The 139,996-nt window shown below is 40.3% G+C and overlaps 3 protein-coding genes across 5 annotated transcripts; 2 read left to right on the forward strand and 1 right to left on the reverse strand.

The window, feature by feature from the left end:
• Positions 1-23,324: 23,324 nt before the first annotated feature.
• prf1.3 (perforin 1.3) lies at positions 23,325-30,014 on the forward strand (the record flags this gene model as incomplete). Its single annotated transcript, XM_079828633.1, has 3 exons — positions 23,325-23,827; positions 26,843-27,715; positions 29,638-30,014. 3 exons carry the CDS (start codon positions 23,325-23,327, stop codon positions 29,939-29,941), a joined length of 1,680 nt encoding a protein of 559 aa, XP_079684759.1. The 3' UTR covers positions 29,942-30,014.
• Positions 30,015-37,080: 7,066 nt separating this feature from the next.
• Positions 37,081-91,311, forward strand: stx1b (syntaxin 1B). Its single transcript, XM_079829416.1, has 10 exons — positions 37,081-37,384; positions 61,975-62,049; positions 68,351-68,450; positions 77,653-77,727; positions 79,608-79,681; positions 80,425-80,533; positions 80,729-80,802; positions 84,098-84,235; positions 84,940-85,050; positions 87,970-91,311. The coding sequence occupies exons 1-10, from the start codon at positions 37,355-37,357 to the stop codon at positions 88,048-88,050; spliced, it is 867 nt and encodes a 288-aa protein (XP_079685542.1). The 5' UTR covers positions 37,081-37,354; the 3' UTR covers positions 88,051-91,311.
• A 6,416-nt stretch (positions 91,312-97,727) lies between these two features.
• Positions 97,728-105,997, reverse strand: LOC307134100 (zinc finger protein 646). Of its 3 annotated transcripts, none has more exons than XM_079829587.1 (4): positions 103,361-105,997; positions 101,827-102,978; positions 101,655-101,751; positions 97,728-100,587 (listed from the first exon to the last, which is right to left on the reverse strand). In XM_079829587.1, exons 1-3 carry the CDS (start codon positions 105,865-105,867, stop codon positions 101,673-101,675), a joined length of 3,738 nt encoding a protein of 1,245 aa, XP_079685713.1. In that variant the 5' UTR covers positions 105,868-105,997; the 3' UTR covers positions 97,728-100,587; positions 101,655-101,672. The 3 variants fall into 3 exon arrangements, with proteins under 3 accessions (XP_079685713.1, XP_079685712.1, XP_079685714.1); XM_079829588.1 differs by having other exon boundaries at positions 100,454-100,588; positions 101,658-101,751; XM_079829586.1 differs by lacking the exon at positions 101,655-101,751 and having other exon boundaries at positions 97,734-100,587.
• Between the last annotated feature and the right edge of the window lie 33,999 nt (positions 105,998-139,996).

Here is a 139,996-nt window from a genome sequence, read left to right on the forward strand (position 1 = left end):
GATAATTATAGTGTTTGTTGTTTTATTATTATTGTTGTGTAATTATTCATCATTATATTGACCACGCCCAAAAACAGTTGGGATAATATAATAGCTGATGAAGTCGTCTTTAAAGGGAAAGTTCAAAAATGCAAAATCTGTCGTCATTTAGCCTACTAAGCCTTATGTTGTTCCACATCTGTATGTGATTCTTTCTTCTGTTGAACACAATTGAAGATTTTTTGAAGAAATATAATATTTGGCACCTCACTATTATATGGGCTATATTATTTTCCTACTATGGAAGGCAATGGCTAAGGTTACTACCAAAATTCTTCAAAATATTTTCTTTTTGAAACAACTTGAGGGTGAGTAAATTAAGACAAAATGTTCATTTTTGGGTGAACTATCCCTTTAAGGTTACAAAAGCATATGGCTGAATCTGCAAAGTTTTCAGTTACTGGTGCCATTGTAAAAAGTCATTCATTCATTTCTTCCACAAGCAAAAGATGCCTGCCCTCTTGAGGCGACCCGCTTCATGTTAAACAACAAACAAAAACGTTTAGGCTACTAATATGACTGCAGTCTTCATTTCCTGTGAATGTACATCATTTTTCAGAAGTGCTGTTCGTTTCCTTTTGTGTAAAACTTTTTAAATGAGGACAAAACACGTCTCTTGAGTTTTTGAAGTTGTAAAACAGCAGGAAAAGAACTCCCTTATCGTGCATGCGATCGGTGGCCACAAATATACCACAGCCCCGGTTCCTGTTCCTATAGCAGCAGAGGAAGAAGACTATGGGACTCACACCAACAGTGTTACTAAACTGTCTGGAAGTGTAAAGGGGCAAAGCGAGGCATACAACTAATGTGAGGTATTTTTTTCTGTAGATCTACCCCTGGTTTCACAGACAAGGCTTAGTAGTTATTGACTAAAATGTATGTTTGAGCTGTTTTAACTGAAAGCAACTTGCATAGACATACCTTAAAATACAACTATATTGCCAAAAGTTTTGGGACACCTGCCTTTACATACACATTAACTTTAATGACATCCCATTCTTAATCCGTAGGGTTTAATATGGAGTTGGCCCACCCTTTGCAGCTATAACAGCTTCAACTCTTCTGGGAAGGCTTTCCACAAGGTTTAGGAGTGTGTTTATGAGATTTGTTGACCATTCCTCTAGAAGCGCATTTGTGAGGTCAGGCACTGATGTTGGACGAGAAGGCCTGGCTCTCAGTCTCCGCTCTAATTAATCCCAAAGGTGTTCTATCGGGTTGATGTCAGGACTCTGTGCAGGGCAGGCTCATCCATGTCTTTATGGACTTTGCTTTGTGCACTGGTGCGCAGTCATGTTGGAACAGGAAGGGGCCATCACCAAACTGTTCCCACAAAGTTGGGAGCATGAAATTGTCCAAAATGTCATGGTATGCTGAAGCATTAAGAGTTCCTTTCACTGGAACTAAGGGGCCAATCCCAACCCATGAAAAACAACCCCACACCATAATCCCCCTCCACCAAACTTTACACTCGGCACAATGCAGTCAGGCAAGTACTGTTCTCCTGACAACCGCCAAAGCCAGACTCGTCCATCGGATTGCCAGACAGCGAAGCGTGATTCATCACTCCAGAGAACATCACTGCATTTACACCACTGCATCCGACGCTTTGCATTGCACTTGGTGATGTAAGGCTTGGATGCAGCTGCTCGGCCATGGAAACCCATTCCATGAAGCTCTCTACACACTGTTCTTGAGCTAATCTGAAGGCAACACAAAGTTTGGTGGTCTGTAGCTATTGACTCTGCAGAAAGTTGGCGATTTCTGTGTACTGTGCTCCTCAGCATGCGCTGACTCCGCTCTGTGATTTTATATGGCCTACCACTTCATGGCTGAGTTGCTGTTGTTCCCAATTGCTTCCACTAACATTATAATACCACTAACAGTTGATAATTCAGTAGTGAGGAATGGTCACAAATGGTCACTGTACCATGCTTGAATTCACTGAGCTCCTGAGAGCGACCCATTCTTTCACAAATGTTTGTAGAAGCGTCTGCATGCCTAGGTGCTTGATTTTATACACCTGTGGCCATGGACGTGATTGGAACACCTGAATTCAATGATTTGGAGGGGTGTCCCAATATTTTTGGCAATATAGTGCATGTCATTGATAGTCAGTAACGTTTTTAGCTGTAGGCACATTTATAAAAGCTACTTAAATGTCCTAATTAAACTAAGGCATTATCCTGGCTTAATCTAAGCCCTGTCTGTGAAACCAGGCTATAATGTGCAACTCCTGTACATAAGATCATAATCATTATCCAATGATTAATTCATTTCGTACATCTTGTTCATGTCTCTTTTTCCAGATGCTTTTATCTAATGATATTTTGAGAAAACCGTTCCTCCATTGAGGACAGTTTTTTAGTTGATTGAGTTAATTTTTCACTTTTTTTCTTTCCTTTTCTCCCCCCATTCATGGAGTATTCAACTATAAACTTTAATTCAAGGATTAAAGTTGGATTAAAGTCAGATGTTCATCAACTTCGTGTTCCTGAAAAGTCTTTAAAGTGTGTGTAGTAGTGACATATTCATATTTGAACACAAACTGCCAGCTGTATTGCATAAGAAATAATGCAGCTTGAAAGCTAAGGCTACGTTTGAAAATACATTTCAACCAATAATTAACTTAACAAAGAAGTTTTTATTTTATATTGAAAAAATAATTGAATGAAATTATTATTTTTTTTATGATCATTTCTATAAATCATTTAAAAATGGACAAATGAAGGATAGACCTAGTATGTATTAATGAAATAAGGGTATACTTGTGCATGTTTTGTGATGTTGTCACTGCCTATGTAGCTCCTGCAATACTGAAGATAAACCACAAAACAGAACAGGGCTTGTCACTATTGTACTGAATAGCATGTGTTCAGTGATAAGCATGACAGATAAGCAGACATGTATATCATAGCATGTGGGGGCCACATTTCACCATGATAATATATATACACATCACTCTATTATATGTTTCTTGTAAAGTATAGGGCCTATAGAGCTCATTAATATGCTCTAAAAACAGCACAGTTTTCAAACACCAGGGGGTGCAGTATGATAACTGTATCAAGTAAAACACTGTTATAACTAGTAGCTTAAAATCATTATTTTTGGCAATTGCAACTTTTGTAGAGTAGAACAACAGAATAAAACAATGCCTTGATTAATTAAAATGTAACCTGATTGGGGACCAAACAATTATGATTACATTTAAGCAATTAAAAGACGTAAAAATGGCTGCTATACGTAGAGTTTTAGGTCAAGACAAGCAAGCACAAGGTGACAATCACTAGGTGAGCCCGGACCTTTAAATCATTCAAAACAAATAAAAATAATTTATTTCATTATTACAGTGTAATGTAGTGCAGTTGTATACCAGTTGATGGTTGGTTGGTTTGGTCTGCTATTCTACCACACCAGTTTGAGGATGATTCAAGTTGATATATCCATTTTACCTTTATGCTCCAAATAGGACAGTATTATCCAGTTCTATAGCCGTGCACTGAAATGACAAGAACATCCCAGAAAAACAAATTCAGAGCACTCATCATGAATTAAACATGCAGAATGTCTAATGAACAATTTTCTCAGTATGCTGATACCTTGCTTTTTAAGTTTTAATCTAGCCATGTTAATGTGTAGATGTTTAGATGATTTCATCATGACTGAACAACAGCTACGTTTTAGAAAATGTACAAAAAAGAAGAAGTTTTATTATTAAAACGCAAGTGTTTATGTTATTATTAGCTGTGGAGGTTTTAATCAAATAACTCAGGCATGGTCCGCTGTACCGGACATATAGCTGTGCTGTCTGTTTATTTTATTAGTACTGTTCATTTGTCATATAGCAGGGGTTTTATGTGGTTGTCTGAGAGAAGGCAAGACATCGAGCACACCTCATTCATGCACTTGGGGATCCAAAAACCTTATTCACAGTAGCGCCATCTTTGATTTTTAGCGGGAATGAATGCGAGGCTGGAAGGGATAGACATGCATCTCTTGAGTGGGCTGTTCTGCTATTTAATGTGTTTTTGGATTGTTCTGCTGACGAAACTTTCCAAGAAATTTCATTAGACAAAAAACGTCTCGGGTTATGACTATAACCCTTGTTCCCCGAGAAGGGAACGAGACACTGCGTCGTCGAGTGACGACACTCTGGGGAACGCCCACAGCGTTACGCATCTGATGTATGAATGAAATCAAGCCAATCTGATTGGTGGTGCGTCGTGACGTAGTAGATGACGGCATACCCGGAAGATACAAAAAGGAAGCTGATGCAAACACACACTAACTCTTTTGCGATGAAGCAAGCGCTCTAACCGTGATAGGTGTGGCGACGAGACGCAGTGTCTCGTTCCCTTCTCAGGGAACAAGGGTTATAGTCCTAACCCGAGACGTTCCCCTTCGAGGGAACTCGCACTGCGTCGTCGAGTGACGACACTCTGGGGAACGTTAATACCCACTAGGCCACACCAAATCACCCCCACGTCCCAGTGTGAAGCTGGAAACCCAGGCACACTCAGGACGCAAGAACTCGAGCACCAGGCGTCACCGGGAGGTGCAGACTGTAAAAACGTATGAAGGTGTGCGGGGTGGCCCACCCCGCCGCCTCGCATACCTCTTGAAGTGAGACGCCAGAAAGGAGGGCCACTGAAGAAGCCATGCTCCTGGTGGAATGGGCCCTCACGGCCATGGGTGAAGGCAAATTGCGCACCCTATAAGCCGTGGCTAAAGCCTGGACGATCCAGTTACTGATCGTCTGAGTTGTCGCAGGCAGCCCCTTCTTGGGTGAGCCAAAGCACACCAACAACTGGTCTGACCTCCTCCAATGGGAAGACTTCTCTAGATAAACACTCAGAGCTCTGACCGGGCAGAGCAGATGAAGTCTCCCCTCTTCCGCCGTCAGGTGGGGAGGGGGATGGAAAGCCTGAAGAACCAGAGACCGGGCTCCCTGAGATGGAACCTTGGGAATGTAACCCGGTCTAGGGTGAAGGATGGCCCTTACTCCGCCGGGGGCAAACTCCAGGCAGGTTGGCGTGATCGCCAAAGCCTGGAGATCTCCCACTCTCCTCAGAGAGGTAATGGCGAGGAGAAAGGTCACCTTCAGAGTCAGGTTCTTAGGCTCAGCCAGCTCCAGTGGCTCGAAGGGGGCCTCAGCCAGCCCTTCCAGAACCACCGCCAGGTCCCAGGTTGGGACTCTGGAGCGAGCTACCGGCCTCATCCTCCGAGCCCCACGGAGGAACTGTACAACCAGGTGGTGCTTCCCCAAAGGTCCATCACCTAGAGGTGCGTGGAAAGCCCCAAGGGCAGCCACGTACACCTTCAGGGTGGACGGGGTAAGACCAGCGGAGAAGCGATCTTGGAGGAACTCCAGCACTGAAGCCACTGGGCAGTTAACTGGATCCACCTCACGCTCTCTACACCAAGTGGAAAATACATTCCACTTGAGGCTGTACAGTCTCCTGGTAGAAGGAGCCCTGGAGCTGAGTAAGGTCTCGACTACTTCTGCTGACAGGCCCGCCTCTAGGTACCGAGCCCCCTCAGGGGCCAGACCCAGAGGCTCCACAACTCTGGCCGGGGGTGAAATATTGTGCCCCCTGCCTGAGAGAGCAGATCCCTCCTCAGAGGAACCTGCCACGGAGAGCCGTCTAGCAGAGCTATGATGTCCGAGAACCATACTCGAGTGGGCCACCGGGGTGCTACTAAGAGCAGGCTGATACCCTCCCGGCGGACCCGCTCCAGAACTCCCGGGAGCAGAGCGATCGGGGAAAATGCGTACAGACGCAGCCTCGGCCACGTCTGCATCATGGCGTCCAGTCCCAACGGGGCTGGGTGCCTGAGAGAGAACCACAGTGGACAGTGGGACGTCTCTCGAGACGCGAACAAGTCCACTTCCACTGGGCCGAATCTCTCGCACATGGCCTCCACCACCTCTGGGTGGAGTCGCCACTCCCCGGGCCTCAGCCCCTGCCTCGACAGGATGTCTGCTCCCTGATTTTGGTCCCCGGGAATGTACATCGCCCTGAGGGACGATAACTTCCCCTGGGACCACAGGAGGATTTGATGCGCCAGTCTGCATAGAGGGCGCGACCTCAAACCCCCCTGGTGATTGAGATACGCGACAACCGAAGTGTTGTCTGAGCGTATCAGGACATGGTGGCCGCGGAGGTCCGGGTAGTTGATATGCCATGAAGAATGCCGGGTCTCCCACAGACCTCTCGCAAAGCGGCCTTCCATGACCGCGCCCCAACCAGTGAGGGAGGCATCTGTTGAAACGGCTTTCCGGCAACATGATGCTCCCAGCACTGGCCCCTGGGACAGGAACCAAGGTTTCCGCCATATGACGAGGGAACGAAGGCATCTGCGCGTTACCCTGATCATACGAAACGGATTTCCCCTCGGGGAAAACCCCTTGGCCCTCAACCACCACTGTAGGGGTCTCATATGCAGCAGGCCAAAAGGTATCACGTTGGACGCTGCTGCCATGAACCCCAGCAGTCTCTGGAACTGCTTCACAGTGAGGCTGCGGCCTGGCTTCACTCTGGAGACCTTCGCCAGTATGGATTCCACGCGTGCGGGAGACATACGTGCCCGCATCGACGTGGAATCCCATACGACTCCCAGGAACGTGGTCCTCTGGGAGGGCGTCAACACGCTTTTCTTCGTGTTGAGTCTCAGCCCCAAGCACCTTATGTGGGCCAGAACGACATCTCGATGCCGAACCGACTTTTACTCAAGTATGTGTCTCTAGTACTTTATACATCTCTGATTATCGGACGCAACCCACCATCCTTCTTGGGAACTATAAAGTACCGGCTGTAGAACCCGGAGTCCCTGTTCGCCAACGGAACCCGCTCTATGGCTTCCTTGGCTAACAGGGCCTGTACTTCTTGTTCCATAACCCGAACCTGCTCTGGGCCGACCACAGTCCGGACCACCCCGTTGAACTTCGGGGGAGGAGAACCGAACTGTAGTCTGTAACCCAGCTCTACAGTCTGCAGGACCCATGTAAATACACTCGGAAGGCATGTCCATGCGCCAAGATAATCTACTAAGGGAACCAGCCTCTCGAGGCTGGCCTCGGTTGTCAACCGAGCCTCGTTCGATTTTCGGTGGGTGCACACGTTTGCTGTCCAGCCGCAAGTCCTGTTGGAGGCAGCGAAGACAGCACGCGTGTGCGGGAGATCAGTGAGGCCCGAACCGTCTGTGACGGCGGGAACACAGCACTGATCTCCCGAGAGCTCCGGGGGGAAGACGGCCTTGGTCATTCCGTCCCGGGGGGGGCAGCTCTCAGCGATCCAGACGCAGCTAGGACCGCTTAGTGGCAGCCTTCTTCGCCTGAAGGACGGTCCTCAGATCGACCTTAGGCTCGGAAGGCTTGCCACGAGAGCGCCGCCTCTTTTGCCAGGCTCCCTCAGGAGGGGCGCGAGAAGCAACGCTCTCTTTCTGCACCTGCCGGTGCGAGGAGCTAGTAGACGGCCGAGGCTGTCCCTTTGAGACAGCCTTCCCTGAGGAGCTGGATCGACGAGGGAGATACTGCTGGAAGGCCGCCGCCTGCTTTCTCACCTCCTGGAACCTCTCGACGACGGTGTTAACCGCGCCGCCGAAAAGCCCAGAAGGCGAGACCGGGGAATCTAGGAGAAAGTGTTTCTCTCTCTCCTTCATCCCCGACAGGTTTAACCATAAATGCCTCTCCACACAAACCATACCCGCCATGGAGCGGCCGATGGAATGGGCCGTCTCCTTGGCGATGCGGAGAGACAAATCGGTGGCCTTCCTGAGTTCGAGGACATCGTCCGGAGACGGGCCCCCGCCCTCGTCGAGCTCCTTGAGGAGGTTGGCCTGGTAGGCCTGCTACACCGCCATAGTGTGCAGGCAACTACCAGCCCGCCCAGCCGCCATATATGCCCTCCCTACCAGCGCTGATGTATCACGCGCTGGTTTGGCGGGCAATACCGGGGTCTTCAGGGACGAAGCGGCCTCGGGAGAGAGGTAGCTCGCTTTTTCGAGAGCCTCCTCTACCCTCGGCAGTGTCCCATAACCCTGTTCGGCCGCCCCCAGTACGTTAACGAAGTCAAGTACTGGAGGGCTGGTGAGTCTGGCCGAATAGGGTTTATCCCAGGACCTACACAACTCATTGTGTAGGTCCGGAAAAAAGGCAGACCCCGGCGTGGAGGTTGAGGCTTGCGCCTGAAGAACCGTTCATCCAGCTTACTGGGCGGCTGGATTTCCGGTTCTTCCTGTGGCCAATGGATGTTTAACTTGGCCACGGCGCGGGTCAAAACCTCCACTAGCTCCTCTGGAGCGGGTGCGTGAAGCGATGGCTCAGGCTCCACTGCACCCGCCTCGACGCTCAGCACATCCGACTCCTCGGAGCCAGACAGATGAAACGTCGGGTTCTCCGCCCCGCGGGAAGAAGCCGCATCGCGGGCTTCCGCACGGGCCGGGAGAACATCGGAATACTCGGACGAGGATAGGGAAAGTGCCTCAGCAGTCCCATATCCTGTCACGAGGTCCAGCTGCGAGCCCCATGATCTACGGCGCCGCCGTGCCTCAGCAACAGCGGGCCCAGAACCCTGGGGCTCGCGGGCTTGGCCGGTCTCACTGAACACAGCCAGCCGTGAGCGCAACACCCTGAGCGGCAGCTTTTCACACTCGCTACAGGCGGCTCCCTCGAGAGCCGCCTTAGCGTGCTGCACGCCCAGGCATTGTACACACAAAAGGTGTGTGTCCGTGCCCGAAATGAATTGCGGACACGGGTGCACACACCTTGTGAACTGTTGCTCACTAGCCATCTTATTTAGGGAATATTTGTGACAAAACAACACCAAATAGACAGACAATTTCACATATAGCGCTTCGCTGTGTGTGTTTGCATCAGCTTCCTTTTTGTATCTTCCGGGTATGCCGTCATCTACTACGTCATGACGCACCACCAATCAGATTGGCTTGATTTCATTCATACTTCAGATGCGTAACGCTGTGGGCGTTCCCAGAGTGTCGTCACTTGATGACGCAGTGCGAGTTCCCTCGAAGGGGACAATATGAGCTGTGGAAAATTGCTAGTGATCTAGGAGATTTATGCTGCAGATGCCATTGAAAACACAGTAAATCTATCCCTCACAGGCTCGCTTTAATACCTGCCATGCCACTGCTCTGAATAAGGTCTATTGCGGTGAATAAATGACAGGTAATGAGGCGGAGTGGTGCAGGGATGAGGTCAGAACCCGGAAGACTAATTCGCCTCTGGTTCCTACGAGATTTTAATATAACTTTACGATACTTTGACGTTTGTTATTATAGTTACTTATTAAAAACATGCATTTAAAAAAAATCTAAATGTACATTTTCGATATGGGTGTGTAATGTACACTCACCTAAAGGATTATTAGGACCACCATACTAATACTGTGTTTGACCCCCTTTCGCCTTCAGAACTGCCTTCATTCTACGTGGCATTGATTCAACAAGGTGCTGAAAGAATTCTTTAGAAATGTTGGCCCATATTGATAGGATAGCATCTTGCAGTTGATGGAGATTTGTGGGATGCACATCCAGGGCACGAAGCTCCCGTTCCACCACATCCCAAAGATGCTCTATTGGGTTGAGATCTGGTGACTGTGGGGGCCATTTTAGTACAGTGAATTCATTGTCATGTTCAAGAAACCAATTTGAAATGATTCAAGCTTTGTGACATGGTGCATTATCCTGCTGGAAGTAGCCATCAGAGGATGGGTACATTGTGGTCATAAATCGATGGACATGGTCAGAAACAATGCTCAGGTAGGCCGTGGCATTTAAACGATGCCAAATTGGCACTAAGGGGCCTAAAGTGTGCCAAGAAAACATCCCCCACACCATTACACCACCACCACCAGCCTGCACAGGGGTAACAAGGCATGATGGATCCATGTTCTCATTCTGTTTACGCCACATTCGGACTCTACCATCTGAATGTCTCAACAGAAATCGAGACTCATCAGACCAGGCAATATTTTTCCAGTCTTCAACTGTCCAATTTTGGTGAGCTTGTGCAAATTGTAGCCTCTTTTTCCTATTTGTAGTGGAGATGAGTGGTACCCGGTGAGGTCTTCTACTGTTGTAGCCCATCCGCCTCAAGGTTGTGCGTTTTGTGGCTTCACAAATGCTTTGCTGAATACCTCGGTTGTAACGAGTGGTTATTTCAGTCAAAGTTGCTCTTCTATCAGCTTGAATCAGTCGACCCATTCTCCTCTGACCTCTAGCATCAACAAGGCATTTTCGCCCACAGGACTGCCGCATACTGGATGTTTTTCCCTTTTCACACCATTCTTTGTAAACCCTAGAAATGGTAGTGCCTGAAAATCCCAGTAACTGAGCAGATTGTGAAATACTCAGACCGGCCCGTCTGGCACCAACAACCATGCCACGCTCAAAATTGCTTAAATCACCTTTCTTTCCCATTCTGACATTCAGTTTGGAGTTCAGGAGATTGTCTTGACCAGGACCACACCCCTAAATGCATTGAAGCAACTGCCATGTGATTGGTTGATTAGATAATTGCATTAATGAGAAATTTAACAGGTGTTCCTAATAATCCTTTAGGTGAGTGTATGTTGTAGAACAAAACAAAGTATATAGAAGTTATGTTTACTACAGGCTTTATTTTGCACAAAAATCCCCCCCAAAAATTAAAACCCCATAGGAAAATGTCGAAGGAGCCAGCGGAAAGTTTTCTATAAACTCTAATCGCATACTCTCTTGAGTAGGTACTTATTTTTAATAAGTAATTACTTCACGACCACTATGGCTGCATCCGAAAACTTAGGCAGCTGACTTGTTGCCTCGCTGCCCTATCAGGCAATGACTGAAAGCAGCGTTTGAGCATGAAGGTACCTCACGAAACTGATTTCGGACAGACTTCTGAGGCAGCGTAACATTTAATGATCTAGAGCAGTGGTTCCCAACCACGTTCCTGGAGAACCCCCAACAGTGCACATTTTGGATGTGTCCTTTGTCTGACACACCCACATCAGGTCTCGGTAAGTGGACCGTAAGTGGACTGCGAAGTGGACTTCAGAGGGTATTCCGCCATCTTAAGTGTGATTCCAATCCAAAGGGAGCAAACATATTCAGTTCGAAGGGTACTGCGAACGGCGTAGGGAAGAAGGGAACATCGATACATCACTCACAGGAAGTGGAGAGTGAAAATCACTGTCATTGCGCGTCGCGTCACCGGTCTGAACGGAGCAGCCACGTTTTTAAACAGCTCTGTGATGGAGGAGTTTTGCATTTGAATATTCATAGTTATTATACAAACTAGAGTATTTATGAATGGTTATGGCAATAACTGTTAAATTCGCATATTATATTTATGAATATTAAACACATTAAAAGTGTTGAGAAGCAGCTGAGGGCTGTAATGTTTTATATTTTACTTTATTTACCTCAGGAATGTTAACTATGCAGCTGCGCTTGGGAAAGAAAGCGCACGAGATGAGACCACTACAAAGACCATTGATTAAGAATACATTTATACATATTTAACCAAATAAAAATGTATTTTCATATTGAATGACAGGTGCAGCTTCAAATCTGTTCATAGTCATTACCGGTAACTTGTATGTAAACTAATAAAACTAATGGACAATGTTTTGATTATATTTGTAGATACTGTGTGTTTTGTAAATGTATATGCTTATTATATAGTTTTAAATTTGAAAGTAAAGTACATTACAATATTAATGTATGTTATATAATCTGTGCGAGTCTTTGCTTTTCTTTGATGACGTTGCAGTGCGTTCCAAATGAGCGATTATTGTCCGCGAAGTCAACTTCAACTGATATACCGTGCTCAGGGAGTAGGGAGTAGGGAGCAGTGAACAGTGTGTAGGGACCCTGTCGAATGGAACGCACCCTTGGAGTAGCTACTAATGAGTGGATGACCTGAATCAGGTGTGTTTGATTGAGGACATGCAAAATGTGCACTGTTGGGGGTCCTCCAGGAACATGGTTGGGAACCACTGATCTAGAGAATGAGCTAGAAATGGCAACTTAAGTGGAAAATGTTGGTCAAAAACGTACATATACACACAAACTGACCAGCAACTGCAACTTTCAGAAGCCATCTTTCTTTTTAGCTCAACTGTCACTGAATGGAACACACAGGATTGTGGGATATCAAAGGCAGCGAAGGATACATCTATGCTGCCTTCAAAAATTCAATCAGTCTTTCACGAGACAGGAAGTGAAGCTAACATTGGATTCGGACGTGCCTTGATGCCTCCCTAACTTGGAATGTGTCCTCCAAAGGCAACATTTTAAAATTTCCGGATGCAGTCTATGAGTGTTTGTAGTATGAATATAGTCCGGACATACTACATTCGCCATGTTAGCATTATCATGTGACCTAAAAGTGTCAGTTACGTCGCTTCACTGCCATTCACAAATCCTCTCCCGTGGCCTCATGGGATAGTAAAGTGTCCATCCTATGCACACTTCATAATCTCGCCAGAAGTACTCATAAATGAGTGAATTTATGAGTACTGTAAATTCGGACATACTACTTTTGTCACATTCTGTTTTTCGCCTACTATATAGTAGGGAAGTATGCGTTTTCGGATGCAGCCCTGTACTTCATCCGTGCGCAAAATTAGCAGTCATACTATGATGAAAGCACAGCGCATGAATATTAATATGGCAACCTTGCTTTGTAACATAATGCAGGTTAATATACATAACCCCAAACCTTCCCCGTAGTAGAATTTGTAAATTCACAAGCAGTATACGGCTCCTTTATCAGCTAATCATTTAGGCCTAGTCATCTAACGTCTCACTGCGTTATTATTAAAATTCATGAGCCAAGCCATGGATAGCAGAATACCACTGAGGCTCAGAAACCACCACATCATAACATATTGTCATGATAATGACCAGTCCAACTCATATACTGAACAGGGCCTACACAACTGTTTGAGTTTTGTTAGTGCGATTTCAACTTTTGATATTTGCTTTGTCATAGCCTACATCCCATAACATCAAAAATGTCCTGTCATGGTCATGGATTCATTACACTGTATGTCTGTTTTCTACCAATGTTCTATGTATTTTAATTTCTAAGATAAAAAAAAAAAACACAGATATGCAGATATCCAGCAATTTATAATAGAATCTGCATGAGATTTGCGTGAGGGCAAAACCGGTCTACTTGCTTCCGCTTGTCAGAGAAAGTGTACAGTAACAGCTTACCTAGCTTTTTTTTTTTGTTAGTGTTTATTCGATTAAAATATCTAAATGTTAGTTAAACATTGTGAAAGCTGTGCTTCATGCATCGCTACACTACTGACAATACTTTTTTGCCAGGAAAATTTCACCGAAATTGTTAATGTGACCACACTTTTTTAATCATAATGAATCATAGACTTTGGGCCCTATCATTCGTCCGGTGCAATGTGGCACAAGTGTTATTTGCTAGTTTCAGCCCGGCGCAGTTCTAATTTTCATGTCCTGCACCACGTTATTTAAATAGCTAATGCATTTGCACCCATCTGTTCACCCATCAGTTAGAAAACAAGGTGTGTTCAGGCGCATTGTTGGTGCGTTGCCATTTTGAGGCAAGTGAAAACGACTGTGCCACAGACCAAAAAAAACCTGGTCTAAAGTCAATAGCGCAGTATTTTTTTTGTTATTTAAAGGGCGTGTTAGTAATATGCGTCTATAGGCGGGTACACAACGCGCGTACACTCTGCTTATTACACACACCGGGATGTGCAGCAGCACATAAACATTTTTAAATATTAAAAATAAAAGGGTTCTTCTCTGGAGAAGGGTTCAGTCTTTCCGCTCACAAATTCCGCCATGTAAATAGCGAATCCACCATGGTGCAAGCGCAACTGGCTTTTAAAGGGAATGGGAAATTATTGGTTTATTGCACGTTACACCCAAAACACACCCATTACTTATTAAGAGAATTTAGACCCTTTTAGACCATGCTCCGGGCGCGCCGACCATTCTTCCATAGCAAAAGTGGATTCGGACATGCCCTAAATGCACTTGCTTCGCTGCCCTACGAGGCCACTCCCAAAGCCACGGCCACTTGTGACATCTTTTGCCCACCGCGGCACCACGGCACCGCCCCCCCACCCCACTGTCGTTTTGATATTCATAGTAATAAAATAATTTCGTTCAGTTAGAGAACAGACACTACAATTAAAAACTGAACGTGTCTTTGCAATAAAGTGTGAGTGAGTTGAACGAAAGTCACGGCACAGACGCAGCAGGAGTCAGATTTCATTCATCACGAGAAGAGCTGAGCAGAGCTGAGGTAAGCGCTGCAATAATTCACAACGCGTGTCCAGTCTGGCGCGTTATCAGATCATGCCTATGGAAGCTTAACTTTCATAGGAATTCATTGAAAAATTGAAACACTCACTTTGCTCCGTACCGCTCCGTTATGAATGCCCGAGCCGAGCGGCAGCAGCCGTGCGCATTTACATTCTGTGAGCGAGACACCCCCCCCCCCCCCCCCCCCCCCCCCCCGGTTGAACACATGCGGAACAGCTCCCTCTACTGGCTGTAGTCTATAGCCTCTGGCCAAAAAAATCCTCAAATGACGCAAAATGACGATAATTGCGTCATCGGAGGATTTTTTCCAGAAATAAAATGCATAATTCTCTCGTCTCAGGGGGACTTGAGGGTGGGAAAGTACGATCATGCGAATATACTACCGGGTTTCTACTGATACAAAGCTTAATGATAAATCACTGAAGTAATCCTTTAATAAAAAAGACATAGAAATTAAACATAAACAGTTTAGACCACAATGCAATAGGAAGGAGGAGAATATCAACAAAAAAACTTTAATTAGTCCGAATTCATTGTAATTGTATGAAAAAGTGATCAGGACAATTCCTCAAAATACTTATTTTGTGTTCCACAGAAGAAAGTAAGTCATGGGTTAATGGATTAGTCAAGGCATGAGTAAATGATGACAGTTTTTATTTTGGAAAGCTTTAGCGTAAGTTCTGCCTGGAAGATTCAATGTTATGTCACTCGTCACATTCAGGCCTAACCAATAGACCCTTTTCACAGACTGTGATGACGCGTTTTAACAGTCATCAATATCGTAAATCCTGCAACGTTATTTTTGTATTTTCATTAAAAAAAAAAAAAATGTACATTTATAACACTAATACTTTGTATTTTATTACTTTTGCATCAAATTACAATAAAAAAGTTACCGCTGCTGTGAGGGTGTTTAGTAATAGCGTCTAGGGGAGTGATGGTAAAAATTAACATATTTCTCTCTTTTCACTGCCGTTATCAATCTCACTCTATTTTTTCCCTCTTTTTGAAAGTTGTGAAATCACTACTGTGGCGTTTTTCTTTTGCTATGTGAGCAAATGGGCACACAAAAACTATTTAATGTATTCTCTCATTCTATGACGACTTCCGCTCTGAGAAACCCGGAAATGTGAAAAGGGTCTATCACGTCCTAATTCACTGAGTATAAAAGATGGTCACTTACTCATGTCTGAGTTCGCAGATGCTGATGGTCCCCGCCTATACCTCCCGGGGGTCGGCTGCGCCCCTGCCTTCATCTTCAGGCAGGAAATGCAGAGTCCGTTACCCTCGAAACCACTTTTTGCACTTCATCTGGCTTCCGAATCTTTCTGGTAGAACTATTAATTTATTTGAAATAAAAACATACTGGATCAAATAATCTAAAAACAATCAAAATATACATTTATAGAGTTTTTGTGTGCGCATTTCACTTATAAACCCCTGGGGTCCTGTGTCGCCTCTTGCCAGTATTGTGCCAAATTCTGACCCCTGACATATTATCACCCCAGTTTAGGTAGGTTTAGGATTAGGTGTTGGGGTGGGGTGGGGTTAGGATTAGTCAACCAGGTAGCGGCCTCGACGACAAGGGTAATAATTTGACAGGGAGTTAAAAATTCGGCACAACACAGGGACTGCTGTAGCGTTGTGATGCAGCTTGGCAGGCGTTTAAGCTAGACTGCAAGTTTCTCCCTTCACTGCCGCTGCACTCAGTGACCTGTACGTGGGTCATAAATTTGCAGTACAGAATGCAAAACAAGCCCTCCTGCAGCAGTGCGCTCAAAACAGTCTAGCAATCATTCAATGATGTGTTAAAGAAATAGTTCAGCCAAAAATGAAACATCTGTCATCATTTGCCCACCCTCATGTCATCTTGATTTTATTTCTTCTGTGGAACACAAACCAACATACCAATGTTCCATAAGTCTTCCTTTGTGTGATGAGCAGTTGATACAAGTTTGTAACCGTAAAATGTACATGACAGACTTTTTATTTTTGTGTGAGCTATTACCACATCTTGCATTGCATAGTAAAACTTGTTTTCAGATCACAGGCCCGTCAGACCGAAGGACTTTACAACTGATGTAACATCTGGGTCGGACTCGGCTGTTGGTGTAAATGGGTTAACCCACATTCCACAGCAAGCGTTCATGGCCTAGATCACAATCGGGACTAAACCAAGATTTGATGCTGATGCCTGGCACTGGTAACCGAGGTTACAAGTTATATATATATATTTTGAATGCATGGTCCTGCGGCGCAAATTGCTATTTGTGCCTTTAACAAAGTTTGTTCACTACAAATTGGTCAAATACAACCAATTATTTAATTCCCTGATTTAAAGTGGATTTCTGTTGTGCCAGGGGTACCGTGGCTGTTTTGATAACTGCTTGGATGAACAAAACAAAAAAAAAGAAACGAAAAACAGAAAAAAAGAAACGAAAAACAGAAGTGGCCCTTGGCAAACCGAAAGCGAGCTTCAGAATAAATGAATCTAAATCACATAAAGAGTTTTCATTGCTATGATCAATGGCAGAACGAAACCAATAGCGAAACCTTATTGTTCTTGAGGATAGGGTGAAAAAGTTTTTCAAAGCTTTCTTACTATTCAAATTAATTAGCATTTAACACAACTCGTATTTTTAATTATTTAAAATATTAATCTTATTTAATCCTAATTAGTTTCATTTTGAATAAATCAAGCTATTGTTTGGCCTAGTTAAAACATACTGGGCATAGTTGCTAGCTTATATGGAATTCTGTCGTGCAGGAGAAAAGGACTGAATACATCCAAATGTCATGATATCTGAAAGAATAAACATTGCAATTCCCCTCACAGTGGTTTGGTCTCTTCTGACCTACATTGATCTTCAGGTAGATGTTCTGAGGGGATAAAGTAATAAGCCACCAGAGCAGTACGATAAGTCTCTCTGGAGGAGTCAGCCTGTTCCTCATCCCACAAAAAACAAACAGCTGCATAATCAATCTGCAGAGTCAAGGTATTATTTCTGTCACCTCAAGTGACCTTTTTAAATATACCAAGTGAAAAATCTCTGTTATGCTGGAATTGAACACCTGGCAGGTCATTTTGACTTATTTGCCAGCCGCATTGGCAGGCGACCTGCTTGCACTTCGTCTCGGATTGCACTTTGGCCCTGTTTACACCTGGTATTAAGATGCGTTTTGGTCGATTGGATCACAAGTAGACAAGGGCACCTGGTGGTTTAATCCGCCTCTTTTGTCCACTTTCAACCATTTCAGTCCTGATTCTTCGAGGGGAGAATCTATGGGCGGGTAAATGTGTGGGTTTTTTCTAAATCCTGTCTGGTTAGTGTGTTTCCCATAATGTTTATGCATTAGCTCAGTAGGTGGAGAGTAGACGGTCTTTTGTGGCTTTTCAAACACATTCGATCACATCTACACCACGAAAGCAGTTTCTGGCATCTTGACGTAAGCAGAAGATCCTTTAAGTCCTGTTGCGAGGTGGAGCCACCGTGGATCGCACTTGGATCGTCCAGCATATCCCGCAGATGTTCAATTGGATTGAGATTTGAGGAATTTGGAGGTCAGGGCAACACCTTAAACTCTTCATCCTGTTCCTCAAACAATTCCTGAACAATATGTGCAGTGTGGCAGAGTGCATTATCCTGCTGAAAGAGGCAACTTCCACCAGGGAACACCATTGTCATGAAGGGGTGTCCCTTGTCTGTAACATTGTGGCATGTCAAATTTACGTCTACATGAATGGCCGGACCCAGGGTTTCCTAACAGAACATTGCCCAGAGCATCACACTCCCTCCACCGGCTTGTCTACATCCCACAGTGCATGCTTGTGCCGTCACTTCCTCAGGTCAACAACACACACGTAAATGCTGTTCACATAAAGGGACTCATCAAACCAGGCGACCTTCTTCCACTGCTCCAAGGTCCAGTTTCGACGCTCACGTGCCAATTGTAAGCGCTTTCGACGGTGGACAAGGGGTAATCATTGGCACTCTGATTGGTTTGTGGCCACGTAGCCCAATACGCAGCAGAGAGAGATGCACTGTGTGTTTGTGACACATTCCTCCCATAACCATCATTACAATTTTGTGTGACTAGTGCCACAGTAGCAACCCATTCTCACTCCCAAAGTGTCAACATTTGAAGCATGGTCAAGTGCTTTTTGCGTCACAATGAAGACGCTAAAGGCACCCCTAGATGTCACTATATCGACGCACAGGTGGTCCATTGATTTCAGTTGTTTGCCCAATGCGTCAGATCAAGACGCATTTAATTCTTTGCATTTGTAAAAGCAGACATGATTTTATGAATATTTAAAGGCTACTTTTATATTTTGGAGCAACTAACCCCAGTCTTACACTAAATCTACCCACTTCTCAACAATATAAAACATGTAACAGGCAAATAAAAGTACAGTCACAGGTATTTATTGCAAAAACTGACCAAAAACAGTATAAAAGTATTAACTCATGTTGCAATCTTCTGAAGTCATACGATATCTTTATGTGAAGAACAGAGTTGATTTTAATGTTTTAATCGCTGAAATGATGATCCAGCCACTCCGTGGATTTCTCATTCAAATGATACACACGACTCTTTAGCATGACACAATTGGTCACGAGACATACGAGAGCCAATCCAATTTCACTACGATATCTGATGTAACGTTTCTTCGGGCGGCAATTTTTGAAATTTGAATGTGTGCATGATCTTCGGCGGACGGAGACGCGGATCGCTTTCGGGGATTTTCTTCACACAAATCAATCGTTTGGCCATGGAACACTTGGAATATTTGTACTTTATGAATAAATTGTGCATGCAGTCGTATCTGCCTGTTATATCCTGTATTTTATATCATGTAATTCACAAATGAGTTTAGGGATGGGATGGGGTTGGGTTACATGTTCAAACGTGTCTTAGGCCCAATCCCAATTCTATTTTATACCCCTTCGCCTTCCCCTACCCCTACACCTTCCCCTTGCCCCTTGAAACAGAGTGGCAAGGCGTAGGGGTAAAAATATTCCCCTAAGAAAAGGGACACCACTACTACACCATTACACATCATCATACCCTGTTTATTTTATTAGTGTCCTGTGACATTTAACCAGTGTGAACAGCAATGAAGTGCGTAGGCTATATCAGGCGCGAGCACTTTAACAAATTACTCACTCCAAACAGTTTTGCGCTCTATTTGGACTTGATAAAATGTCGCTCGTTTTCAGTTAAAAAAGGTAGGAGCCTTAGTTTCTTAAGATGATACAGAAGCCACTTTTCCATCGAGCCAAACTGTTCTCTTTGATTGTTAACCGCTCCATTCCGTGCTGATCCGAGCCGGCCGGTACGGATATGGTTTCATTTTCTACTGTGATGCTGCCATAATGTTCATACGTTATACGTCAAGTCAGTTGTTGCTTTGGTAACGCAAGAGTTTACAGACGATATGTCACACGTGATGTAAATATCGACTGCATTATGAAGGATGACCAGATATATATTTTTTAACTATTATTAATGTGTTCGCATCACTCAAATAGTGCGTTTAGCAAGCTACGGAGAAACTGGCAGCCAGGTGACACACAAGTGATCGATCCTGAGTGGCAACATACACACATTCTAGCAACACAGTAGTCGGTGGAGGGAAACTCCTCATACCCCTTTGTTCGAAGTGTGGTCCTGAAAAATCTTCATTTGAAGGGCTATCTGGCTCTTCCCCTTACCCCTACCACTCCAACCAAAAGAAAATCGAGACACCCCTACCCCTACCTAGCCCTAGGAAAGAGAAGGGCTAAGGGGTAGAAATGAGATTGGGCCTAAATAGTGTAAATAAATGTAAATAAAATTATGCTGGCTGATTAAATTGTGAATCACACTCCAACATGTTATAATGGCAAAATCATAACACAATATATAATTTCATCATGACTAAAACGTTCCCATGCCCAACATATCTGTGTATAATGCCAAAGGTTTCTCATTGTAATCAATAAAGCACCCTGCGCGTCAAAAAATGACATCATGGGGTACCTTTAGCGTCTTAATTGTGACGCTGAAGACGCTTGACCATGCTTCAAATTTTGTCACCTTGGGAGTGAGAACTGGTTAACAGTAGACCTTCTGTTGGCTCAGACCACACGGGATAGCCTTTGTTGCCTTCGTGCATTGATGAGCCTTGGGTGGCCAACACCCTGCTGCCAGTTTGTGGTTTGTTCCTTCTTCGGACACTGTTGGTAAATTCTCAGCACTGCTTACCGAGCGCAACACACATACTTGCTGTTTCAGAGATATTTTGGCCCAGTCGCCTTGCCATAACAATTTGGCCCTTTGCAGAGTCTCTCAGATCTTTATTCCTGCCCGTATCTCCTGCATCCAACATGTTGATCATGAGAATTGATTGTTTGCTACCATCTAATCTACTCAGACCTTAATATGTGGCCTTGTTAGGAGATGATCAATGATTTTCGCTTCGCCTGTGACTGGTCATGATGTTTTGGCTCATCGGTGTATACAATGCATAAAAACATCACAAAAGTATGTAAATCCAAGTGTATGTTAAACACCAATGTCCAGGCAAAAGCAAAGCCCAAGACGCATAATTTTTTACCAAATTCGGACTGCACCCTGGGGACTTAATACATTTGTAGATTTCGTACTATAATGGTTGCTATGATAAGATATATGAACAGTGTAATTGAATAAATGTAATTCGATAAATGTGAAATGGTTTAAACTAAAGAGTCAAAGCCTAATGGTCGTTGAATGCTCTGAGGTTATTGTTACAGAGGAACAGCGGTTTACACCATTTCTGCAGACATAGCAGAAGAGAGGTGTGAAGAACTTCAGTTTCTCTCGAAAAATGTTTAGTCAGATATTCACCCGTCGTTTATGAATGCTGATACGTCCAATACATGCACCAAATGAAGTTGGTCAAGACTACTCAAAGATCTTGGTATCATAAAAGTCATTGCATGTGAGATAAATGCAGTGTCCACCACAAGAACGATCACATTGATCCTATTCACATAGATTCAATGTTGTATACTAGTAAACCTTACCGTGAGGTCCAAAAATGTGTGAAATCGTATAAGTGGTTGGGTCATTCCTCTAAAATCCATGAGAGTGCAGAGTACTGAGACCGACCGTTTCCAGTTGTCTTGGTAGGAATTTTCATCAGAGTAAGATAAGAACCAATCGAGCACAGATCCAGAGATGCCAATCGCAGCCAGTGCGAAGGTCAACAGTCTGCGATTTAATGCATTAGAGCAGAGAGAAGACTGAATCAAGACTGATATCAAATCTTGATTGGTATGACCCTGCCGTGTGAGCTTCACTAGTAGACTATATGTCATGTTTCATTTGCAGTAAGTGCACCTCATTGCCATTGAGAAATACAGGCTACAATACAAAACCTAGCCTTAAAAGTGTTCTCCTGCTCACCATTACAGCTAAGATGCAGTTATGTTTTATGGCATCTCATATTGGAACATTGTTTTAATAATTTTGATGTTTTAGAATCCATGAAGTAAAAACGCAGTGGTATTTCTAAAATTAAGTAACAGAAGTGTTATTGATTGCACGTTAATAGATGGCCTGAGAACAGTCTAAATAAGCCTATTCCTCACAAATCATGCTGGTTGCAAACAAGAATCAGATATTTTCTGATTTATTTTAAATAAGACAGCAAACAATTGTTTAATAATACCCATAAAGATGTTACAAGAGGCTAAAAAAGTTTTTCTGTATGTGCGTGTGTCTTTGTGTTGGTGTTGTGGAAAGAAAGTGTGAAGTTAACATATAACTGGTGTTTCTGAGTCTGCTCTTTTTTTTTTTTTTTTCTAACGTAGGGGTTATTTAACCGAGTCGCCTGCCCTGCCCTACCAAGGCTGTTAAGAAAACGTCTCTACTAGGTAAATGTCAATTGTTTGCTTGGTATTCTCATATTTTTTATTTATCTTTCTGAAAACAAATGTCTGTCTAAATGGTACAGTGTAGAATAAATAAGTGTTAAATTACAACTCTTTAAAGATTTCTGATAAAGAAAAGATTTCTTACATTTTTTATCTTAAACCAAGAGTAGTTTCATTGCATTGAATCATGGGAATGTGCGTTTTCTGCTGGGCTAAAGAGTGGATTTAATTAGTAGGTATTTTTAATAACAGATCACTTACTTGCATCGAAGGTTTGGACACTCTTTGAATGTTAAATGTTTCTTATTATCTTTCAAACCTTTTTATCTACAGGCTTCCACTTATAAGCTTGAAAGTAGTATAACTTGTGCTATAAATATAAAGAGAATAGTTATAGCCTGCATCCTTCTGGAGATGATTACATGATTTACATGATTACGGAGAACTTTAAAATTTAGTAACAGTCTATGTAAGCAGAACACCAGAATTGGTATTTGACATATTTATTGTTTAATTATCTTTTAACACTATGAGGAGAGACTGTTTTTCAGTGTTGGTTAGTGATGAAAAATATATTTGTTGCACTCCAAATATCTATGCAATTATCGATCATTAGCCCGGTTTCCATTGCAGAATTGTGCAAAACGTTTGCTATATTTTTTAAGTGTCGATTAAAAACTATTGCAAATTGCCGACGTTTCCATTAACTAAAACGTAGCATAACATTAGTTCCAAAAAAACTGTTACCATTGCAGTTTTGCTAAATATTCCTTTTTTCGAATTGCCTGACAAACCACCTCATGTGATCGTAAAAACTTTTTTGCGATATATGGGAATTTTTGCGAAATTGATGCCTTTCCATTGGGCGTATTTTCAATTCAGTTTCAATATGCGCAATTTGAAGGGTAATGGAAACAGCTACTGACAAACTAAAACATTAGTAAACTGTATATAAATATATATGGAAATACTTGGTTTGATATTTTTACATGTTAAGCATCCAAATACTTCTAAATCAGTTATTAAATTAGAATTTTTCCTCTCTTTCAGCCTGCAGTACAAATGGCGCCTCTTCTGTTGTTCCTCTTTCTTCCTTTTGCCCTGTGTTGTGAAACGGTCCCCAGCACAGAGTGCGAGAAGCTTAAATTTGTGCCTGGGCACAATTTGGTGGGAGAGGGCTTTGACATTGTGCGGATGAAGACCACCGGAGCTTTTGTGGTGGATGTGCGGACCTACACGAATGGAGGAGAGCATGGCAACTGCACCGCGTGTGACAACAAACTACTCAAAGAGAAGCAGAAGTTGCCATCTTCTGTGCTCGACTGGCGCATCAAGGTGCAGTGCCGTCGCAGCCTCAGTGCCAAGATTTATGAAACTGCCAGCTCCGTTCTTAAGGACACCACCAATTCAGCCAGTATCAGCTGGAAGGTTGGGCTGAGTGTGCCGATGGTGGCAGGTGTGGCTGTCGGTGGCACTCATTCACGTTCAGCCAGGTTTGCCAAGAGCCATGCAGCTCAAGACAAGTACTCCTACACAAGTCACACCTTCTCCTGTCGCTATTACTCGTAAGTCCTGGCCGTATATGTGTGTGTGCACTCTTAAAAGGTTCTTTGTTGGCATCATTGGTTCCATGAAGAAGGTTTAACATCCATGGAACCTTTCCAGGTTCTTTAAAGTAGAAAAAGGTTCTTCACACACAAAAAAAACTAAACTAAATTATTTGAAGAACTGTTCACGAAAATGTTCTTTGGGGAACCAAAAATGGTTCTTCTATATGCACTGCTTTGAAAAGACCCTTTTTTGGAACCTGTGTGTGTGTGTGTGTGTGTGTGTGTGTGTGTGTGTGTGTGTGTGTGTGTGTGTGTGTGTGTGTGTGTGTGTGTGTGTGTGTGTGTGTGTGTGTGTGTGTGATATTTAGGCCACTTGCAATTGTTTATTTTGAACTATGGCTGCTGTCTATTGAGATTGTTAATTGTTAAAAACAAAAACTGGCTAATGGGAATTTTGATTTTCTTTCTCATAAAGAAAAATACCTGGGTCATTTTAAACCTTGCTCTGGGTCAAGCAACATTTTCAAAGTGCTATCCCTGAATTCTGTGATTCTAGAATGTTACGGAGTTTATTAGCAATATATAACGAATCATAAACTAAACAGTGCTCAGCTCATTAAATATTTATGAGCTTGGTACAGTCATAGAGATTTTCACATTCACTGTAAAAAATGTAAGGCCTCTCCAATTCAAAATTTTCTAGTGAGCGATCACATCTAAATTTTTCAATTGGCCAAATTGAATTTCTGTGAAATGAATTTTATCCATTGTGGCAACAGTCTGTTAACATGGGCTCAATTAGAAATAATATGAGCCGATGGAAAAATGTAATTTACCAACACTGTAAAAAATGTCAGGCCTCTCCAATTTAAAATTTTCTAGTGAATGATCACATCTAAATTTTTCAATTGGCCAAAATTAATTTCTGTGAATTGATAAAATTCAAAAACAGTTCTGAAAAACAGAAATTCAATTCGGCCAACTAAAAAATGTAGATGTGATCGGTCACTAGAAAATTTTGAATTGGAGAAATGTTTTACAGTGAAACTGTGAGATTGGTCCAATTAAAAGTTTTAAATTGTAGTCACAATTGTTTATTTCTCAATGCCCAAAAGACAAAAATGAGCCTAAATATATTAAGCAAAATACAGAACACAGACAACAGGGTTGACATTTTATCACATTACTTTATTAACAAGTAAATTCCAACACAGGATATTTGGTGAAAATACCTTATTTTCAAAAACGCGGCACTGCATAGGCTAAAAACCTGCAAATAAAAATAAAAACTAACATTAATGACAAAGTTCCCCTGCATCACATCTGGCAAATGACAGAACAGAAGTTACTTCATTATATAATGAGGATGAGACGAATTAATGGATGAATAAGAAAATCACGAGCTTGACGTGTTTGATATTAAAAGGCAATAACTCAAGCCCTGAAAGAGGCCGACTCCAAACGCAATCTAACGGCACCGGGTCGCATGGCACACATATCACACAAATGACTTAATTTACTTATTACCTATTGTTTTAGACATAAGACAGGAGGAAAATAAAAGTATTGGCTACCATTAGAGTAAACAAGGTAAACGAGAACACACGCATGAAACCAATGAATGCATGAACTCTACAAAATGTCTTTTAAACTTCATACCGGGTCATAAAGCAAAACTCTGGAGAATAATTTCAGTGCTAAATACTCACCAACGTCTTTGTGAGATGAATATCTCTCTTCTCTCTTGGGAATGTATGTGTCGGTCTTCAGCCCCTGCTGGTTCGGCTCCGCTCGCGCTGCCGCTCCCGCGCTCCGCATTTGAAATCTCCACACGAACGGTTTTCTTCAAGCGCATTTTTCAGACGTAGGACTTGTTCAGCCAACATGGATTTTTCAATTCGACTTCCTAGATTGACTGAGCACAATTAAATATGTTCGGTGAATATACAATTTTAATTTTGAGTGAAGACCTTAAGCTATGATTAGTACAATGCATCTTTTTGCATGGGGATAATTATTTGGAAGTCATTTATTGGGCCAATATGTAATTATCAATTTCACAATTTTTCCCCCCAATTTTTTTTTACAGTGTACTTGTAGTACACCTTATTCGGATCATCAGCTCATTAGACTCCATGAACTGAACTGAGGGTTTTAGCTAAAGGAGACATACAAAATGTGCAGAGCGGGGGGTCCCGAGGACCGGAGATGAGAACCGTTGAACAAGAGTAATGTATAGATGAAAAGTATTATTTTGCAGTATTTCAGCAGATTTACTTTTCCACATGAACAAAAAAAGCTTATTAAAAGAGTTTACGCAATGCCTGCATACTCATCCAATCAATGTTATTGACTTCATAAATATGCAAATTAGGACATAAACCCAGGGTTTACAAATGTACAGTGTGAAATTTCAAAACTTGACTACCCAGATCATGTATAAACTCTGTGGAAGTCTGTTTTCACTGTACAAACATAAAATAGGGAATTGTGAGAACGTTTCTAATATGAAATAGACACATTGTGAGATATAAAGTTGCAATTTTGAGATACATAAAGTCACAATAATCAAATGTTAATTCACAATTAAAATACTTTCTTTTTTTTGAGACATAGGTAGTGCCATATTTCATTTTTGACAGAAATGAAAGCAAGTCTGAGGGACATGTTCAATGGGTTGTACTGTTAAAAAGATGCCAGTTGTTCAGCTGACAAAACCCTACGAACTTTGAGTAGATAAAATCTCCATGAAACGGTTTTGAAAGTTGTACAAATGTTTGATCTAAGATCTTTATACAGTGCATGCCATTGTAAATACTAAGTCTATCCCTCACAGCCTCATTTTCATCTGCCTAAAATTCAATATGGCATCTAACCTGACTAAGGTCTATAAAACTCAACAATTACCTTTTCAAACTTTAAGGCAGAAACAGGCCTTTGTTTTGAACGGTGTGATATGTATTATGAAATAACCCAGGATTACATTACTAACATGAAGCATGTAAAGTCTTTTTTCTCTGCTTTCATCAGATTTCGTCTTCATGCTCGTCCTCCACTGACCAAAGAATTTGCCGGTTCCATCAGTTCACTTCCTGCTAAATTCGACAGCAAGACAGAAGCTGCATACAACCATTTTATTTCTATCTATGGAACACATTTCTTGCGACAAGTCGACCTGGGCGGCCGCGTAAAGTCAACCACTGCTGTGAAGACCTGCCAGGTTTCCATGACGGGTCTCTCGGTACGCGACGTGAGCAACTGCTTAACGGCGGAGGCGTACGGCGTCATTAAGGGCGTGAAGGTGAGCGCGCAAACAAGCTACTGCAAAGCCAAGAAACAGAAACTGCAGAGGGGCAACACCTTCAGTGCCTCCTTTTCCGACCGCGTCACTGAAATATTGGGGGGCAATGGCGAGCAGCAAGACATCCTCTTCAATCCAAACAACAAGAGTGGTTATGGCGCGTGGCTCACGTCACTGAAGAAAATTCCTGGAGTGGTGTCCTACACCTTGAGCTCATTGCATATGCTCGTGAAAAACGACTCAGCTAGACGAGCCGGTCTGCAAGCTGCCATCAGCAAATACATCACAAAAAGCGCCATATCAACCGCTTGCCCCTCCAGTTGCAAAGTGGGCAGGCGGCAGATGAATTGCGCATGCAAATGCAGCGGTCATCAAAGAGTTAATAATAACTGCTGTCCGAGTCAGCCAGGAGTCGCCACGTTGAATGTGATCGTGAAGAGTGCTGCGGGATTATGGGGCGACTATTTCTCTAAAACTGATGGCTATGTTAAAGTGTACTACGCAGGGGCTGCAAAGGCTGAAACCAATGTGATTTGGAACAACAACTTCCCCCAGTGGAACTACCAGTTAAATATTGGAACTGTGGATCTGACACAAAGACAGTAAGTAATTATGTTCGCAAACTACGTTATCGTAATCATAGTTTCCGTTTCTGTCAGCAGTACCGTAGATGCTTTCAAAACATGTGATAATGTTCTACAGAAGTCTGTAAACTTCAAAGTTGAAATTTTGTGCAATTTTTTATTCAAATAATACCTGTTCATGTTAGTGTTGTCAAAAATATCGAAATGTATTGATCCTGAAATAGCTGAAACGGTTCCAATACTCCTGTTTTGCAGTATCGATACAACGGTACCAGCTGTGTGTTGACGCTCTCACAACCCCACTTCCTGATTTAGTTAGACGTGTTCCTGGGTCAACATATTTTGTTGATCCTGGAACAACATTCCTGTCCAAAAAATTTATCTTTCCTAACCCTGTCCTTACCTCTAAACCTAACCCTACCCATCATTTATCCATAAAATCAGAGAGAAATTATGTGAACTTAACTGTAAATGTCCCCCGAATCTGATTGGTTGATTGCAATGTTGTTCTAGGATCAACAAATGGCGCTTTTCCACTGTAAGGTACGGCTCGCTTAAATAGGACCATCTCGGTTGAGGTTCCAAGCGTGCCGTACCGATACTAAAATGTGACGTGTAAACACTGCTCACTGATTGGTCAGAGAGAATCGTCACTACCATTATATGCTTTTGTGATATAGCGATTTAGCCTAGAAATCTAGACGCACCCTAGCGGCAGCAAATATAAATTGCAGCCAGGGCGTCTAGCAACTCTTCGTTGGCTTGCGAGCTGTAAAAAACAAACTCTAGTCAGACCAATCACATCGTGTATAGAGTCGTTGGGTGGGCTTAACATAATGACGGCAGAGTTTCGGTGGTTCCGCGTGCTACTTGAAAACAAAGAAGCTGGCGAACAGCGGTCTTTCGAATCGGCTTTGGCTGCGACTCTGGATGACTTGGTGTTAAGCTTTTCTTTGAGAAAAGAACAAAGTACGGCGCTGAAGTCATTCTTAAGAAAGGAAGATGTGTTCTGAGTTTTGCCGACCGGATACGGCGAAAGTTTAATCTATCAACTAGCTCCGTTTCACCCTCTTCGTTGCTCTGGTTGGTTGTAGCGCTATCCAATTGCGTGCAGAGGGAATTTGAAAGACAACCATTTATCCCGCCTCTCGGATTGAGCCCTACCAATGGTGTGTTCCCAGACCCAACATCTTGATGTGGGTCTGGCTTGTCAGGCTAATAGCGATTGAGACCCTAAACACATTGCTAAATGCAAGATTAGCTTGTTCACCATCGAGTTCCCAGACTCATTTTTTTAGCAGTATTTTGCTTTGCTGCCATCAGCCTCCTTTGAAACAAACTTCTTCGTCTTGCAGTTAAAAACATCCACGTCAAGAAGTAGAGGCGGCGCAACTATAACGATCATTCTATAATCCCACCCACTTTGAAGCAGTACTAACTGCAGTGGAAAAGCAAACCGAGCCGAGTCGCACCGAGCAGTGGAAAAGTGAAGCGAGCTGAGCCAAGCCGTACCACGCAGTGGAAAAGCGCCACAAAATGTTGATCCAGAAACACGTTGCACTTGATAAAATTGAACTTTTGGTTCTGCCTCACACCCGCCTCCTCTCAGTCAGTCGTCTCATTTGCTCCGGTTGAATAGTGCTCTATTGAACATTATTTTAGTCGTTCCCGTAGGTTTCGCGCTCACACCAAAAGCGTGACGCTCTCATAAAGCCGCCTCTCTAACAGATAATAACAAATGATCTGAATGGCGGTATAAAGGGGGGATTTCAGGGTGATTGAGACACTTTTTCCAAGTCAACTCAGTGGCAAAAAGTGTCCCAATCACCCTGAATTCACCCTTTGGCAGTTTTCCCCATGGTATTGAAAATGGTATCTAAGTTGGAAATTCCAATTTCGTGACAACACTACTTCATGTCATGTCCATCCTCTTCTTACAGGTCCTTGAAATTCGAGGTGTGGGACCGTGACAACCGGTTTGATGATGATCTTTTGGGAACGGGCATTGTTGTCCCATCAAAAGGCAACAATGTGGAGAGGAGGTTTGGATTCAAGCATGGCTCTCTTTTGATCTACTACACTGCAAAGTGTGGCCCAAGTCTTACAGGGTCTTTTTGTGAAAAATACGCTCCTACGCCGGGTGGTGATGGTACTAAACTAAACTATTACCAGCCATATGACAGAGAGCAGCCAATTGTGTTTCAAAATTCCAATGGCTTTGCAAGAAATATGTCTTTCCTGTAATACAACAACTGTAGAATGTAAAGATACTGTAAAATATTGATGAAGGGCCTTCTGAGATAACAAAACGTATGAAAATGGCCATAAGCTATTTGAGATATTTGGCATCGATACATATTGAAAATAGTTATTATAAATTAAATACCATTGACTCAAATTTACAAACCCTATGTTTTAACTTTTATCTATTTTATCTTTTTAAATATTTTTATTTTTGAAATATATATAAAAAAAATATATTCACAATATATGATTTACTTTTTTTTTTTTAATTTTGTATGTATATTATACAATGACTCTCATATTAAATTTAAAACATGAATGCTTTTGGACATGCAATAAAAAATGTTTTTGAGATTTTTGTCTCTTTTTTTATTTCAGTCAAACTTTAGGCTGCTTATTTCACTCATTATAGAGGGTGAAATTTGTGAACTATTATAACAATTCAAATGTAATGTCAGAAATGACAGGGAAAAGGTAAAACAATGGTTCTGATGAATCAGGAAAGTAGAAATTAAAATGTAAAAATTAAAAACATCATTAGATGAAGTACAATTATGCATTGATGGTTTTAATTCAAATGAGTCACATTCAAGGCATTTCGGAAGATGCATAGAGCATGAAGAACGTGGTATCTGTCACCTTTCTAAATGAGATGACATTAATATAAGAACCCACAGTGACACAGGTGTCACAAACACTGGTGATTTTCTGGAAAGGTCTTTTCAAAGCAATATTCCTAAATTTCAACTCAGGAAGTCCCTAAGTGACATATAAGGAACACCCAGGTTCAGTCATGTGACAATTTGTGCATTTTTTGTTGCCATGGCAACATTTCCAAAATGGTGGCCTTTCTGGTTAGCACATGTTGCAGTGTGAGCATTTTTTTAATACGCTTGTTTTTGTTACTAAAGGTATGTTTCAACCCATGCAACAATTCTAACATTTGAATAACTTATCATAGATAACACTTAACCTGATTTTAATACATTTCTTAAACAAATTGATATAAAACAAGTTACGAAAATATTGTGGTGACATATATGTCACATCGGGCTGTTAACCTTACAACAGTTGATGGAATGTATTTGTCATATTAAGAAAAATATTAATGAGCTGCTCAATTAATTTAGCAGATTCAATAATTTTTTTAGTGTTATATATTTTCTCTATGTTTTATATAAAATCTGGGACTCAGAAAAATGTTAACAGCACTGTTTAATATAATTGAAATATTGATTGGTATTGACCTGCGCATGACCTGCACCAAATGCCAGAAAATCATGCATACTTGGGAAAATGACAAAATGACATACCATGGTGGCTGACAAAATGTTACGCAACTGTTTTCAGACTCTACTAGCATGTCTACATTTCACTGGCAACAATAATTCTTAAAATCAGCAAGCAGGGGATAAGTGTTGGAAGATCCGCCTATGGCTTGATATGTTTTGTTAATAATTTTTTAATAATACGCATAATTTTGATAAATGTTGTGGAAAAGAAAAGAAACTGAAAACATATGCTATTTAGCAAAAAAAAAATTAAATGTTTTTTTTTTAAACTGAGAAATAAATGCCCAATGTGACATATGTGTAACATTATAGATCTCTCACAAGGAGGGGTTGTATTTCAAAAACAACTGCAGAAACATGTTACAAGTGGTCCATTAAGCCTGTTTTATATGCCCCATAATTTTCCTAAAAGGATAAATTGGTCCGGGTTCTTATGGGTTAAAATGACAAATCTTTTTGGCAACACAAAAAATGCAATCTTTCTGAACCAAACAGCGCCCCCTGTATAAAAGACCCTGCTTTACACAAGAAGCATCTCCTAAAGGCCTTCCTCTGTCTTCAGTTTAATCATTTAGGCCCAAACCTCCCTAAACCAGGTTTGTGAAAATTACTATTGTTACAAGCCTTATAAACATTAGTGTGAATTTAACAAACACACACATGCATGTTTATAAATGAAAAGCCTTGTGGTCAAAAGCAAGTAGTGTGCTGTATTTGAACCACCAATTGAATTGAAAGTATTGGTGGTGCACAGAAAAATAATTTAATAATTAATAATAATTTGTTACATTTATATAGTGCTTTTGTCTAGGCACTCAAAGTGCTTTACATAGAAGGGGGGAATCTCCTCAACCACCACCAATGATGATTGACGAACATCTTCAATGCCAATAACCGGCAATGACATCAAAATAATATTTTGTGTAAACTGCACAAATCCCCTCAGAAACATTTGAACATATGTAAAAAAAAAGTAATTACAAAGTAATTTAATTGTACTTGGACAAAACTGCTTTGTATATCTCTTCCCCTTAGATTGGGATGTCTTTGTCAAATATGGAGCCATTTTAAAGTTGCATGGCACTGGGATGAGCAAAAATATGTTATCTACTTATATTCTTGACTATATACTTTTCAAATGAGTTCCCGCAGTTCACATATCTGAGCTCTGCAGGCCCAGGACAGTGAACTGGGGCAAAAAGATGCACTGAAGATGATTTGTTCCAGAAGCTTTCCTCTGGTAGATGTTTCAAGCAATCCAAACTAAGCCCGACAGACAACTGCCGTGCCAATGCTGTATCCCTGCTCAAGTCAACAGTAGTGTCTCTGTACATTTTGAACATTCACATACATACAGTATATTCAAAAGCAGGGCCATAACCACCATAGACATTGAGGGGGACAATAATTAGAAATGGCCAAATTGTTCCCCCCAATATTTGAAATTCTTGCACTGCTCTCCTGCACTCCATTACACAGCGCTCTGTATGTTAGGATGACAAAAAAGAGTCTGGCTTGCTCAGGTCTAACGGTGCTTGTCAATGTCAAAATGATTGCGATGGCCAATCAAATAAAAGTAGGCATGGTTTAGGTTCTCTTTTGGCTCGTTCACAGTCTTCTCACAGACGAGTGTTGCTTAAAGGAATATGCTGACTTTTTGGTACTTTAGTGCTGCGTAATATCATTGCGCTGCTGCACCCATGGTACGGCAGCAAAGTTCCTTGATTATTGAGAGTATAGTTCCTAGCCATTTCGGTCTAGAAAATCACATTTTTTCATTTTTCGTCGGTCTTATGGTGCGTTCACACCGGACACATGCGGCGCGATTCGCGCGAATGAGGCGGCGCGAATGAGGGACGCGAATTGAGCATTTTGAACCGAATCGCGAATCGCTCAAGTTGAAAAATCTGAACTTTGGCAGATATTTCGCGCCGCGTTAACCTATCAGAAGCTTGCTCTAGTAGTGTCAACAATGAGGAGAAAATCTGTATATTAATATCTGGTTCAGACAATATGATTATCACTGTGATAACATTAAATGACATGAAACAAAACCCAGTCTCTTTTTGGTAAATGCAAGTTTATGTATGATCAATAATACAAAAGTATAAGTAAAAGGTATAATAAGCTATGAAATAAAGCAAACAATTCAGTCAAACATTCAAAGTCAGTGCTAGTAGGTTAACATTACAACTGTAACGTACAGTTATAGCCTAAAAATAAAAAATAATTAAACTTCACTTTGCCCTCATCCTAAACGATTTGCCAGGGAACAAATTATAGATCCATGAGACCAAAGATCGCCTGTTACAAGACGAATTATAGCTCGAGACGCCACAGAGACATCAGAGCCAGCGGCAGACGGCAGAAGGACTGGCCGAGGAAAGGTTGCCCTCGCCGGCGTTGACATGTGCTGAACGTCGCTAATCCGCTGGAGCTCACAACTCCGAAAACGGCAGATAAAATGTTCAAATAGGCACTCTTTATATAAATAAACCACAGATTTGAGCTTTAAACAACTACATTATCGACTGAAAAACTCTTAAAACTACGTTTTGTCACACATTAACAGTAGATTTTAACAAAAACAGACGTGTAAACACAGCCCATGTCAGCCATTTCTCAACGAGACGAGCCGGCTGGCAGAAACCCCGCCCATGACGCGAATTCGCATCTGTTGTGCAGTGAATGTCACGCGCGATTAACGCGAATTTCACTCGTGAATGAAGCGAGTAAACTCAAAATGTTCAAGCGTCCACCTTCGCGCGATTAGCGCGAATTATTCGCGCGAATCGCGTCCGGTGTGAACGCACCATTAGTACACAATGCAACTTTACACATCACAACATGTAAATAAGAAAATGTTGGCGTTATTTTGTCACTTATTGAGCAGTAGCGCTAGCTGGAGCCGTTTACCTCCAGTCTTTGTGCCAAGCTAGGCTAGCGGTGGGTGCGTCAGACAGAGTTATGACACGCACAGAGATGAGAAAGGTATGTATGGACTTATCTAACTCTGGGGGATACGGTGAATAAGCTAAAGTCTGTGTGTCTTTCCGGTGAAATCACAACAAAATGCACACAAACGTGTCCATGCTGTTAACATACACTCATTAAACATCTTTGATTTTAATCAGGGCTTGACATTAACGCTTGTCCGGGACAAGTGGATTTTTTGAAGGGGCAAGTGAAAAATAATTTTACTTGTCCAACGGACAAGTATCCTGAGTAAAACGTCCAAACAAAAAATAACTAGGGAATCACCAAAGTGCAAGAATGATTCTGCATTCAGTTAGTGTAAGTGGAGATCGATAGTGGATATATATAAAAACGAACTGACGTTAACAAGGTTATCCTGTTGAGGCTCGTGCAGCCTCTCGAGGACGAAAACAAATGAGTGCCGCTCATACAAAGAAACTCAGTTAACATACACGGTTAAAATAGTGTAGTTTTTATATTTATAACATATGATACAGTTAAGCAACATCACACTAACAAGAGTGTTGTTTTCCTGAATACCATCACGACTGAAAATGACACTGATTTCATACGCCAGTTCCATAAACAATTAATTAACATTAAGTCACTTACATTTTAGATGCAATATGGACTGTTTTTGTTCGATTTCAGCAGCGAAAATAGTTCCAAACAAATATCGCAGCAGAACCGTAACGCATCTCACAGCAACAGCGTGTTACTGAATGATTCAGCATTTGAATGAATCGGTTGAATCAAAGATTCAATGACCTATTCGTAAACGACCGCCTAATTCTTGAATGAATCAGCCGTTTGAACGAATCGACTCAATGACTCGCTCATTAAGACGGTCACCTGCTGCTACCTACTGGTGGTTTAGTTTCATCTTTCCAACATTTCTTATTTGTATATTCAAAAATATTTAAAATAATCTCATAATATTATTTAATGCAGTTGTAATTTTTCAGTGTAAATTATTTAATTTGATTGGTAACAGCTTATAGTGTCTTATTCTAATTTAATGTATAGATCAAATTTAAGAATAAAAAAGGAAAGCTGAAGCATAGCCTATATTTAATAAGATTATCGAAAAATGCCCTTTATAAAAAGGTAAAAAAAATCCCAAATATGCATATTTACATATGTCAAAGCTGATTGAACGCTGGTGAGAATATTGCTTCAGAATAGATTATATTTACAAACAAAATCTGGATAAGCAAATTTTATACTCGGACAAGTGAATGACAGATTTACTTGTCCGAAGGACAAGCGTGTGAACCGGCTTAATGTCGAGCCCTGTTTTAATGAAGAAAAATTATATGGGGGCGGATTAGAACCTGTAAACTTCGACACAGTTTACAAAAACTCTACCACCAGACCACTAAGGAATTCAAATGTTATCAGCGGATCTATGCATTTATTCACTAACGGGAAGAATCTCAAGACTAACGAAATATTTTACGCAAATGAATGCTAATATTATTTGCAAATTATAGTCCAACTAGAATTAGACCTAGAATTTCGTTCACTGTTCTGATACTTTATGCTTTATAAAAATAAAAATAAATGACTTTTGACGGCAAGGTTGACGGCCTTGTTCAAAATCCTAAAGTCGGCATGAAATCCAAAATGTCCGCATTTACTTTTATAATGCATGTCCCTTGCCCTGACGTTGTGGTCTTTGTAATCTTTCATCAAAATCGAATACATTGTTCCTCCTATAAAACTACTTTCCTTTTCACAGATGCCATTTTTGGGTAATGGTTACTAATAATGTCCATAAGTCTAGAATTATTATTATTAGGCTAAATTAAATATCATTTAAAATATGTTTATTAATACTGATGCTCTATCAAGAGAATTAATCATTAGAAAATGACATAAGAATTTGATTAGACATTTCTAAAAAGAAAAGGGAGATTTTTTATTTTAAATGAAGATGTGCATATCACAATCTTCAAAGAAAACTATACAAATGTATGTATTTATTTAAAAGTAAATGTATTAGTGTTTTCTTTCTTCTTCTCATGCGCAAAAATGCTGAAAGGCACAAGCAGTCCCATGCAAACAGAACTTGTTAAAAGTTTGATGTTATGTAATTTAATCAGAAATCTGATCATTTACAGCTCAGGGCATATTAAATGTTCAAAATAATGGTGTTCAAGCATTGAATGGATATATTTTCCCACTTTTATCTTCAGATATCCCAAAAAGTCCACTTAATAGCCTTCTAAATGTATTCAATATCAACAATATTTGGCTTGGTACTTGAATTTGATCAAAAAGAAAGAAAAAAATTGTATTGCTCATCAATTAAGTCCCATTTTACATGTTGGTTACCCACTGACTATTGTGGTTCTTTTGGAAAGACGTCATTCTAGTAGGCTAAAACTGGTTGAAATTCTCCCTTTATTTGTATTATTCCCAATATTGTAGATTAATGTGTTGACCGTGTCATGTTCTCTCTGTAACCGTGCATTTCTCTTTGGAACGGCCTACTCATCGTGATTGTGATATTTGCGATCTGAGGTAAATTGATACCTCACACTGAATAAAGGGAATTCAGATTTTAAAGGTTCAGAACGCATTGTGATTTTCAATGAGACCTACCCCGTTCCCCTCCATTAGAATGAAACAGACCCGCGTCGGTTATTTCGTCAGGCCTACAGGAGGCTCCTGGTTTTGTATCCCGCCTAAAACAAACTACAGTTCCCTACTTATCACTTCACGCGCTGCGGAGACGCGCAGTACAGCAAGCGAGCGGAATGGGGGAGGGGCAGCAGGTAAAGTGAGACGGCGGCGCATGCGCAGAAGCCCTCCAGCCCTCTGCATCGCTCCCCTCCCCCCACCTCTCTTTTTTTTTGCAGCATCAGTACCGCGTTCGGAATCGCATTCGTGTGCTGGAGTCAGAGCGCGCTGCGGGGCATCACTGCACCGCCACGGAGGACACACCATCACAGAACCAGGAACAGGGGAAAGGAAAAAAGGCGTGAAATAGTGCAGAGGGGAAGAACAGGGCGCTCTTTTTTTCCCTGAAATCACCGAAATCCGTGGGAAATTAAACAGGAGCCCAGACATTTGCTAATAATAAATACACGAACGCAGCGGACATCTCAAGCGATATTTTTGGCCAGCACGGCGGGGAAAAATGAAGGATCGCACGCAGGAACTACGAAGTGTAAGTCTGTATTTCTGATGCTTTATCGTTCATCTCCTCCCATATTCTCCGTCTCCTCACCGCAGCCGGGCGTCAGCAGCTGACATCTCACTGCTCACGGTTGAGCTTTTATGGGCATGGTACATTTCCCGATATTTTATCTCCCGTTTATCTTTTTTTTCCTGTATGCACTTACAAATGTAACCGTCTACCACATCGCACATATAGGCTATTATGCTTTTAATAGCGGCTCTCACGCTAGCGCTGTTCCATGTGCGATGGATCGATTTATCGATCAAATCGGGTTATATGGCGTAATTCGCGAAATGAGCCCCCCCACATTAGCATGCATACAGACTACCTTTGATGCATGTCGCCCAGGAGTGTGTGATCTAGGGTATAGACTGCTGCGGATAGTTAGGCAGTATCCTTACACTGATACGCACCATCCCAATATCTAATTCCATGATCACCACCGTGATTAATTATTCATATCCTATACCTTTTTTTTTTTTTTTTTTTTTTTGTTAAACGAAAATAGCATTCATCCGAACAGGTTCCCTTGTTCCGTGCCCTATTACCTTCTGCACCAGGGAATTTTGAGCATCTTCACTAAATCTCCATCCTGGTTACATGTATTCTCCATCGGACGCATTTGGATCATTAGATGGGATGTGCGATTATTGCAGCACGCATTGTTCCGTTCCTAGCCCCTATATTAAATATGAAAGGGTGTAATATTGTTGCACATATTGCCCAATTGAGCTAAACGAATACAACATGGCCGCCAAAGTATTTCTATTTGTAGTCGCGGCGGTATAGCGACTTAATATTTTTTATTTTATTAAATTTCTCAGTAATAGCCTATCGAAGGTGGGCATTGAGACTTTAATGCGTCGCCCAACCTCCACGAATTTTCCGTCGCCGGAGATCAATGGAATATCGTAAAAGGAAACGCCTGAACCCAATGCACTGCACTCATCAGTGTATGCGCGTGTAGCGCGCTTGCGAGGGAGCGAAAGGGGTGGGGGGTGTAAGAGAGATATTAACATGTTTGTAAAAATATCGGCAACTTCACAACCAAGCCCAAAGACGCGCACCTTTCTCGGGGAGCCACTTGCTTCATCATAAAAAGTCATTTGTGCAAAACCCCGACCGGAATCAGCCCAAGACTTCCCTTATTCCCCCGGAGACGCGGAGCATCTGATATCAGCCGTTGCTTATCAGACGCAACGTAGAAATGTAATCTACAGATAATTGGATTTACAGAATTCGCAATTATTCGTGATGCGCGTGCAGACTCCCCAAAGCCGCGCGAGCAGGGTACGCTGGCGCGGCCACAGTGCTTTTTAAACATATATATCATTAGTCTTGCGTCTAAAGGTGTTAGTAGTTCCACGCGAGTGTGATGCGACATGATTGGGCAATAATCGAATTTTATGTAATCGTCAACATCACTGTGACGTATTGGTCGCGCGGTGAGGGAAGTGCACGGGTTCCTTGGACTGTGGGCGTGCGCAGGGCGAGCGTGTCTATGCATAGTGGAGACAAGCAAGGATAAATCAGACAGAATTCATTGACCTTGCCCCTTTCGATATTAGGTTTCATTTGTATAGGGGAGAGATCTGACATTAAATGAATGAGTAAGATTGAATGGGATAATTACAGCCTGAAGTATTTCTCATGAAATTGGGCCGGGAAAGCATTATGCTCCACAGTGACCAAAGCAAACCTTTGGCTCAGGAAAAAAAGTCAAATAAAATGTCACATTACAAGGACTGTAGATTTATGACTTTCATCTGTACCCCAGTGAAGACGTCACCACAACAGCCTCGTTCGGATAATTAGCACACTTATTTTATTACGATTGCACAGAACATTTGTACAGAATATCAACGGCAGATCATTTGATCCAGACATTAGACCTGTGGATCTGGGGCTAGTTGTCGCACAGAAGTTGTCACACAGGCTATTTTCTCTCAAAAGTTGAATTAGACAATTGGTTTCAAGCACCAAGTTCAAAAAATGTACAAATAATGTATAATTATACATTAACCTTTCACACTTTTGATGTTTCATAACTGTCTTACTGTTTAAATATAGGCAGAAAAACGAATAGACCCTTTTCACAGACTGTGATGACGCAAATCCAGCAAAGTTTTGTGTATTTTTTTTATTTTTATTTTTTTATGTATGTACATTTATAACACTAATACTTTGTATTTTATTTGCATCAAATTACAAATTACTGCTGTGAGGGAGTTTCTAATACAGCGTCTATGGGAGTGATGGTAAAAATGAACATATTTCTCTCTTTTGACTGCCGTTATCAATCTCACTTTATTTTTTCCCCTCTTTCTGAAAGTTGTGAAATCACTATTGTGGCCTTTTTCTTTTGCTATTTGAGCAAATGGGCACACAACATTTTTTTTTAATTAATATATTCTCTCATTCACCGCTATAAAAGTTAAGGAACACTCCACTTTTTTTGAAAATAGGCTCATTTTCCAACTCCCCTAGAGTTAAAAAGTTGAGTTTTACAGTTTTCAAATCCATTCAGCCGATCTCAGGGTCTGGCGGTAGCATTTTTAGCATAGCTTAGCATAGATCATTGAATCTGATTAGACCGTTAGCATCAAGGAACTTTGCTGCCGTACCATGGGGGCAGCCGGTGCAATGCTATTACGCACAGCACCTGAAAATAGTCCCCAGCACGCTCCCTGTGTAAGCAGGTTGTCACGTTGGTTATGTTGACGGAAGTTAGCCTATTTTCAGGCGCTGCGTAATATCATTGGTACGGCAGCACAGTTCCTTGATTATAACACAGGAATGAGAGTATAGTTCCTAGCCATTTTGGCCTAGAAAATCGCAACTTTTCATTTTCCGTCGGTCTTAGTACACGATGTAACTACAGAAGAGTCAAGTTTAAAATAGGAAAAATACAGAAAGTCTTTGGTCATTTTTGAGCAAGATGCTAACGGTCTAATCAGATTCAATGATCTATGCTAAGCTATGCTAAAAGCTATGCTAAAAGCTATGCATGGATTTCGATCGGCTGAATGGATACGAAAACGGTAAAACTCAATTGTTTAACTCTAGGGGAGTCGGAAAATGAGCCTATTTTCAAAAAAAGCGGAATGTTTTCCTTTAACCCAACTATGACGACTTCCACTCTGAGGAACCAGGAAATCTGAAAAGGGTCTATAGGCCGTTTAATGGCACATTCCTCTTTATAGTGTGACAACATGCCTGCTATACCACAGAAGGTCAGTGTGTCTTGATTGAACCTTTTTCCTTGGCAGTGGAAATGTTCAGTAGCTTATTTGAAACCAAGATTTTATAAGGCATCAGCCTGTACTGAAATTGACTTTCAAAAATAAATCTACCCTAAGAAATATTCACCAGAGTAAAATATGTGACAGCCTCTGTCTCCCCTAATATATGATAATAAACAGATAATTCCATATCATAAGCATACGGTCTACAACTGAGAAGTCTTTTCATGAGTGATGCCGTGTGATGACTGTCTCTTTTGAAAAGCGGATACAGCTCATGTCAGCATTGGAGCATTAGTGTGACAGAGCAAGCATGCAATAAGTATTATTAAAAAGCATAACATTTGAACAAAATGGTTCCAAACCATGATACTAAACATGCACAATGTATTGCTGTGCTTCACTGTGCCCTGTAATGTCCTTGAGAGAGGCAAGGTTGAATGTCTGTGTCTCTCACCCTCTCTCTCTCTCTCTCTCTCTTTCTTTCTCTGCCTCTCAGCTAAAAGGCTTGAGAGGTGAAGTCATATTTACAACAACTAATTTAAACGATATAGGTGGTGGCGCATTATTGAATGTGAAACACGTTTTTGTTGTGCCTTCAGAGTATGGAATACTAAAAGGATAGTTCAATCCAAAATGAAAATGGTCATTTCCACACCTGTCTGACTTTCTTTTGTCTGCTGAACACAAAAGAAGATATTTTGAAGACGGTTTGCCTTTGTGACTGTTGGCTTTCATTGCATGGACCAAATATTGAGACATTTCTCAGAATATCTTCTATTTCTCACAGGAAAAAAAAACTCACGAGGGTGAGTAAATGACAATTTTCATTTTTGAGTGAATTATTAATGAATAACCTGTCAGACTGTCATGTTTGCCAGACCCAAGCTAAAAGCCGAATAAGTTACAAGATATGTCTGGATGTTGTAGCTTGTTAGTATAGGCTCAGTGTTTAAATATTGAAATGTTCTGAGAACACTGAATATTGGATTGAATATTAAAATTCATATTTAGACTGTACTGAAGAACTTTTCTCAGATCAGTTGAATGCAGGACGTGGTTTACCACATGATATGTATATCTCAGTTAGTTGGGTAATGAATAGGTTAGAATATGCAAAATGTAGGGAAAATGTAATATATTGTGCATCAAAATAAACGAACAAGCAAGCAAAACAGCATTAAATACCAATACATTAAGAATTAAGACCCGTTTTAATATTTGTGTTGGAATACTGTTAAATCTAATTAGTTAGACTTACTTAAAAAAAAGCATGCAAACCGATTGCCTTAAAAAAACAAGTAAAGTGAAATAGGAATAGTATGTTGTGCTTACAAATGCTTAGTTAGTACACTCTAAAAAATGCTGGGTTAAAAACAACCCCAGTTGGGTTGAAAATTGACAAACCCAGCAGTTGTTTGCTATGTTTGCAAATGTTTGCTTAAAACAACCCAATTGCTGGGTTTGTCCATTTTCAACTCGGGTTGTTTTTAGCACAGCATTTTTTAGAGTGTATAGTTCACTTACAAGAGTTCTAGTAACCCAAAAAAGAATTGTAGAGAGTACTTGATCTTGTATTTTAGATTTACTCTTGACTTAGTATAGTTACCATTGTTATGTTTTGCATGTTGAAGTCTGTGTGTGACTCAAGCATGGTCAACTGCAAGATATTGTTACAAATATAGAGGGATTGTATCAACCCAATTAAAAGTTTCACAAGGCGTTTATGACGTAAGTGTTTGCAATAAAATTGCAAACGATCATTATGCAACATAAAGGGACATATTACATAGGTTCATTTTAAAAAGTTAACCTAATTTCTGACTAAATCCTTAACCATAGTTAAGTTTTCATTTAGAAGCTAGGTCAACTTTTAAAAGCAACCTATTTATTACTTCTCTTCCTTTGAAACCAAATAACTGTAATTTATTTTCTGCATTGCTGCATCAATAGGAAAATAATTACAATAATATGAATGTCCCAAGTGGCCAACCAAGCGGAACACTGATCACCATAACGGTGACCAAATGTTGAGTTTTTGTTTTTGTTTGACAAAATGGCACTCAAACCAATCAATTCATCTTAACTTGGGTTTTCTGAGTAAACAAGGAATAGTATGTGAACAGTACATATTACTAGATTTTTACAATTAACTTAAGACATTAAGTAAAGTTAACTAAAAAGTGTTAGTTAGAATCACTGTTGGATTTTACAGTGAAGCCACTTACTCTTGTTGAGAGATGAGTACAGTATTTGTAGAAAGCATGCTATATAAAGAATTTGTTTTTTTATCATAATATGTTTTGCAATGAACATGATATCCAGATTATTATTTGGAGTAAAACCGCAGGTGTGGACTGACTGGAAATTTTGCAACCTAATACCTAATTTACTCAGAAGCTCCAGGAAAGCATCCCATACTGTATCTTGCCCAGTTTTGTCCAGAAAAGGAGAGGTCAGACACATTGTGCTAATTGATACTAAATGAGTGCTAATAGATACAATTCAGCTGCACCGTAAACTCAATGGCATACTTCATTTCACAATACTTGGTGCAGATGTGATATATTTTCTCAAAAAAAAAAGGAAGAAAATAAATAATAAAAAATGAACAGATATTATTAGATATTTTTGTATGACTATGCAAAAACTGCTACTGCAAATCAGTAGGTTTATATAAAAATGGAACATAACTGGTTGCATTTTATTTAGTGATTGCACTAGAACGAATGTCTAAACTAGAGGAAACATAATGCTTAATGTAATAAAATTAAAAAGGTTTTTATGAATGCTAAACCCCAAAACAAGCGCTCATTTCTGAGTCGATTGGTTGCTAACCTATTAGATACTCAAAAAGGTTTTATTTAGAACGTGTGGGGTATTAATTCTCTGGACAGATGGAATGGAAGCAGGGAACCCCGGTAGCCGACGCGACACACAGAGAAAGTATCAGAATGATACTACAGCTGACTGCAGCAAGAGCTGAGCTCATGGGGAAAGTGAACTCAGTTGGTGTCTTGTCAGCCGACGGGGCCGGAACAGGTAGATAATAATTGGCAGAGAGAGGGAGAGTGGAATATACGGCTACATATGTGAAGTTGGCCGCTGCCCAACAACAGATGCAACAGATGGGTCAAGATAGGTCACGGATTTGGCTGTGTCAGTGGGAAAAGGGAAGAATAAAGCACTGCGGGCATGAAACTGCAGTAAGGTTAGGGAGGGAGGTGGAATTTCCCCAAATCTCAGATAAGGCTGAATGGAAAGATGAGGTAGAGAGTGGAGAAAATGAAAAGGGATAAGCAGTGTTGGCCACAGGTACTGTAACAGATGGAGGATGAATGAGATGCATCATAAAGACATTTGATTAGCAGATAAATGAAGGTTTAATGATTCAGTTGTTGGGTTATTGCGCTAAATATACACTGTGAATATTTGCAGATGCACAGGAATGGGGTAAAACTGCTTTGTAATACTATAAAATGAATTTTGAGCAGTGACATTGCACCGGTAGCTTAAACTGATTTGGTTGGCTCTTTTTGCATATAAAAATCTCAGCATTTGGTGAGGATGCTCAGAGATTAAACTGCAATGTTTCCACTTAAAACTTGTTAGTGATTTGTAACTGTGTGGGAACTGGGGCTGAATGATACAGGCGAGTTAAAATGATTAAAGGTTTAAGTGTAGTTGAAGGACTGTTTGAGGATTCTTTATAGACTAAAACCAGATTTAGCAGAAATGTGGCATTGGTTGCATTCTACAGAGGGTATGCACGTGACGCCACCGTCGGCCGGAATGACTGCGGTTATGCCCACCGAGTGGCAAAACGACTGACCGGCAGCATTCGTTTTCGGTGTGAATGCTGCGAAAAACACACAAAACACAACTAAAATGGGATTGACGGTACAAATAGATTTGACGAGAAACCTGAGGGGCATTTTTACAGACTGCTGAAAGCTACAGAAAAGAGAAGCAAATGGATCGCTGCAGTTCACAGAAACAACTGAAATCCAGGCAGCGAAACATGGATTTGCAGTTATCATTTTGTCTCAATTTGTTGAATTTTGGGGTAAACTCATACCCTATATATTGTATTGTCATATATTGTATTGACAACTCATCAATTAAATATTTACCATCTTATATTCTGCATAATTGTATGTTTTTAAAGGGGTCATGAATTGAGAAATCTACTTTTCTTTCAGCCTTTGATATATAAAAGTTCATCGTAATATAAGAATATCCTGTAAGTTTCAGAGCTGAAAACTTCCTTGTTAGTCAAAGAAAAGCTTTTATTGACACCAGGCTCAGCAAACGCTCGATCTCAGAATGTGCCAAGCAGTGACGCCTCAACAGAAGAAGTAGTACGCCTGATTCTGTAGCCCCGCCCACCGATTATAGGCCTACGTGGAGCTAAACCGGATTGAACTTCCAAGCAATAAACATGCTGCATAAGCTTCATTCGGATTCCAATATTATGAATGCATGGATGAACTTTATTTTGAATGAATAACCAGCTCACGTGCGTAAGACATTGCGCGTTTGTTCCTTCATTTCACCGCGGATTAGTTTGTAAACAAGAGACTGGATTTGCAGACAGGATGAGATTACATGAATGATTGAAGCATCACACTAATGTGAGTAAAATATGTTTTTTTAATATGTGACAGTATTGCATTGTTACAGATCGTTTGATATATATTGATTATGTATACGTGTCTAACTGAACATAACTTAGCACGCTGTCACAGGCTGGAGGATCCTTTATTTGAGGTGTTGTTGGTTCATTGTGCTGCGATTCGTGATCAGACTTGGTCCAGTGCTCGCAAAGCCCACCGTCCCGGGGCTATGTGTTTTCCAGACGGGCTACCAAAATGTATCACCGGCCTGCCCGACGGGTTATCTTAAATAGTGAAATAACATTCCTTTCTTGATGTGCGTTGTTCACTCTCTTGACATGATATTTGAAGGAAAAATACAATCGCAGAAGTTTTGATCATGCTTTGATTTGTCTGACTCTGCAGTGAGGCTTGTGCATGCGTGCGTGTGTGTTAGTGATGCACGGTTCGCGGTTATATCCACCGACCGGGCGGGCCAAGTAATAAAAAAATAACATTCCAATTAATTGCGGGTGGATGAGAGATAATTCATTATGTTTGTTTGATAAAGACATTTTGCCGTTTTCCCACACGCTTTCAAAACAATTCCTAACATGTGCTCACGGGGGAGCAGAAGCTGATTATAATATGCAAAACTTATCCAATCATAGCAGTGGGCATTTACATGCCCACTAAACAAACTGAGCGTTCCATGAGAGAGCCTCAAAACCAGGGTAGAAAATAGCCTATTACTTATTCATTATGATGTTTTTGAATGTAAAAACCACGCGAAAGTCATAATTTGACCTCAGACAACAGTATAAAAAATAAAAAAGCCAGTTCCCTTTAAATAAACACTGAGATAAACTACACAACGATATGACGATATAGTATATATAACATTGATATAAGCGATCACCCGGATTTAGACCTACCTATATTGCATTTATATGAAGCATTCAAAGGAAAATTAGCTTCCTGTATTTCCCCAGCGTTGAAATCAGGCTCATATAAATGTCAGGAAACACGATTCGATAAGTTGTAAGAACACTATATGGAGTCCAAACTTTAGTTTAAACTAATAATCGTTTGTTCTACTTGCGTTTTCACAGTTGTTCCTATTAAATCCATTCATGCAGCAGCTCTTTTGCCACTCAGACTGAGGGGGCGTGTTCTTGCGGGAAAGTGAAGTCAAAGCATAAGTGGACTAGCACACACTTAAGTAGCACTTTAATCCTGAATGAAAGATCTGGGTTCAGTCTTGAACATTTCTACAAGATATGAAGATATCTGCTAGCATGTTAGCTTGTAGTATTATAAGCTACGTCTGGCCAACTTGGGTCTACATTATTGATTTGATCTCTATTTAGATTTCTAAAGTATAATTTTTTAAGGATACTACTATACTAATAATGCAAATAAGGATAGACTTGTCACAGTTGTGACATTTTAATCTTACATGGTTAAACAAACATGGCTGTGGTTGCTGTTAATGTTGGTTGGCAACATGGTTAATGTTAAACCAACATGGTTGGTTTAAGCAGGTTTAGATTTGAATGTCATGGACTATTTTGTTTTTTACATTTAAACAATTATATTTCTTTGTGTGTCAAATTGTTATGAAACATGCTCAGTAGGGGATTTATACATTCACTGACCACAGGATATAGCTATTCTACTATATAGCTTTCTACTCTACTGGTTGTAGTTGGTTAGTTGGGATGGTAATCATAAGAACTAAATCTAATTTCTTATAACGTTTAGTTTATTTAATGACTGTATGGACAGTTTTATTAGTACTTGAATAATAATTTAACTATGAACATAAAAAACATTTATATTTTAATAATCATTTGAAGCAATCTCTTTTGGATGTGCATTTTTAACTAGTTTTGCAGTTCTTATGACTCAGTGGTCATTAGGCTGATTCAGACTGATCAGAATTATTTATTTTTTTTGACTAATTCAGAACCGGCTTAATGACTCAAAAGAGTCATTTCTTTGCAAATCAGGCAACACTGGTAGCAATGTATGTTCGTGAGGACAACGCAATAGAAAGCTGGTTGTTTATCTTTTGCACTCGCATCTCGCTAATTCAGACTGCAAACACACAATTCAGCTAAAACTGTTTCTTTTTGCCGTGTCGCTGTAGATTCAGAATAGCAGTGCTGGAAACATTTAGCCTGACGTTGTCATACTCAGATTCTAGTCAGAATATGAGTCTGATGCTGCTCTATTGGGCTGTGATTATGGGGCGAAAATGCCTCTGCACTCAATTGGATAGACCTACAACCAATCAGAGCAACGGAGTAAGTGACGTATGTTGAGCGACACATTGTTGTCAACAGAACTCAACTGCACGCACGCTGGAAGAAGTAGAAGAAGAAGATGAGTGTAAACGATCTTTGCCGGTGTTGTAAAAAGATTTTAAGGATACACGGAGTACTTACCAACACGATTATCATTTTTGAGAGAAATAGTAAAGGTGAATACATATACGAACAAGTTCTCCGTTTAGTAAACAAATTCAACCCAAGCGCTCTTTAGTGACGTGGATGAATACGTTACTGTTGATCATCTGTCCATCATCGTATAAAGCCCGCCCTGACAATTTGATTGGTCTGAACAGCTCTGGTTCAAGCATAGTTGCTCCACAACGGATCAAGTCCAGACCAAGCGGCAACCTCCCGCAGTTTCTCTTGAAGCCAATACGGAAGTGCCTCAAACTGCAATTCATCGACTGGCCGCTAGGGACAGGCTCCAGAAGGGAGCAGAATCTCATTGAGCCCCATGTTAAAATGGCCAACTTTAGAGCAGAATAAAACATGTTTACAGCCTGGTACAAATTGTGCTTTTGGTCTATCCGGCTCATTTTGCCCTTCATGACAACTGTGAGGGGGGTGAATTTTTTTATAACTCATTCGTTTACATTATATAAAGTCTTAAAGTTCTGCATAATTAAGGGCGTGGCCACTTCGAGTGACAGGTAGATAGCCATTTATCTGCTGTCTGTTAGTCATCGCGTCACTTAAGCTCCGCCCACGTCCCGCCTTTTTGCCCATTTTCTGTTATCCAGGAGTGACGCGCGATGACGCGCTTCCAAGATGGCAACGGCCATCTCGTCCCTACTTTGCGCTTCAGAACGGCTCATCAGAATCCTATGGGTGACGTCACGGACACTACGTCCATATTTTTTTACAGTCTATGGTCCAGACCGAACTTCCCGACCTCAAATGTTGTGGGCGGGGCTAAGTTCGCCTGGTATCCAGGCTAAGAAACATTGTCAGGATACTTTAGAACTAAAGTTTGATGTGTATAGGATGTGCTCCTCTATAGTTTCTCAAATTAAGACCAGGATACATAATAGCATCCAAGGAAGAGTTGAATCTGTCGTTTACTCACCCTTATATCATTCCAAACCAATATGACTGTTTTTGAAATATATATTTTTCACTTTTACTGATGTGCTTGTTGCTCTTTTCCGTGCTGTTACAATTAATGTGGACAGATGCGTTCAAACTTCAAAGAATGATGCAAAATCACTGTAAAGGTGTCATAATAGTCTTAAATTTCAGTCTGTTCCTCAGACAAAGCTACTGTATGGTTTCAAAGACACCGGCACATTCTTCAAAATTTCTTTTGTGTTCCACAGAAGAAAGTCAGTCATAGAGGTTTGACAACACAAGGGTGAGTAAATGATTTTGAATTTTAATTTCTGGATGGCCAGTTCCTTTAATCTGTCTTAACATATGGGTGGGCGCCCACTGAAGTAATTGGAATTTTTTTTTTCCTTTTTGCGTATGGTTGCTCCACCATTAGCAGTCTTGGAAATTACTGAAGAATTTGAAGAGGGAGGTCCTGTCAATAACAGCATTAGTATTGATCCATTCTTTTATCGATCCATTTTCCTTCTTTTTTGGGCTTTTGAAGAACTACAGGATTGAATGGCAATGCAATTTTTGAAATATTGACTCTAATATCATTAAGGTCAACAAAGACCCGACTATGGGAAAAGCGCAAGATGAATATAAATTGAAGTTGCAGATGAACAAATGTTCACACGACCTTCTACTAAACTACATTTCACTCACATTTTTGCTTAGTCATGGTCGAAGTAAAGCACTGATTGCCTCATAAAACATGAACATCTGCAGAGCGTCATCCATGATATTGCGTCTGTGGCGTAATTTTTCACACCATGTAATGGAAAATTCATAATAGACCAGAATAATCTTTTGTAAGCAACGCCAAGCGTCAACATCAAGCAAGTTAGACTGAGGTCAGGCTGCATGGGCTTTCGATTTCATTAAGACTGAATCACAGTTTTCCCTTTCTGACCAGCGCTGATTTAATTTCTTTTAGTCATGCCCACAAAATACCGCCTTGATGGGTAATTTCAATAGATCGGCAAGATTTGCCATGATTTAAACGTTTCAGGGGTGAATTTATGCTTTAAATTGACTGCGGCCAGTGAATGAGTCAGCAATTTTGTTGTTCATTCTCCAGTGGCTTGCTGTCATTTGAACCAGATGGTTATTTTTCATACCCGAGTCATTATTGACTAATGTGAAAAGGCAGTGGCTATTCGAATGGGAAGCAGGAAAAAAATGTATCAGTACTGGTATGTGGTCGAGATGTCAGTCCCAATCGCACCTTTTTGTCTGATTTTACTGACATGAATGTGACTATCATACAAATATTTTTTCATGATTTGTTTCCTTATTAAAACATTAAATGTTCAAGGAAATTATTACTAGTTTACCTGTCATGCTGTGTTAAAGACTTTTGTGGACAAGTTGAATATTTTATTAATTTATTTTTGTTAATGAAGTTGTTGAGCAGCCCAATAGTTAAATAGTCCTTGATTCTTTTGATTTATGGTCTTTTATTTAGGCTTGTTCACAATTGATTTCTAATGGCATGAGGTTACTCTAATGACCATATATATGCTTTTAGTTCTTTGACAAAGGACTCATCAGCTGTCTATTTAGTTTCTTGTTATTAGCCTCGGTTTATAGCACAATTGAACTGGGAATAACCCTGTCCCTAGGGTGGAAAGGAGAGTGGGGACATCATGCCCCAGCCAACACAAAATGCACACTATAATGAATCTTCCTCATCTTTTATACACAGTTATTGCCTGTGTTTTGTTTTTACAGCCACAACGTTTACCTTAAATTGAAGGTTCCCTTGAAGGAACTTGGTGTTGCTAGACATGATGCAAAATTGAATGCAGTAATTATACATTGCATTGCCATAATTAAGCATAGAATCTAATCAAATTATCAATTTAATGTGATTAAGGATAAAGGAAAACATGTTTTGCAATAACTATCACTTTGCTATAGGAATAGTATTGGTTGCATGGCACATGCAATGTGATTCGAAAACAACAATCATGCTAATCATCATTTTTTAATCTCTTGATCATTTCTTTTTCTTTTTTATATTTTCTACAGTTCTCAGAACTGGTGGAACGCACATCATTTGGTGTTGTTAGACATGATGCAAAATGTAATGCCATTCCTCAAATGTTTTCTATCCCAGAATGCACCATTATATCGAAAGAGCAGAGCAGGAATGTGATTTACTTTCACTTTGGAAATATAATCACATTTTCCACCACTTCTCGCGGTTCCTCATGTTTGTCAACAGCGACTAATGCAGTATTATGAGGCTAAAGGAGGTTACTGTCTAACGCTGTAAGGACTTCTGATGCCTGTGGCCAATGGCCATCCTCAGCGCAGATGGGCCAACGGCAGGGATGCAGGATTATGACACTTCTGCATTACCCCCACACCTGATTTTTCACCGCATTATTCCGAGAGAACCCGGCACAGATTCGAGTGAAAATTTCAGAGAGCCTGCCGTATCTGCTATAGTGAAGGTCCAGGTCACCTGCTTGGAACGAGATACTTTTTTTAAATGTCCTTTTCCGGTGACAACTTATTCCGCATCATTCCGCCCCTCCCTCCCCCATCACTCTCTCTTTCCCTGTGGAGGTCTGTCTCTCTCCCATCCCCCTCTCATTGCACTTTCCTGACCCTCCCCCTACAGCTGCACACTTATTCCTCTTGATTCTCCCTGCCACACACTCATACACTCTCGCTTTCGCATCCTAAGCATACTCACTATTGCTCGATCCCTGCCAAGGGCTTTTTTCCAATCGCAGTGTGGGTAAATAAATCAAAGAAAAAACTGAAACTGACACACATTCATTCCGGGGAAGGCACCACTTGAGCAATTCAGTGCGTTCTTAAAACTTATGAATGTGGGCAATTTATGTGTCAGAATTTTTTTTTGTTAAATAAAGAATAAAATAACTATTAAAACATAACAAAAATAAGTATTTCACAAGAGGCATATTTTATGCTCATCTATTTTATCTTTTATTATTATTATTAATATTTTCCTTTTAACTATAGCTGCATTTCATACCTCACATTTAAGCTTTTTTGGGAGTGTGAAACTTTTACGTCATTGCTGAAGCTATTATTTTCATACTGCATATTGTGCAAGTCAGTTAATAAGAGTAAAAATAAGATACTTGGTGACATATTAAAACAATGTACAGCTAGATGCATAAATACGCAAATCGTGTTTGTATGCGTGTTTGTATTCCAATCACTGCGTGGGTACGACTATGCCTGCAGTATATTGTGAGGACAGTTTTATTGCAGGGACAATGTCACGTCCTCTCTGCTGCACACCACCCACCAGTCTTTAACACCGCCAATAAAACGACTAAAGCAAAATGGCTTCCTGTCTAGTTATGGTACAGTTGGTTTGCAAAATATACCATTAAAACCAGTCAGAAAACGTGAATATTTAACTATATTTGTTTCACTAGGTGGGATATAAATTCTGGGCAACTAAAGTAACTTAATTGACGCAGTCTAGCAGAATCAGCTCAGTAGGATGGAAACTATTAGTGACAACATAGTCAACAAATTTCATTTTATCTTGACAGCATAAAAGGTAGGCCCTGCATAATTTAAAGGTAAATATCAGTGTAGGATCTGGATTCATATACTCAGAATAAGTTCCTGTAGCTCAGGCGGTAGTGCATGACGCTGGCAATATCAAGATCATGGGCTCGATTCCCGAGGAAGGCAAGAACCCTAAATGTAATGCAAGTCACTTTGGATAAAAGCATCTGCCAAATGCATAAACGTAAGTTGTTCATCTCAGACGTTCTATGTAGGTGAGTCAATTACCTGAGCTAAATACCTCCTGAGGTTCATGGTGAATTAGGGCAACAGTGTGCCACTGGGATTTCTCACAAACGGATTCAGAAATCATAGTGCAAGCCCTACAAAATAAGTAAAAACGTTTATTTATTTATTTTACAAATGTTCTTTACAAATGTTCAAATGTATATGGAACAATATTTCTACAGCCCCGTTAGCATTCTAGTCACCAGCATATGTTGCATTTTGGATTCTTGTTTACTTGATGTCCCAATGCAAACTTGCCATGTCTGAAGCTGGTTAACAATGGGACTCTTAAAGCCTAGGAGGTAAACCAATTAAAATTAAATCATTTTCGGTAACACTTTATTTCGATGGTCTGAGTAACTTTGCAACTACATGTCAACTAGCCCTCAACAGAGTTTTACTTGACTGTCTGCTTAACATCCGCTAACACTTTTTTGTAATGCTCTCCAACAGACATTTTACTGACTATAAGTAACTGCAACTACGTCAACTAGCCCTCATTAGTATTACTAGACTGTCTGCTTAACATCTGCAAACACTTTATTTTGATGCTCCCCAACAGACATTTTACTGACTATAAGTAACTGCAACTACGTCAACTAGCCCTCATTAGTATTACTAGACTGTCTGCTTAACATCTGCAAACACTTTATTTTGATGCTCCCCAACAGGCATTCTACTGGCTATAAGTAAGTAACTTTGCTACTACATGTCTCAACTTATTCTACTAACCTGAACCCTAACACCAAACCCTATAACAGTCTACTAATACTCTAACGAGGACTAGTTGACATGTAGTTGAAAAGTTACTTAGTTAGTAGAATGTCTAAAGTGGACCATCGAAATAAAGTGTAACACAATTTTTTATGTAATAGTAAACACAAGTGTTGCTCTTCATCCTAATGCCCACGTTTTCATCTTAAAGGCCTCATGCAATAAAAATAAGCTTTTTTTGCTTTAAGTCATTAGCCACGTTTCCACCGAAATTACCCGGAACAATTTGTTCCAGGAACTCTTTTTCCCTCAAACCTGCTGCTGTCTAGGTTTCCATCGCAAGTACCATGAAGATTAGTCTGGTGACTTAGGACTGCGTGCGACTTTCCAGAGCCCACTGGATTTGGTCCTCCGCAAATAAATTTAATAAAGCCTGAATCTCGTCTGAATATTTTTTTTAATTCAATTGTTGATTCGAATAGCAAACAACTCTTACTGCACGCACCGCAACAGACTTTTAGGTTGAAATAAAATGCTGCGTGAGCTCAACCAATCAGCATGTTCAGTGCCCAAGTCCCACCCCCGAAAGTTCCTGAACTTTAAAAAAAACGACTACAAGCAGGGCCGTTTTGAGGGGGAAATGTTTACCTGGAACTTTATTTAGACCCCGGTTCCTGCGGTTGAAACACAGAGTACCACCCCAAAGTCCCTAGTTCCTGGGGAAAGTTCCCGCAGTGGAAAAGCGGCTATTGTCTGTTAGCTTTAACCTATGCTAGTGTAGTTCGAAATTTGCTTATAGAAGATTTATGCATTTTAAGTTATTTTATCCTGCTAATATTCCTGTAGCTCAAACAGTGGCACATGAGACTAGCAGTCCTGAGGTCAAGGAATCAATTCCCATGCAGGGAATGCATGAATAGATAAAAACATCTGCAAAATGCATAGATGTAAATGCTAAAGCACAGGCTGAGAGAGTGGTCCAAACATTAGCCCAATGGGTTCATATCCAACTAGGGCAAATGGAAAAACTGGTAAGCAAATTGGACTTATCTCTTGGACTCAATGTCTTTAGACATGGCTTAGCCGATATTCAAAATGACTTATGTACAGCAGTATGTCTCCATACTTTGTCTCCATGTGCTGAATCGTCAGCATGTAATTTGCCACTTCTCTCTAATGATAGATAGATGATGTCGAAGCAGGTTTTACTGGTCTCTTCATCCCCCGGTTTCACAGACAAGCCCAGACTTAAATACATGTTTGAGCTGTTTTAACTAAAAGCAACTTGCACTGACATCTCAAACTATGTCAGTGCCATTGTTTGGTCTCAAGATGCACACCAGTAATGTTTTTTTTCTAAGGTATGTTTATGAAATCCAATTAAATGTCCTAATTAAAATAATCCTGGCAGTGAAACCGGGCCTATATGTTTGCTGGTCCACATGCCGATCATCATACTTCCTTAGTTTTCATTCATTTTTTCTTCCTAAGCCATAGCAGGTACCTATGTGTTCGACATAGGTATAAATATTAAAACGTATGCTGATGGTTGCTTTTCCTAAGTATCTTTTATCCTTACTGTATTAAGGTGGTTGTTAACTGGTGGGCCGCAGATCTGTTCTGATTGGTTTGGGGAGTGCAGAGACAAAATGCTAAACTATATAATTATGCACTGTTAGGATATAAATAGCATATTTTCCTGTTGATGTTAAAGGCTATGGGGGGAAACTATGCAAAAACTATGGAATTTAGTGCATAAATTCCTCTTTTAATTGGTAGAAGCTAGTCAAGTTAGATTTTATATGCTTTGCTGTAGTTTATCTATTTACAGGCTTGCCACTATTCTTATGCCATGTAAATGATTTTGCATATTGCAAACAGATGGGGTCTACACAGTTCACAGAAATCTACATACGAGTAGTATTATAAATTATAAATAATAAACTTCAGGTCACGCACAGTCTTGATTCATTGTGTTTGTTACAGTTGCGAGGTCATTCTTTGAAAATACCAACATAATCCAAAGTAAAATATGCAGTTTCCCTCACATCTGTGCTTATGTTTTGTCTCTCTGTGGCCTGTACTGTACAAGTATAGGATTCATTTAAATAATTTAATCTCAAATAAACATTTTATGTCCATGTATTTATTTTGTTAAGTAGCCGTGTAACAAGCAGGGTAATGTACAGTCATATACGGTCATTATGGCAAAACCCTCTCAGGGTGGTACAAGACCAGATCCTGATCACCCTGTCGGCCTTTATTTTGAGATAATGGCTTTCTGATTGTATAATATCCCTTACTTTAAATCAATCTCCGACATTTGCAGTGTATCCAAATAGACTATAATGACCTTGGGTTGCTTATGCTGTAGCAGAGGATCTGTCATAAGGCTGGCAATGAGTAGATGTGACATATCCCCAAGCATACAGTGGTGCTCTTTTTAAAAAGAAAAGCCAATATATTATGTGAAAAAGAACACTATCAGGGTTCTTTATATATCTATATGTAATATAGATTTGGATTGCACAGAAGGAAATGTACATATTTCCTACACCTACCTTGAAACATAAAGGATATATATATATATATATATATATATATATCTTTTAAAAAAAATTTTTTTAGCCTGACGTCATCATACTCAGAATCTAGTCCGAATATGAGTCTAATACTTGCTCCATTGGGCTATGATTATGAGGCGTGTTTCAACCGAACCAGGAAAGAAAATGCCTCTGCACTCAATCGGATAGACCTACAACCAATCAGAGCAACAGAGTAATTTACATATGTTGAACGACGCATAGTTGTCAACAGATCTCAACTGCACGCACGTTGGAAGAAGAAGAGTGTAAACGATCTTTGCCGGTGTTGTAAAAAGATTTTAAGGATACACGGAGTACTTACCAACACGATCATCATTTTTGAGAGAAATAGTAAAGGTGAATGCATATACGAACAAGTTCTCCATTTAGGATTAGAACGAATTCAACCCAAGCGCTCTTTGGTGACGTGAATGATTACGTTACTGTTGATCATCTGTCCATCATCGTATAAAGCCCGCCCTGACAATTTGATTGGTCAAAATTAGTTCGAGCATAGTTGCCCCACAACGTCCAGACCGAACTTCCCGACCTCAAATGTTGTGGGTGGGGCTAAATTCGGCTGCCATCCAGGCAAATTTTTTATAGGAAATGCAAAAACTAATGAAATGAAAACCCTGAAAGCAGTGCAAGTCGCTTCGGTTAAAATTCAGAAATGTACAAATAATCTGCCTCAAGAATGGCTGGTTTTGTGTTCACATGATATGACCCCGATATGACTCTTCCTTGTGCGCAAAAACAGCTATATGACTAGCCTACATACGACTAGCAGAATGTATTTCATCTAAAAATGTGTTTTTTAAAAGCTGGACTATTTTAAGTTGTGAAACGCCCCAAAAACAGCATGAGATGCAATACAAAGGCCAAATGCAACAGCATGCTGTCAGCACGGCAGCATTTGCTCACTGCTAAAAATATAGAAATATCAAAATGTAAATTTACATTCATACTGTATATACACTATCGTTCAAAAGTTTGGGGTCAGTATGATTTTTTAAAAATAAATCTGTTCTTTTATTGAGCAAGGATACATTAAATTGATCAGATTTGTCAGTTTTCAACATTGACAATAATAAATGTTTCTTAAGCAGCAAATCTGTATATTAGAATGATTTCTGAATAATCATGACTGAAGACTGGAGTCATTAGCAATTACAGGAATAAATTACATTTTATATAAGATAAACCTCAAAAATTGAGTATTCTGTTGTTTGATGACTAATAAAGGTATCCTTAATAAATCCGGAGCTACTTAATTACAAGCCATTATAAATCTCCATTCTGTCTTAGTCATTTCCAGGCTAACATATTTTAAGGTTGGACCAAATATATCTTTAAAACAATTCTCTAAAATGTCTCCCCTTGTTTTAGCAGAGAATCTCTTCTTGTCACTCAACAACAAAAGGGATGAAAGCAGATATGAATTGTTTATTGCTGTCCCACTGTGACCCTTGTCTAACATCGTAGGAGATTTATCGTCTCCAAACTCTTCCCCCAGACCTTATCTGTGCTCTCCAGCTTTGTACAGAATGTGTCTTCCAAAAGGCAGCAACGTTTGCTGAATCTTCCATCATCACCCACACACTAACCACGCTGGTAGGAGGCTTCAGTGGCACAATTCAAAATCCACCAGGCCTCTCCTCCTTCTCGTCCTGAAATCTGTTGCTATAGAAATTTTTTTGTGAAGGTCATTAGCGACTGATATTGCGGTACCGTAGACATACAGCACAGGGGACCAGCGGCAAAGCCACTCCCCGTGAAACCAGATGCTGAGGGGGCAGGGAGGGCAGGGCTCGGGAAGGGAGCGGCCAGATAAGGAGAGAAGCAGGCGAGTAAACATTAGCACGGCTGATGAGACAACACAGAGGTCGCTTTCTGTTACTATTTCATTGTGCGTTGACATGCAATCCTCCTGTCACAGGGAAAGGATGGAAGCTAAAGCAGAAACGGCTGGCTAAAATGTTGAATAAGCAATTGTCAGTAAGCTAAAAGCATCAGACGTTCACCTTTGCTCATGGGGGAAGGGACTTTATTGCCATTATCTGATGACGGGAGAGTGAAAATAGCCTCTGCATGAATTAAATGATGTTAGCTGGAGATAGACAGGCTGATGCATCAATCACCAGACAGGCAGACAGTTATGTCTAGCATAGCCATATACTGTGGAAATATCTAAGATTAATGTCAGCAGCAGAGTACGAATTTAACTTTTTTTCTCAGCCACTGCATTGGCTTCTTTAGCAGCTATTTCATTTATTTCGATTCAAATATATTTTATATATATTAGGCATGTGCCGGTATCAAATTTTCATGTTGCGATTAATTGCTGAAGCTTTTATCACGGTATATGGTATTATCGCGAATATTGAAATAAGTTGCAAAAAAAAGTGTTGTCATACTATAACAGGTTTAATAACTTTCTTATAACAAAAGAACCAAACATTTAAATACAATTAAGCAATACACAAAAATGTATAAAGTAAACAAATATTTAAAACAGATTAAAGTGCAAAAGAATTATAAAGAGCAATAGGCAACACTTTACAACAAGGTCTCACTAGTTAATGCATTAACATTTAACAAAGAGCGAATAGCTAACTTTTTACAGTTATTCTTCTTTGATTACGTTAGTTAAAAAAAGCAACTGTCAGTGTTAGCTCAGGTCCATTAAATAATACAGTTACAACTTTTGATTTTAATAATGTGTTATTATTTTGGTGAAATTTGAAGTATTTTTCATTGTCAGTTTGTTAATGAATGAACTAATAGAGCCTTATTATAAAGTGTGTGACTGAACAACAATCAGAACATATTCAAACAATATTTAGGGCATGTAATTTAGTCCAGATTAAAATATAAAATGTTTAAGTTTGAAAATGAATAGCTTAAGTCTTTAAGTATTAAGTATTTGGTTATGCGATGAGCACCGAGGGTTACCGGGGAAACTGCATTTCTGCTGTTTCGTCAGCGCCCTCTGCTGTCAGAGAGTGAATGTGCATATATTAATTCAGCGCGTCTCCCTCACTCGTTCCGCCATGTGCTAGTGTTTGTTTACATCAGTGTGCGTTCCTATATGTTCATTTAAACGGTTGATGGGTAAAGTATCAAAATGCATTCTAAAAAATCTGAATAATTCGTAATAAATAATTATTTAATTTCACGGTATTTTGAAGTGCCCACGATAACAATATTGTGCATGTTCATTATTGCGGTATATCGTATTACCGTATACCGGCACATGTCTAATATATATATATTAGGGCTGTCAAAAGATTAATCGCGATTAATCGCATCCAAAATAAAAGTTTGTGTTTACATAATATATGTGTGTGTACTCTGTTAATTATTATTTATATATAAATACACACACAAGCATGTATATATATTTAAGAAAAAAATATTATTTTTATATATAAAACATTTATATTTATATATATTATAGATTATATAAATGTATATACAGTATATACATGCCAATATTTCTTAAATATATACATGAATGTGTGTGTATTTATATATAAATAATAATTAACAGAGTACACACACATATATTATGTAAACACAAACTTTTATTTTGGATGCGATTAATCGCGATTAATCTTTTGATATATATAGCCCTAATATATATATATATATATATACACTGCCCGGCCAAAAAAAATGGATTGACCTAAAATTTTGACCTAAAATTGATGCACCTCTTGATGGAAATAAATGTTGTGATTTGATTTCCTTTTCTGGCTATCAGCAGACCAAGCTCAATCTTTTAAGATTGAACATTGGTCTGGGGAGTCTGCGCTGTATTTTATACTGCACAAGAGGCACGATCAATGGGCATAGTTCAAATAAATGACTCTGTACGAAATTGTATAGTCCTTCAACCAATCAGACCACAAGAGGCACGATCAATGGGCATAGTTCAAATAAATGACTCTGTACGAAATTGTATAGTCCTTCAACCAATCAGACCACAAGAGGCGTGATCAACGGGCATAGTTCAAATGACTCTGTATGCAATTGGATAGTCCTTCAACCAATCAGACCAACAATCCATCGCTTTCTCTATCCGTCATCGTGTTAAACCCGCCAATAGCGCGCCAGGTGGATAAGCTGGTTTGTGATTGGTTCCCGCAAATTTGTAACAGAAGCAGGATAGAAATATGTACAGGTTTCCAGCCTGAGCTGCAGGGCGAAATCAAATCGCCGGTAGATCGGTCTAGTTATTTCCTCCAAAAGAGGTGCATAATCTTGTTTTGACAATGCAAGAGTCCAGCACTCTTTAGAGTCTCCTCCAGGACATCCCAAAAACTTTGAATGAATTGAAGGTCTGGATTCTGGAGGTGGCAATTCATGTGTGAAAATGATTCTTCATGCTCCCTCCCAACCTTTCTTTCACAGTTTGAGCCTGATGAATCTTGGCTTTGTCATCCTGGAATATGGCCATGATGTGTCTTCCTACATTGTGGTTTAAGAAATGAAAAGCTACACACTCCATCAGTTAGGGTTAGAAGAACTGTTGCCAAACATACAACAGCAACTTTTTTTTGGGGGGGGGGGGGGTGCATTGTGTATACACGACCCCTAGAGTCAGTCATAAACTTATTCGTGAGGACACCATGTTTATTTTTCCAGGAATGGAGTGCCAGAGCACAAACAATTATCCTCCATTTATTGACCTTAGTGTGATGGATGAATAATGCATTTTATCCATATATCCATATCTACATTTAAAAGGAACATTTTATGGTCTGCCCAAGGCTGCAGTTTCAAACAGAATAAATAATTACTTTTGACTACTTTATTTTTAACTGTCCTTTTTATAGACATAATGGGTGCTTAAGATGACATTAGACAAATATTATTGCCGGTTTTCACTTCAGGCTTGTAGTTTTGATTGGAATGCATCACATCAAGACGGACTGTCGTGTACAGTTTTAACCGCACATGATGAAACATTTGAACGCATCGAAAGGTCAAAACATGACGTGCAGCCCTCATAAAACTCGCCAATGGAAATGAATGATCTCTTGTCTACAGTTTGGCTTTTGTCGTAAGCATTTCTTCTAAAAATAGCAAGTGTTTGGGAAACCTGTTTTCAATATGTTGTTTTCAATAACTGCATTACTTAATTGTTTATAATTATTTAATTATTCAAATTTAAATATAAACATGCCCTGTCTTTTTCATCTGCATGAATGTAATATCTGCTCTCGGGTTCATTTTATTACAGTTCAAAATACAGTATATTAAGAGCCTGTCTGTGGCGATGATAATGACTCAAAATCCTCATAAAAGCTGTATTAATTTCATTGGCAACCATCATTTCAGAATATTGTCCAAGAACTGCTTTGTAAATATTAATGATTAACAGCTAAATATTAACGAGTGCCCATGAAATCGTGTTCCAGTAAACAAGATTCCAGCTCACCCTCCTGACTGTCACTATAATCTATGTTTTCTCTTTGGGCATAGCTGTTTCATTGGTTTGGAAGCCGTTTGCTTGAAATGAAGAGCTATTAGTTCCCAGTAAAGGTGCAGAGGATGGGACGGGGGATGGTCTTTATGGCTACACACACAGGAGAACGTCCTGTTCCGCTCAGTGTGGATTGGCCGTACAGCTAATCAGAGATCGCCCTCCAGCTATCCCCAATTCTCATACCAATATGTGAACACAATCAAACGATCTTTTAAATGTGGCACCGTGTGCTCATCTGAAAACATGTGATTTGCATTAGTTTATTAGGCTGCCCTACTTTATCCTATATGAGGAATGGAGAAGCAGTCTGGATGTGTTAAAGACGGTTGCTCTTTTGCTGTGTGTTTGGGCCATTATCTCACTGTGTTTTTGCTTGAGATATTGAGTAAAGCCACAAAAAAACAGCAGCAAAGAATGAAAATTATTCTGCATTAATGGAAGAAATGCTGATTAAAACGGATGTTTGCTCTTTTTTGAGCAATTTTGTACTTTTTACTGACTCTTTAGGATGAATGGCTATTGCCGTATTCCTCATTTGTACGTCGCTTTGGGTTAAAGCATCAGCTAAACTAATCCATGTAAACACATACCATTTATGTGTGAGGTCCATTGTCCACCATTTAATTTTATTAGTTCGCTCTGTGCTTGTCCAAGTTATTGCCCAACATTATAAAAACTTGGATTGAGATTATTAAGACATTCTAAGTGATTTTCTTTTGTTTTTCTCACAGGCTAAGGACAGTGACGATGATGAGGAAGTCGTTCATGTCGACCGAGACCACTTTATGGATGAATTTTTTGAACAGGTAAGCTTTATCTTAAGGCAAATATTATTATATCCAGTGATGATTTATGCAGATGTAGATTATTCGATTTGCTCATCAAATTTTGTTCATATCGATCCGAGTGCTGCTGTCATTAATGCAAAAAAAGAGACAAACCAATTACTGAAACACAGCTTTGTGTAAATTTTAGATTTCAACTTGAGGCTGAAACACACCGGATTTATGCATATAGGCATTCTAGACACGTGAGGGGGAGGGGCAATTACAATGGGAAATAATATATAGTTTTAAATTATTATTATTATTATTATTTCACAAAAGGTCTGTAAAACTACTACTTAACTTTAGAAATTCATAAAAAAAAATCGCCACTGTTACACCGTGTCCTAACTACACGCGACGCGATAAGATTCCAGCGACAAGCAACTTGTCTGTCCACACCAGACGCGACTACGGGATGCAACAAATCAATCAAAAACCACAGCCAATCAGAACAGCGTGTGGGCCGGCTCTCGTGACAAGTGTACGGCACCAGAGATTAATCTTGACGGCACTCACAAGGAAATGGATAAGTATATAATAAAATTCACAAATATTACACAATTTGAACATTACTAATACATACATACAACAAACTTTTGTCATAGAATATACTTGTTTGTTCACAGTTTCCATTTGTTTAATTTCAAGATCTGAGGTGAATTATCCATTGTTGCTTTTAGTACACCTATGTTACAAAGCTGGGAGCTCAAAAATATTCAAAGTCAAATTATAAGCTTTTAACATTAAATAAAGCACATAAATACTGCCTGCGATTATCATTGCTATGTTTTGTGTTATTGTTCAAGCCGCGACGATGCAGAGATAGAAACCGTTTCTAAAATAGAATCATCGCGTGTCGCTGTCGCGGCTGGACAAAAACTCTAATTAACATGGAAAAGATACCTTTTATCACGCATCGCGGCATCGCATAGCTTGTAGTTAGGACACGGTTAGACAGAAACATTGTATCTCCATATTTTGTCATTTTATTATAATTTTTTCAAAATGTAATACTATTGGTCACCCTTTACATCTGTCTGTGAGTTTTGAAAATGTTTAACTAGGGATGCGCAATATATCGGCCACCATTTCGGTACTGGCCGATAGATGTTTATTTTTAATAATATTGTTATCGGCCTGATAAATAATGGATTATTTCCTTCAGCTGAGATACTTCAGATTCGCACTGTTCACCATGATGGTTTTGAATTGCTTGAAATATGATTGAAATCACTTCAAAAAGTTAAATAGTTAAGTGCAACATGTGCAGCGCAAGTCTGTCATATAGGCATACAATTATAATGAGAACATTATAATTGTGTGCTTGGGACATGGCTGTGTTTGGAAGATGTTCATATCAGTGCATCCATACTTTTAACTGATGAAAAAAATCAAAAAGAGCTTGTGACTAAACCTTGTAACTCCATTGGCTCTTCAAACTGTTGGTAAAACCACATAACTACAACCTGTTGTTTGCAGTTGAAGGGTAAAGAACTGGTTGTTTGAATAAGTATAGCATTTTCTCAAGAAACAATGTAGGCCAGATTTTAGAAAAAAAAAATGCAGATGGGAGTTGAAAGTTCTGAGCTTAATCTACTGACGAGGCGCAAATTAAAGAACAGCAGCCGGATCATTTCCATAATGACCAACGCAATCGACCAAGAGCAGTGCAAATTAGTGTCTGGTTTAAGACGTGTTTTTTTTTTATGTCGCAAAAACCAGTAAATTGACAAGCGCAAACCTTAGTAAATCACCTTGCATGATTCATTTAAATACTCTCCTCCCATACATGTAGTTTCTGAAAGGGAAACTCCTACAAATGCATATGCAATAAGCCACAAAAATAACTGTGTCCACACCTTTTCAGTGCAAATTTTTCACTGCGTGTCGTAAATCCTAACAGTAGTTTCTTAACGTCAAAAGAGGGTTTGCGCTGGCGCAAGCTGTTAGTAAATCTGGCCCTATATATAAAGTCTAATGTTTTATGTATATGAGGAGCAGAGAAGTGTGTCTTAGTCTAGCATGTGTTGTCGAGTCATAGCCAATGCTGTCTTAAATAGCCTGTGCATAGCACTTCATCTTTTATAACATGAGATTTTGGCCAAATGACAAAAAACTAAGCGCCCACATAGCTACAGTAAACTTTATAACCTGTAAGTTGAGGAAAATGTAAGGCGATGCACTCACTGCCGTTCTAGTGATGGACAAAATCACAACATTCACTAGTTTGTAACTTCATTTGAGCTTGATTTTGGTAAAATGTTAATATAATGGCACATGCAAGTATATGATCATATAAAAAAAATCAATAATATAAACTTCGACAAAAACTGGGCGGGGTTTGGGGTGGCAATTGGGTCAGAATATGAGGTAAATCCGACTCTGAACACACTATCTGAAAAGATTTTAAAACACTATGCATCATACAATTGCCCACTTTTTAAATGGTTACAGAGAAAAACTGGGCATCATAAAAGTAAGCACATATCAAATACTACCGGACTTTCAAGTCGTTCCAAACACAACAAACTCACACAGAATCACGCATCACATTGACAGAAGATGCATGACAAAAATGAAAACAATATGCGCTATAAAATCCGCTCAAAATATTAAATGTTTGATATCCTCTAACTGGATGGAATCAGTCTGAAGCTAAGAAAAAAAAGTTGTCTGTGCCCAAATGCCCATCATACACTTTGTGATTCGACTGCACAAAGTTTTTTGACTTTCCACAACTAGCGTTGACTCGTCCAGACTGGAAACCAGGGCAAAAAAGTTGTGTAGTGTATTCCAGCCTTTAACTACTTAAGCTGTAATTCTGATAATATAATTTGTAATGAAAACTACAGTCTACAGTAGTGGCCAAGTGATGTCCGGAGGATATTTGTGTTTTATGACCCTACAAGTTTGATTTAACGATCAAAATATAAGTAAAATATTTTATATTTTTTCAAAAAATTGGTTAAGGTATTTATCTAGCAAAATTATTTGGCAAAAAAGGCAAACTACTGCTACATGAATACAAAACTGCATAAATAAGCTCACAGGAAAAAGCATACATTGACTACAACAGACTCAGTTACTAATATTTTGTTGGTTCTCTCTTGTTTTTGTATGTGTTCATAATTTCTTTGTATGACAGCCTGGCCAAAAATTACAAACAATTTGGCATGTTTCATTGCGTTATCACAAAAAAAAAACTATTTACTCCAAGCACAGATTATGCTTACAAAATCTTTTAAAAACGTTTATAATCAAGTCGTCAAGCCACCTTTATTTATATGGCGATACATATTGTTTATATAGCAATACAGATTGTTTAAAAGCAGCTTTACATTGATAACTAAAGAATTATGCATTTTGGCTGTTGTTCAGCTTGATTAAGTTCCGTTGTAAAGATCATTAATTAATAAATTAGTTCATTTCATCTATATTGTTGAATATTAAGTGTCCCCAACTAAGCAAGCCAGAGGCGACAGTGGCAAGGAACCCAAACTCCATCAGCTGACAGAATGGAGAAAAAAACCTTGGGAGAAACCAGGCTCAGTCGGGGGGGCCGGTTCTCCTCTGGCCAACGAACGAACACGGTGTGATTATGATTCAGGCTGCATCACAAGTCAGAATTCAGATCGGGATTGGTAGCATTCAAATATTCATCCAGTTCCTTTTGCTTGAAGATCGGATTCATCGCACCAATATGAATGTATGTATTTGAAGAAGAAAAAAAAACAGAATAAAGGATGTCAAATTTCCTAGGCCGAACATCATTTTTGGCCACTACTGTAAGTAGATTCAAAATGATTAAATCTAAGAAATAAAACACAAAAAACTTGTATTAAAAAAATAACAATCAAGGCATGTTTTCCATACTGTATTTCATTACTTGAAAATAAGGAAGCATAGTTATTCATTTTTATGCAGTTCACACCTTGAAGCAGTTTAGTTCCTGCAGGCGAACATTGATCGCAAATCAACTTCTACAGCTAAAATTTTATGTGCCGTAAAATATGTAATATGGGATATAGAAATATGCATAGGCGGAGGGTGAACCAAACTCTAGGGTAAGGCTAGATGCGATTCCTCCTTAAAAACACATTTAAATAGAATGTCATGAAATAGTTATGGGTCGCCTATCAACAACCTACACATCCCAGCATAAACGCTCTTGTTATTAAAGTGGCTATGTTCACAAACCACTATAATTTGAACAGGCAAGCATACGTGATTTAGCATGGCAGCCAGTTCGAATAATAAATAGCCTAACCATTGCCTTACCTAATGCAGAAAAATATACGCTTTCTTCAAATTCTGAATGGATTATAGCCTAGAAAGCATTTATAAAGCTTTATAATCATGAAGCTGTCACTCATCTTAATTCATTGCGATCTTACAAAGTTCTGCTAATCGATTAAGCTGACTGTACAATGAATATCTTATTTAGCCTGCATAATGTCTTTTTTTGTTAAGTTAAATTATAACGTGTGCAGATCTCACCACTGGAAAAAAACTCCAGCTTTTTGAGTGGTGAGGGGACTCTAACTTAAACGTGTCTGATTGGCCATTGCGTTCAAGAAATGATCAGATATGTTTGCGATTGGCTACATTGTTCAATGCTGCAAAAATACGTTGTGAATAGGAAAACCTATTTATATTCGTTTTAACGCTCTCTAGAGCTCAATCACCAAATCTGTTTATGTTTATCAGTTTATGATGAGAGTATTTACAAGACGGCAGAATTCAGTCAGAATTCAGCTTGCGCACTGAACAAAACTCTGCTGTTTCAGCAATTATATATCTTAACTCTGGCCTCTGATTGGCCGTTGCATTAATAAGCTCAATTGAGTTGTGTGTGATTGGTTATAGTGTGCAACACTGTAAAACTGTAAAAAGTATGATGCAACATGAACAGCTCTAAATTGACACAAATCAACATTTTTCATTTCACGTTATTGCTAGCCTGACAAACAAGTCAGACCCACATCAAGATGTTGGGTCTGGAAACTCACCATTGGTAAGGCTCAATCCGAGGGGCGGGATAAACGGTTGTCTTTCAAATTCCCTCTGCACGCAATAGGATAGCGCTACAACCAACCAGAGCAACGAAGAAGGTGAAGCGGAGCTAGTTGATAGATTAAACTTTCGCCGTATCCGGTCAGCAAAACTCCGAACACATCTTCCTTTCTTAAGAATGACTTCAGTGCCGTTCTTTGTTCTTTTCTCAAAGAAAAGCTTAACTCCAAGTCTTCCAGAGTCGCGGCCAAAGCCGATTCGAAAGACCGCTGTTCGCCAGCTTCTTTGTTTTCAAGTAGCATGTGGAACCGCCACAACTCTGCCGTCATTATGTTAAGCCCGCCCACCGACTCTATACACGATGTGATTGGCCTGACCAGATTTTGTTTTTTCCAGCTTGCAAGCCAACGGAGAGTTGCTAGACTACCCTGGCTGCAAATTAGATTTGCTGCCGCTAGGGTGTGTCTAGGTTTCAAGGCTACGTTATTACTAGATTTAGTTTAAATGTGCAGGTGCATTTTTGGCCCACGTAAATTTTTGACCCATGCCCAGGGGGAGGCTAAAGCTAGTGTTATACACGAGTGTGCTCGGTCTGCATGACGTAAAAATTGTCATCAGAGGGTGTATGTGGAGGCTCTATGCGGACTCTATCTGCCTGACTCCCATTTTTTTGTGACAAAACTGCGCATGCGCTGGAAAAACAACATGGCCTTCGAATTTGAAGAGAGACTGTGTGAAGAAGTCTGTTGCTATCCGCATCTCTACACCCCGTCGTTAAAACAATATAAAGACGTGTAATAATTTGTGGAGTGAAATTGGAAGTGTGGAAGCGTACACGGCGATCTACTGCATCGTTCGCCGAGTGGACCCCCGCTTACACCTTCAGTATAAATATAAGTAGTCCGCGTCCGTGCTGTCCGCAGCTGTCCATGTACGCATCCGGATTGGAGTATAGCCAAGGCTTAAGCCTTCCCCAGCATTACACACGCTCCGCCTATGGAAATATGATGGAAATGTCCAAATATTTTAATAAATTAATTATTTTTTATACATATATAATATTTATATTATAAATATACATTATTATTATTATTATTAATAAATACAAGTATTAAATCACTCCATACTATTCAAGCTGATTAGTTTCTCTTTTTACACAGAGTTTCACAACATGCAAGTAGTCATTTAGATTTAGTCCTCTTTCATATAATTTGCAAATGCCATCATATTGATTACGAGCATTACTTAACGCATGTTCCCCTGACAGGTGGAAGAGATCCGTGGCTGTATTGAAAAGCTGTCAGAGGATGTAGAACAGGTCAAGAAGCAGCACAGTGCCATCCTAGCAGCACCCAACCCTGATGAAAGTGAGTTCCACCCATCAGTTTTATCCAAAATACTGCCTCAGCGTATACACAGAGTATATGACAAAGCATTCACATTCATTTCAATGTGGTTTAAAAATCTAGAATATGGTTGTTTTTCAGAACACTAATGTACTGTATGTGGCACTTCATCAGTGAGACGTTCAAGCATACAATAAAAAAAGTGCAAATTTGATGATGTTTTACCTCCCCCATATCTCCCTGTAGGATCTATCCATTTGCACACACAAATATAAACCACAGACACACTTTTGTGAATGCATTTCTGTCTCAGGGCTAGATGACAAATTTTTACATTAGCTTTCAATTCCACCCACGTTTTCAACATTAAATGTGATGCACTGTATATATTTGCATTGTCAACTATACCGCTCATCCTTAAAAGGATTGTGAATCATTTACTCATGTTCATTGCATAAAATATGACTTGTGTGTTCAAATCTTTGCATGAGGTGAGTAAATGATGACAATTCTTTTGGGTTGGGTTGGAGCAACCCCTGAAAAATACATGCATATTCGGTCACAATGCAGGAAGGTTGTGAGGGGTGCAAATTCGATAAAGTATTTATCGCTTTTTGGAAAGCACCAGCTCCATGACTTCACTGCAGTTGTGTGGTAAGATATATGAGCTCATTGGTGAGCCTATTCAAGCCTTTCTCCAATACCTTGCATTTGCGCCACCCACTCTACAAAAGAGTTGCCACATCGCTCCAACTGTTTATTAGACCCAACCCACACACCTCATAGTGCACCAGCCCACACTGCATCTATAGAAGCTGTTTCTTCAGTTCTGAGTCCTCAAAATGTTGCTAAAAAATCCTGCTCACCTCATCTTTCCCCAGCAACAATATTCAATTACGGGAAATGTCTATGAGTGTTCGAGTCGTTCCAGTATTGTCTGTGACTAATGTGTGAGGTCATTCTGACAGAGCAGCTCTTTAGTGACTGTGCAGTAAGCCAACTGTCAAATCAGTGAGATTACAACGATATCTAATGAAAAAAAATGCCTTTGTTGAATCTGTTATCTTAGAGGTACTCAAATAGTGCTTCTAAATTAACATTAAATAGCAAATAGAGCATTTTTAAGTGTGAAGTGTGTATTTTTTATGTTAAAATATTATTCCCATTTAATAAGTAGAGACAACCATAAGTATGTTTATTCATAGGCTAATTTTTCTGAAAAGCAAGTGAAAGTCATTATTATTGCAATTCCTATTGGTGACGCTAGTGGTGCAGAAAATACATACTTCACCTTTCAATAGTAATCAAACATCAGTTTCAGGGCAGGTTAAATTTATAAAATAGATTTGGGGTTATTTGCTTACAAAAAAGTGCCATAGTACTCGCATGTTTTTTTTTCTGGACATGTGAAATGGAAGTAAATGGTGCCTCTGTGAGTGTGATATTGTGTTAAACAACAGTTTAATATTGACTAACTTACATTATAGACACAATAATATCTATTTTTCGCCATAGACAACATCTAAATAACACACAATAGTGGTGTTTTGTGGTTCCTGAATGAATCTGTGTTATTGAACAAATTGTTTGAGTGACTGATTCAGTGAGTCATTCACAAAGACGGTCACTTGCTTTCATTCCTGAATGAATCAGTGTATTTTTAAACAAATCATTTGAGTGAATGATTTAAAGAACCACTCAAAAAGACAGTGACTTGTTTAAATTCTGATTGAATTAGTGTTTTCAAACAAATCCTTTGAGTGAATAATTCAATGGATCACTCATATAGACAGTCACTTGAATCAAATAGTTTGAGTGACTGATTCAGTGAGTCATTCATAAAGACGGTCACTTGCTTTCATTCCTGAATGAATCAGTGTATTTTTAAACAAATAATTTGAGTGAATTATTTAATGAACCACAAAAAAAGACAGCCACGTGTTTAATTTCTGATTGAATTAATGTTTTTAAACAGATCCTTTGAGTGAATAATTCAGTGACTCACTCAAATAGACAGTCACTTGAACGAATCCTTTGAGTGAATGATTCTGTGATTCTCTTCTTGCCACCTACTGGGGTAACCATGTAAGCTGCAGAATGAGTTACAGAAAAATCTGTTAATGTATAAAATATGTAGATTCAACTTTAAAAACTAAGCTCTCATGCTGCCTTAACTTTTTAAGTTTAGTCAACTTGACATGTGGACTTGTATTAAGTGAAAACTTGGATATTTGAGTTCTTTCAACAAGTAAGATAGCTAATTTTTTGCCGGGTTTCTCAGACAAGGCTTAAGCCCCAGACTAAAATGCATGTTTGAGCTGTTTTAACTAAAAGCACTGACATATATCTTAAAAACAGACTGTCCTCCAAAAAAAAAAAAAAACTGACTTTATAGGGTTGTTTTTCAAGCACCTTATTACAACCTTTATTTACGTTTTTAAGTCATGCGCGCTCTAGCTAGCATAAAAATAATGACAGTGTCGTGTTACGTCTGTCGTCCTGAAATGACGTATGACTGTCGTTACCAATCAAAATGCGTGTTCATTTAAATGCAATGTGTGGACTTTATCACCATTTGTCATATTTCCATTTAGCAAAAATCCTTTTTTATTAACAACTAATCCCACCCCACCCCTAAACCTACCCAGTGATTTATAGTGCATATACACTTTATGAGGCACATGCGTTCCCTGGGATCGAACCCACGATTGCATGATCACATGATTACATGATGTTGTATTTTGCAATGCTCTATCAATTGAGCTACGCAAAACTCGAAATATGATGCAAATAAAAGGAAACAAAGCATTAAAATGAAAGTGTCCTGTTGTCGATAGGGGCACACCTTTAGTAAACACTCCTATTGGTCGTATTTCAGGGAAGTGGCAAACGACCTATAGGCGTATTGGTTAGAGGACATGTTGCTTAAAATATGTCAGTGCCATTGTTTTGTCTTAAGATGTACACCAGTAATGTTTTTAAAAGCTACTTAAATGTCCTAATTTACCTAAGGCCTACTCCTGGCTTAATCTAAGCCCTGTCTGTGAAACCAAGCCTTTAAGTTTAGCTATAAGTTAAGCATTTTTCAGCACTCTTGGAATGCTGCTCAGTCAATCAAATTCGAGGCCCAGAACTGTATAATATTATAAGTAACTTCACACAAACATGTCATTAAACAGTTCTATTATATTTGTCTCATTTTAACCTGTTTAATATTGAAGTATTATGGCCTATCTAAGCTTATGGCTATATTTTAGCTTGTATTGCCTGGCTCTATTTACTTCCATTGAATTCCATTTACTGTTTAACTACGCATTTTTCTAAATGATTCTGTTGTAACTGACGTCATGTCACAAATGCCGTTGAGACATCTTACTGAACACAATGAACCCAAAAACCCAGAGTGCCCTCTGAAGCTGCCTAGCTTAGTTCAAGAAATCCACAGCATATGAATGACTCAGCTGCTATAGATGAATCTTTAATAGATGACGTCTCACTGTGTCTTTCAGTTCAGTTTTGTACATTTGACTGCATGTGATTCACCTTGGTTTCAATGCATGGTTTCTTTGTTTCTATTAAGTTGTTGCATGCATGTATAAGAACGTTATTTTCTTTTTTTTCCTGTTCTCTTTTCTTTTGCCCCCCCCCCCCCCCCTGTCTGTTTTCACCATGCTGCATGAAGGATGAAGAGAACCTGTGGAAGTTGAGTGTCTGTCTCGATATCTGTGTCAGTGTGAACCAGAAACCCGAGGAGAGGTGGAGAACATATTTAATAAACTCATTCTTAAAGGAATAGAGCACCAACAATGAAAATCGTTCAAAGATATTAGGAAGCCTGGTGATTTATACTGCAATGTTCCAAAAATGACTACAAATTATAATTTTAGTAGTGATATTATACTGTTATGCAGTTTTTTTTGTACTTTTTGGTTGTGTAAATCACCATCTCCTGTTATTTATGGAAAAGTACGCTCAGACATTCCGCTTAAGATCAACTTTTGTTATGAGTTTCGCAAAAGTATACAGGGCCAATGACATGGGAATGAGTATATGGCATGATAAAATTGTCATTTATGGCTTTAAATGTCTAACTTAAGTTGTTCTCCTTGTATTATTCTCCTTCAGTTTCAGTAGTGTTTGGTGTGTTTTTGTTTGTTATTAAGCTTGTAATGTTATACATACTGCATAACATGTATATTATAGGCCCAATTCTCTTCCTTACAGCAGAAGCCTTCAATTCAGTCACAGGAATACATACCAAAATGGAAAGACAGAACCGCCATTTTTCATTTAGCAGATGCCTTTTATCCAAAATTCCCTACTTGGAAATATGATCTTAGTCACTGGCAAGTTCATGGGTCACATCAAATTGTGATCAAGCTAACGTTTGTGTGCTTAGATGTTTAACCAAGACTGTAATACCATCCCCCTCGCCCTCAAGTGATACAGCGTCATTGTGATCTCAGTAACATTTCTGGGTCAGTGCTTCTAGACGCTAATCCACAACATCTATGTTAGCAGCCCAAGTTCTCCATTAATACACCCCCACCGCAAAACCAAAGCATTTCATGGATTTTTTATTACCCTTTTACTGAGGTCACACTTTTTACATTACATTCTTGCGTGTGTGCTACTGTACAAAGCTAAACGTGCAACGTCTGTGAAAAGGCCTGCTTGCTAAAAGATTAGTGAATCCCTCGTTTTTTAAATTCTGCAACTGTGACCTTGAGCAAAAATGTTAACCTCTGTTGGCTCTACGGGGGACTAACGGTTACCTCTTTGCCCTAGTTCATTAATTCACCCAATCAGCTTAAATGACTAAATTAGCCATCAGAATTACAGCGCATAATGAACTCCTGCCCCCAAAAGTTCTCCATGTTGCCCTGCAGGTGAGTGACGTTAGCAAGTAAAAATGAGCTGTGCGTACTTCTCTTAGCTGAGGGGTGATAAATTGGACGGCTAGCATTTCTATCCTGCCTATCCTTGGGCGTTGAGAACTGTTTGTGGTCTGGATGGATTTTATTGCATGGTCAATATTCTGTAACAAACATAAAAGCATTGGTATAAGTGCTCATTTATTTGTTGGAATGTTTTGCTAAATGCATTTTGCAGTAGGCGTTAATATGTGGCCAAAAATAACAACAAAAAAACCCTGCAGAAATTACATAATCTTTTTTGAATTCAGGTTCATGTAGTTCCTCCATCTATCATAAATCACTAGTAAGTTAATTTAGATGAACAGTAGCTGATAAAAGATCATAAGTCAGTCATTAATAGGCAGAGCCAGACATGTAGAGCTTTTTTTTCATATTTTCTGAGGTAGTTTTGAGAAAAAAAGAATCTCCAGAATTCTGAGAATTTGTGCAAAAGATTTAATAAACAAACATGCAGGGGTAGATTTTGTAGAACTATATAAATGAAAAATTTAGCAGGAATCCTAAATGTCATATTTCTGCAACAGGTCTGCTGTAGCAAGTATGTGGCAACTGCTAACCGATACAAATAAAATCACATTCAAGAGCTATTAAAATGTGCTGGTTAGATGTCATGTTAAACAGTGGGTGTGACAAGAAACATTCCTGTCGGTCAAATCGATCTCTCGACCACATAAGCAAAAAAAGAAAGAAAAAAAAGCTGACATTAGACAATGGATTGTTTAGAACAGGAAAGAGCAGGAGGGCATTTAGCTGTCTGTAAGGACAACAATAGTGTAGCGGTGTGCAAATATTGTGATGCAAACTCAGTGACAGGAGATACATTACACTTTTGTTTAATCGATGGACAGGAGAACTGGCCACACCCTGACTACAGCACTTTAACGGACACGAGTGACTAAACAGATCATTCGTTTTACCGGACAGCATTGCTTTTTAAGTGCTTTTTTTAATGTACTTAAAAAAAAAAAAAAGGTACATGGTACATTTACCAACATTTATGAATCACTTTCAAATGATTATTTTTAATTCATTTAATTAACTTCTATTCTTTGAAAGTTTAGGGAATGTGGTTTCAATGCCGATGTTCGGATTGTTCTAAATGCTTGAAAAGTCCCTTTTCCATATGCAAATATAATATGGATATTAAAAAAATGATATATATTCAAGCATACTGAATTTGGTCAATCCAACATGCTAATCAAAATAACACTCAGTTGCCAGAAGCTAACCATCTAACCATTAACTTCTAAAGAGATCATATTTTGAGGAAAATAGAGGAATTCTGGCAAATTAAACCTTCCAAACCTCCTAAAAATTATGAAAAAGTAATTACCGACACACAATTGAAAAGTTTAAAGCCATTATGATCTATCCTTTAAAAGCTTAAAAAGGCAATCATCCTTGGGAACGGAAAAGTTCCCCTAATTGAAGAATCACCCGTATATAACGTCAATCAAAGTGATGAATTACTGTTCACAACGTATAGACATATAATTTATCACCCTTCTTCCACCCACCGCCCACCGTCCATCCCCTGAAAGTGATCAGCAGGAGTCACAATATTGATGGCCAGGAGGAGACGCTGCAAGATTTGAAGTGTGGGGCTTGTATAAATTCTCGACCCGGCTTATTGTTTAGTGAAAAGTTGTGTTTATGTATTTCAATCATGACAACACACGGAGTGAATGATTTAACCAGCATTTATTGGCATGGGGCATGGAATGTACTAGGGATGCAACAATACAGTTAGTCCACGGTTCAATACATACCTCGGTTTTTTAACCACGGTTTTCGGTTCGGTTCTGATGGCTTGTCACATCAGTTTTTTGCTATCCTATTCTTAGCCGACAGGAACAGCAAGAGGTTAAGGAGAAAAAATACTATTTTTGTTATTGCAATACTCTATCTTTATTTAATTTAAAAGACTTAAAACTTTAAACTTTACTTCAAAAACACTTGTACACATTCCTAGTGTTTGTATAATATGAAATAAATATATATAAAGATTTACACGGGCAGCTCAGAGCTGTACAGCAGCATTTAAGTATGAGATTGATTGAATGAATAAATGTACAAATAAAACATTACATAGACTTAACTATAAAATATACATCGATTCTTATTTAAGCTATTCAAGTTTTTCAGTCAAGTGCAGTGAGTGATTTTCTCTTTGTCTTTTGTTGTTTTATTAACATTAAAGGGATAGTTCACTCAAAATTAAAATTCTGTCATCGATTACTCGCGCTCAAGTTTTAAACCTGAATAAAGTTATTTCTTCTGTTGGAAAATATTTTTTGAAGAATGTTGAAAACCAACCAGTTGCTGGTCCCCATTGTAGGAAATAATAATATGTAAGTCAATGGCTACCATCAACTCAACTGTCTGGTATTCAACTGTCTGTGTTCAACAGGAGAAATTAATACAGGTTTGGATAAAACATTAGAGTGAGGAAATAATGGCATAATTTTAGAGTGATCTGTCCCTTTAAGGACAAGCGGCAGCATTCTCACTAGGCTGCGCTGCTGTCAATTTAAGTCCTGCACGCATCTAATATACAGACACATGCCGATTTTACTTTCACTTTAGACATAACGACTTTGTGTTTATGTAAACCTTGTGTGTATTTGACAGTATTAGCCCAGTAAGACTACTTAGTCCAGTAATCACGTGTTTGACAGGCGTTTAGTGCTCGCGCTCAGAAAAGCGCATGTTAAGCATGCGAATGAAATGTTTAACCGGCAAGGCTTTAAAACGTATGCAATAATGAACTTTCGTGATTCCTCACTTCATCGCTCTGTTAAAGTGTGAACAGCATTGCAAGCGTGGCTAAACACCCCAAACTTTAGTGCATAGTGATTGGATATTTGCTCATATCAGCGTGTAGACTCACAGGCACACTCAAACAGAGCCACTTCGGAGAGAAATACATATAATTAATAATGAATAGAAAACGGGAAAAAAAATTATTGTTTTCACAAGCGCATATTGAACAATGAATGCCGTACCGAACGGTTCAATATTATATTGAGAATTGTGGCATCCCTAGAATGTAAATATGCTTGATTTTGGCAGACGAGATCTGCTACGCTGCTGTTGCTGAGGAAATACAAGAATATGTTCATCTTAGTTAAATTAACATACATAAGGACATGCTGCAGCAAGAATATATTAAAACCGCCATAGCAGATCTCTACAGGTGGCACTGGGGAGGAGGAGGGGCAAACAGAAGTTTTCATAATCGCACAGCTCAACAGGGTGATCGCAGGCTTGGGTACGAAATATATGATCATGTGGATTAGGATGTACGTCTGGTTGGCTAATATCATGGCGTTAGAGGAACCAATTAACTCTCGGTTAGAATCACGACTGAACCATGTTATGCATAACACATAAGTACATATTTAAATACAAAATTTAAGACTAAAATCTCAGACAGAAATCTCAGATATTATGATAAATATTTCAGTATGAATTTGCAAGTGCATTATTCCTCTTAAATGCACATAAATAATCCCTGGTGATGAAGTGATATTGGCCTTAATACTCGTAGAGGAAGAAATGTCATGGTCATCAAACTCTCATGGCTAGAGAAAAGAGAGAAAGCTGCGAGGGATTGGATTAGTCAGAGGAAAGGAGAGTGTGTAGGTGGGAGTTGAAAAGGCTGAGGTGGTGTCCAGGGAGTGAATGGCACTGCAGTAACTATCAATCAACATATGACTGCAGACTGCAGTCTGTACACATATCCACCGTTTAACCAGAGAGCGCTCATTTTTCAATTTAAAGAACAAGAACATTATATGGCCTGAGATATTTTCAAAGGTTAAAGTCTTAAAAAATAATATAGAGTGCACTGCAAAAATCTGGATGTTTAATCTGTATTTTGGTCATGTTCTCCAGTAAATAATTGATAAATTATTTAATATAAATGTATTTTAATGTATTTTTGCATTTATTAAGCATAAACCTTTTTGTTAGATATATTCTATGAAAAAAGGTCTATCTATCTATCTATCTATCTATCTATCTATCTATCTATCTATCTATCTATCTATCTATCTATCTATCTATCTATCTATCTATCTATCTATCTATCTATCTATCTATCTATCTATCTATCTATCTATCTATCTATCTATCTATCTATCTATCTATCGTAATGCAGTATGTTGTCACACGACTTTTTACCCTTTTTATATATATACCAGTGCTCATTAACATTGAAAACGCAACCTTATATGCATTTAAACAACTTCTCTTTTGTATTCCCTTGTGTTTTTATTCTGCAGAGACCAAGCAGGAGTTGGAGGACCTCACAGCTGACATTAAGAAGACAGCCAATAAAGTGCGCTCTAAATTAAAAGGTACAAAAACTGAACTAGAAATTGACCTAGAACTTTATTAGCACTTTTATATTTTTGTATGATTGTTTTAGAACACAAAATTATGCTAAACATTACAAACGAATAGCCTGCTCTGAGATCAGTTTGAGATGGTAAACATTCTTGCAATGTTTTCGACCCTTTGAATTTAGCATGAGAAAATATCAGGTCTATTTGCAAGGATACATGGAGTTCAGTCCTCTAAAAGCTCATAATACCTTCATCCTCACGTAGGCAATGCTAATTTGGACTTAAACTTTGATTCAAAAGGCAGCCACCTGAGGCAAAGGGAGAACAAGTAGAAGTTTGGACTAATCTCTTTTGAAGTGTTCTCCTTCTGAAGTTGCGTAGGAAAAGACAAAAAGTTGCACTCCACCCCAAGAACAACATTTGTCCTCAAAGTTGATGTGTTAGAAGCAGGAAAAATTGGAAAGCGTAAGGATTTGAGCAAGGGCAAATTGTGATGGTTAGACTGCAGCTCTTGTGGGGTGTTCCCGGTCTGCAGTGGTCAATATCTGTCAAAAGTGGTCCAAGGAAGGAACAGTGGTGAACCGGCAACAGGGTCATGGGCGGCCAAGGCTCATTGATGCACGTGGGGAGCGAAGGCTGGCCCGTGTGGTTCGATCAATCAGACCAGCTACTGTAGCTCAAATTGCTCAAGAAGTTAATGCTGGTTCTGATAGAAAGGTGTCAGAATACACAGTGCATTGCAGTTTGTTGCGTATGGGGCTGCATAGCCGCAGACCAGTCAGGGTGCCCATGCTGACCCCTGTCCATCGCCGAAAGTGCCAACAGTGGGCACGTGAGCATCAGAACTGGACCACGGAGCAATGGAAGAAGGTGGCCTGGTCTGATGAATCATGTTTTCTTTTACATCACGTGGATGGGCGGGTGTGTGTGCATCGCTTACCTGGGGAACACATGGCACAGGGATGCACTATGGGAAGAAGGCAAGCCGGCGGAGGCAGTGTGATGCTTTGGGCAATGTTCTGCTTGGAAACCTTGGGTCCTGCCATCCATGTGGATGTTACTTTGACACGTACCACCGACCTAAGCATTGTTGCAGACCATGTGCACCCTTTCATGGAAACGGTATTCCCTGATGGCTGTGGCCTCTTTCAGCAGGATAATGCGCCCTGCCACAAACCAAAAAATTTCAGGAATGGCAACGAGTTTGAGGTGTTGACTTGGCCTCCAAATTCCCCAGATCTCAATCCACCTCCCCACCTCATAACTTACAGGACTTAAAGGATCTGCTGCTAACATCTTGGTGTCAGATACCACATCACCCCTCCAGTGGAGTCCATGCCTCGACGGGTCAGGGCTGTTTTGGCAGCAAAAGGGGGACCAACACAATATAAGGAAGGTGGTCATACTTTTATGACCATAATGTTATGGGTTTTTTTTGCTACTGTATCTTTAAAACTCCTACATACAAGCCCACAATGATGGTCATTCTGATATCAACTTCATCTACACTCATGTTGATGTAGCCAGTGACACATGGTGCACCCAGCTCCATTAGAACAGAATGGAGTGTGATCCCCATTGTCTCCTGAAGTGGACAGTGAGATCTATTGTCCTTCTGAGATTAAGGGACTTGTTATTACTCTGGGACCACTTTGTCTGACACCTAGTGTGTATGCACTTTCATTGTAACAGTTCAGTCTTCCAATTACTTTTTCGTAGTTGCTGTGCCACCTCAGTAACTGTTGTAACCAGGTAACCAGGGCGAGACGGCTGCTATATGAAATGTCAATCATTAGAATACGATGAAGAGGCAATATTTCTCATGCTCACTGCATAGACTTGGGTTTAGCGCAGGCTGTTTATTATATTCAGTTTATGTGTCTATTCCACAGCAATCGAACAAAGTATCGAGCAAGAGGAGGGGTTGAACAGATCATCTGCAGATTTGCGGATCCGCAAGACACAGGTATGAAAATAATGAGAAAAACCATTGTAATATTCTAAATGCTTGTCTAAACATTATTTACAATCTTTATTCTCCTAACAATAATCATTGTCAATCTATTCAGTCAAATCAATGTAATGTGTAAAATACTTATTCCAAAAGAGTCAAGGAACTTGACAAGGAAAAACTTAGTTTAGTTTTCCATTGTCAAAAACGTCTTCATTATTATATTCAATATTCAATTAATAAATAATGTTAGAATATTACTTTACGTTACATTAACGTTTAACATTTTTAAAATGTGTTACATGTCATTTTTGCACTGATTTCAGATTGGTGTTATGAATAATGTCCATCAAGTTCCACATATGCATGCATACTTTCACTTGGGAATAATGTCATAAGAAGTGCTCAGGGGATATTTCAAAGCTTTTTTAAAAGTAAAATAGTTTCACATAAATGGAAGCAATATCCAGGAAGATAGTAACAAATCTGACCTTCAGGGTGTCCAGTGTGTTCAGAGACTGACATACTTCCTGTGACCTCTGCCCTCCCACTGAGCAGCTCTTTCAAACGCCCTCCTTGGCGCCATCTGCTGTTCAGAAACAGAATGAATGCAGTAATCTCTCAAACTGCAGCAAAAGCAGGGGCCGATTTCACAACGATCACACTTGGCCTTCAATATTATTATCCTGAGCTGCTTACTGTCAGTGAGCATTTTCACACCCTGATGCAACCTCCTCATCTCTATCTTTATCCCACAGCATTCCACGCTGTCACGCAAGTTTGTAGAGGTGATGACGGAGTACAACACCACGCAGTCCAAATACAGGGACCGCTGCAAGGACCGCATTCAGAGACAACTGGAAATTAGTGAGTTCTGCTTGCATGCACAAAGTTACCGGAGAGCATAGTTACATTTTAACTACAAATCTTACAAACTGTTCATTAAAGCTATGCATCATGTTACTGGATCAAAACCATGACCTGTGTGCCATATTCTACCAGTTGATTTAATACCCAGTATGCACCATAATGATACCATGTACTTCTAATATCTTTAATTAGCTGGCAGAACAACTACCAATGAGGAGCTGGAAGACATGTTGGAGAGCGGGAAACTGGCTATCTTCACTGATGATGTAAGTTTAATAGTTGGCAATCAATGACAAACTAATTTCACTATGACTTTGGTTTCCATGAAAGCAATGGTCATAATTTCGGGTCAAATTTAAACACTTCTGCTTTAAAATGTAATTTTACAAAGGTCCAGTCACAAATCACCTAGTCCAGTCACCAGCCCCTATGGTACTCTTCTGAATGTACACTTTTGCCACATTAACTGTTGGGTAATAGTCCACTGTAAAGTGGGCTTCGCAAAAGGAGGTGCTTGCCTTGTGAAAACTAAAATGGTAAATGAGACACCCTACAGCAGTGGCGAGTACGTTTTCCACCCGTTCCGTAAAATACGGAATCGTCCCTTATTTACAAGCAAAATGATGCCTCCCGTATTTTACATAGGTCCACACATAGTTCAATGAACACATACGGATTTTGCAGTGTGGAGAATACTGATAGCAAATATAAAGAAATTCATTTCACAATAAGTAGTAGAGAAGCTCATTTGTGCGTGATTGCGTTTTAGCGGCTTTGTTGCCATAGCGGCGGAGTCTCGAGAGTGTGCCTATGTGCCTGTAAACTTTTTTTAAAAACACGTCGAGCTCACGTCGCGTCTAGGGGTCGACCGATATGGTATTTTTTTATTACCGATACGGGCTGCCGATTTTCTTGAGCCGATATTTGGAGTCAATACTGCTTTTGCTCCCTCAATTTACAACATAAAAATGACACAATGATCAGGATGATAACAATTTAAAATTTACAATTTAAAAAAAGGAACATTTATTGAACTAAAAAAAACAATATTTAACAAATAGTAAAAACAGGTGAGGTACAACAAGAAAAAAAAAAGAGTTCAGTGGTGAAAATAAATTCTGAAAATAAATATTTAAGCATAAATAAAATAATTACACTATTGCACACAGTATCAACAAGCAAGCAGCATAATAAAGTGCACACTGACTGTACTATACTTAATTTTAAAACTATTTACAACCTAGTCATTTAATGGTTACACTTCAAAAAATGCTGGGTTAAAAATAACCCAAGTTGGGTTGAATATGGACTAACCCAGCAATTGGGTTGTTTTGACCCAGCGATTGGGTTAAATGTTTGCTTAAAACACCCAATTGCTGGGTTAAAACAACCCAATTGATGGGTTAGTCCATTTTCAACCCAACTTGGGTTATTTTTAACCCAGCATTTTTTAGAGTGTAGGTGCACTTAACTTAATCTCTTGTAGAGCAACACCAGCGGTAATTCAGGAAAAAAATCTCCCAATGCTTCACGTGAAACTTCAGTCTTTCGACCTTTTACCATTGTGTCAATTCTCAATTGATTTTGATTAATATACGCGAGGGAGGGAGAGCAAGAGAGTTTGAAGACGGTGAGAGCTGCCCTGTGGACGCCTGTCTGTAAATAGTGCAGGAAAAAAAATATCGGCGAACGCAGCAGCCTTGTATTGGCCGATGCCGATACAAAAATCGCAAATATCGGCCCGATATATCGGTCTAACACTTGTCGCGTCCACCGTTTGAACGCAAGAGGATCTCAGGATATAGAGCTGAATATCAAAAAGGTATCAATGGGTCTGTCCAGTAACTCATGATGGACCTAAGGCAAACTGCACACTTTATGAGAAGCATTTCAGTGTCTCAGATTGTCTCGTGACAGCAGCGGTGACAGACACATCCGTGCTTCTAAAGGTATAGGCCTATAGTTTTTTTAAATGGATAATATATTAATATAATATTCCATTCTATTAATAATATATAATATTTCATGACGTATTCTTTATTTCTGTCCTTTATGCAATCGTTTTTTAGGGTTGTTTTTTTTTTGGGGGGGGGGGGGGGGGCGTGAATGGGTGTCCCTTATTTTGCCACACTGAAGGTGGCAACCCTAGTGGCGAGGCTACATAAGGAGCAGGGTGGCACTGACACTCTCAGATCGATGGCTAGTCCACCCAATCAAATGAGACAAATCATTTTTGTGGGAAAACATCATGTATACATGACAATAATGATGTGTCAAATACATGAATTTAGCGGATGTCACTCCCGAAACTCTACAGCTTATACGTGGCCGCTGGCCAAACATGAAAAACAAAAGTTTAATTCACATTCTGAACTGATTAGTTCATCACGATGACGCAATCTCACAAAGTTCTGTTGTAATCAATGAAGCAGTCTACACTGCACAATAATGAATCTCTCATTTATGGTAAATGGTAAATGGACTGCATTTATATAGCGCTTTTAACAGAGCTTCGGCCATCCAAAGCGCTTTACATTTGCCTCATATTCACCCATACATACACTCATTCACACACCGACGGTGTCAGCCATGCAAGGCGCCATCCAGCTCGTCGGGAGCAGCTGGGGTTAGGTGTCTTGCTCATGGACACCTCGGCACTTGGTCAGGTGGAACCGGGGATTGAACCACCAACCTTCCAGTTTGTAGACAACCTACATGAACCACTGAGCCACTGCCGCTCCATTTACATAATGTCTACCACACTTTGTTATAATGACGGATTTGCGAACGTGCAGAAATCAGCAATGGACAAAAACTCTGGCTTTGAGCGGAGTGGATTCTGACTAAAGCCTAATTTATACTTTTGCATCAAGTTTACGGCATAGCTACGTCATAGGCTGTGTTGCACGTGTAGCCTACGACGTACCGACGTGCACCTCTCCAAAATGTAATAACGCGTCAATTCTACGCGGACCACAATCGCTGTGATTGGTCTGCCAGAACCCCTCCCTCATGGGTACACATGCTCCCTCTGCATGTGTAACTGCACGTCAACGCGGACAAGGGCGCAGAAGTATAAATGAAAATTGACGTGTAGAGGCTACAAAGCAGGTCCGACACAGAAGTATAAATCTGCCTTAACTCTGATTGGCCATTGCGTTCAAGAAATCAACAGATATATCTATGATTGGCTACATTGCTCAACGCTGCACATGTTGTAAATAGAAACCTTAGACACTCTCCATAGTGCAAACACAAATATGCACTGGATCGTTTGCCAAATCGCCAATATGCCATTACATAGAAAACTGATCCTAGTCCAGCAGTTATGGGCAGCAAATTTCCGGCTTTGCCACTGCCCTACTCATACACTTCCCAGACACGCTAGTGAGTCCACATCAAGTGTGATATTTGGGACAGGAACTATGAATTTGGTTTTACATGGAAGCATATTCACAATTCATAATTTGTTGACCATTTCACCCAATCTATGTGCAAAAAAATCTATATGTGCAAATGTATGCTGATATGAAATTTTCCCTCATATTCTCTTTTTAACAGATCAAAATGGACTCCCAGATGACCAAGCAGGCATTAAATGAGATTGAGACCCGACACACTGAGATCATTAAGTTGGAGAACAGCATCCGTGAGCTGCATGACATGTTTGTGGACATGGCCATGCTGGTGGAGAGTCAGGTACAACTGATATTTCATCGGAGTATTGCTCCGAATACTATTTGAACAAACACTAGCAATCTGATCGCTTCACAAAAGTCCCTTCCACAAGGCTGTTGGTAAAGCATATAAAGGATTGTCGATTTGAGAAATGTTGCCTTTTATGTCTGGAAGTAATTTACTTAAAGGAATAGTTGATGAAAATGAAAACTCCATCTTTGTTAACCCTTATGTCATTTAAGTATTATTTATATACTATTTTATTCATATTGTATTGATGTCAGTTAGTCGCCAAGGCATGGTTTTGAAATTTCATTAAAAAAATTCCATCATAATGGCCACATCTGTCAGACTTGGCCAATCACAGATAAAACTAGACTTCAAGTGCTTTGTACTCCAAAGTGATACTTCCTTTTAAAAAGTAATTCACAGATAGCAATTGATATATTCTCACAGTGGAAATTGTTCAGACATTGCTATAGAAGGCCATCGTGTTAAGGTACAAGGACAGTCCCCATGGATCAACCTGGGGTTAAGGGCCTTTGCTCGAGGGAAAAGAGGTGAACTCAGTCAGCTCCACTTGCTGGTTTCAAAATCAGGCTGCATAAAGCATTTAAGCGAATCGTAACTTTCAAGTATTTGCATTCGATACAGTGACTGTCATGTGTGTATATGTGGATATTGTGGAGTTGTTTGTTTGAAGTGCCTATTTTTGTCATTCACAGGGAGAAATGATTGACAGAATTGAGTATAACGTGGAACACTCTGTGGACTATGTAGAGAGAGCAGTTTCTGACACCAAGAAGGCTGTCAAATACCAGAGTCAGGCACGCAAGGTAAAACACTATCAGCTGTTACACCTGACGTCTTTCAATATTATGCCCTTTTTGTACAATGATTCTTGACTCAGTCCTAAGCTGTCATGTACAAAAACGAGCAATAGAAGAGCATTTTGAAATTATACCTAAACCACTTAAACCATCCAAAGAAAAACTATATTGCTCCTCTGGCACTCATTGGTTCCTCAACAGATGCGGTCTTCTCCCAGCTTTTTTGCTGCAGTTTTTGCTGGCTAACGTCCATTGCAGTGGTCTAAAGGCCACAGACTCTTGGTGGTATGCCACCTACTTTCTGATGAGTCCAATTGCAGATCTGGTGAAACATAATCTTTACATTTATTCACTTACCAGAGCTTCAGAAATGTCAGAACATTAGTATTGTCAGTACTTGATTGATCTACAGTTATTTGCAGCTAATAATCAAATCAATTAAGGACAGTAATGAAATCAATTATAATCATGATTTCAATGATAATATAAAAGTGAAACTTCTAAGACAAGGGGTTGTAAATCCCCAGTCAGCGACTGAAGAACAAATTTGATTAAGAGCAAGTAAAAAAGTAAACATTTTTGAAAGGCCATGAATTTCATCTAACCAGGGTAGCACACCTCATCCAGAAATACTGTTTTGACCGATTACAGTATGGTATACAGTATCACTTCTAATTTGTCAGCACTGCGTGTACCAGGGCCGTAACCACCATAGACATTGAGGGGGACAAGTCCCATATAATTAGAAATGGCCAAATTGTCCCCCCCAATATTTGAAATTCTTGCACTGCTTTGTTGCTCTTGTATGTTGTTGTTAGGATGACTAAAAGGTTTAAAAGTTACATTTTAGTCTGGTTTGCCTCAGTGGTCTGCTCTTTCAGTGCTCGTCAATGTCAAAATGACTGAGATGGCCAATCAAATCAAAGTAGGCGGGTTTACGTTCTCTTTTGGCTCATCTTCACACACAGACGAGCGTGTCAATCTATCGTTTAATGCCGTTGCGGAGAGAGACTCTATTCTTTCTGGTTAAATCAAAAAACAAAATGCACACAAAAATGTCCCTGTTCTTAATATACAATCATTGATGAACAGCTTTGATTTTAATGAAGAATAAAAAATATATATGAGAGCGGATTAGAACCCGGAACTTTTGACATGGTTTACAAAAATTCTACGACCAGAGGCCTCATTTATAAACGTTGCGTACGCACAAAAGGCGGCGTACGCCGCTCTCTACGCAATAATTGGTATTTATAAAAAGCAAACTTGACGGGAAAATGTGCGGTCCTTCACGCAAGCTCTGGAAATAAAATGCCCCATCACAATGCGTAATGACGCACAATGGCTGACAATCTTGCGCTCTTAGAAGATGTGGCAAATGGAAGGATTCGGAGTGAACGCATCTTCAGACAGCAAGAAGACTTGCTGGCAAACGAGGACACACTGCGCTAGACGCTTTTTTGCCTCGACTTTGATGTCCGACCATTTCTTTTTTATTTCGGCCACGGTCCGAGGTTGTGAGGCTACAGCATTTACGGCGTCTGCAACCTTTTGCACCTCAAGTGCCTTTTTGGCATTAGTAATGCCCACACTGTGCCCTCCAAACAACACTTTTCTTCTCTTTTCAACCTCGTCAACGATAACTTCTACATCACATTGAGTGAAGTTAGGTTTTTTTAATTTCTTCTCTGTGTTTGCCATGATTTCGCAATCGATGAATATTAACTTGTGGGCGTTTCACAGACTATTTATGGGCAACTATGGGCGTGACATGAAGCCCATAGAATTGATTGTGATTTATTAAGGGAAAACTGCGTAGGATGTGCGTGTGCACGGTTTTATAAATCCGAATATTTCTGTGCGTACGCACGTCCTATGTTTCATCCGTACGCCACTTCTGACACAAATCCTACGCAAAGTTTTATAAATGAGGCCCCAGACCACTGGGGAATTCGAATGTAATCAGCAGATCTATGTATTTATTCACTAATGCGAAGAATCTCGGGACTAATAATATATGTGAGGCAAATTAATGCAAATATTGTTTGCAAATAGTCCCAAAAGTATCATTTCCCAACTAGAATTAGACCTAGAATTTCGTTCACTGTTCTGTTTCTTTATGCTTTATAAAAATAAATAAAACATTTTCAATGTTCAAGACATGGTTACAGCCTTGGCGTGTACTGTAAATTCCAGGTTTTAAGCTTTAAAAATGGAACTTGTTTTGTGTTTGTCAAGCAAGTAGTTACTGATTTATTTGGTGATTAATTTTGTGCCCCAAATTGGTCCATAAAATAAAAATAAAAAAAATAACGAAAGATTTCTTGGTCCCTTTACATGTCAGTCGATCACCAGAAAAAGCGGCAAAGTCAATGTTTCGTTGCTTCAAACTTACATGTGGTTTTCCGTCTGCATGTCCCACCAAGCAACAGTATTTCCATTTAGTTCGTTCTGTTTGGCATTAGTCCCTTGGCACTATAAAATATTTAAAGCTTCCCTTTATGAGATCATCACATTCAGTGCACGTTTCGTTTGGAGATTCCAAAGTTTAGAATGATGTCAGTACTGTAGTTAGCCTTTACAGTTACGCAATATCTAATCACCACCTTCTCAAATGCAGTCAATGTTTAAAACATTCAGCATTCAAAGGGCCAGTGTCCCAGAGTGAGTCCTTTCATCAATAATTGAATTAACTTTTAATTAATTTAATGATTTACTTTGGTAATGGTTTAATTGTTCATGGTTTCATTCAATGATTTAAAGTGTGGTTAAGATGAGGTGATGCTACTTAGATTAGCTGACTGTGTACTACTGCGCAATCGAGTAATAGAGTGGCTAGATGAACAAACCAAACGATTGCTGATCTGTTGGCTGTTTAATTACACATCTTTCTTTCTCTCTCCTTCTTTTTTTTGCCCTCTGCAGAAGAAGATCATGATCATCATCTGCTGTGTAATTTTGGGAGTGGTTTTGGCGTCCACTATCGGAGGAACCCTAGGCTTCTAAAACGACATGAAGAAAGACAAACACTTGGACAGCTGAGTGTTTTATCCACTTAAACACGAGATAAGGAAACTGTCATAAAATGGGGGTTGGGTAGGGTTAAAAATCCAATATTCAAAAATCAAACAATCAAAAAAATAAATAAATAAAAGGAGATGTTACGTACTAGCTGATTTAAATATATACAAAAGTGGGTTCAAATACACATAATATTTACAATCTGTACATGTAAATGTATTGAACATAAAAGCAGCACATGGGTTACTACCTGTAAAGGAATAAAACTCAACTTTTGTTTTTATTTGATTTTTTTTAGCGTTGCTTTTATTTTTGGGGGGGCCTCCAGGACAGTGCCAGCAACTGCTAAATTGTTTTAAGTTCCGGCAGAACACGGTGTTTGGCAAACCATACTAGCATTACAAATACTAACCAACTGAACATAGATGTTTTAGACAGTAGTACTAGTCCGATTTCAATGGCCTGACGTTCCGAGTGGTTGCTTGCATTCAGAAGAAATCTCATTTATTACCTTATTAGCTCATTACCGATGGAGTGCTGCAGATTAAAAGCACCGTCAAGCTCATAGCCGAATTTCTGTCTTAATAGTTTTACTGTGGGCAACCATAAACAAATGAAGAAAAAAAAGAAGCACACATCATTGGGAATTGTGAGCAGAAGTGATATCACCACGTTTGTACATAGAGATGATTTTCTTTTGACTTTTGCTGTACTGTAGAAGGTAGGCAGTGAAGGAACGGACATTTCATTTAACATATAGAAAGCTGGGACCGATAGGGTGGCATTGCGCAAACTGTTGAACTATGCAGTTTTGATTCCCCCCGTTTTTTGAATTAATTCATGGCAACCTATGGAATGATTCTGAAAGAGACAGAATTTATTTGTCTACGCCGAAGGTTTCTTCGTTGAGAAAAGAAAATGTCAATACTTGAAGCAACGCCTAGCCTAAATATTATCTTTTGGAGGGTGGTTAGGTCTGCTGAAAATAATAATCCTTATTTTTCAGTTAATCGTTAGTTTTGCATTTTTTATTTGCCTTGTTTAATGAATTGCATATATATATTTTATGTTATAATATAATAGGCTTGAACAGGACCGTTTTTGGTTTTGATGGATCGATTTGGGAGTTTGACGTTTTTCACCTTGGTGCTAGTTAAAGAAGAGAGACTAATAAAATTAACTACTAGGACATGATAGTTGGATCTTATTAAATTCTACATATCCGAGACGAGACGAGCTCTTGATGAGCTACCTGACTAAATATTTACAAGTAGATGCATTCTTCAGTTCAGTTGAAGAAACTTGTAGGACACTTATTATGCAGTGACTAATTTTCACAAACTTTATATGAAACAACTCAAATCCAGCTCTGAACGCCCAGAGAGACAGCATCTTGTCAAGATAACGCTAGCTTAGAATAAGACGCTTTGATTTTGTCCAAAGATTTTTTTTTTTTTTTTTAAACAAATCAAACAGCTGTATCATTAATTCGTTGCATCCTTTTCTTTGCGGACAGAAAGTGCCAGCTTGGTTGATCATGTACTGCTCGTTTTAAATTCAAGGGCTAAAATTCAAAACCAAACTTTAGCTCTGTTTTTTGCTTTTGTTGATACGGAATCCCTCTTGGCTTGATTCAGATTCGTCGCACTCTTAGAACGCCCTCACCCTCATGTTCATGACGTTACAGAACATGTACACTCCTTTTCTCAATACGGACTTCATTTTCCATGTACTGCTTATCATAGAATATAAAACAGGAGCCCCCCCACCCCGTCCCGCCACTCCTTTACCTACCTAAAGTGAAGTAGTAGGGAACAGGAAAGATTTTGGGGATATATACTGTACACTTTTTAGAAAGCCTGAGGCAGAGGGCCGGGACAATTTTGCTTTAATCATTCCAGTAACGTCCAGCATGTTTTCTTTGAAACTTCTGTGTATTTAGTGTCGAATCACTTACATGTATGGTAAAATGAGGTAAATATGTATGTCGGTGTTGTTTTTTAGTAGACGATATAGCTGGAAGGCCCTTATTTGTTAACGCATGCAACTTTCGCTTTGTTAGTTTGCATGGCTCTCGATCATGTGTGCACTTTACAATCAAAGAAAACAATGTCTTATGCCGCCACATTTTTTTTCGGGTTGTACCGTTTTGTTAATATGTTTATTTGTTTGTTTTTTATTTATGATTATTTATAATGAATCTCTAAGGGTTGGATGGGGGGGGGTTGACTTCATTTAATATTTCTCCTGCCGATTTTACCATGACCCTGACGATGCTGGAGTTTTACGGTGGTCCCCATGAATGTGTTCCCTGTGGATGTGCACATGAATACAAAATCTGTTCGTTGTCAGGTATTTTGTTCCTAAACAACGTCCATAGTGTAAAACGACGTATTTCCCCCCCTCCCCGCCCTCTGGAAACACTCTGGGTACGGATCATTTTTGCGCATCTTGTTCATTTGCCCTCCCCGATGTATTCCCAAACTTGATTGTTGTGCTTAACTGGTGATGATATGTGAATTCTTTCGTAAGACTATTCTTTATTGTGAGTCGTGTGCTGCGGTGTCGAATTGTGCAACTCAAAAGGCCATGTATGCGTGCCCTGTCCCCTCGGCATTTTTTCCTTTTTTACGTACACGTTGCTGTATAAGTGAGCATGAGCATTTGTGTGTGTGGATGTGTGTGTGCTCGTTTGCTGTTGGAGCCCTCGGGCGCACCGCAACGCTAGCCGGCGTCGGGCGCAAGGGGCTTCTCTGGTCTGCAGGTCTATGGTATGCAGCTCTAGCGCTCCAGTTTTGTGCCGACTTCATTCAAATGTTAAGAAAAGTAATAAGACTAAAAAGCCAAAGCGTTATGCGAGTACAGAGCACAATGTTACAGTCAACTGTATTGTGTAGTCCTCTCCGCCCGTAATCTTGTGAACTATCTTGCGTATACATTTACTATGTTTTCAGTTCCACTTCTTTCAGCGACAAGGTTCTCGATATAAAGGTTTATTTATTTATTTATTTATATTCATTCTGAACAATATGTACAATGTATACTACACGAGCTTGTTCCTTTTAAAGCACTTTCTCCAAAAACAGCTACGTACAAAACAAATCTGTTGTGTGTACTGTATGTTGTTTTTTCTTTCTCCCCTCAATGATGCTGTTTATGTTGCCATTTACCCCTTGTTCAGCTCACTTGCATTGCTTCCTCTGTGCTGGCAATACATTAGACGTAGACATTAGATCAGCTCTGGTTAAAAGAAAATGAAATAATAATAAAAAAAAAAAAACCTGTATACTAACATGGGCACAGATCTGGATGAAAGTTTTCTCAGTTGTCTTATTTTCCTTTTTCAAAACACTGTTTTTGGATGTTCGTCACACAGACACTGATATGACCAGACAGCACTGGCATAACACAGCACATTGAGAAGGCATTTTGTAAATGAGTGAAAATTACAAACTACTTATATAAAGAAAAAAATACAATGTACCTTTTAGAGTTTAACTGCATAATAGTCTTTTTGGTTGGGGTTGTTGAGTGCCTCATCACTGCAGGTGAAGAAAAAACCCTTACGCCCAATCTGCACGGCGAGCGAGCGGCGAAGCAGCAAAGCTAGAACGCTCCCGCCATGATCAACGAAACCGTCTCCGCTACGTAGACTGCTTTGTGTATTGTAATGCTCGCTGCTTAGTTTCCACGTGTGCTTTAGCTGTCCAGGAGATGCATCGCACCTGACTGACAGCTCTCAAAGACTTTGACGTTAACGGATATGACTTCTCGCACCCAAGGCCTGCGATCGTGATTTTTCTCAACAGCCCCAGCCATGATCCTCCTTGATTTCATCCCCTTTTGTGTCATTCCTTTGATGTATATTCCCATTAAACTTTATACCAGTATTCTTGTTTCAGTGTTAGATTTAGAACGAGGAAACGGTTTGTGGAGATGGTGCTCAAACTGTGATTTCAGCAAAATGATCATCAATTACAGAGGATGGCCTGTAATGATGTGATGAAAACACTATTCTAATTAGAACGGGAAGATGACTGGATAAGGATGACATAATTGAATTATACCATTATCAAATGTGATGAATTATATAACTACGATGATTTAAAAATCCCGAGAAGTTGTGTTATATTAGTAGTAATATTGAATGCTCGCGATTTTGTCAATCTGAACTGAATCTTGTCTTGTAATTATTGTAAATATTTCAAAGAGAGAAAAAATGATTTGCATGTCCATGTATAAAACTACTCAAATAGTTCCTGTCAAAGTTGTGAGGTTGATTGATTTTCTCGTTCTTTGCCCTGGTCGCAGCACTTTGCTGCTGGCAGGCTGACTGCTCGCTCGTCTTAAAGCAGTGATGTCAAGGGTGCTCTATAATGAAGAAAAGTGGAACAACGCTTTAACATCAGAATCAATACAATATGTTGTGTTACCTCAGAGAGCCGTTAGCGGTTCAACTCTGGGGAAAAACAGTGCTTCCCTCCATGTACACCATTGATTGGTCTACAGGTCAAATGCACACCATCTGTAGCTTCCATGCAACTCGACTGCTTTTCTTGCAGAGGTCCACCATATTGGCAATGTCAAATTTAGAACAAAATAGTGGCTTTTTGGTGCATTTCGTGGTATATGTTTGTGTCGGTTAGAAAACCTTGCGTGCATAGACTGTAGCATGGCTGAAGCTCAAAAGCTAAACGTAACCCGGGATGAGCTCTGGTCTTATACGGAGAGCGAAGTTTTCTTTAAAACAATAATGCGAGAAGCAAACAGAAACACACTCATCTGTGCAATACAAAGAAAAGGGCTTTCTCACACACACATTTGAAAGCACCGAAGAACGCCGCCTTCAATATTATTGTGGGAGTTGAGGGAAACAACAGCCACTAACCGTGGTTCCAGTCGTCGTTTTATGTGTCGCCTACTGTCTTCTCACTCCACTAGGATCTAAGTTGAACATGCATTCAGGGCAGAAACCTCAATGAGATGGGCACCAAGGATGGGAAGGAAGAAATTAAATCGATTTCTGCAACTTTGACTGGAATTGCAACTTCTGTCTTTTATTTTCTGTGTGTATGTGTGTACTGTATTGTAAAAAAAGGAAAAAGATACAAACAAACAACCTAACTGTCCCTCTCTCTCCCCTCTCTCTTGTAATACTGTTTGCTGTTCTGTTTGGTTAGTGTGGCGTACCAGTATCCCTCTCCTCGCCTAAACCCTTTGCTATCTTCCTCCCTTCTCTCACAGTCTCTCTCTCTCTCTCTCTCTCTCTCTCTATCCCTCCCTCTTTTCTCCATGGATCTTTAAGATGAGAACTCTATGCAGATGCTGTCTTTTATAAGTGTGTCAAAATTTTAAGTTGAAATGAAAAATGAAAAAAGAAAAACCCCAACAAACAGATATTATGAACTGAAACAAAAAATAAAGAAAAACGATTGTCCAGTGTACAACTGCTGTAGTTGTCTTCCCTATTTTTACTCCTTTATCATATCATGGGCAGGGTTGGGGGAAGTCAATAATATGACAAAAGAAGCTTGTATATGCATCAAATATTTATATTGACTTTTGTTTTACAGTCTTTGCACCATCACTCTGGATTTAGATGTTTTTGCCAACTTGCTGTGTAAAATAAAAACAGTTTCAAATACTGCCTGCACTGAAAAAAAATGGCTATAGGAATCATTCTCACTCAAAAATAGCTAACAAAGAAACAGCAAGTAAAGCCCCATTTCCACCAAATTTTGTCCCAGGAACTCTTTTTCCCTCAGATCTGCTGCTGTCTGCGTTTCCATCGCGGTCTAAAGTACCGTGAAGATTAGTCCGGTGACTTAGGACGGCGCGCAACTTTCCAGAACCCACTGGATTTCGTCCTCCGCGAATTAACTTAATAAAGCCTGAACCTCGTCGTCGGTCCATCTGTCGTAACTCCATTGTTGATTTGAATTAGCCTGACGTCGTCATACTCCGATTCTAGTCAGAATATGAGTCTGATACTGTTCCATTGGGCTGTGATTATGAGGCGTGTTTCAACCGAAACAGGAAAGAAAACGCCTCTGCACTCAATTGGATAGACCTGCAACCAATCAGAGCAACGGAGTAAGTGACGTACGTTGAGCGATGCATAGATGTCAACAGAACTCAACTGCACGCACGCTGGAAGGAGAAGAAGATGAGTGTAAACGATCTCTACCGGTGTTGTAAAAAGATTTTAAGGATACACGGAGTACTTACCAACACGATCATTATTTTTTAGAGAAATAGTGATGGTGACTGCATATACGAACAAGTTCTCAGTTTAGTAAACGAATTCAACCCAAACGCTTTTTAGTGACGTGGATGGTTACGTTACTGTTGATCATCTGTCCATCATCATATAAAGCCTGCCCTGACAATCTGATTGGTCCGAATAGCTCTGGTTCGACAACAACGGATCAAGTCCAGACCAAACTTCCCGCCCTCAAATGTTGTGGCTAAGTTCAGCTGGCATCCAGGCTAGATTTTAATATCAAACAACTGCAAAACAGACTTTAAGGTTAAAATGAAATGCTGCGTGAGCTCAACCAATCAGCATGTTCAGCGCCCAAGTCCCACCCCCGAAAGTTCCTGAACTTTGAAAAAGTACTACCTCGCAAGCAGGGCCGTTTTGAGGGTGAAATCGTTACTCTGAACTATATTTAGACCCCGGTTCCTGCGGTCGAAACACACCGAGTACCACCTCAAAGTCCCTATTTCCTGGGGAAAGTTCCCGCGATGGAAACGCGGCTTAACACACTGAATTAAATGTGCAATTTTGAAGACTAAAATAGTATTTTCTTGTCAAACCTACAACAAACTACTCAGTATGCTGGCATACCATCTGAAATAAAAACTAAAATCAATATAGATTTTGATTAGATTAGCCACTGTGGTAGCAGCATCAGGTTTCATCCTCACCTTAATTATGTACATTAAATGTTGTAACTTGTGCAAATATCAATTTATAACAATAGACAAAATGACAGAAGTCACATCTGAATCAGTTCCTGAAATAAGATGTCCTCCTAGTAATTGTAACCCAACTGCCATTTAGCAAACTAATTCCATCTGAATGGTGCTAAAGATGTTTCATCCACTGTAAAGCGTTGGACACACTTTCAATTAACTATTAAGTCAGCCACATTCACCCCAGACCCCTGTGTGCAAAGTAGATAAAGTTATTTAGAAAGATAATGGGGTTTTGCTCAATTACGTTGTTATTGATTGCACCAGAAGATGCCCTGGGAGCTGTGCAAGACCAACAAGTGCTTATCATTACTCTAAATTAATTAATTTAGTCCTTTCAGTGAAAACTTGCCAAAGTTGGCAGGTATGAAGGGCTGGTTTTCCAGTTGCTAAGCAACAGGCAGTACATTTTCGTTTAAAAATAATTCAGTCACTGAGCTACAAGCTTTGCGTGTTAATGTTTTATGCTGAGTTTTCGGTATATTACTCTCGATTCAGTCCAAACATGAATTATGCATGTAGTTTCTATTGGTGTAAACAGACAATTTTCACTCCACACCCTCAGAAACACATTTTTCAAGCTGGGCCCAAAACATGGATAAACACTGCCTCAAAACAGATATTTGTCAATAAAATTGTATGTGCTGGAACTGAATGGACTCCCAAATGTAAATGACTTATCTGAACTGAGAAACTGCATTCTCTTGCTCTCAAGCACCTGCACTGTTGCTTTGAAATTAAATGAATGAAACATGTCTAGGCTACTAAATAGCTTTACTGGTTTCAGAGCATTAGCCAAACAGACAAGTCTGGTTGAAGGTGAAAACTTACCTAAAGGATCTTTCACCATCTAGTGGACACTCCAATACCTCAATCAACCACATTCTGCACCCAGCACCTGAAAATCAGATTAATTTACATATACACAAAGCATTTTAACATTCTCAGTATCTCAAAAGCAATGTAATTATAAAGAAGTTGTAATCTTTTGTGAATAAGATACCTCCTGCAGTAAAAAAAATTATCTCATGAAGTCAGTTTGACTGGTGTGTTAGGCTATATTATAAGTCTTCTGAGTGTCAATTGATAGATTTATGTGGGGGAATTATTCAGTGATAATTTTCACCTCAGGCGAGCCATCGTTATGGCGTCAATACGTCAACCAACGCGCCATTTCTGGACGCAGACGCATGCTCGATAACAGCTTCGGTTTGTGGGCAATATTATCAGTGAATAAACGGCTTTATTTTTGTCTATTCCTCATACAAAAAAAAACACTTGGGATACAATCTTAAGTCATATTGGCAACTTTTTTGAAACTTGTATGGTGCTTTTTGGTCTCAATGATGGACGTTGTCACTATGAGCGAAGATTCCTCCAAATCGAAATGAGGGTAAGTAAATAATTTTTTTTTTTTTTTACTATTCCTTTACCATAAGCTAAATGTTATGATTACCATTCTAGTGTTGTATAAACACATTTATATAATCATTAGATTCGTTACCTTTGGAATGTGCGAGGTATGTGATATGTCTGGTGCTCGGTAACTGAGGTAAAGAAATGGCGCGCTTTTCTTATGATGTCACGCGTGAAACTGGTAGTTTGTTAAGGCTCCTGTAGTGGTCGCTGTTGCCGCAATAATTATCATGAATGCCCATATATAGACATCTGCAGAATGGCCTGCGATACGTTTATCGGCCCTATTTTATGTTATTTAATTAAAGTCTTTTAAATTTTGATTAGCTCTGGTTCTGATTTTGTGCTGATTCCTAGCTATTTAATAGTGGCATACACTTATTTAGATCAAACAAATGCCCCCTCAAGGACAGGACGAGTCCCAATTGCACCCCCACTTTCCTGTCTAAACTCGACTAGCCTAAATATAAAGGGGATAAAAAAATCCCAATTTAAAAAATCTGCTAAATGTAAAGGCTAATGACACCACTCATTGACGAGTCATTCTGAATTCAGTATATCAGTTAAATAAGTATTACATATTCATAAAATATAGTAGGCCTATAGAGAAATATTATATAATAGTGTATTTATCAAAAGTGGGGAATGCTCAGAAGTTAAGGATACCTAGATTGAGCGACAATAGATCATCTAACTTAGCGATGAGTCTGAACAAGGAGCAAGGTAGTGTAAAACTGATGGGAGTTTGATTATTCCTGTGAGAAAATCAAGCATCAAGAGCAAAATCCTATGTGGTTTATTAAATAAGTAACAGTAAGGAATATGTTGTGTTCTCATCATCTAAGCTCTTACTGACCACAGTGAACAAACTGCTTGCCCCAGCTGTCAGGTGCATTAAATATCTTAAAACCCATGAATGGAAACATCCATAATAAACAGATTTCAATAAAGACACCATGACATTGAAACCAAATGGTGGATGGTGACTTTCAGAACGGCAACCATGAGTGACACACTTTAAAATCACACATAAATTTGAGGTGAATGTTACATACATTTTCCAGCTATTTATTTGTATTATTTGAGAGCATCGAGGTTATAATTCAAACATGTTCTTTTAGGAAATTAATTATCAAAATGTAGTTTTTAAAAAAGTATACAGTCACATATATATACGTATGTGTGCGAGTGTGCTATATCTATATATATATATATATATATATATATATATATATATATATATATATATATATATATATATATTTATTATGTATATGTATATATATACACACACAAGGAAAAAAATATTAAAACTTGTATCATTTATATTTGGAATCAAAGTAGCAACTGTGCACCGGGGAAGAATTTCCTTTTATCCAATTGTGTAAAATTTGCAAGGGCATAGGTACGTAAATATATAGTCTTCCCATGCTCTGATCACAGCGCACATCGACTTAGCACCGGTGCTCCCAGGTAATATAGGTTGAAAACAAGCTCAAAATAGTCAAATGCAATTAAATAAGAAAAAGCCCAAAACAAATAAATACATGGGTTACATAAAGGTGTAACTGATGAGTTAAATTAAGATTGCCTTGCTGATTGTAATGATCACAAAATCATTCCTTAACGTGTGAGCTTAAAGAGTGAAACAGGCACATCCAATCTTGACATGAGCATGTGTGGGGGGTGGGGGGGGCAATAATAATAATACAGTGATATGTTTACACGTTGTACTGCAAACAAAACACACATTATTACAGTTCCCTGTTTATTGCACAAGGGACAGAAATGTTCGTTTAAAAGCATAACAAATAATGGCAACAAAATAGGAGATTACGGTCACTATAACAAGTGTTCTTTAGGAGTCCTGCCATTCCTGACTCCGTGTCCAATAGCCTCTGGATAATGGAGCGGTTGAAACAAGAAATCCTAAAACTGGGAGTTCTAAAACTAGCGTTTTCAGTTACAAGTGTTAATATAAATAAAATGCATACTACAGTGATCTTTTATAAAAGTTTTCCTGTAAATAATACAGTCAGAGGTACAATACAATACAAGGTAAAACCAAATGCCATTACAAGCCTATCAATATACATTTTTCCCCCCTTTCGCTTTTCTCCTTTTTTTTTCTTAGCACAACCTATCGTTTCTATACACTAGCAAGTTAGTCGCGGTTTTAAAATATGGGTTCTGAGCAACATCATAAAATGAAAGGGAGAACAAACGAATGATGCCACTAAGAAATGAACCCAATAAGCGCAATGCTGTCAATCTGCTGAATAATAATGTTTGAAGCTCATCTTCGTGCTGCAAGGAACACACAAGTTAGAAAAGTTAGAACATCAAAAGAAATGGGGAGGAATACAAAAAAAACGTTGACAGTCCTACACAACACAGAAATGTGTCGCCTCCAAAAACTGAAGACATTTCAATTACGCTCTATACACTGTTAAACATGGTTACTTCTACTTGTTAAACATACAAGTTGCTCGACGTGTCTCGGAATTCATCAGACAGTCAACATGTTTTCTTTGTATTGTCTAGGATTGAAATTTGTGAATGCTTCCAAGGCAGTCATCAAAGGGGTGGCTGGGCATGGGATGAAATGTATGTTTTTCATATGCTCGTTTCTTGTGGCATCACCCTGAACATAGGGATGCACGTCCATTTTTAACCTAATGTGGCTACAGTTTAACCTTCCCATTGTGACATCACAAAAACAATACTGATGTAACAGTACCATAGTGGGAAATGTGCCGCTTTATACACAACATATATGGAAACGTCTCGTCCGAAAGCAATTCCGTTTTCAAGAATTAAAACAAGACGCCAGCTTGTTTGCACTTCTTCAAAGGCTGGTATCAGAAATGAAGGCAGTGGCCCTCAATGTCCCCCACCCCCAAGGGGAACTATGAAAATGCAAATAAGGTCACCTGTGGTGTTTAGGATGAGGGTAAGGGTGGGGAAAATGTCACTATGACCTAAAACTAACAGTCATTGTTTAATCCACTGTGTCAGGGTACATGCAGGGACAGTTCTGATAACCTAAACAACAACCTGTTCAACAAAAGCCTCACGGCCACACCTCAAGCACTGGATATGAAGGTGAGTGAGGGGGGAAAAGGGGGTTTTGGCACCTCCAAAAGCCTTGGCATGGATCTCTGCAAGTTCTGCTTCCCAAATTTAACCCACTATAAAAAGGGCCCCGAGGGCATACCCAAAAAGTTGGTGGTACCCATGTTCAGACCTGTAGGAGGCGCAGAACTGTTCCAGTGGATCTTCTGATGGTGTCTTAAGTTGGATTTGCTGGAGAAGCGCTTATCACACTGCTGACACGAGAAAGGCTTCTCTTTGGTGTGGATGCGGCGATGACAGATGAGCTGGGTGGAGACACGGAAAGCCTTGCCGCAATCCGGGCACTGGTAACGCTTGGGTTCTGTGTGGATGCGTCTGTGGTTTTTGAGTGCCATCAGGTTGGAGAACTCCTTCTGACAGGAGTTGCAGAAATAGGTGCCCATCTTGTGGCTGTTCTTGTGATTCAGGAGTGAGCTGGCGTGCCGGTAACCACGGCCGCACTGATCACAGACATGCGACTTGCACCCCGCCTCATTGCGACTCTGCTGTAACTGCTGTTGTTGTTGCCCAGATGAGCTGCTGCCACTGGGGCCATGGTGTGATGGGTTAAGCTTTGGGAGCCCATTAGGATCCAATCCCTGGGCCTGCATCAGCGTAAGGTCAAGCCCAGAGCCCCAACCCAAATTAGAGCCACTGGACGAAACCTCAGGCTGTTGCGACATTTTTGGGGCACGGCCATGTTGCATTTCCAAGTGGAGCCGGAAGCTAGCCTGGGTAGGGAAGCTCCGCTGGCACAGAGTGCAGGCAAACTCCCGCTCCTTTTGGTGCACACGCCGGTGATTTTGTAGCTGGGAAGAGACGCGGAAAGCCTTTCCGCATTCTGGACAGTGATGCCGTCGAGTTTCGGAATGAATGCGACGGTGGTTCTTGAGTGCGAGCAGATTGGAGTAGGTCTTGAGGCACACAGCGCAGTGGTAGATGCCGACGGTGTGGGTGTTTTTGTGATTAAGGAGCGAGCTGGCATGCCGGTAAGAACGGCCACACTGGTCACATCTGTGAAGAAAGAACCAGAGGAGAAAGTAAATCTCACCTGCTCATTGTCCTTTTAACCCCTCTATAGTTAGTAACCTAGATTAGTCTGAAAGTAACCTGGACGGTAGGTTGTTGACTTCTATGATAACAGCATTGACGGATACACAAGTACAGGTATATGATCTTGAATCCAGCTGCCAAAACTCAAAAAAAACTGTCCCAGCTTGGACAGGGTAACTTGAATAGCACTGCCTTTTAAAGCATTTCATTAATTCAATATGAATGATAAAAGTATCAACCAATTGTGTTTGGTGTTGAAATGAAGTCAGTGGTATAATAATATCACTTGTATATATAATTTGTTGTGGTAATATATGAACTGTAGATGTAATTTTGTCTAATCATCACAAAATAAATGATAAAAATACTGCAAATCACTGTTTTCAAACTCATAGTATTCATACTTAAAGATTTGATGGTTTAAAATGGTAATAATGTTACCAAGTATAGAATGACTACACACAGGAAGCCTTCACATAATTGTACAGGCAATAAGGTTTTGGAACTTGTTCCCCCAAACACTAAGCACATGTGGTGAATGTATATGAATTTTTGTTCTGATCATGTATGTAATTTGTTAGTATGGAAGTTCTTTGTTAGTATGTTGACACATTTAAAAAAAAATGTTTCTTCCTTTTTTTCCCCTTTTATTGTATTGACAGCAAATTTTTATGTTTCACCACAATAGCGAACAAAGCTATATTTATAGTGTTTAAGAAACCTGCATTTAATTAATGGATGTTGGCCTAGATGAGTATTTATTCCTGGAAACACTACAGCGGATATAAAATGGTCAGTATGAATACTTAAGACAACTGAATGTTCAAATGGTAACAACAGTAAACTACACCATACATTCTAGAATATTATCAATAAGATAACTTAATAAAAGGAGGGAATAGATGATTTGGCTATATTTAGTACAATACACACACATCTACCTAGTAAGTACATCAAAATGTCCCCATTATATCAAGACATCCTTACAATCTAGAGCATATTGCTAACTGAAAGCAAAGGGGGGTAACTTATCTGGTCTCCACTAATCATACTGTCCAAACTTCAGAAAAATCCGAATTCCGGCACGCGTATGGTCCCGAGGAAGCCGGATTGGAGATCATATACCTGTAATAGACATGTAGAAACCTGTGATCTTTACTAGTTCACTTCAAAAAACACGAACAACAGACGTAAACTCACGTGAACCGGTATTCCTCTCCCTCTCTTGTGCTTGAAGTGGCCTTCCTCACGCCCTCCTTGCCTACCTGGTTGTCCCCGCAGCGGTGCCTGGCCAGCCCAGAACGACCCTGGAAGCTCTTCCCGCAGGTGGGGCAGCCAAAACGGGTGTGGCCTTCCTCATGGACTCTCTGGTGGTTCCGAAGGAAGCGTGCCAGCCGGAAAGCCTTGCCACAGGTCGAGCAGATATGTCGCTTCTTCTGCGTGTGGATACGCATGTGGTTTCGCAGGGCCATATAGTTGGAGTACGGCTTGTCACAATATGAGCAGCTGAAGTTGCCAATTTTGTGGGTGTTTTTGTGGTTGAGCAGGCTGCTAGCATGCTTGTAAGAGCAGCCACAAAGGTCACAGGCAAAAGGGCGTTCTTCGCGCTCTGGAGACCCCAGATCACCCGCCTCCATGCTCATATTAGAGCTGTTGAGAGAGGCAGAGGAAGAGGGAAGCTGGGCACTGCAGTTATGCGAGGCCAGATCTGTGGTTGTAGTAAAGACTTGAGAGCACCCATCGCATTCATATTCGTTTGGAGGAGGAGCAGTCTGCACGCTGGGACCAGGAAGGGGACCAGGAATATCTTTGCAGAGCTGGTTGCTGGTGTGTGTTTCAAGCTGCCTCTGGTTTCTGAAGCCCCTACCACAGTCAGAGCAGGTAAATTTTTTCAGAGCGAAATGCATTCGGAGGTGGTTCTTCATTGCCAGTCGATTTGGATAAGTGGAGTTGCACACGTTGCAGTGGTATTCGCCAATCTTATGCAAGTTCTTATGATTGGCCAGACTGCCAGCATGACGGTAAGTACGTCCGCACTGATCGCAAGCAAAGGGGCGGCGGCCGCTGCCATCATCCACTTGCTGGGCCCTAGCCCCCGCATACGGTTTCTTGAAACCTTGAGGTTGACCATAATTGGTGTTCACAGGAGGATTCTGAATTTTGGGATCACCCATCCTCATAGCTTGAAGCTGTGATGGGCCTCCCTCATAGCGGGCACCATTGGGATGAGACATGCTTTGAACACGTTGGTCTTGATCTCCAGTCTTCGCTCTGTGCTCCTCGTGCAGCCGTAGATGATTTATCAACTGCTTCTGAATTTTGAAGGCTTTCCCACACTCCTCACACTTGTGCCTGTGAAGACAAAACACACAAAAACAGACAGATAAGAAAGCAGTGTTAAAATGCACTTTCAAGAAAATGAAAGAAATAGAAAGAGGGAAGGTCCCCTTACAAATACAAAGATGACTACACAATGCTCAAATGGGGTACAGACATTATGAAATTCAGACTCAACTGCGTGTATGTGTGTGTACATCAGTATGAGTTATGTTGCCCTGGGAAAATCACCAAAGCACACTGCCTTGACACTCTAAATTTCATTAAAATCTATTCATTCATTGATGACCTGGGTAATCACATGAGTGGGGAACTCATGATAATACATAAGCATTCAAAGTATGCAAAGAGAACTAAACAGTTAGAATATAATAGGGCACATGCAATGCTGGCTAACCTCTTTAAGTCAAAATGAGTCCTCTGGTGGTTCTTGAGAGCCAGTAGGTTGTAGTAGCGTTTTTGGCAGACAAGGCAGCGGAAGACCCCAGTCTTGTGAGATTTCTTATGGTTGAGCAGGGAGCAGGGGTGTCTGTAACCCCTTCCACACTGGTCGCACCTGTGGGGTCGATCATCAGAGCCTGGCATCTGCTGAAGGTTTACGCCAGGGCCACCGCTGCCACTGGTACCAGCGCCACCCGTCATCCCTTTAGCTCCATTCATACCCTTGTTCAATGCCCCTGCTCTCGCCTTGCCTGGACACAGGTGAGTGATCAGCTGATGGCGATCTGCAAAGAACATGCCACAGTCAACGCAAATGTGGTTCCTTCCTTCCATTTTGCCATTAGAATTAGAGCTAGTGCCTCCCAAGCCATGTGTAGATCCATCTGGCCGGGGAGGTCCATGGGCTAGCTGGTGGTTAAGCAAGTCCTGCTTTCTGCTGAAGCTCTGTCCACAGGTGCTACAGATCAAAAGACTGGTTGTATTACCCTCTTGTCGCCTCCTCCACTCTTGCTCACCAATTGGAGAGAGGGCGGAGGAGGGTCCTGCCCCCTGGTTAACCCCATGGCTTCGTAAGTGGCTACGAAGTGCCCTTAGGCTGGCATAATGGTTTCCACAGACTGTGCACTGATAAACCTCTCCATCATCCTCATCTTTGTTATCCATTCTCTTATTGTTGCTTTGGGAGTTGACTTGAGGTGCTCCAAACGGCATCTGGTTGTGACCACGTCTCTGACGAGTACTTTCTTTAAGGTTGCCACTTCCTGGCAGGGAGGCACCACTAGGACTATGGAAGCTTAGGTTAGCCAAGTAACCATTGGTCATACCGCTTTGGTTGACACTATCTGGTTGACGATGGTTTTGTGGAAGAGGGGAGTGACCAGAACTGCTTTGAGCGAGAGAGCCGTCAAATCGGTCATGGAATTCCAGGGAATCCAGGCCACTGTTATGGGAACCGTCTGGGACAAAGTGTGCTGCATCACCAAGATTACCAGGCAGTGAAATTGGGGTTGCTGCACCACTCTCCTGGTCCTGAGAATGTACAAAGCCTTGTTGAGAGTCTAGCCCTGTCAGTGGCTCAGAGGAAAGCCAATCTCCCTCTGCACCCATCGATTGTGAATTTGGCCGAGTTTTGTGACTACGGAGGTGACTATGAAGGGCTGCTAAGTGTGGATACTGCTTACAGCAAACAGTGCACTGATAATGACCAGTTTGATGGGAGCGTTTATGATTAACTAGACTCCCAGCATGTCGATAGCTTTTCCCGCACTCTTGGCACTTAAATCTGCGTTCAGCATCATCAATTGTAGACTCTCCCTGAGACCTTGTCTGACCACTGGATGATATTGATGGTTGAGAGTTTGAAGCCAGTCCATTAGAATTTAAAATAGCAGGACTACCTTGAGCGTGGGTTGTGGTATGAGGGTCATGGGTAAGATAATGAATTTTGAGACTCTCCAAGTCAGGATGTCCCACTCCACAATATGCACAGGTATATATGGGATTATTAGCAGGAGGGCCTAGCATTGGGTCATAACGTTTGTCGGGTAATGGAGGCAGTGGAAGAGAGTCACCTAGTGCAGGTGTATAAGGATTGACAGCTGAGGACCGAACAGAACTAAGATTATGAGGCACTATCCCTTGGAAACTACGTGTTAGCCCCAACGAAGATGATGCAGCATTATGTAACAAAAGGTGCTCTTGAAAGTCATTTTTATTAGGCAAAACCACTTGACAAAGATGGCAAAAGCTGGGTGCCATGTCATCATTCTGGAGGCCAAGAGGGCGAGGGTCAGATTGTGCTTCAGACACAAGAGCTCCCATGGACATTCCAGGGGGCTTAAATTTTGAATGAGTGCGTTCGTGAGCATTAAGAGCTGCAAGATTACTGAACTGTTTGTAACAGACATTGCACTTATACATGCCCTCTTGGTGAGACTTCTTATGGTTAACCAAGCTGCCATGATGACGATATGTCCTTTCACATTGGTCACATTTAAATGGTCTGTCCCAGGCATCTTCAGATCCTGGAGATTTCTGTTTGTCATGGTCATGGCCAGGCATTATTCCACTGTTGTTTATGTGACTCCTGAAAGCTGCTTCAGACAGATCTTGTGCTAGATTATAATCCCTGTCTTCATCACCATTGTCATCGTTCTCCTCTTCTGCATGGCCACTTGGAGACAGGGTGTGGACGCGGAGGTGGTTTTTTAGCGCCATTGCATTGGGCAACGTTCTGGTGCAGACCGGGCACTGGAAGGAGCCCATCTCGTGAGTTTTTTTGTGAGAAGCCAAGCTACTGGCATGCTTAAAAATGCGTCCACACTGCTCACATTCAAATCTGCCATTGTCTTCTTGATGATAGTGTGCTTTCATGTGCTCCAGTAGGCTAGGTGTACTTGGGCAAATGATGTCGCATTCTTTGCAAGGGAAACCCTTGGCACGATTCATATCATGCATAGCCATGATGAGAAAATTGAAATGGAAGGGGGAAATGTCCACATAAAATGATCCTCGAACAAAGAAGAAAAGGGGGCAATGTGTGATGTTCAGCTCTCTGCTTCTGTAGTATCAGCCATTTTACCTGGGTGACAGATATTCTCTCCAATCAGCCTTTCAATTCCACTCGATCGCAGCAGTTCAGAGAGGGTCTGGACAGTTGTGGGGCATCAGAGGAAAGCTGAGAAGATACAAATAGAAACGACATTAATTTTTATTATATTCACCATTTTATGTAGTGGTGAAAAAAATACACTTCAATGACAGAATCATTTTAGAAATCGAAATGCTAGATTAAAACCTTAAAAATAAATGCATAGCAAGCAAAACAGCATAAAAGCTGTTTATTAAGGGGAACCAAGTGCCTTTGTCAAAAACTTTCACTGTCATAGACGTGGCCACATTATGTGATAATGGCATTGATACATTTGATCTCACATTTAGGTCATATGACGAAACTTTACCTAGTTACATTCAATAAATATAAGCCTACCATTCAGAATAGGCAGTGTAGGTAAAGTTCAGTCTAATTATCAAGCTAATCCATAATTTAACAAAAACGGTTGTAACTTATTTTATTCAACAAAGACGACGTTAAGGGACAGTTTTACCAAGAGCTGGTAGGGCTGTGCAATTAATTGAATTTCGATTTCGATTTTGGCTCCCAACGATCACCAAAATAGTACAATCGAGAAAAAACGCTTATTTTGTCTTGCGCTCTGAATGAAACGCGCACGCGCACATCCACCCCTCCCGAAGCCACAAACTCTCTCAGGTCTTGACTCGTGTGCATATCATCCGCTGGAATTTAAAAACTCGGCGCAAGTAAAGATGGCAGAAGGAGGGCAGTTACAGCAGCGTTTGGTGAGCAAAAAAGGCAAAACCAACTACGTTGTCTGCAGTGATGGGAATAACGGCGTTATAGATAAACGGCGTTACTAACGGAATTAATTTTTTCAGTAACGAGCAATCAAACAAATTACTGTTTCTCCCATTACAACGGCGTTAGCGTTACTGAGAGGAAAAAAAACGCGGCGTTACTATAATTGAGCTCACTGAAGCGGTTTTCATCCAAACAGGCTCTCTGTCAGTCGGACCTGCAACGTTTTTCTTTCTCTTGTTGGTGTGTGTGTGTGTGCACGCAGGCCTGCATCCCATGCGTGTTTTGTACACATAACTGATGATGATTGGTGGGTGGGAGACAAGGTTGAGGTTCATAGGTTGAGTTCACACACGCACTCGCACACGCATATGCACAGTCACACACACCAAGTCCAACGACTTCAAAGGTAGCTTTCGCAAACTGGAAGTATGCACTACTTTTCCCTCGTTGAATGTTTATGTAACGTGCAACTTATGCCCAGGAAGAAAGAGTCTCTCCACGGCGGTGGCAAGTCATTCTAATCTAATGAAGTGCCTCACATCATCACAGGCCGGCACAAAATTAGTGGCTAAAAACCCAGGTGATAACGCTCCACTACCAAAGGAGTAGTATAGTACTGATAATATTTACACTATAGTAGGCCTACTGATAATATTTACAATAATGCATTGAATTTGATTGGTGTCTCTCACATTGTCCCACAGCAACATTACAATAGTGTACATTAATGTACATTGTTTTATAATAATAATTTATTCTATTTAGTGTCCAATTCATTCATTTAATATATTTAATATTGGGGGCATCCAAGTAGGGCTGCACGATTAATCGTAAAAAAATCACGATCTCAATTCAAACATAAATGCGATCTCATTTCTTAATGTTGGCGATTCTCTTCCGTGTATTTCCCTCAGATCATGCTGCGTTCACGCGTAACGCGTTATTGGTCACACCAGAGCTTGTCACACTCACACAATAACAAAACACTAACCAATCAATCATAAATCTCCACTTCTCTCCTCTACCTCATTGGCCACGTTCCGCTGTTACTGACGTGTAACAAGTCGGCAGACCTAAACGGAGTCAGATTTGTAGCGGTAAGAGGTAAAAATGAACCCCAGTGTGGAAAATCCCGGTGGCGACGGTGAGAGTGAGGATGTAACAACAACATTGGTACAGAATAAAGGAGCACATTCCACCGTGTGGAGCTTTTTCGGGTTTAAACCTGAGAACGATGCGCAAAGAGTTATTTGCAAAAATTGCGTGAAATATCCGTAATCGAACTATAAATAAACTATCAGGTTTTTAAAGTGCCATGCAGAGCGGGTACCCGCGAATATTGCTGAAACGGGTGAAAAACATCCCAATTGTGTCGGGTGCGGGTCGGACAAGGGAGAACACGGGTTTTAAACAGTCATGTGCAAACTAATATAAAAATATATGCACGTACAGTAGGATGTATATATATATATATATTTGTTTATTCGCCTTCCTTATAAATAAGGAATAAGTTCATCTACCGCCGCTCCCATTACGCGCATCACGCGCTGCGCGTCGGGCACCAAGTGCTGAGGGGGGCACCACAAGAAAATGCTCTCTCCACCTGTATTTCAAGATGATACAATATTAGTTTATTTATGCCCGCGCACGCGCCCTCCCAGGACAATCACAACCGCGCGCGCAATCTGCCTGCACTGTACTCGTCGAGATGGATCCTGAGAAGTTGAAGAAAAAAATTGCCGCAAATGTGGAAGTTCATCGCTGAGGAAGCACGCAGATAACACTGGTAAAAAAACCAAGCACACGCAGTTCTATCGAACAGTATTTTTGTTATGTTGCCCGAGTTTGGTCTCTTAATAACACTGTCTTAGTACATTAAGCCACGTTAAGCGTTTTCTTATAACATTTTTAAAAAAATATTTTATTTATAGTTTTAATTTTTTACAAAAAACACAAAAACAAAAAGAAACAACGAAATAAGACAACAAAAACCCTCTCTCCACAAGCCAAGATATTAAATAATCATAAAAATAGAAATAAACAGTAATAAGCATAGATTTACAACTAGTCTGTCTACATTTGTTGTTTCTACATTTTAATTTAATTGTAACTAATTACTTTTATTTAAAATGTTGATAATTTGTTTTTTAAAGTATAAGAAAAAATGAGAATCGTGTATGAGAATCGTGATCTCAATTCCCATGGAGAAAAATCGTGATTCACATTTTAGCAAGAATCGTGCAGCCCTACATCCAAGTAAAAAAAAAATAAAATAAAAAAAAAAGTAACTCAGTAGTTACTTTCCCTGGTAATTAGTTACTTTTATGATGATGTAACTCAGTTACTATTTGTAAGAAGTAACTAGTAACTATAACTAATTACTTTTTTAAAGTAACGTGCCCAACACTGGTTGTCTGGGAACAGTTTGGCTTCGAGGAATCAGACAACGAGCAGAAACATGCTACGTGCAAGATTTGCTACATGGTAGAGGCTGCAACACATTCCCAAAGTCATGTGAAATAATCGTGTTACATAATCGTGATTTCAATATTGACTAAAATAATCGTCATTATGATTTTTTCCATAATCGAGCAGCCCTAAGAGCTGGTGTCAGTGCAAAAAAACTACTGTCAGGATTTACTAAAGACACGCAGTGAACAATTCGAGTTAAAAAGGCATGGACAGTTATTTTTGCGGCTGGCTGACCTTATTGCATATTCATTTGTAGGAGTATCCCTTTCAGACACAAAATATATAGCATCTATTTAAATGAGTCGCACAACACGATTTACTAAGGTTTGTGATAGACAATTTTCTGGTATTTGCGTCATTATTTATGCCCAAAAAAGCATGTCTTAAATCAAACTAATTTGCGCTGCTCTTGGTAGATTGCGTTGGTCATTATGGAAAGGATCTGGCAACAAAGTTTAACAGAGCTAAACTTTATGCAAATGTGCAGCGATGCAATGCAGTGAGTGAATACAATTGAGAATGCAGACAGCGAAGCTTGTTTTCTGCTCCCTAATGCAACTAAATACAGCAAATAGGTATACAAACAATCATGACTTTATTGCCTTGTCGTCCCCCCGGCACCCCTTTAGCTAATCTCCCAAAGTAAGTAAGTCTGTGTCCCATGTACCACATTCATGTTCAGATTCATAACTATAAACAATACACTCTTTGACAATTTTTTTTTGGCATGACTGTTGGTTTATGAGGAAATCTTTTTTATTTGAAGCCACATTTAGATTAAGATTGAGATTAAGACCGTTACTTTCGGTTGCTTTTAGGGGTCACTAAGTGCCAGCACTATATATAAAATCAACCCACTGCCATGGGCATCACTAAAGCAAGTGAAATTTGGTTACTTGTACTCCATCCTAAATACAAAACCAGTTTGATACAAATCTAGAATTCGTAGCTGGGAGTTCGAAGGGTTCAGTGTGTTTGCCGTCAGTAATTAGTACACTTTTGTATTCATGATAAAACACAAATCTCACAGTATTATTCAAATGGAATTTGCTCTGAGAACTAAATAAAATGCATGACCGCAAATTCACTTCAATGACACCCCACGGGGGAACAATTCATCTTACCACAAACTGGAATGAAAGAAACAGTGTTCCTTTACCACACACAATAACCATAAAAAAAAACTGAAACGCTAGAAATCTCAACTGCTTTATTTTCCTGCCTCTCTCAAGCCTACTGTATAGTATTATTCCGCTGTCAGTACAATAACTTCAATAGAGTCACCTCAACAATAACCCTATGTTCAGACAATGTGTGACTGATATCAAAACCTTTCAATGTGAAGTGATTTGGCAGAAAAAGAGGGCCCAGTATGGCAAAAATGGTCTTGTTTACACTGCAACTAGGTTTGAAGAACAATGTTAATTAGGTAAAAATTTAATCATATTACTGCAAATGGATCATAAGTATAGTTTCAGTGCAGCTCTAAATGAGCCTATTTTTAGGTCACTAAGTTGTTGGAAAACTGTGATATCCTTGTATGCATTTCATATCAATAGTTCATAAAAACACATTCCAGCTACAAAATCTGTCCATTCACGATTATCCACAGGTAAGTCCAGTATCAACAAAGGTATTTCTTTAATTATTGATTTAAAATATTGAGGGAAATATACTGAAGGAACAATACTTCTTAAAGGCTTATGTACGTGGCTGTGGTGAGAACTTGATGCATATTTTTTTTCCATTTCATTCTTTTTTTTTAATCTACAATGTTACTTAATGCAATTTACAGAACACACAATAAAGCATGTTTATTGATGATTAATATTTTCAATAACAAAAATGTATAAATGCACCACATCCAAACAATATAAACTGCTGGGGCCTAATTTAAAATCAAATAGATTCAACTGTTTCTTATATTTTGTACGACAAGTTGCAATATAGACTCTATGAAGTGTTTATGATGTGATCATCACTCATGCATAGCAGATGTCTGCTGTATGTGGAATGACTTTCGAGTCATCTCACAGCATCTGTGATCTCAGTTAGGATCGCACACCCTTAGGGTATATAACCTGACCAGTGGTCTCTGACGCAAGACCATCTGGATGCTTAAGCTCCATCAACGCTGTCAAAATCCATACTGCAAAATGCCATATGGGTCAAGCTTTACAGAATAACACGAATGCAATAATATAAAAATACACAGAATCCAGATTTCCTCTATGTTTGCTCATTTGAAGGTCAATCAGTACAAAACCTGTACTAGAACCTGTTGGTGATATCATGGTACACGTGGTACTGAATGATTCACATCCGTGATATTGGTAGCACTTTATTTTACAGTCCTGTTCCCCATGTACATACTATGTACTTATTAGAGCTGGGTAAAAAATATTGATTTCTCGATTTTAATCGATTCTCACTTTTACAAAACAATATCGATTCTTAAATCCCAAGAATCGATTAGGCATCCTGTTTTCAGTTAATGAATGAAATAAACATTGTAGCGCGCCTCCCATCCAATAAATCACAATAGTCTTTGTGCATTGATATGAAACAAAGTCTCAGATTTCAAACTACGTTTATTTTTTTACGAAATTCAAAAGCATAAATACCGCTTCGGCGCTGTGTTAAAAGATACAGGACAACTTACTGAAATCCATATCATGTCACATAGTATAGCTCAAGTGTTTTTCAATCGCAGAAAGATGTAAGAAAAATTGCTTGTAAACAATGTCATGTAACGTATTTACCTCAGAAAAACCATATCCAGTGTCCATAAACTCATTAGTCATCTTTAGTCAGCTCGAAAAATTAACTCTAGAGAGGAGCAATTTGCTAATTATATGCACCACATTACATAGACTACTGCTTCTTCAATATTTAATGCATGTATGCCTATGAATAAATCTGGCAAGTTTTTATGACAGTAAAATGTTTATATTTAAAAAAAAACCGAATTGGAGTAGAAATATGATTATGTAATTGTAAAATTAATATTATAACTTAATTATTATTTAAAAATAATAATAATTTAGTGTAATTTAAGTGTTTGTATACAAATCAGTTAATTTTTACCTTCAATATTAGTAGGCTAATGTAGTGTCAACTGACTCCCATAGTTTACAGCATTAGTTCAGAAATGTATTTTCCTTGAGAAAAGTTTCCATGTATTGTACCTGATATATATCTAAAATAAACGATATTGAATTGAACCGAATCGAAAGCTTGTGAATCGAAATCGAATCGAATTGTGAAATGTGTCAATACCCAGCCCTAGTACTTATTATAGTAATTGCAATAACTGGGTAATAACCCTGAACCTATCCCTAAACCTAACCTTAACCCATGTAGTTACCTTATATTACCCAGTACATTCTAAGTTTAGTACATGCAAGTGCACGTAATGTAAAAAAGTGCACTCATGATATTTAACTGGAACTTTAATAGGCTTGGGGATCGAAACTGTATTCCAGTTCTGGAATCAGATACTTCAGGTCAGGATTTGGATACTTGTAATAATATTAAAAAAATGTATTCTGTTTATCGATTCCTGTGTGCACATTTTAATGTGATTTCAAACCATTTTCAAGCACAAGACAACATGAAAGAGAACTCAATTCGGCACTGCAGTGTATTCTTTGCACACACATCCAAAGCACAGAGAGCGCGATACTGAATTTAGTTCTCGTATGTGTCTTTTTGTGCTTGAACGCACAAAATTCTGTCAAAATATCTTCATACACACTTGTTTTGACTTAAGTGAATGCAAACAGTTGAGAAAGAAACCGCATGTGTAACAGTATATTGGATCCTGCATGAGGTCTTAAAGGAACACGGCACTGTTTTTGAAAATATTTTCCAATTTTCCAACTTTCCTTGAGTTAAACAGTTGAGTTTTACCATTTTCTAATTCATCCAGCCGATCTCCGGGTCTGGCGGTAGCACTTTTAGCATAGATCATTGAATCTGATTAGACCGTTAGCATCTTGCTAAAAAAAAAATGACGATATTTTTCCTATTTAAAAATGGACTCTTCTGTAGTTACATAGTGTATATGTAACGTTGGTTATGAATTCGAAAACAGTAAAACTCAAATAACTAAAGTTGGAAAATTAGCCTATTTTCAAAATTAGTGGCGTGTTCCTTTAAAGTGACTCACTGATACTGAATAACTTTTGAAACTTTAATATGGATTAATCTATACTTCTGTACCAGAACTTTGTTCAGTTGCATTTATTTGTTCTGTTGTCAATTTGTTTATTTGTTCTCATTTCATTACTGTTTACTTGTCTTTAATAATGTTTGAAATTTATATTAGCTAGTCCAGTTGTTTTTTTCTGTGCTATTTTTCTTAAAACCATAGGAGCATGTTAAGTTCTTCGCAACAAAGCTGCAACAAAACATTTTGCCAAAAGACAGAATAAATATGTTTGATATAAATGATTGACTAAATATTTTATCTTACTGGAATCGAAGCAGAATCGGAATTGCTAAAATTCAAACAAATACCCAACTCTAAACCTTAATTAGCTACTTAATTATCTTTCGACATACCCCCAAAAAAACATGGCATTATCATGGTAACATGTCCAAAAAATTTGTATATATGTATATATTAGTGAATAAAGCATCTAAATCTATAACTCACCTACTACATAAACCGTGATAAACTGATAAGGAGTTTTAAATGAATAATGAATCATTCAGACCATATTGTGTTTTTGCCAATTGACAAAAAATAAAATAAAATCAAACATCACGATGACTTACAAGAAAGTTTCTCCACACAAAAGCTAGTACATATTCAGAACAAAACTAGAAAAATGTGTAGGAAAATTCACAGGCCTGAGAGACACTATTGCCTAATGACCATGAGAATTCTGTGGACATTCAACTTTCTCATGACAACTAAAGATAAAGACTATATGGAGGCTTTGTGAGAAGTGGATGCATAAAAACACTAATGGTCATTCATTTTTCCTCTAATAAAATATGTAAGAGCGTAAAAATGTTATGCATTGTATTTCGTTATTTCCTAACTAGGAAAAATATATTCAATAATATATTTCCATGGTGTTTAAGATTTTAATCATCTCCATTACTTTTCCAGGCATGGAAAACGTTATTTTTAAAATAACCTGATGACCACGGGAATAACGTTAACGTTACTTATGAAAAAAATAGAATATAGCGGTAAAACACCTAGGTGCATAAAAACACACATTTATTTGTGGCAACTTGGCATCTAAATATGTAAACTGAGCACCCAAAACACTGTTACAGTTGAAAAATGTTCTCATATACATTATATTTTTGTATTTGCAATGGCGCAGCTCACAAAGAAAGAAACGGGGTGGGCCCAACACATATGTGGACCCCCAATAAAAAGCGAATAATAATCATACATTTTCGTTAACTAGAACAAAACCCGTTTTATATAAAATGTAAGCGGTTAACGCTTCGCTATGACCTTGGCCTGACGCTCCACACCCGCTTTTTATCCGGACAAAAGCAGATGCCCGACATTCCGTGTCATTTTCCCTCCCCAGACTCACCACATTAGACGTCAAACCCGAATTAAGATAGAAATTACCGTATATCCTCTTAGGTTCAATACACGTGCATTTCTGTAGACAAATACGAGTGTGCATCGTTGTGAGAGAGAGAGAGCAAAATTTACATCCAGACCCGTATGTTTTTCACAGGATGCGCGTCGCTGTGTGCAAATATTAGCTGGTGGGCTATAGCAGCTATATCGACTGTGAGGGGAGAAAAAAAAACTCGGATTTTCGAAGCGGCAAACGCTTTGGACGAAATATTTTTGCTCATATTTAGTCTACCTCGTGTCTGGATTCGAATGCGCGAAAACATCCAGGGCTCTTACGCGATCCCATCGATTATTTTAATGTGTCGGTCTGTCTGACAGCGTCAACCCCCCCGCTGCTAACGCGCTAGCCTCCCCTCGCAAAACTAGCGCGAAACAGCGAACGGTGCGGTCTCGTCAAAAATAAAAATAAACCGTGTTGATGCCGTAAATTTGAAATAATAGTCGTGTAGCTAAAATAATACTCGCATGGATTTGACTGAATCGACACACGCCCGGCATATACTGTGAAACGGTTTCTGCTTTTAGCAGTAAGGTCAGTGCTAGTCGGCTAACAGCCTAGCGACACAAAGATCCGGAGGCTCGCGAGCTCTGATTCAATGAATGTGGCCATTGTGTGCAATTAAACAAACACCTTCTAGCTGCAACCACTTACCCGACTTACAGACGTGCACAATGGTCAGGGATGGGGTTTATGCTCTTTTTGATTGCGCAGAGAGTAAATGGCATGTTCAGTCGCTCGCCATAATTATTTTAACTGTTTTTTTCTTCAGCGGGCGGCTCCACCGTCTTTTTCTCGGTGTACTCAGCACACTTCCTGCTGCGGGCTGAATGGCAATGGCGAGCTGCGGATGTGCTCCACCGCGTCACTCTGCGCTCATACTTCGTCTGTTTGCGTTGGAAGTAAACATTGTTCAATGCACCGTGGACCTCGATTTTGAACTAAAATCACACAGCAGATGTTTGCGTAAAGCTATTTAGGTAGCGCTCAGACGGTGTCCTGCTACTTTTTTTGTCCTTCCATTGGAAATACCACCAAACAAAAAGTACCATGGTATTACCATGTTTATGCACATGCATCATTCATGACAGGTCCATGGTATTCGTTTAAGCACACTGGAGTTCCATGGTAAAGGAGACCCGGGCTAATTGTCACAAGGAATGTATTTCAGTGTTCGGCCAAAAATCAAGTAGGCCTACACAAATAGTAGACTAGTAGTTGCATGTTTTCAACACCTAATTAACCCTTATAATAAAGTAATTTTTTGTTAATTTTATTAACTAAACTTGGACTTTTCATGGAGTGATTGGGGTCCATGGAAAAGTCACGAGGAAAACTGTACAACAAAATAATTAGCAAATAAATGATAGACTTAAAGTAATAAAATGTATGATTAATATAAATATATGAATATAATATTAATTAACTAATATAAAAATAAATAAAACATTTAAAAGAACATTACTATGAATAGAAGATTATGTAACACACACACACACACATATATATATATATGTATATCTGTTCAGGCTGATCTTTTTTTCTCGTTTTGTGAAGAGTGACATTACAAGGTAATAAATATAAATAAATACAAATGAATAATGAATGCGTCGAAGAAAAACGGGCAAGGCTGAGACATGCAGCAAAACAAAGAAAGTAGGCCCTTGAAATTCTGGTGGCTAAACGTCAGAAGAAATAGGGTTTAACTTGCGAGGTGGAGTACAAAGTATCCCATATTGATGCATTTGTAACCAGTGGGATCTTCAGTTTTGAGTGTTAATAAAGAAGCTAAGATGATTTCCAACATACATTTTATCTGGCTGTTGTCTTCTTGTTTTTGTTTTGTTTATGTATTCAGCTCCCACATCTATTGAATCCTTTTTTGTGTTTTATAAAGGGTTGTTTTGCCCTATTAAAAAACAAAAACTTTTTTACCTCTTACCTATTAGAATTAGTTTTCAGGCAGATGCAAAGATACATGTCCTGACCTCGGAGAATGTTTTCTCTATCCACGTAATGTTCTCACCTTTTTTACCCCTTAACCCGTATGCATCCCTGATATATATATAATAATATACTCCCTCACATTAGGATGATCATATTTGGGGGTCCGTGGCATCTAAAATATCGAAAACCCCTGCTCTAAACTATATTTTTGCTGTAGCTGCTGGGTACACAAAACCACACTGACATGAGTGCCACATGTTTTGAAGTGAATGCATTTTTTAAATTAGAGTATTTAGAGGCCCAAACCATCTGGTTTCATTAATTGTCTCTGTGACTTTCAGACCTTCACTATCCAGTCAACTCATTCAAATGAATAAAAATAATCAATGCAGTGTTGTAGTCAAGACCAAGGCCCGAAGAGGGTTGAGTCTGAGTCAAGGCCAAGTCCTGACTATGACCATGGAAAAATGGTCTTGGACTCAGTCTCAACTTGAATAAGCTGGTCAGGACTAGTTCTGTAATAATTAAATTAATGTAGGCCTATAGGCACAATTTACATTTGTTTAATTAATGTACATTTGCACATTGTATATATCAGTGTACCACGGTGTCTTTCATTGTATACCACTGAATTAAAACATTCGTACACATTGGCATAATAAATCATCATAATAAATATAGTACGTTTTTGCAGCTTATAGTTTTACAGCATACAGACATCTGGTTATTACATAACCAGAAACCGTTACATGGCAAGTTCTGCAGTTCTGTTTATCCCACAGCTTTTTCTGGATATAATTAATTATATGAGCACAATCATAATATTTTCACAAGATTAGACCCATTCCAATTAAGAATAACAAACACATGCATTTGTGAGCCTGACTATTTTAACAATTTAAAGCTAAAATATGAACCAGAATAACAACTACCTCCTAACCAAATGTTCAGTACAATTAAGCAGCAATAGCTGCAAAATTATAGAGCAGTTCACGTTAAAAAGCCTATATATCTAGAAATGCTGACATGTCTTAGAGGTTTTAAATAAAAGTGAATTTGGAAAAGTGATTGTCTATTGGTTGGGTTTACCTGTGTTTTACGGGGAACTAGAGACTGTAGTTTGATTTATGGCTGCAGTTGACATTCAGTCCACACTCATTGCAAGATCTGCATGATTATTCACAGTGCACAACAGACTACATTTTTTTAGTGATTTTTATCAGTGTAACGTATGATCAGCTGCTCTCTGCTGTCTTTTTTTCTCTGGAGGACAATGCCCTTAGGGGTTGGTACTTACTTAATAATGATGTTGTGCCTATATTTTTGCTATAGCTGAAGCACTTTTATATCAGTAACCCCAAAATCCTCTGCCTTGAGCCTTTCAAATATAGCTTTTGTGACTTTTTTGTGTTCTATTCAGTTACTGCATGTTCACTTTGTCGCTGTATTTGTACAAGTCAGCTAACTCCCAGAGTATTAGTAGACTGTTAAAGGTGGGGTAAGTGTTATGTCAAAACTGCTTTAGAAAAGTGTCTCGGGCAGTGGACCAAAACAAACTTGTAGCCAATCAGCAGTAAGGGGCGTGTCTACGAATGATGGTGAGAAGAGAGAGCTGCAAGTCATTATTCAAAATACACTTACACATTAGAAATACTTCTAAAATACTTAAAATACTTAAAATACACATTAGCCGAGCGATGACAGAAAGAGAGAGATGGCAAATGGAAATGGAAATGGAAAATGTCTATGGAACAAAAGAAGGCTAACGATCAGGCAAGAAGTATCAGCTTTCCAGCGCTGGAGAGAACTCAAGGAGCGCTAAGGCCTACAAACGGACACAGAGGTTGCTTTATTTCTTCTCGATAGACGAGTAACATTGGTTTTGTTTCACAGAACTAATATATGCTGGCTTTTGCTTGAATATGCTCGTGTGTCATGTTTGCTTGCTTGTCCATTTGCGATCGTATTGTCGTTCATTTCAGCGATGATAAAGACCCATTCATTTCCACATCCTATAATGTTAAATTAGTCTGTTTCAACAAGCGTCAGCTCCCCAAGTGTGAGACAATAAACTCCTAATATATATTTATTTCCTTTGGTTCCTCTTTTCGTGATCGATATAACCATAACCTCTGATCTTGTCATATTTGTAATATGTTCGTTAATTGGTCTGTCATGCTCGTGCTATCGAGTTGTTCATGAGAACTGTGTTTGTGTTTTTGAGATGTAAGGGATGACATTATCATTGAATATTCGACCTGGATTACCATAGTAACACACATCGCATTCACTTATTGATGGCATCGTTCCCTCGGCCGGCTGGCACAGCAGATTCTGCCATAGTAGTTGCCTGGGTTGCGTACATATGTGTGGGGCAGAGCTATCAAAATAGGGGCGAGACCCTTTTGGGTTAGGGGCGTGTTTGTTTTGGTGATTTTAAATATCAAGATCGGTTACCAGAAAGCACTTACCCCACCTTTAAGTTAAGGTTAGGGTTAGTAACCCTACAACAATTTGATTTGAAAAGTTAAAAATAGCAAAGTCTCTTTAAGGCAAGTTATTTCACTTTGGCAGCCATCTTTGAAATGCCTCTCAGGCAGCTATTTTAGGGGCCGTTTACACTACACAGTTTTCAACTAAAAACAGAAAACTCTTTATGTGTTTTGTCCATTCATTTACACGACTACTGCGTTTTGGAGGCATGAAAATGCTAACTTTTGAAAACGGTTTCAAAGTGCAAGTTTTTGAAAACTAAACCGTTATCGTCTCCGCGTAAACTACAAAAACACAGTGATGCATGCATTTTACATGTTCAGTCTATAGGCGCATAGTGTTTATTTATGGGCCTGGCAGCATAATACATTTAAGGCTGCGTTAACACTGCAGGCTGAAATGACCCAATTCCGTTTTTTTTGCCCTTATGTGACCTATATCTGATCTTTTCATGACAGTCTGAACGACACAGATCCGATCTTTTCAAATGCGACCCAGGCCACTTGGGTATGTGGTCCAAATCCGATACATATCCGATCTTTTGAAATGCGTCTTCAGTCTGAACTGCCAGGTCACATGTATCCGACCCGCACGTCGTTGATACGCGACAAACGTCATCATTGTACGTTGAAGTAGGCGGGAATGAGAAGATAAACAACTATAGCGGACGATGCTGAGACCAGTCAGTGGAAGGGAAGCGAGATTTCGGAGTTAATTAATATTTGGGTTAGCTACCACTGCTCCACAAAACAGCATGGCCAAAAACCTTGCTCTCCTCCTCTTTTTTAATTTTCTTCTTAACATGAGAAGGTTGTAATGGTGCTGGCTCCGTTGCGAAAATAACTTTAATAAAGCTAAACGAACTTCAATGCTGACACCCATATTTGGCTACTTCCGTAAACAACAAGTGACGTCGTTGACCGTTGAGTACTCTTCTGCGCATGCGGGTCACTTCTGGGTCATTTCACGTTCACACAGGAGATCACAAAAGGTCGCATTTAATTGGAAATGTGAACGGCCTTGCAAAAAAATCGCATTTTTTCAAAAAATCGGAATTGAGCATTAAGCCCTGCAGTGTGAACGCAGCCTTAGTCATTTTCGTGGATCCGTGTGAACGGGGATAGTTTTGATAACCTTGTTGTCTGTATGCAAAGAACGCAAAGGAAATTGGAATGCTATTATTATAGTGAATTGATGGGCGTGTGTTGGTCCAATGAAGTTTCACGGCTTCACTCTGCACTGAATCGCTGCTTCTTCTCAAATGATTATTAATTGACTCTATCTCTTGGGAATATCCTTTGCTGCATATTTACCAAGGTGACCAAACTTGATAGATTTAGTACTAACTCTTTCCCCAACATTGACAGAATTTTCCAGCTTTCTATGTTTTCACTGTGATACGGTAGGGGGGTCGCTATTATGCATCCTCTGAAAGATGTATAAGAAGCAAAAATAAACGATAGAAGCATTCCTTATGCACATGTATAATAACGGAATCATCAGACATTAAACTGCATATTAATCATAACGTCTTGAGTTACTTGCTTAACCCATGTTCTCTGAATAGGGAATGAGACACTGCATAGTGATGACGTAGTGGGAACACCCTTGGGGTGGGGCTGGTTGTATGATTGCCTGGAGCTGAGACAACAGACCTCTCCAGATTGGAATCTGTCAAGGTGATCCCTCCACCAGGGAGCTCAGTTCCGAAAACCACGTCTGCGATGGCCAGAATAGGGCTACCAGCAGGAGGCAGATTCCGCACCCCCTCACTCTGCAAAGAACTGCAGGGATTAACTTGACCGGAGAGAATGCATATAGTCTCAAATCCGGCCCCGGATGAGCAAAGGCATCTATTCCCAGAGGCGTCGGATTAGGGCTGGGCGATATATCGCATGACATTGTTAGGCGCATCTCGTCAGTAAAGCCGGTTCCTTGATTAGTAGTAAATCGCCATCACCTGCTTTCAGATAGAGCGGCATTTACTACACAGAGCCGTAGTTCACTGACAAGCTGAGCCATATCGCCTTAATTATCATGGACGTATCGCCTGCGATAATTAAGGCGATATGGCTCAGCTTGTCAGTGAACTACGGCTCTGTGTAGTAAATGCCGCTCTATCTGAAAGCAGGTGATGGCGATTTACTACTAATCAAGGAACCGGCTTTACTGACGAGATGCGCCTAACAATGTCATGCGATATATCGCCCAGCCCTACGTCGGATGAGACAGGGAGAACCACTGGGGGCACAGCATCGAGTCCTGCGATGGAGAGAGGTCCACCTTCCCCCGTCAAACACGTTCTAAATTTGACCCACTGTTTGGTGGTGCAACATCCACTCCCCCGACCTTAGCTTCTGTCTTGACAGGAAGTCCGCTGCGATGTTCAAGCCCCCTGGAACGTGAAGTGCTCTCAGCGAAAGAAACCTCTCTTGAGCCCAAAGGAGGAGGGAGCGTGCATGTGCAGGGTGTGCGACCGCGAGCCTCCTTGGTGATTTATGTGGGTCACCACTGCCTTGTTGTTCGTCCTGACATTAACATGATGGCCCATCAGGGCCGGAAGGAAGTGATCCAGGGCCAGAGAGATGGCTTGCAACTCCAGGCAGTTTATGTGCCATGAGAGAAGCTTGCCCGTCCAAAAATCCGTTGCGACAACCTGGCGACATCAGACCACACCCATCTTGACCCCTTGAAGCAAAAAGATGGTGTATTTCCACCTCCGGAGATCACAAAGGCAACTGCTCGACACTTTTAACAGACAGTAGGCAGACCAAGAAAAGTGAATGCCCTGAGTTTCATTCATCACAGGAATGTTCTCATATGAAGGAAACCCAATGGCCGCACAGGAGAGGCTGCTGCCATGCACAGAGACTGGAAACTCAAGCAGGGGCCAAGCGGGCCTGCATCGAGAGAGAATCGAGTTGGACACCCAAGAAAGTGGTCTGCTGAGAAGGAGTTAAGACACTCTTCTGAGCATACAGCCTGAGACCAAGAGTGGAGAAAGTCGTCCCTGTGACGACACACCAACTCTCTGGATTGAGCCAGAATGAGCCAGTAGTCTAGGTAATTTAGTACACGGATGCCCTGGAGCCTCAAGGGGGCTAGAGCTGCATCCATGCACCTGGAGAATGTCCGCAGAGCCAAAGCTAGACCAAATAGAAGGACCAGATACTGGTACACCTTTCCTCCAATGGCAAACCTAAGGTGTCCTTCAGGTCCACGGTGACAAACCAGTTCCCTGTTCGAATCTGCTAACGTCAGCATCTTGAACTTTCCTTTGTAGAGGGAAAAATTCAGGCGATGCAGGTCCAGTATGGGGAGCAAAAAAGCCACGGTTTAAGTCCGAAGGAGGAAACTCCTCTATCACTCCCTTCAGGAGGAGTGATGTCACTTGCTGCAGAACAGAAGCTTCTAGGGCACTGTTTGTGACAGTGGGGCGAACCCCATCAAAGCAAGGAGGATTGCGGCAGAACTGGAGAGTGTATCCGAATTGGATGGTGAGGGGTATAACAGATTTGATCCGGAGAGTATCTCGAGGGGGAAAAGATACGCTTCAGCGGTCAGTCCCTCCCTTCTGAGATGGGGGAGCCCTCTGCGGAGCTCCTTGACCGCTTCCAGTGTAAGGCCCCCACCCTCGTCCATTTCCTTAAGGGCGTCTGCTTGGTAGGCCTGAAGAATGGTATGAAGCACCATACCTGCCTGGCCAGCCGCCATATAGGATTTGCCTAGCGGTGTCTCAGTAGCACGAGTTAGGACGTCCACAAGCTCAGTGTAGGCCGCAGAAGACTGTGCTTCCTGGCTGCTAGTTGGGAGAGCGTCTGCCGTGGGCCCTAAATCCTCAAAATCAGATGCCATGGTGAGTAAAATATCCTTCATTCCAAAGGAAACGGCATCTCGTGCCTCTGGACTAGGAAATAAATAATCATGGAGAAATTCCACCGGAGAATCAGCGTGGCGCGCGCTTGGGCAACGGAGGGCCGGCCTGCTCGCACTCCATCGCCTAGAGCTCGATGTCTGATCCCCAGGCCTCTGCTTCATGAATGGCCTCGGCCGCTTCATTGGCAGCAGAGTGTTGGAGGAGAGTCAAAACAAGCAAGTTTTAAGCTTAACATTTTTACAAAACTTGCAGCCAGAAGTACCATAAATAGTCTTGCAGGCATTTCACAAACTTACCGTGTGGGTCGTCGCTTGAATTGAAGCGGTGGCCATTGTGGCCATTGTGCTTCACCGAGAGGAGAACAAAGCAAGTTTCAAAAAATGCGGCTTCTGAAGCACGAGAGAGAGTATTCCAAAGAAAGAATGCTAACTAGTATAAGAGTGAGTGATGAGGCGCCGCTGGGGAGGCGCCCACACCATCAGCCAATGAATTGGCGTGATTCTATACAGGTTCAGACAATCAGCCCCACCCCAAGGGCGTTCCCATTGCGTCATCGCTACGCAGAATCGAGTGAACCTATGAAAGAGAACTGCCTAATGTTACAGAATGAAATGTCAACCTAGGAAGTGTTATAGGCCTATAGCCTAGAAATCTAGACGCACCCTAGCGGCAGAACATTTATTTTGCCGCGAGTCTAGTCTAGCAACTCTCGGTAGACCTCAGAGCTGGAAAAACCAAACTTTGGTCAGGCCAATCACAGCGTGTGTAGAGTCGGTGGGCGGGCTTAACATAATGACGGAGCGGAGTTGCGGAGATTCTGCGTGCTACAGGTAAATAAAGAAGCTGACGACCAGCGTCTTTCAAATCGATTTTGGCCGCTACTCTGGAAGACTTGGAGTTAAGCTTTTCTTTGAGGAAAGAACAAAGAACGGCACTTAAGTCATTCGTAAGAAAGGAAGATGTATTCGGAGTTTAATCTGTCAACTAACGTTAGCTCCGCCTCGGTTGGTTGTGGCGCTATCCAATTGCGTGCAGAGGGAATTTGACAGACAACCGTTTATCCCGCCCCTCGGATTGAGACCTGTCAATGGTGAGTTTCCAGACCAAACATCTTGATGTGGGTCTGGCTTGTCAGGCTAATAGGCCTATAGAACTGTGAAGCTTTGGAGTTGTTGATGGACTTGAACACCTCCAAAGGAGTAGCCTGGCTCCGCCCTCCTACGTACTTCCACTCAATTTTCATTTTCCTTCAGTACTCCGTTTCGGACTCCGGTATATTCTTAGGTTTTCTCCGAACAAATTTTTACCGGTCCAATCAGCGAACAGAGGGAGTGGCTGAAAACGATGACGTTGATGTCGTGCGCTAGTTTGAGTTGTGGTTCAGTAATGGCGGCGGAGAAAGATGCAAGCGAAGCCATTCATTCCGTTGTGGCACCGCTGCCGTATATCCAGAAGTTAAAGCCTTTCCAGCTCGCTCCGTTAGTGGTGAAGGAGTTGGCTGAAACTCCGTAATTGTTTCTCGTGGGGTCGGAAGGTATTGTCATCATTTACAGGGGCTAGTCAGTGATTTTATTGCCATTCGTCTCCCACCACCCGCGTAAAATTCCCCGGCCGAATTACCTACTGTTTTAGACAAACACCAAAGTTGTGTGTTAATTTAATTGCTGTCCGAATCCACATCTCTTGAGTTTAAGAATATATCACTTCAAAATTCACTGTTTATATCCTTTTTGACCCCTGCAGAGCACCGTGCGGTTGCGCTGTAATTTGGATGCATTTCTAGACTTGTATTTCTTTAAATGCTGGCAAGTATTTACAAGAGCAATATATTTCATCACGCTCAAAAAATAAAAAGAAGAAAAGCACGTAAACATTTGAATTGGGCCGTTATTTACGGCAGCATTTATTCCAAGCATATGACATTTTATTTACAGCACAATCATGTTACGGACCACATGAGCAGCGTGTTCCCGATCACAAAACTCTCCCCTCCACTGTGAATAAATCACCATCCGAATGCACAAGTTGTAGGTTTTATCACTGAGGTGGCGTGCTGCACAATCTGCACAGTTATTTTTACGGATTTCCATGTGAGAAACAGAGGTGAACGGCGCATGACATACGTCACGACCAAACGTTAGCGATTGGTTATGGCAAATCCAGAGTGGCTCTGGGCAAATACAATAGTTTTAAACTTCAACAGAGTACCCGCCTTCAAGGAAGTAAACGCTTGTCAATGGAGAGTGGCCAGACTCTCTGTACAAATGAAATGTACAAGAGTCTGGTAAGACCAGGCTACCAAAGGAGTGCACACTCTTTGTAATTCTTTGCTTATAGTCACTAAAATATCTGTTGGAGGGCCATTAAAATAAAGTGTTAACAAATATAGTTTGAGAAATGATTGCCATTATATTAAAATGACTATGGAAACTTATGAGTGCATTATGAGTATTCATTTATATGTCTATAGGCCTATAAGATATATTGCAGGGCAATATACACTATATTGCCAAAAGTATTGGGACACCCATCATGCAGACTGCTTTTACAAACATTTGTGAAAGAATGGGTTGCTCTCAGTAGCTCAGTGAATTCAAGTGTGGCAATCTGATGGACGAGTCTGGGTTTGGCGGTTGCCAGGAGAACGGTACTTGCCTGACTGCATTGAACCAAGTGTAATGTTTGGTGGAGGGGGGATTATGGTGTGGGGTTGTTTTTCAGGAGTTGGGCTTGGCCCCTTAGTTCCAGTGAAAGGAACTCTTAATGCTTCAGCATACCAAGACATTTTGGACAATTTCATGCTCCCAACAGTTTGGGGATGGCCCCTTCCTGTTCCAACATGACTGCACCAGTGCACAAAGCAAGGTCCATTAAGACATGGATGAGTGAGTTTAGTGTGGAGGAACTGCACAGAGTCCTGACCTCAACCCGATAGAACACCTTTGGGATGAATTAGAGCAGAGACTGCGAGCCAGGCCTTCTCGTCCAACATCAGTGCCTGACCTCACAAATGCACTTCTAGAGGAATGGCCATAAACACACTACTAAACCTTGTGGAAAGCCTTCCCAGAAGAGTTGAAGCTGTTATAGCTGCAAAGGGTGGGCCAACTCCATATTAAACCCTACGGATTAAGAATGGGATGTCATTAAAGTTCATGTTTATGTTAAGGCAGGCGTCCCAAAACTTTTGCCAATATAGTGTATAGCTGCCTAAATATAGGCTACTAACATGGTCAACCACCCATAGCAGAGAAAGTCTTGAAGTAACACTTCATTTCAATTGTCCACTTTAGACATAAGCAACTACATGCCAAATAACATTAGAGTATTAGTAGACTGTCAGCTTAATATCTGCTAACAATTTTGATGCTCCCCAACAGACATTCTACGGACTAACTTTGCAAGTAAATGTAAACTTATTCTACTAACCCTAACCTTACATTCTACTAATACTCTAATGAGAGTTAATTGACATGTAGTTGCAAAGTTACTTATAGTTACAAGAATGTCTAAAGTGGACTATTGAAATGAATTGTAGTGTAACCTACAAATCAGTCACTTCTACCAAGACAGGCTGAACCAAATACATTTTAATTGTGACAAAGACCCCTCCACAAAATGCAGAAACCAAATTAAACTTGCTTATACAATCTCAAAGTAAACAAAAGGACTGAATGACAAATGCTGTCACATCAATGCCTGAAAATTCCTCAGTTCTCCACCAGAGGTCTCTCTGTCCATTACATCCATTCTGACAGCTTGAATATGGGAAATTGAAAAAAGATGTGATCAGATCCATCTCATACACTACAGAGTATGAGTTACCTTCAGTTTGCAAATGTGTAGGTATAATATTATTATTCATGTTGAGAAATCATAAATGCCCAGAGTGATAATTATTATTCAGATAAATTAAGCAGCAATGGCAATTGTATAGCACATTTCATTGACAACAAGTACTGCAGTGTGATGTGTTGTTCATTTGAAGATAGTTGTATCCAACCCAATGGTACAATTCTCCACCTACTTCCTGTTGTCTGACTCATCTTTATTATTGATGCAGCCTACAATGGAACAGTCATAGGAGACCTTTTGTGGGTGGTGTGACCTAGTGGTTAAAGTTCCAGTAATTTGAAGGTTGGCAGCTTAAATCCCAGAAGGGGAATTTCATGATAATGTCAGGTTTCTCCACATGAACTGCAATATTGTAAACCACTTTGGGCAAAACATGTGTACTAAATTATTAACTAGTATTAACAGATAATGCAGTTCCCTGGGGTGTACTTGTGTTGTTCGCCACCATCCCTGACACAGTTTCCAGGAGCGTCATGAGTTCATACCTTTCGGCAAATAAGCGTGTGATCAGGAAGCACAGGCAGGTCACTAATTAAAGCTGGTAAATCTTTCTCAAGTGGCCTCAATCAGGCTGCAGTTACAGTTATAAGGCCATTTAGTTTGCATCGTTTTATTTACTGGTGTTTCTTTAACTGTGCAAAATAGGGAAAATAAACTCTTCAGACACAGTTCTCACTATTATTTATTTTATTAGAACCAACCGCAAGTAGAATTATGTATTTTGTAAAAATAAATAATGTTTGATAACATCATACACTGCAAAAAAACAATAAGTAAGATTTACTTACTTTTCTTTGGCAAGTGTTTGCACGCATATATTTTAAGTAAATTTCACATATGGAATTAAGTAAACTCTACTTTAATTAAATTAAGAATTATAATTAATAAAGAAAATAAGTAATTTTAACTTGGCCAGTAAAAGGTTGAGTCATTTCTACTTAGTTGAAGTTTCCTTTGAAACACATTTTACTCAAAAAATATATTTAATTAAACCACAGTTTTAAAGTGTATATTTTACCTAGAAATATCTTAGTAAATAACACAATAGATATTGAGTCAGGGGACTTGAATCTACATAATAGAAGTAACACGGTACCTGAACACAATAACTGAAGAGTTTCGTTGCAAAACGAGATATATCCATTTTGACAAATGTTGGTTATTTTACATTATTATTTAAGACATCAACAGTCAAGTTCATTCACAATTTTTTGTACATTAAACTATTACTTGAGCTCAGTGAAGGCCAGGGACACAATATTCTTCAAATCCAGGATATTTTTTATTTAATTTTATGTCCATAAATAGTTAAAATAAGTCAAAAACCATGCCAAAATGCAACATATTTATCTTAACATTGTCAAACATCTTAAATTGGTTAAAAAAACAATACATCATAAATATATGGAATAGTATATACAAAGATTGATTAATAATAGGCTAATAAGATTCCGAGTTAGTTTTGGCCAGAACATACACAACATAACAACTGTTTTTTTTTTTTGCAAAACGCTATATATCCACCTTAGGCTATATTCTACTACTGTAATACCATTAAGAAAAGCTAGTGAATCAATGTTTGTTGTGTGTGTGTGTGTGTGTGTGTGTGTGTGTGTGTGTGTGTGTGTGTGTGTGTGTGTGTGTGTGTGTGTGTGTGTGTGTGTGTGTGTGTGTGTGTGTGTGTGTGTGTGTGTGTGTGTGTGTGTGTGTGTGTGTGTGTGTCGGCATGACAGACCAACATTACTCGCAGTCGCACGATGACAACAGTTAATCTTTGGATGTTTTCCCTCCCCTGAATGCCTTGCCCGTTTGGTCTTCTCCCTTTAATGATTTTCTTTAGATGCCTTCATCTTTCTCCCAACAGCAGCTGGAATGACCGGCTCCAATCCGTCATCGAAATCCATAACGTTAGCTTGACTCTTAAGCTTTGATTCTCTGACTGACAGACAGCTGTTGATCAGTGACTTAGCCTACATGACTGACAGCTCGCCTACAGTATAAACAATTAAATGGTAAACGTTTTTTAGTTAGCCTATTGAATCCTCTTTTTAAAAATATGTTTTTTGTTTTGATATTATCGTTAAATCACTGAGCAAACTCGGAGCACTTCACCGGTGGTGACTCTCTCCTCACGTGACATCCTGAGCCCGCGCAGCAGAGCGTTCTATATCGCACTTTGTAAAGAAACTGGGCTGGCGGATATCGCCTTTTGTGAAAAAATACATTTTGTAGTAGGCTTAAAATGTACATTTTTAAATCTTATTAATGGCAGCAATTCACACATAGATTAAGGTACATCTAAACAGTGATTTCCAATTATAAAATCCAAATGTCAAAAAATGGCGTTTATCGCGTTTTGCAACCGAACTCTTCATACTGTTACAACAGAGGTGACAAGGAGAGCTGATGGCAGGGGTAAACAGAGTTTATTAACAGAACCAGGATGTGAGCAGATGAGGTGAGTAACAGAAGAGGAAGTCCAGCGGAATCGTAAAGTCAATGGGTAATACTCTATGTATGATTTCAGGTGACTGGTTGAACAAGACGATGGAGACCAGGAGACGAGACGAGGAGACACTCAAGAGACAGGGAGAATAGGTAGGTAAACACAAGTGAGTCCGTAGAAGCAAGCAGAAGCTTGAGCATGTGCAAACGAGATCGGACAGTGACTGAGTGAATGCGTGGGGCTTAAGTGCAAGTTGTGATTGCTGTGATGATGACGTGCAGGTGCGTGTGATCAGTATTCTGGTGAAGGTGCACGTTGTGTCTGGGAGAGGGTGGAGCCTGGCGTGCTTGTGACATTAGCCCCCCTCCACGGCCCGCTCCTGAGGGCTGAGGACCCCGCGCCGTGGTGGTCGACCTCTACCCCGAGGCGCCGGTTTGTCTGGATGAGAAGAGTGGAAGGTTTCAAGCAGGTTCGGGTCTAGGATGTAATGTCTGGGTACCCAAGATCGCTTCTGGGCCGTACCTGGACCTGGTATGCTGCGCCGTCTTCAAGGAGAAGCGGAGGAGGGGGCTCCGGGGTAACGCCAGGCTCTGGGGAAACAGAAACAGATGGGTGATGAGGCTTAAGGAGTGACACATGGAACGTGGGGTGAATCCGGTACTGTGGTGGGAGTTGGAGCTTGTAAGTGACAGGGTTGACCTGCTGCAGGATGGTGAAGGGGCCAACGAATCTGGGACTCAACTTCTTGCCCTGCAGACGCAGTCTGATTTCCCGGGTTGACAGCCAGACCTTCTGCCCAACCTGGAACGTGGGAGTCTCTGAGCGGTGAAGGTCGGCTGTCATCCTGCATCTGCGAAGGGCCCGCTGAAGCTGATGGTGTGCAGAGTCCCAGACTCTCTCACTCTCCCTGAACCAGTAGGCGATGGCAGGGACATCGGAGGGCTCCCCTGACCACGGGAAGAGGGGAGGTTGATAGCCGAGTACGCACTGGAACGGGGTGAGGCCGGTGGTAGGCTGGCGGAGTGAATTCTGTGCGTACTCGGCCCATCCAAGGAACTGGTTCCAGGAGTCCTGGTGGCCGTGACAGAAGGTACGGAGGAAACGGCCAATCTCCTGAATCTTGCGGTCACACCTAGGAGGGAGAAAAAGGCCTTCCATACCTTGGATATGAACTAACTGGGGACCCTTGTCCGATACAATGTCTTTAGGGATACCATAATAGCGGAAGATGTGATTGAACATTAACTCAGCGGTTTCCATGGCAGTGGGTAATCCTCGTAGTGGAAGAAGGCAGCAGGACTTTGAGAAAAGATCAACCACTACGAGGACACAGGTACAGTTATCCGAGACAGGGAGATCCGTGATGAAATCCACTCATAGGTGTGACCAGGGGCGGTTGAGAACGGGCAGAGGATGGAGCTTTCCAGCAGGCAGATGACGTGGACTCTTGGACATGGCACATTCCCTACATCCCTGCACGTACCTTCTGATATCTGATGTCATCTGTGGCCACCAGAAATGTTGACGTAGCAGTGAGAGGGTTTCATTGACCCCGGGGTGACCAGTGCCCAGTGACGTGTGGGAGGAGTGGATGAGAGGAGTGCGTCGTGAACGGGTGACAAACTGCAAGCCCGGGGGGCAAACCGGCGAAACGCTGGTGGAGGCATTGGCAGAGGGCAGGGTTTCTTCAGACCAGGTGATGGGACCGACGAACAGTTTGGTAGGGACAATGGGCTCTGTCTCTTCGGGTCTTTCTTTGGGGCTATGGATGCGGGAAAGGGCATCCGCCTTGATGTTCTTGACGCCAGGTCGATAGGAGATGTTTAAATGGAATCGTGTGAAGAAATATATCCATCTAGCTTGGCGGGGGTTTAGGCGTTTGGCCTCTCGGAGGTAACCCAGGTTCTTATGGTCGGTTAGTACAAGGAAGGGGTGTTTAGCGCCCTCTAGCCAGTGCCTTCACTCCTCCAGCGCTAGTTTGATGGCAAGGAGTTTGCGGTTGCCGATGTCGTAGTTAATATCCGCCCGGGTTAAGCTTGCGGGAGAAGAAGGCACATGGGTGGAGACGACTGGGGTTCCCCTGCTGCTGAGACAGGACCGCTCCCACTCCGGTGGTCGAGGCATCCACCTCCACGACGAAGGGCAGCTCTGGATCGGGGTGGACGAGGAGGGGAGCGGTGGTGAAGGCGGTCTTGAGGGTCTGGAAGGCTTCAGTGGTGGATGGGGTCCAGGACAGAGACTTGGGCTTGTTTCGAAGGAGACTGGTGAGTGGACTGGAGATGGAACTGTAGTGTTGGATGAAACGACGATAGAAATTGGCGAAGCCGAGGAATCTTTGGAGTTCTTTGACTGTGGAGGGGGTTGGCCAGGACCGGATGGCTTCCACCTTCCCCTCGTCCATCCGGATGCCACTGCGGTCAATGTTGTAACTGAGGAACTGCACTGAGGGCTGATGGAACGAGCACTTTTTGGCTTTGAGGAATAGCTGGAAGCTCCTCAGGCGTTGGAGGACCTCCGCAACGTGTTGGCGATGTTCGGCCAGGCTCTGGGAGTATATCAGGATATCGTCGATATAGACCAGTACGAACTTGTGGAGACACTCCCGTAGCACCTCATGGATGAAATCCTGGAATACGGAGGGGGCGTTGGTGAGTCCATAAGGCATCACGAGGTACTCGTAGTGGCCGGTGGGCGTGACGAAGGCGTGACGAAAGCTTTTTGCATAAATGTACTCATTAAAATGAATAAAATGTCTTAGAAAGGCAATAAGACGCTCTTCTCTTCATGATTTAAGGTTTTCATTCATTGCCCACACCAACTTATGCTTTGTGCTTTAATACAAAGAGTTTGAAATGTCTAACCCTAAGTATACTCTTTAAAATAAATGTTTTAATTCTATAGAAGAATCGTTTATGGCTACTCAAAGAACCTTTAAGTGATCAGTTCATAATTTTTTTTTTCTTTGTGCAAAGAACATTTGAATTATCCAAGGAACCTTTTGTTCACTTAAGAACCTTTTGTGCAATGGAAAGGTTCCATAAATGAACCTTTATTTTTAAGAGTCTATGCAGCTGTAATGAGGACGCTGATGCGGCATTAGAATCCATCTGCGGAAGTTTATTGCAAATATCAAACAACAGACACGTGAAAACAGGCAGAGGGTCGATAACAGCAAAGCAGTCCGATCTTTCGACAATCCAAGGGATAATCCAAGAGACGTTAGAGAGAAACCAGACAGAGAAGTCAAACCTTGAGATCAGTCCACACAAGCAAACAATCCAGAAAGGGAAATCCGTAAAATCTATGGTCAGAGAACGAGGCAGAATCATACACATGCAAACAATCAGAATATCAGGAAAAACGCTTGGTAAGGCAGGATTAACTGGCAATACTTCGCGATGTGAAAGCACATGGTCACAGCTTAAGTAGTCCCAAACAGGAAGTAATTGTAGAAGCAGCAGAGGGAGCGCTCAGTCAGTACTCGGGTGATGGCTCCCTCTGCTGGCTTGGCATTACAGAACCCCTCCCTCTAGGAGCGACTCCTGGAGCTCGGCGAGGACGTCCCCGCGGTCGGGGTGCTGAACGGTCAGGTCTGGCTCGATGGAACTCCTCCGTAAGCGATGGATCCAGTATGTCGTTGGCGGCCACCCATGACCTCTCCTCAGGTCCATAGCCCTCCCAGTCCACCAGATATTGGAGCTGACCCCCTCTACGCAGAGAGTCCAGTAACTCCTTTACCTGGTAGGCGGGCATACCACCTACATCCAGGGGTGGCGGTGGTTCTGGGGTCATCTGGCCAGGGTCAGCCTCCGGGTGGACCGGTTTGAGAAGGGACACATGGAAAGAGGGAGAGATACGGTAGTTAGCAGGAAGCTCCAGCTGGTACGTTACCTCATTAATTCGTCTGAGAATTTTGAAAGGGCCTACGTACCTTGGGCTGAGCTTCCTGCTGGGCAGCCGCAGCTTGATGTCCCTCGTAGAGAGCCAGACCCGCTGTCCAGGTTCGTAGGGAGGGTGTGGACGTCGGCGTCTGTTGGCCTGGATCTCCTGATTCCTTACAGCCCGTTGAAGACGCACATGAGCACTGTCCCACACCCTCTCACTACGTTTAATCCAGTCGTCAACTGCCGGAACCGAGGAAGGTTCACCCGACCACGGGAACATAGGGGGCTGATACCCCAGGACACACTGAAAGGGGGTGAGGCCTGTAGATGCATGAGAGAGTGAATTCTGGGCATATTCGGCCCAGGGAAGAAACTCTGACCACCTATGTTGTTCCCTACTACAATAGGTTCGTAGATAACGGCCAATCTCCTGGTTGAGTCTCTCCACCTGGCCGTTGCTCTGAGGATGGTATCCAGACGTGAGGCTAACGTTAATATCCAATTGTTTGCAGAACGTTTTCCAGACTTGGGAGGTGAATTGTGTTCCTCTGTCACTGACAATGTCCTCAGGTAAGCCATAGATGCGGAATACATGGTTGAAGAGAGCTAAAGCCGTTTCCATGGCTGTAGGTAATCCCTTTAATGGAATTAACCGGCATGACTTTGAGAATCTGTCGATGATGACTAGAATGGTTGTGAATCCGTCGGATGGTGGTAGATCAGTGATGAAGTCAATAGAGAGATGAGACCATGGTCGTTGTGGGATGGGTAATGGTTGAAGTAGGCCTGAGGGTAATTCCTTGGGGGTCTTGGATTGAGCACAGATCTGACAGGATTTGATGAAGATGGTTGTATCTTTGGTCATTGAAGGCCACCAAAATGAGTTTTTTAACAGATGTAGGGTGCGTGATATACCTGGATGTCCTGAGCTGATGGATGTATGAACCCATTGGAGTACTTGGTGACGCATGTCTTGGGGTACATATTGTTTGTTTGATGGGCATTGTGGTGGTGGCGGATCTTGTTCTTGTCTGCGTTGAATTTCTTCCATGATGTCCCATGAGACTGGAGCCAGAATGACAGTGGGTGGTAGAATGGTTTTGGGTTTGAAATCCTCTACAGGAGAGTCATGCTTACGGGAGAGTGCGTCTGCCTTACTGTTCTTGCTGCCTGGTCGATAAGTAACGGTGAAATCAAAACGAGTGAAGAAAAGGGCCCATCGAGCTTGGCGAGGATTAAGTCTTTTTGCTCCCTTGATATACTCAAGGTTCTTGTGGTCGGTGATGACTTGGAACGGGTAGCGAGCGCCCTCCAACCAATGTCTCCAATCTTCAATGGCTGCTTTCATGGATAATAATTCCTTATTACCCACATCGTAGTTCTTTTCTGCACTTGTGAGTTTTCTGGAGTAAAATGCACATGGATGAAGCTTGCCTGGTTGCCCATGACGTTGGGAGAGAACGGCTCCTATTCCGCAGTCTGATGCATCCACTTCCAAGACAAATGGCAGATCAGGATCAGGATGTTTCAGGATTGGAGCTGAGGTGAAACTTGACTTGAGGGTGGCAAAAGCATGACTTGCTTCTTCATTCCAACCGAGTTTTTTGGGTTTGCCTTTCAAGAGTGAGGTGAGTGGAGAGGCTATGGTGCTATAATCTCTGATGAAACGGCGGTAGAAGTTAGCAAAGCCTAGAAATCTCTGAAGCTCCTTAATGGTAGTAGGTTGAGGCCAATCTGTGACTGCTTGAACCTTGGCTGAGTCCATCCTCACTCCCTGGTGACTGACTTGATAGCCGAGAAAAGATGTCTGATGGACATGGAACTCACATTTCTCAGTTTTAACATAGAGTTGGTTCTCCAGTAGACGGGATAATACTGCACGCACATGAGTAACATGTTCAGTCTCTGTCTTGGAATAAACCAAAATGTCGTCGATGTAGGCAATAACAAATTTGTTCATGAAGTTCTTGAAAATTTCATTTATAAAGGACTGAAAGACAGCTGGGGCGTTGGCTAACCCATAGGGCATTACCTGGTACTCGAAGTGCCCCCTAGTGGTGAGAAATGCAGTCTTCCATTCATCACCTTCTTTGATCCTGATGAGATTGTATGCGCTTCGTAGGTCTAGTTTGGTGTAAATGGTGGCCTCCCGTAGTTGTTCCAGAGCCGGAGGTACCAAAGGCAAGGGATAGCGGAATTTTACTGTGACATTGTTTAGTCCACGGTAATCTATGCAAGGTCTTAAACCACCATCCTTTTTACTCACGAAGAAGAACCCGGCAGCTGCAGGGGATGTGGATGGATGAATGAACCCAGAGTCTAAAGCCTCCTCAATGTATTCCTCCATAGCTTGATCCTCAATCCTGGACAATGGGTAAACTCTGCTTTTGGGAGGCATGGCATTGGGAAGCAAATCAATGGCGCAATCCCATGGACGATGTGGAGGAAGTTGTGTGGCCTTAGTCTTGCTGAAAACTTCAGACAAATCTTGATATTGACTGGGGATGGATACTTTTACCTGGGTTTCGGGACTCTCAATGCTTGTAGTGAGACATGGTTGTGGCTGAATTGAAAGGCAGTTCATCAAACAGAATGGAGACCATTGAGTTAACTCCCCTTGGAACCAGGAAATGGAAGGATCGTGGATGGTGAGCCAAGGAAATCCTAAGATGACCTCGTATTTGGGTGAATCAACGACATACAAGGTGATGTTTTCTTGATGGAACAAACCGGTTTGAAGTTTCAAGGTTCTTGTTTGACATTGGATACCTTGATTGATGAGAGTGTCGTCGATAGCTTTGATCTGAATGGGTGGAATGCATGGTTGGGTAGGAATATTATACCTCTGAATTATGTCCTTGTTGATGATATTCAGAGCTGCTCCAGAGTCAATCAGCGCTGTGAGATCGAGAGACAGAGTATCAGTTCTTATGGTGACGGGTAGTGTAAGCGACTTATTTTTAAGGACAGAGAAATTGTGAATATTTACCCTTGTTGAAGACTTGGCCTTGAGTGGGCAACCGATACTGCGATGGCCTGGTTCACCGCAGTAGAAGCACAGATGATTTTGTCGACGTCTTGCTCGTTCCTCCTCCGTCAATCGAGACATGTTAAGTTGCATGGGTTCAGCAGATGATTTTTCAACTGTGAGATGGCTGATAGGGGAATCATTATAAACTGTTCTGTTAGTACGTTGCTTGGGAGTCTGTCTCATGAGATTGTCGATCTTGATGGTGAGATTAACAAGTTCTGAAAATGATAAATCCTCTCTACGACAGGCGAGTTCAGTTTGCAGACCAACATTGAGACTGTTGTAAAAGGTAGCTTTAAGAGAGATATCATTCCATCCACTCTGAGCTGCCAGTGTGCGAAACTCAATAGCATAATCAGCTGCGGTGTGGTTACCTTGTTTTGCATTAATAAGTTGTGTTGAAATGTCCCTGCCCCCTGCGGGATATTCGAAAACTTCTTGAAGTTGATGCAAAAAATACTCAGTGGATTTCTTGAGTTGTGTATCGCTATCCCACACCGCTGAAGCCCAATCGAGGGCTTTTCCCGTAAGCAAAGTCATGAGAAATGCACATCTCCTCTCCTCTGATTCAAATCGATCTTGTTGGAACTCAAAATATAGCTTTACTTGTCGAATGAATCCCTTGCATTGCTCAGCAGAGCCATCAAACTTATTAGGAAGAGCAAAGCTTACCGTTGAAGGCGTGGGAGAAGGAAGAGATCGTACGTAGTGCGTCAGGTGTTCGTTGATTGATTGTAGCTTTGCAAGTTGTTCCTGATAATTCCTCAGAACCTCGCTTTGGTAAGCAAATGCAGCTTGTAAGTCGGAAATCTCCGCTGGATTCATGGTAGGCGAAGTATTCTGTAATGAGGACGCTGATGCGGCATTAGAATCCATCTGCGGAAGTTTATTGCAAATATCAAACAACAGACACGTGAAAACAGGCAGAGGGTCGATAACAGCAAAGCAGTCCGATCTTTCGACAATCCAAGGGATAATCCAAGAGACGTTAGAGAGAAACCAGACAGAGAAGTCAAACCTTGAGATCAGTCCACACAAGCAAACAATCCAGAAAGGGAAATCCGTAAAATCTATGGTCAGAGAACGAGGCAGAATCATACACATGCAAACAATCAGAATATCAGGAAAAACGCTTGGTAAGGCAGGATTAACTGGCAATACTTCGCGATGTGAAAGCACATGGTCACAGCTTAAGTAGTCCCAAACAGGAAGTAATTGTAGAAGCAGCAGAGGGAGCGCTCAGTCAGTACTCGGGTGATGGCTCCCTCTGCTGGCTTGGTATTACAGCAGCAAACACAACAAATAATCTTGCAATGAAAATATGATGTTCTTCTATTCCTACACTATCCAAAATAATACACACAACAACACTGTTTTTTCTTTGTCATAATGGTATGCTTTAACACTGCCTCAAATGAACTTGAGGGAAGGTTGCCCTCAGTGCCATAGACTGGCAGTTACATACAACACGGCTTGAGTAGATAAGCCCTTCTTGGCATGTTTACCTTGTAAATTAGATCCATTAGCTCTTCAGAGAATAGTTCTGATAGGATTTATTGTGCAAATTTTAGTAAATGTTCAAAACCCAGTGAGCTTCAGGGTTCCTTTGGCACACTTACCATATCCAAAAATTATTTTATTATTATTTTATTTTATTATTATATTTTATTATATTATTTTTTATTTCCTTCATAATATAGCAATTGGTCTCAAAAAGTAGGTTGTACTGTGAATCAATGCTTCTGAATTCACACTGACCTAAGAGTTCAACTTCACAAAGATCATTAGCTATGTTTACATCCAAAGTTTTGAATTTAGCTTATGCGCAAAATTAGAATATTGCATAAAACATTTGCGAATGTATTCCATCCCATGTATTCAAGAGAGCAAAATTGTCACTAGAAATTGGTAGGACATATCTATAATAAAAATGGAAATAGCAGCAATCGTGGAAGCCACTGTTTTTTCCTACGTCATAAATGACTTGCGTCTCAGAGTGTGCAGACGAAACGCAATAAACGTCGGCTGTGTCCCAATTCAAAGGCTGCATCCTTCAAAGGACTCAGACTGAGCATTGTTAAATGGGACGGTCTAGCCTACGGAGGATTGGTTTTGTCACCTATCAACTGCGACAGCTGCCGGTGATGAGTGACGGTAACTAGGTACTAGACTTTTTTGAAAGTTATATTAAACTTTCTGAAAGCAAAACAGGTTCACAAACTGTCGAAATATGTTCACTATGGTCTAAGTGCTCGCTTAAGTCGGCTCAGTAAAAGTGCACATTGAGGGCACAATGTTGACCGCAAAGGGGGTGCTCGCAAACACCCTGAAACCTAAAATGACAACCTACAATCTCATGGACTTAACGGACATGCGCATGTGGCAGCCATTGTAAATCCACAAGATCGTAAGTGCATATGAAGTGTGTCATTTGGGACAGGGCCGCAACTGACCTTTGATGTGCCCTTCAAAAGTTTGCAGCCTCTGAATTGGGCACCCATGTTATCTTGCGTTCGGATACCTGGTGTTTGGAAATGCAATCATGTGAGATACTTCTGGCAGAGAATTAAACCAAATCATTTTGATGACAGACTTTGGCTCAGGCATTTCAGAATAACCAAACCAACATTTGAGTTGCAATGAAATTTGTCCACTGGCTATAGGGCAAGCTCACGCTACAGGACTGTAAAGAATTTTTGTGGTGCTCACACTACACAACAAGGTTTCTTGTCATCTATCGTCGTCTTGTCATAGCAGCGCACATACTATAATGAGGTGCACAAACAACACGATATTTGGTCACGAGGCAGTCCAGACCAAAAGCGGGAAAAAAAAGATTATTCTGTTTATTCAGCTTATAGGATTCCGCTCATAGTATACAATCGACACTGTGATTGGCTGGATTAGTTCCACCTTGTCGTTGCATTGCACACTACAAGATCATGTGGCGATAATATTAAACAAGTTTTAAAATATTAGTGTTTGTGACTGTTCGAGAGGCTCATATCACGTCGCTGACCTGCTCATAGCATCGGCTTCCGCAACGAGCACTGATTTTTCCGCAATCCGGGGTTTTCGTTGCAGACCTTGGAAATCTGTGTGCGGCAGCAAAATCCAGTCAAAAGTCATGTAGTGCGAGTTTGCCTTTAGTCCAGTTTTCCAATTACATCCTCTGACTGTTGAGGCAAAGCCATGTGAGTCTATTGTTGCGCATAGAGAGATTTATTCTGTAAATATGTTTCCATCGTAGTTTATGCGCATTATCTGATTAAAAAATTGTCTTCAATTGAGCACATGTTTTATGCGCATTTTGAATTTGCACATTTGAATTTATGCTTATCATGCATTTTCACCAAGCATTTTTTTATGATATCCCAAAATTTGCATAAAAATAGGTGTATGGAATTCACATTTATTCGCTTTTCACAATATGTATAATTTCAAAGCAGCTTCAAAGCAAAAATGCATGTTCCTACGTTACAATCCAGAGTAATCTGTTATCAGAGGTGACTGTCAACGTAATGTCCAATTGTCAAAAATGTTCAGTTCTAAGATAATACAAATCATGCAATTAGCTAATATCATGTATT

Source organism: Gobio gobio, assembly GCF_949357685.1.
Source record: "Gobio gobio genome assembly, chromosome: 11".
Classification (NCBI taxonomy): domain Eukaryota; kingdom Metazoa; phylum Chordata; class Actinopteri; order Cypriniformes; family Gobionidae; genus Gobio; species Gobio gobio.

Bases quoted from the DNA above. Each gene is read 5' to 3' on its own strand.
- stx1b (XM_079829416.1), top strand. From the start codon at position 37,355: ATGAAGGATCGCACGCAGGAACTACGAAGT. The intron at 62,050-68,350 runs GTAAGCTTTATC...TTCCCCTGACAG, and splicing joins TGGATGAATTTTTTGAACAG to GTGGAAGAGATCCGTGGCTG. The intron at 77,728-79,607 runs GTACAAAAACTG...TCTATTCCACAG, and splicing joins AGTGCGCTCTAAATTAAAAG to CAATCGAACAAAGTATCGAG.
- LOC307134100 (XM_079829586.1), bottom strand. From the start codon at position 105,867: ATGGCTATGCATGATATGAATCGTGCCAAGGGTTTCCCTTGCAAAGAA. The intron at 102,979-103,360 runs GTTAGCCAGCAT...TTGTCTTCACAG, and splicing joins ACTCATTTTGACTTAAAGAG to GCACAAGTGTGAGGAGTGTG. The intron at 100,588-101,826 runs GTGAGTTTACGT...CTTTCTTCACAG, and splicing joins GGAGAGGAATACCGGTTCAC to ATGTGACCAGTGTGGCCGTT.